General features: G+C 38.0%; 4 protein-coding genes and 1 long non-coding RNA gene across 7 annotated transcripts; 2 read left to right on the forward strand and 3 right to left on the reverse strand.

Annotated features, from left to right (window-relative positions):
- Nucleotides 1–672: 672 nt before the first annotated feature.
- Nucleotides 673–29034, reverse strand: prkchb (protein kinase C, eta, b). 2 transcript variants are annotated; one of them, XM_067383599.1, is made up of 14 exons: nucleotides 28468–29034; nucleotides 24928–24991; nucleotides 22960–23116; nucleotides 22810–22844; nucleotides 22637–22716; nucleotides 22423–22552; nucleotides 22190–22320; nucleotides 21915–22061; nucleotides 20840–21013; nucleotides 16430–16584; nucleotides 11498–11636; nucleotides 11209–11397; nucleotides 6095–6241; nucleotides 673–1881 (listed from the first exon to the last, which is right to left on the reverse strand). In XM_067383599.1, exons 1-14 carry the CDS (start codon nucleotides 28807–28809, stop codon nucleotides 1735–1737), a joined length of 2037 nt encoding a protein of 678 aa, XP_067239700.1. In that variant the 5' UTR covers nucleotides 28810–29034; the 3' UTR covers nucleotides 673–1734. The 2 variants fall into 2 exon arrangements, with proteins under 2 accessions (XP_067239700.1, XP_067239701.1); XM_067383600.1 differs by lacking the exon at nucleotides 28468–29034 and adding an exon at nucleotides 26338–26404 and having other exon boundaries at nucleotides 674–1881.
- Nucleotides 29035–29985: 951 nt separating this feature from the next.
- Nucleotides 29986–70433, reverse strand: LOC137018857 (uncharacterized). 2 transcript variants are annotated; one of them, XR_010894949.1, is made up of 3 exons: nucleotides 70306–70433; nucleotides 69023–69234; nucleotides 29986–30054 (listed from the first exon to the last, which is right to left on the reverse strand). It is a non-coding gene; the product is annotated as an uncharacterized lncRNA (long non-coding RNA). The 2 variants fall into 2 exon arrangements; XR_010894948.1 differs by lacking the exon at nucleotides 29986–30054 and adding an exon at nucleotides 67605–67775.
- Nucleotides 70197–78338, forward strand: six4b (SIX homeobox 4b). Its single transcript, XM_067383601.1, has 3 exons — nucleotides 70197–71295; nucleotides 73059–73681; nucleotides 76698–78338. The coding sequence occupies exons 1-3, from the start codon at nucleotides 70562–70564 to the stop codon at nucleotides 77171–77173; spliced, it is 1833 nt and encodes a 610-aa protein (XP_067239702.1). The 5' UTR covers nucleotides 70197–70561; the 3' UTR covers nucleotides 77174–78338.
- A 4829-nt stretch (nucleotides 78339–83167) lies between these two features.
- Nucleotides 83168–86318, forward strand: six1b (SIX homeobox 1b). The gene is made up of 2 exons (XM_067382947.1): nucleotides 83168–84370; nucleotides 85004–86318. The coding sequence occupies exons 1-2, from the start codon at nucleotides 83811–83813 to the stop codon at nucleotides 85296–85298; spliced, it is 855 nt and encodes a 284-aa protein (XP_067239048.1). The 5' UTR covers nucleotides 83168–83810; the 3' UTR covers nucleotides 85299–86318.
- Nucleotides 86319–110010: 23692 nt separating this feature from the next.
- On the reverse strand, nucleotides 110011–112111 carry six6b (SIX homeobox 6b). The gene is made up of 2 exons (XM_067382948.1): nucleotides 111540–112111; nucleotides 110011–110176 (listed from the first exon to the last, which is right to left on the reverse strand). Exons 1-2 carry the CDS (start codon nucleotides 112109–112111, stop codon nucleotides 110011–110013), a joined length of 738 nt encoding a protein of 245 aa, XP_067239049.1.
- Nucleotides 112112–144179: the final 32068 nt, after the last annotated feature.

Genomic DNA, 144179 nt, shown 5'->3' on the forward strand with positions numbered 1-144179 from the left:
AAAAGTAGCCTATGTGATATTTTGGGCCAGCAGCCCAGTGTCAGTTGAAAAAGCATTGGGCCGCCGATCTAGGCCTACCACTTTCATGGGCCGAGAGAATTTTTTTTTTTTTTTTTTTTTTGCGGTCGGCGACCGTCGGTCCCAAAAAGCACGTCGGCCCACCGGGAAAGTGCCCGGTATGCCAGATGGCCAGTCCGTCCGTGCTCTGGCATTAGCATTATGCCACAAATGCTGAACCCACAATATTCCTTGAATCTGGCATATACATATATAACTAGTGCCAAAAATAAAGTAGGCCAATAAATCTTTATCACTGTCTCAAAAGTGCAAACATGTTTGTCACTTACTCACCATCACTGATATTGTCTGCCAGAACATGATGCCAAAAAAAAAAAATGTGTCAGAGCCACAGAGTTTCCAGATAAAACTGGTTTAGGGCAAGTGTGTAAAACCCCATATTGGGTAATTCACCAAGTCACTTTTCAAACAATAGAATGCTTGAATAGAATACAATTAATCCCTTCAACCAAATGTCCAGACATGCAATAAAGAATCAAAAATTGATACAAAAAAAAAAATGATATTTTATGTTCATAATCTTACTCTCATTAATCACATTAATGTTGTGTAGCACTAGTGTACGCAGTGCATTATCAGTGCATCATCGCTGCTTCAAATACAGAGTGAGCTTGTGAGAACAAATAAATTGATGGTAATACATTATTCATGGAGGATTTGCACGTCTACAGAGAAATGTGACATGACCGCACCTCTGTTTTTCCTTTGAGGTGTAAAGGATATGTTTTTTTGTTTTTCTCATGAAAATTTCATGTTTCTATCTCACGCCACAGTTCCCTTGCTTCATTATTCAATGAACTGGACTATGTGTCACATGCAGTTGAAGTAAACCAAAATGGTCCTTTACAATCTGTTACAAAAGAATTTTTCAAGTTTATTAGTTAGCAATACTTTACAACACATAACATAACTTAACTCATTACAATGACTCAGTTAACAACTCAACTAACAAGTGCTCATTGCAAGTAACTTGCTGAGAATCTGTTCACATGCTTACTATTAAGCTGCAAGACAAAGCAGTTGGCAGCTGCATAAATTCGCATATTGTCATGCAAGTAACAAAAAACAGATACACTTGTAAAAATCATATACTGACTATGCGTACGTTTATGCAGGAAAAAAACACTTCAAAACGCTTCTACCGTTTGAAATTTTTGCCTTGGCACCAAGTTTGTCAATAAAGTGTATTAAAAGAAGTTCGCCAGAGGAAGTTAAAGGATTAGTCAACTTTCAAATAAAATCTTCCTGATAATTTACTCACCCCCATGTCATCCAAGATGTTCATGTCTTTCTTTCGTCAGTCGAAAAGAAATTAAGGTTTTTGATGAAAACACTCCAGGATTATTCTCCATATAATGGACTTCAATGGCCTCCAAACAGTTGAAGGTCAAAATTACAGTTTCAGTGCAGCTTCAAAGGGCTTTAAACAATACTTACGGAAAAAATGCGGTGCCAGTTTAGTTTTTTTCTGTAAGTAGAATAGGAGAATAATCCTGGAATGTTTTCATCAAAAACCTTAATTTCTTTTCGACTGAAGAAAGAAAGACATGAACATCGTGGATGGCATGGGGGTGAGTAAATTATCAGGAAAATTTTATTTGAAAGTGAATTAATCCTTTAATTAGGGAAAGTAACAATCTAAATAAGCCATGAATGTTAGTTCAGTCGCAGCACTGGAGCTGTATAGGTGAAGTCTTTAAAATCATCCTGGTGCAAATGGAAAAGGCTGTCCTCTATGGGTGTAAGACACGGATCCTCTTGTGTGAAGTCAGGGTCAAAATTGGCCACATCCTCAATAGATTCCTACAAAACAAAGCAAAAATATTATATTCACCCTTTTCAAATTAATCGGTTCATTAATGTCAAGTCTACGGATAAATGGCTTCATTTGGTGCGTCTATAAAGAATAGCACTAAACAACAGTATTTCACAGGTAAAGTAGCTAAAATAATTTTAGTTACTTGATATTATAATTAAATGTCATTAAATATATTAATATAAGTATTGTAAAATGTCTTCAACCAATCAACAATTTTGGATAAATATAATCATCATCAAGTTTATTTGTTACTCAGCAGGCAAGGAGAAGGAAAGTTGGATACAAAAGCAGCAAAATTAGTTTTTAACAAAAACAACAAAAGAAGAACCCGCCCAGGAATCCAAAGATAGAATGCAACAGCTTTATTGGCTGTTTACACGACACTGTTTTCAACTAAAAACGTAAAACTTTTTATGCGTTTTGGATGTTCATTTGCACGACAATGAACACAGCCTGAAAACGCAAACTTCTAAAAACGTGTTTCAAAGTCCAAGGTTTTAAAAACGGTCTCCATGTAAACAACAAAAACACGAATTTGTGAAAACGATGACGTCATGCACATGCGTATTACATGTTCAGTCTATAGTGTTTTATCGCCATCTAATGGCCTGCCAGCACAATATAGCGTTTTAAGTAGTTTTCATGGATTTGTATGAATTGGGATTATTTTGACAATGGTGTCGTCTGTACGTGGAAAACTCAAAGGAAAAACTTCTCCATTTTAAGCATATCGTAGTCGTGTAAACGTACCCTTACAAACACAAAGACAATACATGACAAGGAACTGAGGAAAACTGAGGACTTTAATACACAGGATAATAAAGCAGACTAGAAACAGGAGTGCAACTAAATCAGTAACCATGGTAACAAATTAAGAGAGGCAAAGTGGGGAACAAAAGAAACAGGAACAGAACACAGAAAACAAGGTGAACATAATACCTAATTATAATTATTAAATTTCAATGATAATAAAGATATATTGGTAACATTTTACAATAATGCCTGAAAGACTGTATCACAGTTTCCACTAGAATATAGGGTTAGTTCCCCCAAATATGACATTTTTATCATTAAGTACTCACACTCATGTCGTCCCAAAAACGTAAGACCTTTGTTTCTGAAGCAGACATAGGCATTGCACCTTGAGGTCCAGAATGGTAGTACAGACATCGTTAAAATAGTCCATGTGACTACAGAGGTTCAACCTTAATTTTATGAAGCAACGAGAATTGACATAGTGAATGCAGTTCAGCGTAGATTGAATGGTTTTGAGTGGAGAGTTTCAATATGAAGTTTGGGGAATTGGTGAGAAGTTATGGATTTGTGTTTAGAGTTTCGAGAAAAGGAGGCATTATTTCAAGAAATGTGTTTAAGCAATCGGGAAAACTGTAAGGTTGAACCACTGTAGTCACATGAACTATTTTAACAATGTCTTTGCTACCTTTCTGAACCTCAAAAGGTACAATGACATTGCTGCCTATGTGTGCTTCAGAAACCCTCGGATTTCATCATAAATATCTTAACGTTTGAGATGAACAAAGGTCTTACAGGTTTGGGATGACATGATGGTGAGTACTTAATGTCAGAAATTTCATTTTTGGGTGAACTAACCCTTTGACATTAAGCTGGGTACACACTTTTCGATTTATGATAATCTTTTACGATTGTTGTATGTCAGGCTGTATGAATATGATCCCTGCTGTAAGCCATGCCACACTGTAGGATCTCAGTTGTCTTAAATGTCAGACTGTAAGGCAGTCAAGACACATTAAAAATGGACACACACAAGAAGACTCATCCAGAGTTTTACATCAATGCATAACACGTTCAGTGACTGTGAGCTGCATTTACATGTGAGATAAAAATGGTGGCTAGCAAACAAAAAAAATGTCTAGCATAAATTTTGAACATGTTTTTTCTTGAAAGGAAAGAAGACGTGTGTGGAGCAAGTGGTGGATTGTTGTTGTCTCACTTATTGCGTCATTGGGTTCTCCTATTAGGTTTTGATTTGATGGTTAGGAGGAGGAGAAGTCACATTGCAGGACGGCGCCTCAAAAATTCTGATGCTGCCAGGATGTTGTCAGAGGTTAAATTTGATCGCAATGGTCATTAATCGGCTGTCGGCAAACATGTCAAACTAGCGATCAAAACTGGTTAATATGAACTAACTATGATCAATGTATTTTTACAGCATTTATTAACCTTTGTTAATGTTAGTTAATAAACTGTATATGTTCATGTTAGTTCACAGTGCATTAATGTAAAATTTTGTGCTGATGTAAAATTTTGATCTTAAAAATGTACAAACCCGATTCCAAAAAAGTTGGGACACTGTACAAATTGTGAATAAAAAAAGGAATGCAATAATTTACAAATCTCATAAACTTATATTTTATTCACAATAGAATATAGATAACATATCAAATGTTGAAAGTGAGACATTTTGAAATGTCATGCCAAATATTGGCTCATTTTGAATTTCATGAGAGCTACACATTCCAAAAAAGTTGGGACAGGTAGCAATAAGAGCCTGGAAAAGTTAAATGTACATATAAGGAACAGCTGGAGGACCAATTTGCAACTTATTAGGTCAAATGGCAACATGATTGCGTATAAAAAGAGCCTCTCAGAGTGGCAGTGTCTCTCAGAAGTCAAGATGGGCGGAGGATCACCAATTCCCCCAATGCTGCGGCGAAAAATAGTGGAGTAATATCAGAAAGGAGTTTCTCAGAGAAAAATTGCAAAGAGTTTGAAGTTATCATCATCTACAGTGCATAATATCATCCAAAGATTCAGAGAATCTGGAACAATCTCTGTGTGTAAGGGTCAAGGCCAGAAAACCATACTGGATGCCCGTGATCTTTGGGCCCTTAGACGGCACTGCATCACATACAGAAATGTTACTGTAATGGAAATCACAACATGGACTCAGGAATACTTCCAGAAAACATTGTTGGTGAACACAATCCACCGCGCCATTCGCTGTTGCCAGCTAAAACTCTATAGGTCAAAAAAGAAGCCATATCTAAACATGACCCAGAAGTGCAGGCATTTTCTCTGGGCCAAGGCTCATTTAAAATGGACTGTAGCAAAGTGGAAAACTGTTCTGTGGTCAGACGAATCAAAATTTGAAGTTCTTTTTGGAAAACTGGGACGCCATGTCATCCGGACCAAAGAGGACAAGGACAACCCAAGTTGTTATCAGCGCTTAGTTCAGAAGCCTGTATCTCTGATGGTATGGGGTTGCATGAGTGCATGTGGCATGGGCAGCTTACACATCTGGAAAGGCACCATCAATGCTGAAAGGTATATCCAAGTTCTAGAACAACATATGCTCCCATCCAGACATCGTCTCTTTCAGGGAAGACCTTGCATTTTCCAACATGACAATGCCAGACCACATACTGCATCAATTACAACATCATGGCTGCGTAGAAGAAGGATCCGGGTACTGAAAAGGCCAGCCTGCAGTCCAGATCTTTCACCCATAGAAAACATTTGGCGCATCATAAAGAGGAAGATGCGACAAAGAAGACCTAAGACAGTTGAGCAACTAGAAGCCTGTATTAGACAAGAATGGGACAACATTCCTATTCCTAAACTTGAGCAACTTGTTTCCTCAGTCCCCAGACGTTTGCAGACTGTTATAAAAAGAAGAGGGGATGCCACACAGTGGTAAACATGGCCTTGTCCCAACTTTTTTGAGATGTGTTGATGCCATGAAATTTAAAATCAACTTATTTTTCCCTTAAAATGATACATTTTCTAAGTTTAAACATTTGATATGTCATCTATGTTGTATTCTGAATAAAATATTGAAATTTGAAACTTCCACATCATTGCATTCGGTTTTTATTCACAATTTGTACAGTGTCCCAACTTTTTTGGAATTGTGTTTGTATCAGTAAATGTTGAGATTAACATTAACTAAGATCAGTAAGTGCTTTAGAAGTATTGTTCATTGTTAGCATATGGTAACTAATGTCGTTAACTAATGTCGTTAACTAATGTCAACAAATGAGAACTTGTTGAACTGTGTTTTATTAAATATATTAAAATGAAATGAATTAAAATAAATCAATAATTAAAAATTGGTTCTGAATATTCAATATAAAGAAAGTCCATAACTGAATTTAATCCTCTTCTGTACAATATACAGAAGAGAATTAAACAGTAGAAGTGAAGAGGTAGGCTTACTATTCGAGGTGTGAACGGTGGTTTGATCTCTCGTCTGTTCAGCTTCTCCCAGTCCAGTCCTGTGAAAAACGGGTGTGCAGTGATGGCCTCTTCTCCTCCATCTCTATCCATGCAGCCCAATCGACACGCCGGGTCTCTGGTGAGTAACTGGGTAAATAGCAAAAGCAAACACAAATCTTCCTTATTAAGCTTTTGAACACAGTGCTTGAAAAATACACTAGTTCAATCTCTCAAACAAGTGACACAGTGTAAAAGGTGGTAACCTGCAATTGTTACCTTAAAGTGCATTTTCTACCTGCTTCAACCCTTTTTTTGCTACAAATTAATGTATATACATAGGTTGGTTCAGTGATGTTAAAGGTGCCCTAGAATTAAGAAAAGAAAAAGTGCCCTCCTTCTTATATAAATCTAATTTGTTTAAAAGACCTCCGAAGAACGGGCGAAATACGTAACAGTCGGGGTGTATGCCCTGAATATTTGCATATGTCAGCTCATGTTCAAAGCATTACACAAGGGCAGCCAGTTAACGTCTGGATGTGCACAGCTGAATCATCAGATTAGGTAAGCAAGCAAGGACAACAGCGAAAAATGGCAGATGGAGCGATAATAACTGACATGATCCATGATATCACGATATTTTTAGTGATATTTGTAAACTGTCTTTCTAATTGTTTCGTTAGCGTGTTGCTAATGTACTGTTAAATGTGGTTAAAGTTACCATCGTTTCTTATTGTATTTACGGAGACAAGAGCCGTCGTTATTTTCATTATGAAACACTTGCAGTCTGTATAATTCATAAACACAACTTCATTCTTTATAAATCTCTCCAACAGTGTAGCATTAGCCGTTAGCCACGGAGCACAGCCTCAAATTCAAATGTAAACATCCAAATAAATACAATACTCACATAATCTGACGCATTCATGCAGTATGCATGACGAACACTTTGTAAAGATCCATTTTGACGGTTATATTAGCAGTGTAAAATACAAAGTTCAGTCATGAAACTCTAACCGAGCGCTTATTGGGTCTTTCTACGCCATGGCATCAGCCAATCGGAAGTAATTCCATATCCACGCAAACATATATATCGTACCCTAGCCTGCGATCGACAAGCTGCGCAATGTGAAGCGCTGTTATCCCTCCTCCTCCCCAGCGCCACCTGTAGAGATCTGCTACGGGGGTTCTACCATTCTTGCAGCAGCCTCTTCCTTGTTGTTTTATTTGACTAAGCTAAACAATTTGTATTTGCTCAGCAGCAGCAGCAGCGTAGCAGATCTCGTACGCCAAAATCAAGCCATGTATACTTCATACCCCATGCCAATAAATGCTGGTTGAATTTAATTCACTCCGAAAGTTGTCATGATTGAACTTTGTTTATGCACTGTTTAAGGCAAGCGCGAGCTCCGTGGGCGGGGAGCGTGAGCATTTAAAGGGTTAGTTCACCCAAAAATGAAAATTCTGTCATTTATTACTTACCCTCATATCGTTTCACACCCGTAAGACCTTCGTTAATCTTATATATGAGAATACTTTTGGTGCGGCAAAAAAACAAAATAACTTATTTAGTGATGGCCGATTTCAAAACACTGCTTCAGGAAGCATCGGAGCATTGTGAATCTGTGTGTCGAATCTGCAGTTCGGAGCGCCAAAGTCACGTGATTTCATCAGTTTGACCCACAATCCGATTCATGATTCGATACACTGATTCATTTATGCTCTGAATCTTCCTGAAGCAGTGTTTTGAAATCGGTCATCACTAAATAAGTCGTTATTTTGTTTTTTTTGCCGCACCAAAAGTATTCTCGTCGCTTTACAATATTAATATTGAGCCACTGTATTCACATGAACTGATTTAAATATGTTTTTAGTACATTAATGGATCTTGACAGAGGAAGTGACATTGCTCCCTATGGAGGCTTCACGGAGCCATCGGATTTCAACTAAAATATCTTAATTTGTGTTCCAAAGTTTAACGAAGGTGTTACGGGTGTGAAACGACATGAGGGTAAGTAATAAATGACAGAATTTTCATTTTTGGGTGAACTAACCCTTTAAAGGGGCCGCAACATGAATCGACGCATTTCTAATTATGTCCCAAAATAGGCAGTTAAAAAAATTAATTAATCTATGGGGTATTTCGAGCTGAAACTTCACAGACACATTCAGGGGACACCTTAGACTTATATTACATCTTGTAAATAGCGTTCGATGGCACCTTTTAAATAATATTTTTGAATAAAACCAGTTAATTTAGATTACCACTTTTTTTTTTGATATTTTGTTATCTAATGCAAGAACATAGTTTCAAGTCCAAATACTAAAAACCACTGGAAAAATACAACTTTGTCCTTTTAAACTTCCACAATTCTCTCTGTCTGGTCTGCAAAGTTTACTGTCCACAATACCGCACAGATCAGATCACTGACTTGAGCCCTTGGAAAGGAGACAGAGGTATTAGGGATTTTACTCTACTAATGCGAGAAGACCTCTACTTAGGCACATGATGTTAATCCTTTTACCATGACACAGCTATTTAACCCTTCATGGGGCACAATGGAGCTTAAGCAACATCACAAAGGGCAGGGATAGCCTCTGATAGTGACATCTCGGGTCTTTAAAAGGATAAAACACCAGCAGTGGAGGGTCTGCCCACAGGCTCTCTGCTCCTTATTAGTCTCATATTACTGCTGCTTACATAGGAACAGCTGGCCAAGACCCTCAGAACATCCTCTCGACTGCATTAGCCAAGAAACATGTTCACTCAGAGCTCTTAAATGAAGCCAGATTTGAGGTTATTCTGGTGAGAATAAGAGCTTGTTGAAGATTAGAACAGAATCATGTTTCAGCATGAAGGCCTTAAGTTGACACTCTGTGTTATATAAATGTTTTGGTAATGAATGATTACAATGGAAGAGGAAGCATGTGGTTTAATCATAAGACATCACTGCCAGGAAAGTCACAGATTTCCCAACATAGCTGCCTGAGATGTAAGTCAAGACTCTGGGTTATGTCCTTTGAGTTAATGTAAAGAATGTGGTCTTGTAAAAGTCAAATAAATGTACAAAACAATGGATTTCATTGAAGTGGCATCTTTGAGTACGCTTACATTGAAGCTTCGGTCTTCATCGCTCCAGGTTTAAATTCATTTAACATTTGCAAAATGCAAAACAGTCGAAGTTTGTTCAGAAATTAATGAGAATGATATTTTAAAAATTCTTTTATTGAAAAATGTAACAATTGAACACTGTCTCCTTCAAAGTATGTACCTTGTGAGTGTACCCAAAACTCACAGCGATTTTTCCATTCTTCATAGCATCCCAGGAAGTCTTCATGTGGGATGGAGTTCAGAGCCTGCATAGTGACAATTCCACGTGAATAAAAAAACAAAAAAAACAAAAAACAATGACCATTGATTTGACTTTCAATTTGATCATTCAAGCTTTCTTGGAGCAAGGTGATGTGGGTGTATGCCATTAACTTTTTTATTTTCTTCATCTCGAGATCATACTCAAATATCTAGGATTTATCTCCCATGATCACTCGACTCGAAAAAAAATCAGGCTCTCTTTCCAAACGGGCCAACAGGTCATGGCAAACTAGTTGACGGTGTTCCTTCTTATCGGATGACAAGTTCTTTGGAAGTTTTCGCACACGCTTTACCCATTTTCTTATCCTGAGTCACGATTTCATGAACAGTTGACTTGGTAATTCCCGTTTCCTCTGCAGTCATTCTGATAGTGAGCCGTCGGTCATGGTTGAAAACAGACCTCACTGCATCCACATTCCTTTCCGTTTTTGACAAAGAGGGGTGTCCTGATCGTTGTTCGTCTTCATCACCTTCTCGTTCTTTCTTGAAGGCCTTGTGCCATCGTTGCACTTATGCAGAAGATAGCACCACTTCTCCATAAGCTTTCCTCACCATTTTCAAAGTTTCTGATGCACTTTCACACAAAATTGTATCACATACTGCTGTTCTAAACTCGCTTGCATTTTTCTTAATACGAAGCACTTGAACAGGGTGTCACAAAAAAGAATGTCTCGACTCTGACAGGGCTGGAATGCAACTGATCAACTTATACCTGGCACCCCACCCCAAGTGACCTTGGCCAGCTTCTCTCTTCACAGAACCCTTCTTGAGCAAAGGAACTTCATTCTCATAACAGGAAGCATTGGAGCACAAATGAATCAGTGTATCGAATCTACTGTTCGGAGTGCCAAAGTCACGTGATTTCAGCCGTTGGAAGTTGGACACGCGATCTGAATCATGATTCGATACACTGATTCATTTGTGCTCCGAATCTTCCTGAAGCAGTGTTTTGAAATCAGCCATCACTAAATAAGTCGTTATTTTGTTTTTTTTGGTGCACCAAAAATATTCTCGTCGCTTTATAATATTAATATTGAACCGCTGTACTCACATGAACTGATTTAAATATGTTTTTAGTACCTTTATGGATCTTGAGAGAGGAAGTGTCATTGCTCCCTATGGAGGCTCACGGAGCCATTGGATTTCAAGTAAAATGTCTTAATTTGTGTTCTGAAGATTAACAAAGGTTTTACAGGTTTGGAACGGCATGAGGGTAAGTAATAAATGACAGAATTTTCATTTTTGGGTGAACTAACCCTTTAAACAAAGACTTAAAGAGTTGAAGAAATGGTGACATTGAAGTCATGCGACGGTACTGTAGTTAGTTCATTTATAGCCTACGTTTAACTTCTAACTTCTGCCGATTGTATTAAAGCTTTGAAATTCATAAAAGTTGTGTTCGTGTGTGAGTATTATCATGATGAACAAAATGTCTAAGAATCATAAGCTTTTGTTAGTCACAGACCTTATTTTCTGCAGCTAAAAGCCACTGGAAAACTTCACAATAAAACATCAGCACAAGATTAACAATTGTGAAAATCAAATATCTGAATGATTAAATGTATGTTGTTCTGTTTGGAGCATGTGCTTAGCCAATTGTATTCCAATTAACATATAAACATACTGGACGAAGCCGAGCTACAGCCACATTTACAAGACATTTTATAAAAACAAATTATTTTAGTCAGATTTTTAGCCATCGTGTGTAATCAATCTGATCTCTTGACTGCAGATATAGACTCACTCCTCTAAGGATGTCCTCTGCTTCGTTGCTGAGCCAGGATGAATAAATGATCTCATCTCTTAGGATGCACTCAAACAGCTCGTCCTCAGTCTCCGCTTCAAATGGAGCATGACCTGACAGCATCTCATAAAGCAGCACGCCCAGAGCCCACCAGTCCACTGATATGCCATACAGCTCCTCCAGGATGATCTGAGAGAGACACACAGCATAAAACATCTACATGGGAAGAGAACACACACCCACCCACACCATTATCTTCTTATATACATCTTCTTTTAGTGATACTCACCTCAGGTGCAATATAATCTGGAGTCCCACAGAAGGTGCTAGTAAGTTTTCCATTAAAGATTTCCTCTTTGCACATGCCAAAATCTGCCAGTTTGCAGTGGCCATGTCTGTCCAGAAGAATATTGTCCAGTTTCAAGTCCCTGTAAAACACAAAACAGAATGACATTATTACCGTGTTGTATTAAGTGATCCTTTGTTAGAAGAAATGTACTATTTGAAATAAAATAAGTTAAAGTACTAAAATTACTAAAACTAAAAAAAAAAAAAAAAAAACATAAAAAATACATTAAATAGTAAAAAAAGGGGGGGAAAACAATAAGTAAATACAATAAATAAGTAAAAAAAAAATACATTAAATCTAAATAGAAATATTTTTTTAAAAAATGATAAAAGCACATAAATTACTAAAACTTAAACTAAAATGAAAATGAAAACTAAAAATCTAAAAACAAAAGCTAAGTCAAAAATATTAATAAAAATAAAATAATACTGGGTGTGACCATCAAGTAAATGGCAATAAAGTAAAAGTTATTATTACCAATATCAATAATTAATAATTTACTATTTTTACTTTGGTTAATTACAGATATTTTCTGCATTTTCTTCACTTATTTTGGGCCAAAATCTGTGCAATTCTTCTGAATGGATTTAAACATGTTAAAGTGCATTAAATGAAGCAAAATTAATAAAATTTTATTGTATGTTAAAAGCATTATTAAATGCTTTAAATAGCCAAAATATTTTATTAAACAGCTGAAGGATTTGTATAATTTTATGCATGTTAAGCGTTACAACTCTAATTCATGTGTGCCTATGCATAAAGTCATCAATAACAAGCTAAAAGAGCCTGCGGTAGCACAAAAAATGTAAACGAAATATTGCAAACATATAGTGAATAACAAATAGGGTTCACAGAGTTCAAATGGTATTGACGCACAATGACAAAGTGAGCGTGTACTGCAGTGCTTGCATGCTTGACACAAGGGTGTAGAGTTATCAGCATGAGAAGGAGCATTCAGTCACCTGTCATCAGAGAAGGAGGCAATATTGATCCAGTGGAAAAGAGAATGACGGAATGTAAATTAGATTAACAGCATCATGTTGTCATGTTGTTCCCAAGGAAATCTGGACTAATTTCATTAGAACACAATTAACAGAGAACACATTGAGAGATTACCTCTTTACCGTGTTGTTAAAAGTGCGTGACTGTGCCGCATTACCTGGTAAACAACAAAGAACAGAGTGTTGTACAACACTATGCGCATGTGTCGTTCCATCTCTCATTACTTCGTTCAGTCAGGGTACAATTACATCAATGTATGGGTAACACTGGAGCCTCATTCATGAAACAGGAGAATCATTCATAAAATCATTCTCTTGAGAATAGTTCAACAAACTAACTAAAAAACTAATAAAACAATTCACCTCACATCTTTAAAGATCAGAATTAGAATCAGACAAGTCCTCTGCACAGACCTATGACCAGCTTTGTTTCCATACTGGCATGATGAATCTGATCTTCAAGTAAAAGGAAGTGGATGAAATATCTGAATGCTACCGATCCACAATCTGACTTCTTGTGATGCAGCCTGAATCATAATCACACAGAGGAGAACTGAACCCTTTTTCTCCATTCTGTCACTGATGGAGTTTGTGTTTCTTGCCACTGTTGCCTTTTGGCTTGCTTAGTTGGGGACACTTAATATTCAATATTATTGACTGTACTGATACTGTTGGACAAGAACTGAACTGAGCTGGATGAGAACAACACTGTTTTTCTGCAGAACTGCTTTATAGATGAAATTAACTAATTCACTAATTGATGATTTTTACAATGGACCTGCATCAGCACTGAACTGACTGCTGTACAGCTCCTGTTATCATTGTAAAGCTGCTTTGAAACAATCTGTATTGTATAACGTGCTATATAAATATATCCTATATAAATGCTTGACCATATCTTGGAAAAATAATAATTATATGTTATGTTTCTGTCATACCTCAAGTTTCAACAGGCATTTAGAATCACAGAGAATCATCAAGGAGAGAGTGCCAAAGCGTGTATATATATTTGCAGGCTTATATGCTGTTCTTTTAAACTTTCTATTAATCAAAGAATCCTGAAAGACTATATCACGGTTTCCACAAGAATATTAAAGGGTAAGATCACCCAAAAATAATATTTCTGTCATTAAATACTCACCTTCATGTCATTGGAACACAAATTAAGATATTTTTGATGAAATCCAAAAGGTTTTTAACCCCCATAGAAAGCAACGTAATGACTATCATTCAAGGTTCAGAAACATACTAAAGACATTGTTAAAATAGTCAACGTGACTACAGTGGTTCAACCTTAATGTTATAAAGCGACGAGAACACTTTTTGTGCACAAAAAGCAAACAAAAATTTTTTTCTCTACCCTGTCAGACTCGTACATAGTGCTTCCGTGTTTATGTCCGAACACAGGCTCAGTATTGGCCGGCTCCTGCGTCAGCATCACACGCATGTGTCGTGGTGCTCACGTGAACAGCGTCGGCCAATACCAGCATTCAGACGTAAACACAGAAGACCTGAACTGCATTCACTGTGTCAACTGTGAATAAAGGTGTTATTTTTGTTTTGTTTTTGCGCACAAAAAGTATTGTTGTCACTTCATAACATTAAGGTTGAACTACTGTAGTCACATTGACTATTTTAACAATGACTTTACTACTTTTCTGGACCTTGAATGACTGTAATTACATTGCTTTCTATGGGGGATAAAAAAAAAAAAACCTCTCGGATTTCATCAAAAATACCTTCATTTGTGTTCCGAATGGTCTTATGGGTTTGGAACGACATGAGGGTGATTTCATTTCTGGGTGAACTAACCCTTTAAGCAATAAATGTTATCAACATTGATAATAATAATAAATGTTTTATTGCACACCAAAATCATCATATTAGAATAATTTCTGAAGGACCTTGTGACACTGAAGACTGGAGTAATTATGCTGAAAACTCATCTTTGCCATTATAGGAATAAATTACATTTTAAAATATATGAAAATAAAAAATAATTATTTCAAATTCTAATAATATTTCACTGTATTTTGCAGCCTTGAGGAGCATAAGAAACATTTTAAAAATCTTACTGAAATCTTGAATGGTATTTATGTGTGTGTGTGTGTCTTGCAATTTGTGTTTTCTAGTTTCTTCTTAAATTATGTATACAAATGTTATTCCCAAGTGTTATGAATCAGGTAATATACACAAACTGAAGAGAGGGAGAAAGACAGAGACTCCTACAAAATCAAAAATATATCTTAACTTCCTTTACTTAATGCCTAGTGCACAAGCACAGAGACATGCAGAGTCTCACGCTCACAGTTTCAGAGGGCTGACGCTGGCAAAAATGACAGCATGGCAAACTCACCAGCCTGGCCACCGGCCACAGCCCGAATCTGCAGCTGGAGAACTGGCAGAACTATTGCAGAGTCTACAAAATGGGCAAATCTCTGCCCGACCATCACTAATGCAACTGAATGCTTTCTTCTCTACGTAAGACAACCCAAGACTCTTGCAATGTTGCAACAAAAGTCTTGAAACACCAAGTATTCTGATAAAAAAATGTAAAAAGAATACAACAACAATGGAAAGTGCGTCATTTCTGATGGCCTTTTGGAAATCAGATATAATTTAGCAACAGTGGAACAGTTTGAAAGGTCAATAAACACTTTATCCAGCCTCTGGGTACAACAGGCTGTAGTGAGACTAAAACACTAAAGTCATTAATGGACTCTTCGTTTCCGTCATGCACTGTCTGTATAAACCCATAGTCCAGTCCTCGGATTAGAGCAGAGCCAGATTACACAGCATTATAGCCGCACCTAATATAAGATCAGGGTTAAGTAAGGTAAAGTGGAGAGAAACAGCTTGATGACTCAGAGGTCAACGAATTGTTGTATTACTGGATTAAAGGTGAGTTATAAGTGGTCCTGCAAGATCAATGCTGAAATATTCTGATGGGCTTTTTAATATTTATTCAGAATATTCCATGTGAATGTTATGCTATATTGCACTTTGTAACAGAGAGTCATGTGATAAAATCAGAGCAGTGCAAGGCCTCCCTCCCTTGCTCTCACTGTCTTTCTGAGTAAACAGCTTATGTAATAATAGCTCCACACTGCATGCTGGGCAGGCCTGTGATGTCAGCTCAAGTCTACACTCAAAATGTCCCCATAGTCCTCTTGCACTACAACACTGCCATCTCTCCCATAAGCTTCACTTCACAGAAGCGTTATAATTATCCTAAAATAATTTGTTTTAAAGCCCAATAAAATCGAAAGGAAAGGCAAGAGTGGCCATAAAGAGGCCCATACGATTGTAAAGACAAAAGGGGGGTCAGCAAAGTTCGCTGGAATTCCAGTAAAGGCCCAGCAGGGAAACTCGTGAATGCTGCGAGCCTCATTTGAATGGGAAAACAGTTTGTCAGATCTATTACAAGGGTTATAGGAAAGCTTATTCAGGTAGACAAAGGTCATGTGATTACAGCCAGGAAGAGCACAATGTCCCGACAAGGAAAGGGAAGGCTAAGCCGGGGCGGAGACTGTCTGTAAAATCAGACTAAGTGTGTCAGGACATGCGCAGATGAGATTTTGGGCTGCACACATGCATGTCAAAGCAAACAACTGAAAGGCAGTTGCAATGGGGTGTGAAATTCTACAATAATTTTGGATGAACATTATGAATTTCAAATATTCTTTCCTTCTGACAAAGGAATCACATGTTTAGTACATTAAAACCATGAGGAAAGATAAGCTAACTTGGACAGCTAGCTCAAAAATAATGTAGCAAATTTTAAACCAGAGAGTAAAGATACTTATAAATAACAAAGACAAATTAATATCAGGAAATATGTGACGTTAACATGATCCACAGTATTCCTCACCTGTAAATGATCCCTTTGGAGTGAAGAAACATCAAGGCGGAAATGATTTCCGCGGAATAAAACTGTGCTCGTGGCTCATCAAAGCGCCTGCACTTCTGGATGTGGAACATGAGGTCACCACCATTCACAAACTCCATGACAAAGAATAACCGTTCCTGGGAAATGAAAAGCACAGGTTAGCATATACATAGAAAAATGATGTGGAAAAACCTGTATAAAAGCATAAAGGAGTCAAATACAAAGGAAAATATGTAATATACTATTCATTCTATTACTCCTTCCAGCATTAATGTAAATCTGTAATATGTACAGTATTTGAACTTGAGTTCTATAACACATTGACGCTATAAAAGTACAAATGACTATAAACAATGATTTATATATTATATTTTACATATCTATTGCAATTTTAAAATATATTTATTTAATAAACACTACAGTTCAAAAGTTTACACTGTCACTTTTTATCAATTTATTAATATAGGCTATATATGACATTTTGTAGTGTCTGAGTCGGGTGAGGTAAAATGTGTAAGTCAACAAACAACTTCCCGTTAACGTTCCTCCCACACTTTCGGTATGCAGAGCAGGAAGTAAATACCATAACTCACATTACTAACCAAGACGCTCCATCTACTGTTTACATTTGGTGCTGCAACGGTCACCACTCATTTAGATTATCTCTAAAATGGGTTTTTGGGTGGCTCTTATTTTAAATTATGCTCCCAGAAAGAGCAGTAATCTTATGTAGTGTATATCAAGTATCAAATAGTGATTAAGTAGCATTAAATGAACCTACTGCTATTCATCTGTCGGATTTTAACCCCAGGAAACATTCTCATCAAGTTTCAGGAGGTTGAAGATGTTTCAGGAGATTGAAGATAAAAGCAAGGCATTTCAAGAATGAAAACACAAATTGTTGATATGATGTCAAGGGGGTTTTGCCAAAATGCGTTGTGTTTCCTGGTTGTGTGAGGGAAATGGAATGTCTACATTCAACAACACTTGTCATGTGGAAACCATGGTGACATAAGTTAATCTCCACTGCTACGTCTAGCGTGATTTTTTTCAAGGCTCATGTTACAGATTATCTACACGATAACATGTCAACCAATTAAACACTGAACAGAATTCACCTCTGACTGGATTACGGCATTTACTCTGGTTTACCGAAAGCTGTTTGAGAAGCACTTCTAGATTCTTATTGTCCGAGAATGTGCCTTCTAAGAATAAAGGAATCAAACTCTACTTGTTTAGAGTTTACACTGTAAAAAAAAAAAATGGGTACAAGTTATTTTCTGTCAGGACAATATCTGGGATAAAGGGATAGTTCACTAAAAAAAAGAAAATTTTGTCATTAATTATTAATAATTAACTCTCATGTCATTGCAAACCATAAGACTTTTGTTCATCTTTAGAACACAAATTAAGATGTTTTTGATGAAATCTGAGAGCTTTCTGTCCCTCCATACATAGACAGCTATGCAAAAGACATTTTGACACTTCAAAAAGTTCATAAAGAGATCGTAAAACTAATCCATATTAATTGAGCTATTTAGTCCAAATTTTCTGAAGAGACACGATTGCTCTATATGATGAACAGTTTGAATTTAGGCTTTTATTCACATGTAAACATTCATCAACTCACACATCAGTTGTGGTAAACGGAAGCTCAAGCATGCTTGCTTGACGTGTATGAGAACCAATGAAATTCAATCTCGTGTGTTATGCAGAACATTTGAGCTTCTGGAAGAGGTTTGTTCTCACGCGTCAACCATGTTCGGTTGAGCTTTGTGTTCATGTTCGCTGATCAGTGTTTGTATGCACTATGCAGATAAAAGCCTAAATTCAAACTGTTCAAAACTGTAGTTTTACGATTTCTTTATGAACTTTTTGAAGCATCAGTGTCAGTTGCGTAGCTGTCAGTGATGCGCGGGTCAATGTATAAACAACCCGCACCCGACCGACGTTTTCAACTAACCCGCCCGCAACTCGGACCGCAAAAAAAAAAAAGAAAAGAAAATATTGTACCCGACCCGCTTCCTGACCCGCATTTTTTAAAAGCAGTAAATGCTCATTGTAGCGTCATTGGGCCATAGACGTAAGAACCCCCCATCAGCCTCCCTGGCCAATAATATCCGGCCTGTGGAGGAGAGAAATATTTCAGGACCTGACGTGGTGCCCTCAGAGGTGCAGCGGCGAGAGCAGGTAGTTCTTGAGGCGGCCCATCATTTTCCATTTCAGCTGTCAGATGCATATTATTGATGAATGCGATGTTTATGTTTCGACCCTGCTTAAAGAATTAGCCTAATCAGCAGGTCAACTGAGAGAAGGCCCACTTTTGGAAAAGTGTGAAAGCCCTTAGGAGCGCAAACCGTTCTTTTTCTGAATGTTGTAGTGTTATGTAATAAAGGCTTGATTTATTCATTTATTTCGTTTCATTTTCTTAACAATTAAGATGCTGCATGTGTTTATCCAGTCTAATCGAAGTGCGCGTCTCTCCCCCGACTTTCCCAACAAAAATCCCGCCCCCTCTTAGAAAATACATAAAACTGACATTACTGAGCTATATGCGTTTAAAAGTAACTTAGCCTATTAAAATTGTACAATTTCATTGCTCAGTTCAACGTGTTGGGAAATCGGGCATTTTGTCCCGTGTCAGCATTTATTCAAAAGTTAATAACGCTCAACATTCAAAAGGTAAATAAGGATTTCTCACTTGTATTAGTAGACTTGGCTATTTCGCCACGTGAATGCCCTATTGAAGCTCTCACAAGCACAAAATGCAGGGATAGAATATGTTAATAAAGTATTTATTAACGCATTTTAGACGAACAAAAACAGGCACGGGCGGACTGGCCATCTGGCATACCGGGCACTTTCCCGGTGGGCCGACGTGCTTTTTGGGGCCGACGGTCGCCGACCGCCAAAAAAAAAAAAAAAATTCTCTCGGCCCATGAAAGTGGTAGGCCTAGATCGGCGGCCCAATGCTTTTTCATTTGACACTGGGCTGCTGGCCCAAAACACTTTAGTCAAAAATATCACATAGGCTATTTTTTTCCTTCTGACAGACGCGGCTCATGAAACATGTAGCTTAGCGGCCCATTGGTTGTTTTCATGATTGACACTGGACTGGCTCAATCATATCTTTGAACAGCACCATCTATAAGATTTCTGCCTGCACGCAATATAAAAAATATAATTAATAACCACGCTATATTGTGCATAAATTATATAAACCTAAAATAATTATGTAAGTAGTAAAGCAATACAAACGCAAACGGGCGTTTTAAGTTTATTAAACATTTTGAGTCACCCCTCCCTTGCCTCACAGTGGTTTGGTCCACCGCGCACGTAACACTCGCTTGTGCTTAGATTCTGTAGAAGTCCGGCGGCGCCGGCGGGAGAGAACAGTACAGACAGATGAGTTCCAGTAAGTCGGCCGTCAAGGCTATTTTATTCAAAAACATCGGGTGAAGTGATTATTTTCTCTTTAACGCTGATGGTGCTGAGTAATTAGTCATAACAACAACAACAAAAAAAAGATGATAACTGATGAATTTGACTGAATTTTTTCCGCTATTTCCGATTACTCCGCTATTTTAGAGATTATAATGTTACCTAGCTTGTTTACCATAGCTTGTTGGATATAAGTAAACCACACCAACAACAATTAACATTGTGATAAGAATAAGTAAACTGTAATAAGGCTAATAGATTTACTGTTGTGTGTTTGGTTATGCTCAGTGTGTAACGTTATTCATCGTATTTTGGTGACTTGGTTGTAAACAACTAAAAATAAATAAATAAGTAGAATAAATTTTATATATATAAGCGGAAGGACGGGTGGTATTTGTGATCTTATGTGGTGGTGGGCCGGTCTGGGCCAAAAAGCCAGGGCCGATTTTTGGTCCCAGTCCATCCCTGAAAACAGGTAGGCTAAGCCAAAGACTGAGGCTACAATAACCATAAATAAATGTTCACAAATACCCATGAAAGTAAAACTGAAACCTTTATTAAGTAAAACTGAAAATTACAAAGGTTTAATTGGCATCTTTATTTCAAACGACCCGACTGACCGCGACCCGAATATCATTAAAAATATTTTTGGATGACTCGTAACCGCGGGTGACCGCGGATGACCGCAGGCACCCGCTCATTTTGGATCAACCCGCGCATCACTGGTAGCTGTCTATGGAGGGACAGAAAGCTCTCGGATTTCAAGTTTTTTATATGTGTTCCGAAGATGAACGAAAGTCTTACAAGTTTGGAACGACATGAGGGTGAGTAATTAATGACAGAATTTTTGGGTGAACTAACCCTTTAACATTTCCTTTAACCCTAAAACGCAACGCGACATAATGCGTAATTCAAAATATGGGTATATTGAATCCATTTGTGGACTCTTACCGCAGTCTGAAAGCAGTAGTAGAGCTGTGTAAGAAATGGATGTTGGTGGGCCAGAGTCAGCACTCTCTTCTCAATCATGGTTGCCTCGACATCATCGTCTTGCAGTATGACATCCTTCTTCAGCATTTTCACGGCAAAGACCCTGTGATCACTTTTTAGACGAGCCAACATCACCTACAGATACACACATATACACATCTGTGGTTTAAAAGTGCCATCAACTGCTATGGATGTTCTTAAAGGGATAATTCACCAAAAAATTTCAATTATTCCATAATTTACTTACCCTCAAGGCATCCTAGGTGTATATGACTATCTTCTTTCAGACTAACACATGCTCTTCCAAGCATTATAATTGTAGTGAATAGGGGGCGAGATTTTGAAGCCCCAAAAAACTCATCCATCCATCATAAAAATAATCCATACGGTTCCAGGGGGTTAATAAATGCCTTCTGAAGCGAAGCATTGGGTTGTTTCTTCTGGCAGACAACTGGACGCATAATGCGCAAGTCAACTTGCACCACAAGAGTAACCCCTGACGTGATTGTAGGATGTACAGTAGACACCTCTTGCGGTTCAAATAAATAGGGCTGGGCAACAAACTCAAGCTCCTCTTCTCTTATATCAAATCCTCCTACATTTCTCTTTAAAATTTCTCATTTTAGACTTCTAATTCATGACTGGGGTTTTGTTTTGCTCTATCCGTCATGAGTCGGGTCAGGGGTTACTCTTCCGCTCCAAATCGATGAGTACAGCCGTCTGCCGAAAGCTAGCTATTAAAGTTAATAAAGTTGTAAATATGGATTTTTTTTTTCTTACAAAAACCAATCGCTTCACTTCAGAAGGCCTTTATTAACCCCCTGGAGCAGTGGATTATTTTTATGATGGATGCGATTTTTTGGGTTCGTCTGAAAGAAGATAGTCATATACACCTAGGATAGCTTGAGGGTGAGTAAATCATGGGATAAGGTGAACTATCTCTTTAAGACATAGTGAGAATTGATAATGATCAAATGCAAGTAAATGTAATCTTGGTAATGAGGAATAGTTACATGTGCGATACAAGTGTATCTACCTTGCCAAAACTGCCTTTTCCCAGCACTTGCAAGAAACTAAAGTCTTCCAGACAAACTTTAACAGTCTCGTCCTCTTGCTCCTCAAGTTCTGTAGGTATGTTTTTAACGGAGTTCTGACCCTTTACTCCTGTCATGTACAGAGAACTCTGTGAAAAGAAATAGATAGATAGAGAAATGTACCCATTGTACATAAATTTGAAGAATTATCTCAATAGCCAAGGCAAATATTCCTTGATAAAGAAGGTTTTTTGAGAAGGCTCCTTAATGAAGATACCTGAGACTTTCGCTTGGAGAGCGTGTTGAGCAATCCAATCTCCGACAATTTGCTGGCAAGTTCAGAACTGTTCACCCCGCAGTTGGGTGCGACATTCTGCTCACAGCGTTTGTGGATATTCATTTTACAACCTGAACAAATCCACACCACACAGATGACAACAACAATCTTTGACGCTACGAATCTACGAAGCATCCCTGTATTCCATTAAAGTCGAGTAAATATGTGCTTACTCTTGCAGTGAAGACCCTGTTTTATCAAGCCATAAAGGAGAGATCCGCAGTGGTTACAGTATGTGGGAACTTTGTAGTTGTGCTCTCTGAACTGGTGGGGTAAGTTGATGCCGAAGCCCTGCCTTTGGTCCTGTACACAGAATAATATGCAGGTGAAATGGATCCACAAGACATGATTTTGTCATCACACATGCATTTACACAAACGCTCTTACCTCATTTGAATCTTTCTTCATGCGTGGACACTCACTTACAACCAAGTTATGACACCTCTTATGGACCACACACGCGCACACTAGAAGAGCAAGGCGAAAAAGTGAATGTTGCTATTCCTGGAGTATGCATATGGGAAAATTATTATTCCACTAATATTAGTAACCACACTCACCTTGACACTGATAACCTTGCTTTCCAATAACACCCCTGCGGAAAGATTATATACAGTATTTATAACCACATGGCATTCTATACATTGAATGAGGCTGACTTGCTAATTCTGGTTTTATGTACATGAATGCATTTTCTATGTAAGTCTCACCAAATGAAGTTTTTGCAATGGCAGCAAAAAGTAGGCTGGGGAAGGAAGGTTGCCATAAACTTATGTCCGTAGACTTGGTGGACCTTTCTTTTCTTTAAAGCTTTTTTCCTTGTAAACTTTTTATGGGATTTCATTCTCAATCCATTCACAGCTTCGTCTGAAATTTATGGCAAAACTCAGTCAGTACAATTAAAATACTGACGAAATTAAGTGTAAATCTATAAGTGTTGTGGGAAAGTAGACATGTAGGACATTTGCAAATAATTAACCCCTTCAGACCCTGCGTCTATTGGAATGGACATCACGTTTGCTTGTTTTTTGGTTTAAACCAATAATATTTTATGTTTCTATAATATGAGTACTGCATGTTCAATGATTGGTTCCTGATCAACCAATTACAATGAAAGTATGACCAATACATTTATCCGATTGAGTTTCAGGCATCACAAAAGACAGGAATAGCTAACCAAGACAGGAAAAGGAGGCTCTCCTTTTTTACCTTTTACCATCATCAACTACCTATTATAATCTTAACAGTATCAAGTGATAATATTTAAAGTTAATTTGAAGATCTTTCAGAGGTGTAGAACACAGGATTTTTTTTAAAGTTTGATGTCCATCGCAATGGACATTAGGTCTTAATAAAATTAATTATTAATATTTTTTTTTATCTGATTTTGTCTTCAGTGTTGTGACCATGAACTGTCATTCAGTTTTTCGTTAGTTTGTGAAAAACAGAAACAGTGAATGTGAAATGAGTGCATACACAACACACACACACACACACACACACACACACCGATGCTATAGCACACAATCATATATTTATCAAAACCAGCAAGTATACACAAACACACACAGACATATACACACATACTTCCATTCACCCACTGCAACCAACAAAAAGAATCAAACAAGTTTTTTTAAGAATTTATCTTATCATCTTACATTATTTTCTACATTCTTATGGCCATTGCTCATTGTGCTCTTATCAAAATTGTCAATGCTAGTTCACATACTGTTTTTTTTTCAACTGCTTACACACAAAATCTTTAGTTGTCATATATTTTCTGAAACCTGACACTCAAACACCAGAACCACACACCAAATCTGCAAAACCATAAACTAATTCTCGACCTTCGATTCAGTTTTCAATTTTATAACACTTTTTGCAAAACACAACACACAAAAACAGGAAGCATCTTGATTTCCATTTTCAAACACTACCATTGTTTCTGTATTACACATGATTGATGTATTTATTTTCTGTCGTACTGCATAATACTGTATTTACAACCACAAATGCTTATAGTAAAAATATAAATAATCTTGCTTTCGTGTTTACCGTGAATTTTTCAAAATCTCTCTGCCAATTACTTTCAGTCTTATACAGAAATGCACATAGGTGCTCATGAAAGGCAAATGTAAGACAAATGTTTGCGTTTGAGATGTCATTTTGGAAGAGATTTTGAGGCATTTTGTATTTTGTGCATGCAATTCATGGATTTGTGTGTAAAGTTTCGAAAAAAAAACAGTAAATTCTAGCTCATAAGTACTGTATGGTCAAAATATGATTCATTTATATATATATATATATATATATATACATATATATATATATATATATATATATATATATATATATATATTTTTTTTTTTTTTTTTTTAAACAGGTCTGAAGGGGTTAATGAAATGCTGGTTATGATCCTGATAAAAAATTTGGAATAAAACTTTAAAAAGTGTGCTAGTATGCTATATTTAAAGACAAAAAAAAACAAGATCTTTATAAAGAGGCAAAAAAATGGTGTGATAAAAAATGTTCATAGCAGATTTGTCAGACATATATACATAAACAAACACATTATAATTACAACAACTGATTTATATAATTATATAAGAATAAGAATTAAAATAAAGATTTATATTTAAAACATTAAACATATCTATTAGTTAATGAAAACAGCTAACCATCTGTAAAGGAGCCGGTGAGAGAGATGGATATATACACACTTCCCTCTGGCTCCAGATTCACCTGGAAAAGGAGATAACCAGTGAGAAACTATACATTACACTTTAAAAGCACAATAAAACTACTATAGTGCTGACACTATGATAAAATATCACTTTTATATAAAATATAATATCCTGCAGAGCTTCATAACATTCGTGTCAAATAGTTAGCACTAGAACAAACTAAACACAAAATATTTTAAAACTTTTTTAGTTCACAATGCGATATATCACCTGTAAAAATATCATGATAGCCTGCACACTTAAAGGGTTAGTTCACCCCAAAATGAAAATAATGTCATTAATTACTCACCCTCATGCCGTTCCACACCAGTAAGACCTTTGTTAATCTTCAGAACACAAATTAAGATATTTTAGTTAAAATCCGATGAGCCAGCAATGTCACTTCCTCTCTCAAGATCCATAAAGGTACTAAAAACATATTTAAATCAGTTCATGTGAGTACAGTGGTTCAATATTAATATTATAAAGCGACAAGAATATTTTTGGAGCGCCAAAACACGAAATAATGACTTATTTAGTGATGGCCGATTACAAAACAATGCTTCATGAAGCATCGGAGCACAAATGAATCAGTGTATCAAATCATGATTCAGATCGTGTGTCAAACTGCCAAAGGCTGAAATCACGTAACTTTGGCGCTCCGAACAGCAGATTCGACACGCTGATTCATCTGTGCTCCGATGCTTCATGAAGCATTGTTTTGAAATCAGCCATCACTATATAAGTCGTTATTTAGTTTTTTTTGGCGCTCCAAAAATATTCTCGTCGGTTTATAATATTAATATTGAACCACTGTACTCACATGAACTGATTTAAATATGTTTTTAGTACCTTTATGGATCTTGAGAGAGGAAGTGTCATTGCTCTCTATGGAGGCCTCACAGAGCCATCGGATTTCAACTCAAATATCTTAATTTCTGTTCCGAAGATTAACGAAGGTCATACGGGTGTGGAACGGCATGAGGGTGAGTTATTAATGACAGAATTTTCATTTTTGTGTGAACTAACCCTTTAAACTGAATATTTAAACCAATATTAAAAAAGCACCACTAGACTTTCAACTAAGCTGATAGCATTGATGTTAAAGGTAAATGGAAATGTTTTTTAGAGTGAAGGATGTGGCTATGTTTGATCTGGATAAGACCATGACAGGTCACAACAGACCAAGTGGAATAAGAGAAAAATGCTCTTCGATGCCTGTATGAGTCAAGGTTGTTTGATATACTATAAAATCAAAAATGATCTTTCACTGCAGCACAAAGACAGTCGTCTCTCTCTTCACACTGACCTTCTATCACAGTTTCAGTCATTCAATCTTGCCATCTAAGTCATTCTCTCACTTACTATCATGTAGCTTGCCCTGCAATGTGGGAGGAATTCCTGTAATGCAAGGCAAGACCAGGAAAGCAGGACAGGCTGGTTCAGGGAGTCGAGCCCATAGCACACACCGCGAAGCACAACAAGTGCTTAGGGATTGGAAGGTTTAACTATTGACCCACTATTGACAATTAAATAGTATTTAAAAAGTATGTAAAGAGAGAAACTCAGCATTGCATAAGGCACATAGTTCAAATACACAATATATAGGTTGCCAGCAGATTGCATAACAGATGCAAAGATAACAAGTATTTCCTTAACAAACTCTCAGCTGTAAAGCAGAAGCAGAGGTTTAAGTTATGGAACTGGCTCAGTTATGTTTAGCAGCTGGCTTTAAAATTACACTTACAACCACACAGCCAAATAGAAATCATTACAAAATGTCTACTTAAGTTCTGGTTAAAACACTAGTGCAAGTTTTAGGCCTACATGTGCAGCTTAAGGTTTACAGCATATGGGAGGGTAATATGGGGCAAAGAGGAATCTGGCTAGTTTGGTTGAGCAGCATGTCTGCACTGGTGGTACGCGAGTTTGCAAGCACGTCCCCTGCAAACACTGAGTGAGAGAACCACATTTGCAAAATACCCAGCACATTTTCCGCAACCTATATTGTCATGACTTTAAAATGATCAGTAAAAAATAGGACATGAAACTGTGACCATGGGGAATATTTTAGGTTACTTTATATAGATGGTCCAATTTTTAGATGTACTACTAACTATAAGTAACTTTGTCAATTAACTAAAATTTGAGTATTAACAGGCTGTAGTTAACTGTTAGGTGTTACGGTTCAGGTAAGAATGAGTTGACATGTACTTGCAAAGTTACTAATAGCTAGTAGAATGTCTAAAGTGAACCATCGAAATAAAGTTTTATCATTTAAAAACTTGTATACCATCCAAATGCAGCCTAAAGAAAATACTAATAAAAGTAATGATTTCATGTTCTGTGCCAAATGTGTAACCTTGAAAAATGTTAATGTGTAAATTTAAGACATGTTTTAGTATGAAACATAACCTTTAACACCCACAAAAAATGTTATAATCAGATTTCAAAATATAACGAGAAAAACTGTTTGAGGCTCATTTGACCACATTTTATCACTTGGACTAAAGGAAAAGCAGAACATGAGTATGTCAAACCACATATCAGCGTTTACCCAAAAGATGTAAGAGAAGGTAACGTTCTGAGAGTTTCCGTGATGCTTGGAGGGGTGCAACATGTGGTTTTGAGCACGACCTAGTTATTGCACAAATGAAAGCGACAGGACCCTCTGACAAGAGCACTGGTAGGTCTGTAGTCAGGAAAGACTAAAACTACAAAGAAAACAGGCCGATGGCTTCCACATCTCTCTTTGTATTTCACTGCATTTTGTATGCAAATTTTTATCAGAATATTTATATCAGAGTATCAAATAACAAAATCATGTTTATTTTAAAGGATTAGTTCACCCGGAAATGTAAATTCTGTCAGTTTGCTCGCCCTCAAGTTGTTCCAAACCTGTATGAATTTCTTTCTTCTGCTGAACACAAAAGAAGATATTTTGAAGAATGTCGGAAACCAAACAGTTGATGGACCCCATTGACTTCCATAGTAACTTAGGCTATTTTTTTTTTTTTTTAAATGGGTTGGTTACTCATATTCTTCAAAATATCTTCTTTTGTGTTCAGCAGAAGAAATAAATTTATACAAGTTTGAGGGTGAGTAAATGAAAGACTTTTTGCGTGAACTGTCCTTTTAAGTAACAAGATTCACAACAAAAGATATAAAAAAGGACAAAAAAAATCGCATGCGCTAGATGAGGTAACCATAGCAACATCTGCTCGATCGATGTTTCATTCTTTACATCGCTAAAACAAATAATTTATCATGTTAAAATTGTATAGGCCTAACAGTACATTAATATGTAGTATAAAAAAATTATATGTAGGCTTATATATAGCCTATATTTTTTATACCATTTAGGCTACTGTCAGACAGTAAATGGTGATTATCATGTCAACATTTCTGCCATAAATTAGCATATTGTAAACTCCTCTATTTGTTGTTATATCATGTATAGGCAAGACAAAACTCTGGTATGCAGTGAAAACTCACCCATCCCTCAAAAGTTTGTCTTGTGTTTGATGGCACTATCAGTTCGTCAAGCTGGATTCTGTAATTGGCGACAAAATCGTCGTATCCTATAGGTGTGTTATGAAAAACAGCCAGTTCCAGCTCTTTGCCATTCGAGATGTATTCACAGATGTCTTCATTGAAGGTCGGCTTGTTGGTCTTCGATTTTGTGGCGGTTTGTCCAACTTTCAGATTATCTACTTTAATAACGATGTAAGGATCCAGGTGGATTTTCTTATGAAAGGTGTGGCGAGTTGAAAAAGTTGTTGGTTTTAAATCCACCGCCTCCCCGATACGCAGCCTCAAATATCCGTTGAATTTCATAGTCGTAGCTCCAATATTTAATATTCGATGCAATTAACCGAATATGCAATAAATCGGGAAAAAAATCACCTTTCAATTAACACGACATCATAATAAACTGCAAAACAATACGTTCTGATAAAAATACATAGTCACGTTGTTGTCACATAGTCAATAAAAACTAAAACCGTAAACCACAGAGTGCTGAGCTCTCGTCCTTCTTCTTGTCAGTAGAATATACCTCTCTCTTTCTCTCTCAATCTTTCCCCCTCTCTCTCTCTCTCTCTCTCTCTCTGTAGTTTGAGCTATGCGAAGTAGAGCGTCATGAGTAGGCTACATGCCTCATTCCGTGTTTGTACCGTCATCTAGTATAGAAACTATGCAGACAATGCGAGCACAACGAACGAAGACAAAGAGGACGATTAGACACACCTGACTCTGTGCTTCCCTCACCAACAGACGATATGGAAATCCATTCATTTAGAATGAATCACAATTAGGACTAGACTACAGCAGTTTTTCCCCCAGTTGCTGTGCAGTGCACAACTACTAGTTTAAAAACTGCCAATCAAAGACTGTCTATAAGTAACTATGAAGCTTCAAAACATTCAGTCTCTCTCGATATTTAACAGGTACATTAACAGGACTGTTTGACAGGCCAACACCAACTTTCCCAAGAAAACAGAGCAGAGCTTCTTTTAAGATGTCTGCTGGCACTAGAGAAAAGTGAAAATGAAAGTTTTTTATCATTTAAATATATACACAAAAATATTAAATGTGAATGTCAGCAACTGAATCTAATATCTGAATCTTAAGTCTAATACAACAGAGTCAATAATACTGTACACACACACACACACACACACACACACACACACACACACACACACACACACAGTTATGGAAAAGACCATAACGAGAGACCACTGCAAAATTGGCAGTTTCTATGGGTTTGTATGTGTTTGAGTAAAATCAATATTTGGTGGAATAGCCTAATTCCTGATTCCCAATCTCAGCTTTATGTGTCTTGGCATGCTGTCTACCAGCTTTTCATATTGCTGTTGGGTGTGCCACTCCTGACACAAAAATTCAAGCAGCTCAGCTGTTTGATGGCTTGTGACCTTCTATCTTCCTCTTGATCACATTCCAGATGTTTTCAGTGGGGTTCAGGCCTGGAGTTTGGCCTGGCCTGGCCGTGACAGGATTTTGATCTGGAGGCTCTCCATCCACATATATTGGCCTGGCTGTGTGGCATAGAGCATTGTCCTGTGGAGAAAAAACAATCCTTTGAGTTGGGGAACATTGTCAGAGCAAAAGGAAGCAATTTTTCTTCCAGGATAACCTTGTGCGTGGCTTGAGTCACAAGTGCCTCTTCCAGCCTTACTGAAGAATCCCCAGATCATCAACAATCCTCCACCAAATTTCACAGTGGGTATGAAATACTGTGGGATGTAGGCCTCTCCAGGTCCATTGTAGAGGACAAGGTGTTGGGCAAAGATGAAAACTCAGATCCGATATTTATATTTCATATCATCTTTATTTCAATTAACTAAAATGTAAAATTGTTTTAGCACTTGACCCCTTTAATGTATAGCAGTTATGCAGTAGTGTATGCACAGTTGTCCAGAAGAGGGCAGTGTTGCATAATGCTGCATTGTGGGATCCAACGTCACCTTTACCAATTTAGGTTTCCAAGTTTCTAAAACGCTCTCCGGGCGGTTCTGGCGCCCTAGGTTAAACTTGCTAGCGTATAACAGTTGTAAGCACACTATCTATTTGGCAAGATAGTCATACTGAGTCACAGCTATTATTACAAGTTTTTAACATAATTGACCAGGAAAAATTATAATAATTACTATGGCCAATCATAAATCTAATCCATGAAATGACCTTCACAGGTCCAGCTCCAGGGGAGCATGGGTGGGTCTGGACCATCAAGAGTTTGGTCCAGCCTGGCAAACAACTTCATACCTCATCCCCTAACCATATGGCCTACTCTGAAAGTCACATGGCCCACCTTGTGAAATTACACAATTCATTAAATTCATTACACAGTGGAAGTGCTTTACATAGGAATTATAGAGAGTGAGTAAAAAAGTGTGGAAAAAAGAATATTAAAATGAATAAGAGTTCATTTTATTATACACCACTAAAAACAATACAAAGTTTCAGACATTGCTTAGTGTAGAATAAGATAGAATAGGGAGGGATTAAAGGAAGCGAAAGCATAGTGCTCACGAAAGAGATTTCAACTGTCTTTTGAATATTGCCAGGGATTCTGCATTCTGGATAAAGGCAGGGAGATCATGTCACCAGCAAGGAACAGTGAACGAAAATGTTCTGGAGAGTGATTTTGTGTCTCTCTGTGATGGTAACACGAGCCGTCGCTCAGGGTGCTGAGTCTGTGGTAGATCTGTAAGCAAGCGTCAACACCTTGAACTTGATGCAAGCAGCAAGTGGTTGCCAGTGTAGAGAGATGAAGAGAGGTGTGACATATTGAAGACTAGACAGGCTGCAGATTTCTGAATAATTTGCAGAGGTTTGATTGCACATGATGGAAGTAATTATATATATATATATATATATATATATATATATATATATATATATATACACACACACACACACACACAGTACAGTCCAAAAGTTTGGAACCACTAAGATTTTTAATGTTTTTAAAAGAAGTTTTGTCTGCTCAACAAGGCTACATTTATTTAATTAAAAATACAGTAAAAACAGTAATATTGTGAAATATTATTACAATTTAAAATAACTGTTTTCTATTTGAATATATTTCACAAACTAATTTATTCCTGTGATGCAAAGCTGAATTTTCAGCATCATTACTCCAGTCTTCAGTGTCACATGATCCTTCAGAAATCATTCTAATATGATGATCTGCTGCTCAAGAAACATTTAATGTGTACAATATTTTTTTTCAGGATTATTTGATGAATAGAAAGTTCAAAAGAACAGTGTTTATCTGAAATCTAATCTTTTGTAACATTATAAATGTCTTTACTGCCACTTTTGATTGATTTAATGCATCCTTGCTGAATAAAAGGATTCATTTCTTTAATTTCTTTTCAAAAAAATAAAAATAAAAATTCTTACTGACCCCAAACTTTTGAACGGTAGTGTATAATGCTACAGAAGCTTTGTATTTCAGATAAATGCTGTTCTTTTGAACTTTCTATTCATCAATTAATCCTGAAAAAAAAGTACACAACTGTTTTCAATATTGAAAATAATCATAAATGTTTATTGAGCAGCAAATCAGCATATTAGAATGAAGGATTTCTGAAGGATCATGTGACACTGAAGACTGGAGTAATGATGCTGAAAATTCAGCTTTGCATCACAGGAATAAATTACTTTGTCAAATATATTTAAATAGTACACAGTTATTTTAAATTGTAATAATATTTCACAATATTACTGTTTTTACTGTATTTTTAATTAAATAAATGTAGCCTTGGTGAGCAGACAAAACTTCTTTTAAAAACATTAAAAATCTTAGTGGTTCCAAACTTTTGGACTGTACTGTATATATGTGAAAGAGTGATTACTTTTTTTAAGTAACTCATTACTTTTAAATTTACAACAGAATATCTGAGTTACTTTTTCAAATCAGTTACACGATTTACTTTGTTTTCCCATTTATTTACTGACACCTCTCCTGTCCCATTGTTGAAAGAAATCAGGTTCAGAGGCATTGTGTGCGCTGTGTAAATATGATGGATATTGTAGTTCTAAACTAAATGTGAGCATGCACAATAAATTTGCATAAAACAGATTCAGTAGTTCTCAAAATGAATAAAAACAGTAAAATGCAAACTCAGAATATTATGCAAATCTACAATAATTAAATGTTAAATAATACAAATATGTATTTAATCTCATCTATTAACCAATGTCTTTATTGCTGACAATCAATAGTTACACTGCAACCATACTAACAGGCAAAAATGACTTTAGATATACAGTATTCACATTTGTGGCTGCATCCGAAATCTCTTAACTTCCTCACTATATAGTAGAAACAGTATGTGACAAAAGTATGTTGGAATTCACAGTACTATTCTTAAGTGTGCATAGGATGGACACTTTACTATCCGGGAGAGGATTTGTGAATGGCAGTAAAGCAACATAACTGATGCTGGTTGGTCACATGATTATGACAGCATGGTGGATGTGTCCGAATGATACTTTTTTAGCAGTCATTAAGTAATTACTTATTCAAAATAAGTACCTATTCAAGAGACTATGCGATTTTGGATGCACCCAGAGTGTTAAACTTTCTTCTGTCATATTCTTCTACGATCCAGAATGGCAGCACAGCTGAAAGGTTTGTTTGAGACACGCCCTCTACTGTACAGCCATGAATTTGCATTTCCTTCAGCCTGAGGCTTATTCATTTCACTTTGGTGTGAAAGGGCCTTTACATTTGCCAAAAATAGTTATTAAAAAACAAAAAAGCAAAACCAGCCCAGCTGATAATAAGTAATGCAAAAATAACATAACGCATTACCTTCCTTAAAAAGTATGCAATTGGTTACTTTTTTAGAGAGTAAATATTGTAATGCATTACTTTTTAAAAATAACTTTCCCCAACACTACTGATATATGACATTAAACAAACAAAAAAAAACGAAAATAAAATATCTGAAAACACAACACCTGCTTTGACATCACAGCCCTGCAATGTGAATGTCAGCAAGTGGGCTACTGAGTTTCTATATTGGCAGCCGAACGAGTCAGGCCTCAAACTGTGAATAGCACCTCATTCATCATCCTCCATAAAGAACCCCAGGGAACACGTGCACCATAACCACATGCATAAAAATAGACACTGCAGATTTACAAAGCCTCTCTCAAACACCTTCATATACTTGTCTGGGTATATTGATTTGAGGAATCGACTATATGTTTCTTAAGTGGCATGAGAGCAGACTGCTCATGCATGATATTTTGTCTTAATTGTGCCATATGGTGTTTGAAACCAAACCCAGGCTTTTGCTGGTACTTCTATACTAGTTACAAGAGGAATTTTACAGTTTATCCACCTGCAAGCTGCTACCCAGTTTGCCTACATACAACTACACTGTAAAAAGTGGTAACCTGTAATTGTCACCTTAAAGAACTATTTCTACCTGATTTCACCAATGGAAGTTAGTTTTGTTGGTAAAAATGTGTTTGTTCAGTGATGTTAAAGGGTTAGTTCACCCAAAAATGACATTTCTGTCATTAATTACTCAGCCTTATGTCATTCCACATCTGTAAGACCTTTGTTCATCTTTGAAACACAAATTAAGATATTTTTGATGAAATCTGAGAAGTTTTTTTTATCCCCCATAGAAAGTAATGTAATTACCACATTCAAGGTCTGACGCCTACTCATTATTGTCGGCTCCTGCATCAGCATCACTGAGTCGATGTTCTGACATAGAAACCGGAAGCTCTGCACTGTAACACTGTAACTGTATACAACATAAACAGCTTAAGAGATTGACAGGGAGAGACAAAATTGTTGAATAAAGTTATTTTTTTGTTTTTGTTTTTATGTTGCTTTCTATGGGGGATAAAAAAAACCTCTTGGATTTTATTAAAAATATCTTAATTTGTGTTCTGAAGATGAATGAAGGTCTTACAGGTATGGAACATCATGAGGGTGAGTAATTAAGGACATAATCTTCATTTTTGGGTGAACTAACCCTTTAAATAATGTTTTTGACCAACTTAACCCTCTAGTGCTCTTTGGTTATTTTTGACAAAAAACAAAAAACATACGGAATGGTACAGAACTTGGTAAAAGGGTTTGGCACTTGCTATGTGAAAAAAATAAAATAAAATAAAATCATGGACATGAAATGAAAATGTCCTAAAAAAATAGTCACACTTGTATTCCTCATGGTAAAAAATGGCTGCATTGGAAATTAATGGGAAACTAATTTCACCTAGTGGAAACGTTTGGTACTGCGCCAAACAAAATCTTACTAAAAGCTCTTTTTTTTATTCGTTTTTTATCAACCTCAAATTTAGAACACAACTTGTTTAGATTTACAAACATGTTTTAAAAAAATATATATATATTTCATATAAAAAATTGAAAATATTATTTCTGTGCATTTTTCATAACAATAAATGTAACCATCTATAACTTCTATAAGTTTATTTATTTTATTTTATTTTATTCACTTCAGCAATAATCTTCTTTAAAAAGAGACCAAACTTATGTCTGTAAGCTTTCAAGATTTATAACAGTTTAAGCTGGAAATTTTCATTTTAGGTCTATGCTCAAAAAGTGAATATACTGCAAAAATATACTTTAGTACCATAAAATCCCCTAAAAATACAAAATATTTCATTGAATCCACACGAGGAGCACCTTGTTACTTTTTTACATTTTTTTCAGTGTATAACAACAGTACTGATGCTGCTCCTTTTCTCCACCACGACAGCACATTACAAATATACGTATATATCATGATTTACTTTAGATAGTTGCGTCTAGAGTGGCCTTAAAGTCGCCCTGAAATCAAAATGTAAGTTTTTTAGCTTTTAGTATTGATATGTTAGCCTTAAGGTTATGAATAAGCTGGTGTGTTCCAAAACAATGACAAAATTCGCATTTAGGAGATATAAGCATTCAAAACTTACAGTCTCTCACTTCCGCTAAGATGGATCACAGATTTTCATGACTTCACATCGCACTTCAGTTTCTCGTCAAATCTTCGGTCCAATCAAATGTTCTCTAGAATCTGAAGTCCCGCCTCCTCCTTACAGACGCTGAAGCCTCGGCTGAAATCAGTCATTTGTTCACACATTTACTAGTTTCTACATGGTGAATGGCACATAGTGCACTATATAGAGAATAAGGAATGATTCAGACAGTGTAAATATGCTTTCCTTTGATGCGAGTGAAGTCCGTTTTCGCATTTGTGTCACATGAACCACGTCCAGAGACACGAGAGCACAGAGTGGATCATATGCGCGAGTCGGCACAGACCACAAAAGGTATCGGACCCATTTGAATTCTGCACAGAATGCTGTATATAAGCGATATAAAGGACATTATGAGGAGAAACGGTTAGAGATTAGAAGGAAACAGAGGTTTTACAGAGTCTAACGGCTCTGACAAGCTATAACATAAATGAAACACTATTGGATATTTAAAAAAGGGGGCGGGGCTGTTTGAAATATTGCCCAGTCTTCCTGTTTCAGTTGAAATTACGTCACCACATTGAATAATGCTGCACGTTCCAACACTCTTCAGTGGGCCTTTAAATAACTCATGCTACATGTAAAAACTTGTAGCATTGTTAATTCTCTGTCTATTGTATTGCAACAGGCCTGTAATTAACCCTGCCATTCTTATGTGGACAATGATGTTTACACTCACCACCTTCTATTTGTTTAAGGAGCACTGCAACCTTTAGGCAATGATTCACAGCAGATCACATTAATAGGAAGCTTCTGATACAAAGTGGTCCCATTTGAAAGTTATCGACCTCATCTATAAGCTCTCCATCAGGTCACCACAATTCACCTTTGAAGGAGGAAAAACAGCATGTTAAGGATCCGATTTAGGAAATAATGCGGACACGTGTAACCCTAGCTCCCCGTTGCTCTTTCAGATGATTGAGAGTGCCCAATAAAAGCTTCATCTATTTTCTTCGGTTATTCCTTCAAGGGCAAAAAAGCTTGTGCGTGTGTACTATATGTGAAAGAGAGGGAGGCAGAAAGAGAAAGATATGATTAAATTAAAAATTATTATGAGAGTTTGTGCTCAATCAATATACATATTTTGCAGACGCCAAGAAAGAGGTTTATGTCTTATGGACTTTCTGCTTTTAGCACTCACACATAAACCCCAACATAGAAACACAGGCACATACTGGAAATGGAAACATGTACTTTAGTAGTAAATTCTGTATCATCACTATCCATCTTAGTCAACTTTGTTCAACTTCTAAAGCAAGTGCTTAACTCTGTATTAATATGACTTTAAAGCCTATATGTTTTAGTACCAAACCGCCGAGACAATGATAACTGATGTGGACACTCCAGTGCAGAAATGTAAAGCTGTGGATATGCAATGTCATATTTTTAAAAGCCAAAGTTGTGTTTCTTTACCGTTGGCTACAATTTCCACACTTGTGAGATGAAGCTGTTTGCCTGCAACTGTGGAACACGAGGGAAACGTTTGACCACTAAAGTATAATTCAGCCCAGCTGTATGGACACGCCACTGAGGATGAGGCTTCAGCCACTGCATGAACTGATTCTCACCAGAGGGGAGAAACTGAGAGCAAAACATATTTTTCTCAACCCTGTATATCAATAAGCCTTTCCCCATCCCACAATCTCGGCTAAAATCCTGGTCGGGCCTTGCAGTGATAGATGGTGCTTGGTTTAGTGCTCTTTCTTGGTTTGTTGTTAATCAAACTGCAGTTCACTGCAGTACTGTGATTGATTTATTGGTCTGATCAATACACAATACATACTTTACAATAAGATAGTTAACACAATAGCTAATTAAGCAATATCACACAAGCAAGTTTGCAGTTCTGAAAATGCAGAAGATAGTAACTGCGAGTGTTGTAGGGGCAGTCGTGGCCTAATGGATAGAGAGGGATTGTCGGTGAGGGGAGTGAATATCCAGCGCTCTCCCCACCCTCAATACCACGACTGAGGTGAGACCCTTGAGCAAGGCACCGTACCCCCAACTGCTCCCCGGGCGCCGCAGCAATGGCTGCCCACTGCTCCAGGTGTGTGTTCACTGCTGTGTGTGTGTGCACTTGGATGGGTTAAATTCCGAGTATGGGTCACCATACTTGGCCACATGTCACTTCACTTCATTAAAGGATTAGTCCACTTTCAAATTAAATTTTCCTGATAATTTACTCACCCCCATGTCATCCAAGATGTTCATGTCTTTCTTTCTTCAGTCGAAAAGAAATTAAGGTTTTTGATGAAAACATTCCATATAGTGGACTTCAATGGAGCCCAAATGGTTGAAGGTCAAAATTACAGTTTAAGTGCTGCGTTCTACACGATCCCAGATGAGGAATAAGGGTCTTATCTAGAGAAACCATTGCTCATTTTCTAATAAAAAAAAAACTAGCTCTCTTCTTCTTCTCTATTAGAATTCTGGCAGTGTAGACGCTGCTAAGTGTATTACTGCCCTCCACAGGTCAAAGTTTGAACTAAATGTTATATACTTGCACAAGCATATTATATGGCAATTTAGTTCAAACTTTGACCTGTGGAGGGCAGTAATACTAATACACTTAGCAGCGTACACTAGCATGTACACTAGTGCAAACAAAAAACAACAACAAGGAGTATACCCAGGGCTTTAATCCACAGACTGACTGTGTCTGGAACAAACAAAGACAAACTGCATTACCAGCAAAAGAGCAGAAATAAGCTGGCTTATATTATTTAATACTTATTATTATTTAATATTTTTGTATACTGAAGTTTTTGTGATTTTGTACATTGCATCACGCACCAACCAGCTTTAATCCTGAGCCGTTTGGCTCTGATTACATCCTTGCAAAACCAAATTCTGTGTGTGAAAACAAACACATCCAATCACAGTCACACTGGATAGCAAACTTTAGCCGCAATTTATACTACTAGGCCTCAAGCCCTATCAACTTCACAAAGTAACAGTGGCTTAATATAAATCCCAGATGGAAAGGCAAATTCCAGTGACAAATTCTTCACCGTCAAGGCAGGTAAGCAAGGTGCCTGTTGATTTGTGGTCAGTACATTTGGCCAAGAGGGCAAGCCTGAGGGCGAATGGCTATTTCTGGGAAGACTGAGCACTGCAGGGACATGTCTAAAATTATTGACAAGCTTGCTCCAAGACAAATACTCTTCCAAGACCTAATGAGAACACATAATCTGAAAAAATTCAAAATAAACAATCTGAATTTGAGCCAAGACTAATTTTCCACTTATTATTCACAGAGTGGGCCAGTAGGTTCAGGAAATCTCTTGGAAAGCCTCGAGTATTAGTATCCAGGCCTCGACCGGATGCCCCAAAGCTCAGGGTTCAAGCTTCTTCCCATTCTTCCCTCTTCTGGAGTTGAGGACAAGGAAAAGAAAGGAAAAAAAAAAAATCTGATGAGAGACAGAGCACGTTAAAATAAAACAAAAATCTCACAGCACTTCTTTTGCAGTGTTTTACATTATATTAATTCACTTTGTTTGCTGTTACTGAGACTGTGCACATATTTTCATATTTGCACGGCAATCCCCACTCTATCCCCATAAGCTACACATCATCCATGAGCCTTAAGCTTTCACAACACAGCACAGCATCCCTCAGGGATGTTTTACTCCAGGTCTCGGCTAAGGTAATCCCCAGCCTTAGACAACAAGTAGTCCTCTTACATAGTCCCATTCAGAAACAGCCCACCCGCCCTGGCCTCTCCCTTTTTCCCCACCATCAGCAGGCCAGCTGTCACTGTAAACTGAGCCGGGCGGACCCTCGCGAACGGCTCAGCCTCTGCCCAGCTGCCGCCCCGGGATCTTATCAGCCACGGGACCATGCAGAATAGACAATCTGGACCTGGTTTGTGTTTCAAGGCCATTGCAGAATGACCTAAATGACATCATTAACACACTTGTGGTAGAATCAGGTCAAAAAAAACTTTGAAAATGTAAAATGCTCAAGCTTGGCAGACAACAACAAGAGTGAGAGATTAAAGGTATAAGATTCAGTTACACTGTATTTCTATTGTCCACTTTAGACATTTTACTAACTACTTTGCAAGTACATGTCAACTAACTCTCATTAGAGTAGACTGTTAGGTTAGCATTAGTAGAATACGTTGACATGTACTTGCAAAGTTACTTATAGTCAGTAGTAGAATGTCTATTGGGGTAGTGTCAAAATAAAGTGTTAGCAGATATTAAGAAGACAGTCTAATACCACAATGACTGGTAGATTACATGTAGTTGTAAAGAAAGAATACTAATTTTTAGGTGAACTGACCCTTTAAGGATTTTCCGCATAAACACAGTATATGCAAGCTTTTTCCTTCATTGGATCTGATTATTATAGCTTAAGAACGATAAGTAATGTGCACAAAGCAAGCAATGTAGAAAAAAATGTGTTTCAGTGTTTGGCTCGTACGTCTCAGCTGTTTCTGATTCCGCTATAAATGACTGCAACATGCTGATGTGATATCAAATGAATAAAACAATAGCTCTCAGAGTGCTGTACGGGTCCTCATCCTAGCAGTGGAATTCATGACACTCCAGCACCTCAAACAGCAGCCTCCTAATTAGAACAAATGCCTTCCCTCCAGGCTGTCTTGCCATAACAGGGACTGTAATTAAACTCAATTAGCTCATCAGCTTTAAACTGGGTTAAGAGATGTTTACTCAACAAGGGCTAATTGTATGGCATATGGTAAGCTTGGTAAATGGAAGTGCAGAGGTGAGTTTGTTGTTGGATAGTTTGGGATAGGTCTGCATTAAAGCTTTTAGGGATTACCCAGGCTGATGGTGGCGGTCATGATGGCCCTGAGGGGACGTGAGGTTTGAGGATTCTGAATCCACCCTACGTTATCAGCAGGGGATTTCAAGCTCGCTTTCTTTTGAGAACTGACTGAAAAGGTCTCAACATTTGTTAGTGTGTGTATTAGACATGTGCTGATATAATATGATATTGTTATCATGGGCACTTAAAAATACCATGAAAAATTATTTATTATGAATTATTCAAATTATTTTAATACACTTAAAAAATACTTTACCCATCAACCGTATAAAATGCACAACACCGCTGTATGCTGTGTCCAAGAGACACACGTATTGATGTAAAGAAGCCAAACATGTATGAGAAGCACATGGCGGAAGTAGTGAAGGAGATGCTCTGAATGAAAGCAAAGACTATAGAGTACCCCAGGGATGATGTGTTTTTGTAGGCCAACCTGGAAGTTAGCGGCGCACGGGTTCCCTCGAACGAAAATCTATGCATTTTTCCCATAGACTTTTGGAAAATCGCAGAAAATAAGCTCTGTGTTTAACAAAGGGTTATTACACTTACACGTTTTGTCTATCAAGATAATCTTTACAAGTTAACACAACATTTATAGATTTTGAAGCCTAAATAAAGTCCTACAGGCTAACAGTAGGATATAAACGGACTACAGCACACCATGGCCGCAGATCAATGTCGTCATCACCAAGCTTCCTCAAACTTTATTTAGAAAACAACTTTATTTATAAACATGTTCGCTGATTATGATCTGCACTGTGTATGAATACTTATCCACTTTTTCATGAGAAATGCTGTCCAAATGTCCTGTTTGTCATGATGACGTCTAAAGTCCCCGCCAAAGGAAGTAGTCCCTTTTAGCAATTTGTTAGCAACCGCCGATTTTAAGACACAGTAAAAGTTTAAAAAATCACAAGTGGGTTATATGGTGTGTTTTATGTCATAGATCAAAACGTGAAAGTATTTAGAGGCTTTGTTAACCACAGACCTTATTTCAGGAGATTTAGCAAAAACCCATAGACCTTATGGCCTACAAAAAAAGCCTACAAAATCCCGGAGGGGTACAAATGGACACAATCTAATTTTGTGATGAATATTCAACTTTGGAGTCTGCCGGCTAAAGCTTTGTCGTCATTGGAAGAGTAAGTCAACTGTGTTGTTAGGTAATGTGAAAATTCTGAAAATTCTTATATAGCCTATCAGCCCAGTTATTTAACACATTTTAACTCTTTCATATCATTATATATATATATATATATATATATATATATATGAAGAGTTTCGTTGCAAAACGAGATAATTCCGTTTTTTTAATTTTTCAAAAACCTTGTTTTTTGGTTGTGCATTCCAATTAATATCAATTCAACTGCAGTTGGTTTGTTTTGATTTAAACCTTCATAACTTAAAAAATACAGCTAAGTAGCACCATAAAACAAAATAATAACATGATAACATAATAATAAACATGTTTTGACAAAAATGTTAAAAACGGAATTATCTCGTTTTGCAACAAAACTCTTCATATATATATATATATATATATATATATATATATATATATATATATATATATATATATATATATATATAAGAACTGTGGATGCTACAATAATATTCTTGTCTGAAGATGTCCTATCCCTAAACCTAACCCTACCCATCCTTGACCCATCTTCAGTGTTCTGGCTGAAGGAAGGAGGTTCTCGTCTAAGATTTTATGGTACATGGCCCCATTCATTGGCCCCTCAATGCGGTGAAGTCATCCTGTACCCTTAGCAGAGAAACAGCCCCAAAGCATAATGTTTCCACCTCCATGCTTGATAGTAGGGATGGTGTTCTTGGGGTAATAGTCAGCATTTCTCTCCCTCCAAACACGGTGAGTTGAGTTGATGCCAAAGAGCTCAATTTTGGTCTCATCTGACCACAGCACTTTCTCTCAAGCCTTCTCTGAATCATTTAGATGTTCATTGGCTTCAGACAGGCCTGTACATGTGCCTTTTTGAGCAGGGGGACATTGCGGGCACTGCATTGCGGCGTTGTGTGTTACTAATGGTTTTCTTGGTGATTATGGTCCCAACTGCCTCGAGAACATTTACAAGCTCCTCCCGTGTAGTTCTGGGCTGATCCCTCACCTTTCTAAAACAGGGGCAGTCGTGGCCTAATACAGGGGCAGTCGTGGTCTAATGGATAGAGAGTCGGACCCAAAGGTCATGGGTTCAAGTCTCAGGTCCGGCAGGGATTGTCGATGAGGGGAGTGAATGTCCAGCGCTCTCCCCACCCTCAATACCACGACTGAGGTGAGACCCTTGAGCAAGGCACCGTACCCCCAACTGCTCCCCGGGCGCCGCAGCAATGGCTGCCCACTGCTCCGGGTGTGTGTTCACTGCTGTGTGTGTGCACTTGGATGGGTTAAATGGTATTGTAGCCCATTCCAGCCTTGTGCAGGTCTACAATCTAGTCCCTGACATCCTTTGACAGCTCTTTGGTCTTGCCCATGGTGGTGGAGAGGTTTAAATGGAAGATACAGATTCTTTGGACTGGTGTCTTTTATACACATAACGAACTGACATTAGGAGTACTTTTTTAAAGTGACAGGACTAATCTGTGTTCGACATGGGCACATAAATAATCTGTAGGAGGCAGAATTCTTGCTGGTTGGTAATAAAATGCTAATAAATTTATAATCTATGTTTTTTCTGGATTTTTTTGGTTGATATTCTGTCTCTATCCATTAAAATAAACCTACAATATAATATATAGACTCCTCGTTTCTTTGTAAGTGGGCAAACTTCAAATAATTATTTTCCCCACTATATATACACACATATATATATGTGTGTGTGTGTGTTACATGTTCACCCTGTTTGGACTTCTGTGTTAGTTAGGACCCTAGTTACTGATCACTTTCATTATCACTACCAGCTGTGTTCAATTACCCACCTCGTTTGTCTTTGTATTTAAGTCTTGTGTTATCAGTTCAGTATTGTCTGGTATCCTTCTATGTATGGTTGTGTTATGTGTTTGCCAGTTTGTGTATTTTCTTGCCTGTGGATTTATTAAAGACTGCTGATCCTTCATTTTCCTCGTTGTGTGTATGTTTACAACCATAGCTGTAACAATATGGGTTTGGTAGTGATTTAGAACAGCTCTCTAATGGCATCAATAGTAAACACACTGCTGTTAAACAATGTATTTCAGTATCACTGTAGTTGGTTGGCAGGGTTGCTCTTTTCCATCTACCTAGGGAACAGTGACAGCTGTGGGGCCAACAGTGGGCCCGAGCTCCCCTGCAGCTGTCTTGTGTGCCTGGGGTGGAATGACTCCGTGATCCTCCTCTAACTGGACAGATCCGGACCAGCACAACACCTGCTCTTTCTGGCAAAGCACACGCAGGGCAACCTTGGTATGGGGTTATTGTGCAACAATTCCACAGGATAGGCTGGTTGTGGTGTCTTGTTGATTCCAGGACATTACATCTGATTACCTTTATCTGTGTGTCATTATTGGATTATTCAAATAGAAAGCATATGTGGGAGTCTTCAGGCAGAGCTTATAAGGAGCAGAGAAGAGGAAGAACAAGGGGATTCTGGGAGCGGAGAGAACAATAGGCTGAAATGCCCTCTGTGCTCCTGGATTTGCAACGTTCGGTATTTTTCTGTTTCTGTTAGTCAGCAAATGAATCATATTATAAATTCTGATGACTGCAGAATAACAAACCAGTGTCTTTTTACCTTCCTTTTTTTCAGAGGCCCAAAGGAATTGACTTTGAAGAAAATGTTCTTTGGCCACTGGATTTCTTTTCCATCTTTTTCCTTGACCTAACTGACCTTGATTCATCTCCACGTCCCATTATCTGTTAAGAAGCGATAGCTTTCTGTGTTTTTTTTTTTTAAGTAGGTGACCTCTTTCTGTAGAGTCAGCAGAATAAACTGTAAAGCTTGTGGCCTTTAGGATTCTGTTGGGGTCGACAAAGTACAAAGTATAATCAATAGGCATTCATCCAGCTCCAAAGGACAGTTTTTTTCCCCATTCACCTTCTCAATTTTCTTGTGCAGTGAACTTCTTTCTTTCAATGAAAAGTTGTGAAAATTATAGAAAGACTTTGAGTTGTAATCATACCTGAAGTGTGTAGCAGCTACCCGTCATTGGCAAGTGGATGTGCGGTTGTACAATCAAAGAACGCCTATCACAACCTCTCCTTGGAGAGTGTTATTAGTCTCGTTGACAGACAAATATTCTGTATGGCTACCATCCGCAGGGGAGTAAGAGGCTTAGCAATGGCTTTTTTGGGATTCTACCCTTGCCAAGTTTGAGGAAGTATGTGTTTAGAGCATTCACGAGGATTGCCCTCTGAAGCTTACGATTATTGACATGTGGGGATAGAGGGGCTACTATTCTGCTGCCCTTCTGAAGGACAACTGAAAGAGTTTGGAGAGAGAGAGAGAAGAATACTGGGGAGAAGAAAATGCTGACAGGGTGATGCAGTAAGACGAGAACAGCATGGTACAGTGTAAATGGAGTTGGCACCATACAGAGAGAGCAAAGAGATTCACAGTAACTGACCAACTTGCCCATGCAGCTTTGCAGCAAAAGACATTAGTTATGAAGTAATGCATCCAACAGCTTAAATACATGCTCAAACTCTCAAATAAACAAAACTTGCCTTATTTATGATTTTATCATTTATAGTTCATTTATCAAATTAAAATACATATCAATTCAATTAAATGATTTTAAAATAAAACTAAAATACTAATAGGAATAGGAACTAATATTTAATATCTTGTCAATTGTCTCACTTGAGAGTTGTCCAGATGTGTTTTAGTGACAAAATCTGATGAAAGAAATAAATAGTGAGTGCATAAAAAGAAAATAGACAACGGATAAGCAAAGTAGGACAATGTCCCTTGGGAAATAAACATCTTTCCATTATTCCCTAGACTTGACAAGCAAACAAAGTACAGAGTAAATAGCTCAGCAGGATATGAAAACTGGGTTTAATCGTTTAAATAAATCTTATAAGTATTTTCTTGGAAATGGGGTCTTTGAACATTTAAGCTTTACCAAAGCTCCCAGACACAAACTATAAAAAACATGGTGTGATTTTACAATAAAGTTAAATTCATTAACATTAGTTAAATCATGAATCAAGCTAATGTTAAATTAATAATAAAATAAATATAGGGCTGGGAAGCCATTTTTACTCTAATTAATTACATGATATGGTGATTAATTGATCTTATTAATCGCAAATTTATCTTACATCAAATTTGGCTGAGAAATGATCCCTAAAAGATCATTTGAAGTCATTATTGTGTAAAGTAGATAACAAAAACTAGATTCAGAAATAAATATTTGATCTGATTCAACATAGAATTTATCACACAAACGTTTGGACCACGAGGTTGAGTAAATTATGACTGAATTTTAATTTATTGGGTTAACTATATCTTGATTTTTTTTTTTTTTTTTTTTTTTATCAGTATGGAATTTTAAGTAAATTTTAAGTAAACATATGGTTTATTGTTTTATTAATCATTTTCTTAGAAAAGTTAATTTACTGAAGGCTACCAAGAAAGAGATGTTACTAAGTTTATTAAATAAATAGGACTTCGGTAAAGTTGGTTTTATATTCGCACATTAGGACATCCGTATTCAATAGCCTTGTTAATCACACTACATTGGACATTCAGTGGACATTCACAAGTAAATATGCCATTAGCCTAATACAATATACTTGCCTAGCCTATTTTATGAAAAATGTTGTAAGTTGACAAATTGCAACCAATATCATGTCAATATCAATATCAATATCATGTCGCTGCTTAAAATTCGCAAACATTAATTTACTGCACATTTATTGGAAAGTCTGAATTTATCAGAAGTCCGAATGTGCGAATATAAAACGTCTCGGTTACGTATGTAACCCTCGTTCCCTGAAGGAGGGAACGGAGACGTACGTCAGTAGTGACCGACGAATTGGGATATCGCTTAGAGAGCCCTATCATCTTCGTGTAAACTAAAACAAGCCAATGGAATTGGCGTGCGATATTTGCATAATGCGCACCGCCCCCGTCAGGTGTATATAAATAGGAAGCAGATGCAATCGCACTCTGTTTTTCGCTGAGGAGACAACTGGTGTCCGCGCTACAGCGAGGGTACAGAAACTGTGGCGACGGGACGTACGTCTCCGTTCCTCCTTCAGGGAACGAGGGTTACATACGTAACCGAGACGTTCCCTTTCAGTCGGTCACGTTCGACGTACGTCAGTAGTGACCGACGAATTGGGATCCCAACTAAAGCGCCACAGTTACGAAACCCCTTCCAGTGCCCAGCGCAAGTTCAGCCGCCCATAGCACCGGCTGGCGGTGAAGGGGGCGAGCTTACACCGAGAGAGTCTACTGCTGTCTACCACTACCCACTAAGTAAACTAGACACACTGGGAAAGCGAACCCGAAGGGACGCTGCGGAGACCACTACCTACCCAATGGGGGAGGAGTTTACGTGGGAATACACATATGGACTGGCCCGGGGGGCAGTACGCATATGGAGTCCCTGGGATGGCTCCACCTGGTTAGGGGGAGACTCATCTGACAGGTGACAGCAGAGCTGGCTCTGCTAAGGGAAAGACACGGACTCGGCCCGTAGGGAGTTTTAAACCGTGGAAAATACACATATGGGACCGCTCACGTAGAGGGGTCACGACATATGGGCCCCAGCCAACAGACAGCGTCAGCGACGGATGTAGGCCTGGCATCAGACACTCCGCAATGTCCGAGCCGAAGGGGGAGGCGGAGGAACTCGACAGGGTTCGCCAAGCGGGGAACACGACTGGAGAGAAAGTATGCACGTATCCGGCCAGTGGCGGGAATGGCATTGCAAGCCGACACTTAGAGTGGGTACAACACGTCTACCGACTAGTGGATGCGAGTACACGTGAGGATACCGGCTCTACACGTAGGCTATAAAACCTAGCGAACGTGTTAGGTGTCGCCCAGCCCGCAGCTCTACAGATATCTGTCAGCGAGGCGCCATGAGCCAGCGCCCAGGAAGAGGCCACCCTCTGGTGGAGTGGGTTCTCAACCCGAGCGGGCAAGGCACGCCCTGGGATTCGTACGCCAAGGCGATGGCATCCACTATCCAGTGGGCCATCCTCTGCTTGGAGACAGCCTTTCCCTTCTGCTGGCCTCCGTAACAGATGAAGAGCTGATCTGAGGTCCTAAAGCTTCGCGTTCTGTCCACGTGAACGCGCAGAGCGCGGACGGGACAGAGCAAAGCTAGGGCTGGGTCTGCCTCCTCCGAGGGCAGCGCTTGCAGGTTCACTACCTGATCTCTGAAGGGAGTGGTAGGAACCTTGGGCACGTATCCAGGCCGGGGTCTCAGGATGACGTGAGAAGCACCGGGCCCGAATTCTAGGCACGTTTCGTCGACCGAAAATGCATGCAGATCCCCTACCCTCTTCAGGGAAGCCAATGCAACCAGAAGAACCGTCTTAAGAGACATTAGTTTCAGGTCGACTGATTGCAAGGTTCGAAGGGATGACCCCGGAGAGCTGTGAGAACCAGGGTCAAATCCCAAGAGGGTACGGAGGAAGGGCGAGGAGGATTCAGTCTCCTGGCCCCCCTCAGGAATCTGACGATCAGATCGTGTTTCCCCAGGGACTTACCCTCAACTGCATGGTGATGTGCGGCAATGGCGGCAACATACACCTTGAGGGTGGAGGGAGACAGCCTTCGCTCCAACCCATCTTGCAGAAAGGAAAGCACGGATCCGACCGAACATGATCGGGGGTCCTCTCGGCGAGAGGCGCACCATTCGACGAACAGGTTCCACTTCAGCGCGTAGAGATTCCTAGTGGAAGGAGCTCTAGCGGAAGTGATGGTGTCTACGACCGCTTGCGGGAGATCACTCAGAACCTCCGCATCCCGTCCAGGGACCACACGTGGAGGTTCCACAGATCGGGAGGCGGGTGCCACAGGGTGCCCCGTCTCTGAGTCAGGGTGTCCTTCCTCAGAGGAATCGGCCAGGGAGGTGCTGTCACGAGGAGAATGAGGTCTGAGAATCAGGTCCGAGTGGGCCAGTACGGAGCCACTAACAGAACCTGCTCCCCGTCCTCCCTGACCTTGCACATGAATAGTGCGAGAAGGCTCACTGGGAGAAGCGCATGTTTGCGCAGACCCGGGGGCCAGCTGTGTGCCAGGGCATCCGTGCCGAGCGTGCCGCCGGTCAGGGAATAAAACCACTGGCGGAGGGCAGTTTCCGGGGAGGCAAGCAGGACTACCTGGGCCTCGCCGAACCGCTGCCAAATCAGCTGACCGCCTGGGGTGGAGCCGCCACTCGCCCGCAAGTAGATGCTGCCGTGACAGCTCGTCGGCTGCACGGTTGAGCACACCTGAGACACGAGTGGCCCGAAGGGACCTCAGATCCTTCTGACTCCACAACAAGAGATGGCGGGCGAGTTGCAACATGCGACGGAAGCGTAGACCACCTTGACGGTAGGTGTACGCAACGGCCGCAATGCTTAGTGAGCGGACTAGAACGTGCTTGCCTGACAACAGCTCCTTGAAGCGGGCCAGCGCAAGACGAACCGCTAGCAACTCGAGGCAATTGGTATGCCAATGCAGCTGAGGCCCCGTCCAAAGACCTGTCACTGCATGCCCGTTGTACGTGGCCCCCCATCCCGTGGCAGAGACATCTGTGGAGACCACAGCGTGCCTGGACACTCGTTCGAGGGGTACTCCGGCCCACAGGAACGAAGGGTCCAACCACCGGATAAGGGGTGCGACGGCAGCTCGGTGTCACGGGGACACGGAGCGTGCCGCACTGCCACGCCCATCTCGGGACCCGGCCGCGGAACCAGTGTTGAAGCGGTCTCATATGAAGCAATCCGAGCGGCGTTACCGCGGCTGCAGATGCCATATGCCCCAGGAGCCTCTGAAAATCTTTCAGTGGAGCCGCTGTCCTGCACTTGAGCGAGCTCAGGCAGTTCAACACCGACTGGACGCGCACCTCGGTGAGACGCGCAGTCCGTGCGACCGAGTCTAGCTCGAGACCGAAACAAGAGATTCTCTACCCGGGGGCGAGTTTGCTCTTGTCCCAGTTGACCTGAAGACCCAACCGGTTGGGAGCTACAACCATGTCGGGTAGGACTTTTGTACTGACATGCCCGACCTCGAACGCAGACCGACCTAGGAAGGGTCTGTGTCGAGGCAGAATCGAGACATGAAAGTATGCGTCCTTCAGGTCTATTGCTGCAAACCAATCCTGGGGACGGTCCAGGATTAGCCGTAGCCCACCGCCCTTTTACGGTACAATGAAGTAGGGGCTGTAAACCCCGACTTCATATCGGCTGGAGGGACCGGCTTGATTGTGCCCTTCGCCAGGAGGACAGCAATCTCCACCCGGAGAACAGGAGCACTGTCCAACGACATCGGAGTGAAGTGGACAGCCCTGAAGACCGGGGGACGCCGGGCGAACTGAATCGCATAGCCGAGTCTGATAGTACGAATGAGCCAACTGGACAGGCTGGGGAGCGTGCTCCATGCTTCCAGACACTGAGCCAGCAGGACCAAAGGCACCACAGACGCACCGGGGGTGGGGCAGCAAGGCAGAGAGGGGACCCGACCCGGACGGCTTGGGGGCGGCCCGGAGTGGGGTCAGACTCTGCAGGCAGCAGTGTGCATGGGAGACGGCGCACGGGACGCGGTCTGCACCATCACACTGCCACCTGCTGGCGAATGGGGAGGGAGCTGACAGCAGCGAGGCGGAGCCTGGCACACTGGCAGACACCCCCTGTTGTGACCTGGAGTTTGAGGAAACTGCTCCTTTTGTGGCAAAGTGGGTACCGCTGGACTCCGGAGAGCCAGCGGCGGTAGATGGACAGCCGCCACAAAATCCCCCCGGCCCTCCTCCGGGGGTGGGAGAGCAGATGGAATACTCTCCCAAAGGGCAGGAACCTTCCGCTCCAGGTCGCCTGTCTCAGGGCCGAGTTTTCCCCGACCGCTTGCCACCTGGCTGGCAGAGACGGGCTGGGCACCACGTCCGCGCCCGGCACCCTGCTGTTTGGCTGGTGTAGGCTGCTGCTTTGCCAACTTAGCAGGGGCGGAGGAAGACGCAGGCGGGCGCCTCGGCGACGAGCGGGCTGAGGCTGAGCCACGGGCGGCTGGGTGGAGGCAGCAGCGGACCGCCGTGGCATGACATGTCTGATAGCCTCAGCCTGCTTCTGTGCAGCGGAGGACTGTTGGGCACAGCTCTCCACCGCGTCGCCGAAAAGGCCGACCGGAGACACGGGGGAATCCAGGAACCGATGTTTGTCGGTCTCCCTCATGTCTGCCAAGGTCAGCCAGAGGTGGCGTTGCTGGGCTACCAGAGTAGACATCGCCTGGCCAACAGAACGCGCTGTCACTTTCGTTGCCCGGAGGGCAAGGTCAGTGGCAGCGCGCAGCTCCCCAAGCAGCTGTTGGTCAGGACCTTCCTGGGGCATCTGCGACAGCGCTCTTGCCTGATAGACCTGCAAAAGGGCCACCGCGTGCAGGGCAGAGGCAGCCTGCCCACAGGCACTGTAAGCTTTCTCAGTCAGACCGGCTGAGAATTCACAGGCCTGGGACGGAGACGCAGCCACCGCGCCAGCCAGCGGCCGTTGGACACAACTGCGTCGCAACAGACCGCTCGACTGGCGGGATCTTCGCGTACCCCCTGGCTAGCCCGCCGTCCAGGGAGGTGAAGGCGGACGAGGGACCAGGCCCTGTACGAGCCCCAAGCGGAGCTTGCCAAGACCTGGTCACCTCATCGTGTACTTCCGGGAAGAAAGGCATTGGGGGGGGACGCTGGATTTGACCAGCGTGACCCCCCGCCAAGTACCAATCGTCCAACCGAGATGGGCCGGGACAGGGTGGAGGGTTCCACTCAAGCCCGACGCACAAGGCGGCCCGGGAGAGCACAGCCGTAAGCTCGGGATCCGACTCGGGCAACGCTACCGTCCCGGGCGGCAGCGCGTCCCGAATCCTCCCCCGAGGACTCAGGCTCACCTTCCGATGCAGCGATCGACATCTGATCCGCCGCCGGCACACCAAAGGTAACGGCTGGACAGTCCGTAGAGGGCCCAGCGGAAACCAACGGTGGCACGATGGGTTGCGGTGCTGATGAGGCGGCAGGGGCCCGAGGAGCGTTTCCGCCGGCGGGGAAGCCCTGACCGTAATCCTCCGGTCACCCTTCCTATACAGCGCCGTACCGTCATTCCGGTTCCCGGGGCCGGAAAAAACGGTCGTACGCGGCATAGGAGAGGGGGACCCCCGCTTCCTGAGACTTCAGGAAGGAGAGTCTCGACCTCAGCATCGCGATAGTCATGTTCCCGCAATGGGAACATGAACCATCCACAAAAGCTGCTTCAGCGTGCAGAATGCCCAAACACGAGATGCAACGATTGTGCCCATCAGCAGGGACCAGGGAACGACCGCACCCATTAACGCACAGACGAAATGACATACTGTCAGGGTTCGTCTGTAAAGCTCTTTTAGAAGGGGAAGTCAACTCACTCGTGCTGAAGCACCCAGGGAGCGACGCGATGTGTCAGGTACACCACTCCCTGACACACCGAGGAACCGGCCCAAATCGCTACACACGCACACACTCTTTGTGTTGCTGTGAAAACAGCAGTTTTCGAGCTTATAGCTCAGCTCCTCGGAGACTCGCGACCTCGCTGAACGTGCCCTTTCACCAGCACTGAAAGCTCGCTGTAAATCCTCTTCTGAGGCAATGTTTTAGAATAAAACAAACGAAGAAAGGAGTCTTCTAAAACAGGACACCAGTGAATGGCTCCGAAGCGAAAGACAGAGTGCGATTGCATCTGCTTCCTATTTATATACACCTGACGGGGGCGGTGCGCATTATGCAAATATCGCACGCCAATTCCATTGGCTTGTTTTAGTTTACACGAAGATGATAGGGCTCTCTAAGCGATATCCCAATTCGTCGGTCACTACTGACGTACGTCGAACGTGACCGACTGAAAGGGAACCAACTTTACCCAAGTATAAATAGGTTATGTGCACACGTGAACTAAAGGTTATATAGGCGCTGAACACCCAAGGAAAAATTAGGTATTTTTAGCTTTCAGAAGCGACGTTCTTTTCATTTTTGTTCTTTTGAGGCCGTTACTATGGCATTTTTTAACGACGTATGTCCAGTGCGAATCAATGTAATACATAACGCGGGAGCGCAGCAATGTAACGTGCAGCATGAATCTCTCCACAAAACATAGTGTCCTCAAGGCTCTTACCGTGTTGTCGTACACATCAAAGGGTTCAAATCGATCGCCTTTATTCTATAGGCTTTATCTCGCAGAGAGTTGTTGCCCTGCATTATATTCATCATCAGTCAGCTGTATTAAATGTCTGACGACCTATGTAGGTCTAGGGGCGGGGCACGTGCGTTAAATGCATAATTTTTTTAGCGCGTTATTTTTTCCATAGTTAATTAATCTAATTAACACGTTAAACTCCCAGCCCTAATTTTAATATTAATTAAAATATTATATCTATAAAATATTAAAATAACCAAGAATAATCAGTTCTTTAAAAGTATTGTTCATTATTGTTATCATGATACCTAATACAAAAAACGCAGAACACGGAAGCTCTATACGATGTAAACAGCGTAGGAGATTGACAGAGGAGAGAAGAAATTGGTGAATAAAGTCATTATTTTTGTTTTGTTTTTGCACATAAAAAGTATTCTCTTCGCTTCATAACGTTGACTATTTTAACAATGTTTTCTAGACCTTGAATGTGGTAATTACGTTGCCTCCTACAGGGTATATAAAAAAAAAAAACGTAACGGATTTCATCAAAAATATCTTAATTTGTTCCAAAGATGACTGAAGGTCTAATGTGTGTGGAACAGCATTAGGGTGAGTAATTAATGACAGAAATATATTTTTTGGGGGGTGAACCAACCCTTTAGCTAATGTTACCTTAGAACATAAAAAGTGCTGCCAAATTCATGTAAACCTAAATGTGACTGATTATAAAAATGAATTCTACTAGTGCAAATAAGAATAATGCTCAAATGCTAAGGGACCCCACATGCTTCACATCAAACTGAGGGTTCACTTCATCCAAACCAGAAAACAGCTGACCTTTGACCTCAAATTACACTAATACTTCCTGTGTTGGTTACAGCACATCTCCTAGTGCAGATTGACGTGAGGGAATTCCAAAACACATACTGCCAGAGGGGGCTAAACACATACAGATGAATATACCAGGGCGATGATCGAACATATGGAGCGGCTGCCATGTAGGTAAGCAAAACTTAAAAGGAGATTATCTCTGAGAGGCCATCAGCGTATTGATTTGCTCAGAAGTTTTTTTTTCCCCCTCTGTCAGAGTTTCAAGGCTATTTCCAGCTCAACACGGGGCGGCTGTCCTTCCTGGTTTGATCCCCTAGGCAACCGATGTGGTCATTCCTTCCAGAAAATGGAGAGCAACGTGTAACCAAACACCAACAGGGGCCCCTGAAAAACCAGTGTGTGTGTGTGTGTGTGTGTGTGTATGGGTGGGTAGGAGTACATCATGGATGAAAAAGGAAAAAGTCAGATTTTGGTTTTTAGCAGAAGGTGACACAGATGTATCAGTATTCATAAATAAATAGTATTTACATATTTTAATTATTTATATAATATTTAACATTTAAATATAACATTTAAAAAAAATATTTTATATACAATTTTATCTCATTTTTTGACATTGAATTATTTTCATAAATTCATCAAAATTATGCTAATTTAATTCTGTGCAGCATAACATCATTATTTACATATTTGTGCACACATACATTTAATGTTGGATTATAGCCATTGTAAATGAATAGTGTTCAGTTTTTCCTTGTTTCCACCTATATTCTTCAGATTTAATTATTTTCTCACTGTTCAGTTTCACAGACTATTTCAAGCACAATCATTTCGCCTCCCTATCCATTCCCTCCTGCTCGAGTGTCTTTCATATTCTTTTCCCCCTCCCTACGTTTGCCCTCTTTTTTATTTCCCAACTCTCCCTCTATATAATTTCCTTTCCACAGGCTTTGTTAGGCACCTTGAAACCTTAGCCGTTTCAAATAGCAATGTCTCTCAGCAGTAGGTCCTTGCTATAGCATTAGATGCAACTTGATCTGGGCCCTCAAGCAGAGCCTTGTTATTGGATAAATACAGGGCCTCCTGCCATGACCGGTCTGTTCTACAGGGGGCACTAGAGGAGAGAAGATTCAAGGATAGAGAAAAGTGTTTATAGCTTTATAGGATCTTTTTGCAGCAAAACATTTCAGTAGTTATTGATATACTACATTGAAAGTGTAATTTAAAGTGTATTACGTTGCCTTTCAGCTTAAACTGTAAAAGGGAGAATGAGCAACTCTATAGGAAGCGTCTTACTCTAACAAAGAGAGTACGTAGGCTGGCCCCACATTAGCAGACACACTCTAAAGCTCCATTAGGGACATAATGAAGATACAAATCAATCTAATCCTATTGTGGAGACATTCCCTCCCACTCATCCATATAATCCCACTGCAGTGAGGCTGAGTCCTGCTGGAATGCCGTGCTGAGGGAATACAGATCTCTTGCTGAGATAATTAGCATTTCACAGCTCTGAGTACCACTTGCCTCACTCTTAAAGCGCCGCCAATATGATCCACAAACGATAATTTTCCAAATGTAATATCATGCAAAAATGTAATTATATGCCTTTTAAAAATTCCTCAGGACCTTAAAACAGAGGGATTTAGGTTGTGATTGAAAGGAAGGTGTTGAGAATAAAGATGGGGGCCTGTGAGTGACTGATGAGAAGTGATGAACACGAGAGTGACTTTTCGGGGCCAGGTCTTCTCAGCAGGGCTGCTTCAGGTTCTGTCCCACATGTGTTCCGCATAAAGACTATCAAAGGCTGAGTTCCCCCCTGTGGCATAAGCCCGCCCTGCTGTAAAGAGCCATCAAACGAAAGTGTGACAGACTGAAGGGGCTGTAATGGGTATATGAGGGGCTGGATAGAGTCCAGACACACATACACAAATGCAGGTCTGCATGAAGAAATAAGCTTGAATTTTCCCTCTATTTCATACATGTGTCTCGAGCAGAACCACAACCACAATCAGTAAATGTGCTTGACTGAAATTAAAATATCAGGTGATGAACTGATGAACCCATTACTAAGATATATGTACAGTATATATATAACCTTGCTGCTTCAAGTATGATAATGCTTTCACAACAGTTCAATTAACAAGAAGTTAATATTGGATGTAATAATATTGGGCATATCATATACAGTGTTGCCAGTTACTTTGTCTATTTTTGCTGCACAAACAAAAATAGTTTCAAATGGAAGAAAAAACAAGGCTCCAAGCAACACACTGTTGTTCCTGAATGAATTGAAGAAATTAACGATTCAGTATCCCACTGTTTAAGGCCCTGCCCAGAATGACACAGATCATATGCACTCATGGTCTTGCAGACTTAAAATGGATGTTGCATGTCCGTTAAGACTGTAAAGGGTATTCCAACTTTGTGAATATTCATAGCGAATTTTTAATGGCATGAGTCTGAACCAATGAAATTTGATTTTAAAACTCACGCTGATGTAAACAAATCGGTCTTGGACTGACAGAAGTAAATATTGAAATTTCAATATATATTTTTTTCCTATAGATATTTGGTTTTGATGAGGTGTGTGCCAAATTAGGTGTTATTAACAGGGATTTTAAGGTGTGGTCGATTTTTCTCAAAATTGACTTTGCTGACTCTATCGACTTCAAACAAGTGTAGCTCAGTCATTTGTTCTCTGATTCCAACAAATCATACATCATTTCGAAGGATTTTTAATAGAGACTATGAAAATAACAATAACTCATTGGGAATTTGCTCTTTGCCGGCAAGGTTCACATATATTATCCATCCACCCATTTTCCAAACAGCCTTATCCTCTACAGGGTTGTCAGGATGCTGGAGTCTATCCCAGAGTCTTGGGCCACAGGTGGTGCATCACTGGGCTCTCTCTCTCTCTCTCACACACACACACACACACACACATACACACACACTCAGTCATATGCATGTGTGCAATATGTTTGTGTACATATATTGCATGCAGAACCGGAAAAGTCTGAAAGCGGAGTTGTGTAGTCCAGCACTTGTGTTGGCTCTACTGTGAGGGATGAGTGGCACACCTGCTGAGTAATCTGTCATTACAGCTGGGGGACAAATCTCAGCTGCCCACACCAATCAACCTCTCCTCTGCCCACCCCTGAACACCCCCAACATTCCTCACACAGCTCTGTTTTCAGACCTCTCTGTGTACGTGTGTGTCACAACACAGAGTGTCCTGTTCTGTTTTTTGTGTGACTGTTTAATTTAGATTGGGTACTTAAGTGGGAGCTGACATTACATAAAGACAATGCACATATGGAAATACAAACCAAGACAAACATAATATTTGTTCACGTTTTTGAAAGAATAGTAAAAACAGTAATATTATGAAATATTATTGGAACCGAAAACAACTGTTTTCTATTTTAATATATTTTAAAATGTAATTGTGGCAACCAGGGCGGGCGAGAGCCGTGAGGGAATGGCGCGAGGCCGGTGGCGCAAGTGTTAATGAGCTTCACCTGGGAGGCGCATCGGCCTTGAGTCCCTCACGGAGGAGCTCCGGGAGCATAAAAGGAGGAGCGACTACCGTGAAGGACGAGAGAGGACTTCCTCCGTGAGGGACTCAAGGCCGGTGCGCCTCCCAGGTGAATCTCATTAACACTCGCGCCACCGGCCTCGCGCCGTTCCCTCACGGCTCTCGCCCGCCCTGGTCGCCACAGTAATTTATTCAAGTGATTGCAAAGATGAATTTTTAGCAGCCATTACTCCAATCTTCAGTGTTACATGATCCCTAATATGCTGATTTTTGTGCTCAGAAATATTTCTCACTATAATCAATGTTGAAAACAGCAGTATTTATGATACATGTATTTCAAATACATATTACAAATACAAAATAGTATTTTGTAATTTGTTTTTGATAGGGTTTATGAAAATGGCTGTGTATTTTGTATCAAAATACTTTAGCATTTTGTATTTTTGTATTTTTAAAATACTGTAAAATACTTTGTAAGAAGTCTACATGATGACATCATAAAATTGTAGAGAACAGAAAATTGATCCATATGGAAGAAGGTGGTCAAGAAACGTGCAGGCTGCCAGCTTTCCATCAATTTTTTGCATAAATTGCTATAATTTTTAACAGTTCATGTTAAGTTTTGGTGTTCGTTTTGGTAGCATAGGCTAAATAGTATACCAATTTACATAATGTTCTTGAAAACATTACCGAGCAGCAGCCCCTATATTTATAATTAACAATCAAATGATTAGTTAGTTAGAATCTAGTTGCTATGAATACAGGTGTCATCAGTTGTCTTATAAATGAGTTGTTGTCATTGAGTCAGTGTTGCTGATGCAAAGTAGGCCTTCTGTTACCAAACACCAAGTAACTAAATTAGGATACAATTATGAGTCATTCACAAGCATTAAACTGTTGGTTACTTTAAAACTAACCTTCATCTGAGAGGTTATGGGGATTTGTGAATATTTGATCTGTTAAAGCCACAATATGTAAATTTTCGCCGCTAGAGGTCGCTTATTCAAAACAAAGGCGAAGTTCAATGCGCCTTGATTTCACAGAATCATGGGATGTGTTGACTTCATGTCTAAATCAAGAAAACAAGATTCAAACAAAAAGACTTACTTTGTTGAGCTATGTAACATGATGAGTTTTCTGTCATTGAATGTATCCAAACAGTTGCTTACCTGTCTAATAAAACACATAATATACTAAATATACTACTATACTACCGGAAATCAAGGGTAATGATGTCATTGATTGGCAATGCACAGACATGGTCTGTGTCCTGGTTAAAATTGCTTATTTCTTTGGATTTAAAGCTGCAGTCTGTAACTTTTGGTCCTCTAGCAGTTAATAAACAGAATTGCATGCATCTTGTGGAAGAACATCGTAGCCAGAGATACTTCTCTCTGTTTGTGTCTATGATGAGTCACGCAGGTACTGTGCTATTCCGCAGCAGTTCCTACCAGACCAATCTAAAATAGTCCGAATATAAACACTTATTATAAGTGTACCATAGTGATTCAGGGTAAGACAAAAACACAGTTTGGAAAATGGATTCATGTTGTACATTCTCATTATATAATTAAAAAAAAAAAAAAAAAGTTACGGACAGCAGCTTTAAGCATTCTTGGAAACATTTGAAGGTAAACTTTTCTTAACTTTGTCACATCGCTGGACACACCCACATCATGTCACCAGAAATCACCGGATCTCATCGGTTGCTTTGTCAATGCAAATTGCTGTCAGCGCGAACATCTCCCTTTTAAGAATCAGTAGTATTGGGCCCATGATGCTTTGGTGTGAAACTTGATCTAGGAGTTCCCAGCTGTGTTGAGTGCAATATACTAGGAAGGAAAACAATGAAAGGGACTTTATTCTAGAAGGAAACTGATGAAAGCACTCAGGATAATTGGTTGAACGGTTGAAAAAAGAAGAAAATCAGATTTAGAACACGCAAAAAGGTCAAATAAATTAGTATGATATATCTACACTTACCCAGCTAACAAAAGTATGTTCAAAGAACATTTTGCCAATTAAGTTATAAAAACATAAATGTTTTCTGAACGTTAAAAACGTCCAGTTTTTTTTTTTTTTTTTTTTTTTTTTTAATCTGTTTATTGAACTTTAACAATAATAACACAATACAAGTACAGGAGAATCATGAAAAAATATTTCCCACCCCACCCCTCAAAAAAAAAAATAATAAAAAAATAATAAAAAAATAATAAAAAAATAAATAAATAAAATTATCCACGTTTTTAAACATTTTAAAAGCATTTTTTCTTGGTTATGGAAACATTAAAGGAGCATTCCATTCCATCATTCTTCAAACATTATGGGATTGTTAGATTTGAAAGTTCTCCAAACGTTCTGAAACTAGTAACATTTAAAAAAAAAAATAGATGAACGTCCAACTAAAACGTTTCAGAAAAAAAGTTCCATGAACAATATATAAATGATGTTTTCAACATTTTGAGAATGTTATTAAAGACCAGATAACTTTGAATTAATTTTTTTTTTTTTTTTTTTTTTTTCATGAGAGAACCTTCCCAAAGTTCTGAGAACGTTCCCTCTTAGTTGAGTAGTTTCCCCATACACATACTGTAAGCATTTACAGCCCAGTAGACTAAAGTTGTTAATATTAAAAAAAAAAAAAAACACTCATGAAAACATGGTCTAACGATATATCATATGGGTCCCAAACAGAGAGTTTAGCCACTTGAGACTCCCCCTGTTAGTGAAGCAAGGGCGTTAGCTAAACTAATAAACATTAAATTATTAATCATGACCTTTTCCAACCACTCAGATTCCCAAAGGTCCATAAGGAGGGAGGGCGGAGGCTGAACTTCCTGCTTTGTCGTCATGTTGCTGTTGCTTGGAGAGAGGGTGGGAGCGCACTAAACACTCATCACTGCTGTCCTTCTCTTCTTCCTCTGATGATGAGAGATGATTTCCCGACAACTGCTCCTTGGTAAAACAAATGAATAGAACATTTTCTGGGTATCCCACCAATTAACCCGAAAAGGGGAAAATGTCTTTGGAATGTTTTCCTGATTGACAGTTAGTGCTGAGAAATCTGCGTCTCTCCGAGATGAAGTCATTTTCTTATGTTGTGCCAACAGCAACAAGAGCAAGAACGCGCACTTTTTTTCTTTTTTCTTTCTCTCTCTCTCTCTCTCTCTCTTGCTGTCAGAATTTGAGGTTTAACTCAGGTTTGAGGAACTGCACTGCAAAATCTCACAATCCTCATGGGTTTTTTGTTTCTCCCTTAATACACCATATGGTGCCTACTGCCAAGATATGTGTAAGGAAAACATTCACTCACACAGCGAAAATCAGATCTCAGCAAATCAGAATATATGAGTCAGGGCACTCATAATATAAATACATTTTGCACCACTTATTGATGTGAATAAATTGCATATGACTATATAAACATAATGGCTTTCTACTTCTATAATGCAGGCTTAAAACTTACAGCATTGATTTGGCAAGCGTAAATCCTGACGCACACAAACACACACGCGCACACACACACACACACACACAGGTTTGTTTTGCTATCTTAGTGAGGTCATTCCATACCCCTAAACCTACCCTTCACAGAAAACATTCTGCATTTTTACATTTTTAATAAAACATTGTTGAGTATGTTTTTAAAGCTATTTTAAATATGAGGACTCATGAAATGTCCTCATAAAACATGTTTACGTCATAATACCAGTGTAATACCCATGTCATTATACAAATTGTGTCCTCATAAATCACAAAAACGCGGCCGCACACACACACACTTGCTCATAACATCTGTACAAAAAAACCTAAACAACAAACTATTCTTTTTTACTCTTATCGAAGGACAAGTGTTGTCCCTGTATAATAAACAGCCGAGTAATGGCAGCTGCACTGGCCACATCTAGGGTTCAAGTTCCATATTCACACTGCAATACGCTGGGTGATTTATGATGAGTCGATGTAGGTCCCCTGCAGCTGGCTTATAAAAATCTGACAGAAAAAAAACATGCCGAAGTAAAGAAAAGTGTGAGTCTGTGTGTGTGAGATGAGAAAGAGAGAGAGAGGCTAAAGTACAGGAGGCAGAGATAATGGCCAATAGTAATGGCAAGAGAGCACTCACTCCCCTGTTCTCTAATGACCATTTCTTATCCTTCTGGAGAATAATATTGATCACAGACAAATGAGCAGGCCAGATTAAGGTTGTCATGAGAACATAACATGGCCTTTAAAAGAGGAATTCAGTAAGGTTATTAAGGTGGATTGTTGTGTAAGTCTGTTCATGCGTGTGTTTGGGGTTGTCTGCATTATCCGTTAAATGCATTATCCAACTATTTTTACAAAAACAATGCCACATGGACCCTTTCTAGAAACACAAGCAAAGCTTAAAGGTGCAGTGCTTAATTTCCACATGCAAAAATAACTAGATTTTTAAAACTTCTGAATGCAAGTGGTGCATGCCAATGCAAAACTACCACAATGTCAGGGTGTTGTGGGTGGTTGCCAGGGTGTTTCTATGGGGTTTTTGTTGTTTTAATATTTGATACTTTACACTCTAAAAAAACAAACAAACTTAAAAATAGGGCACAATGTACTGTATTGACAGAATTTTCCATATTTATTTTTTCATAGGTGTTTTGCCTGTATTTTGAAATTTGAACTTAAAGGTGCCCTAGAATTAAAAATTTAATTTATCTTGGCATAGTTAAATAACAAGAGTTCAGCACACGGAAATGACATACAGTGAGTGTCAAATTCCATTGTTTCCTCCTTCTTATGTAAATCTCATTTGTTTAAAAGATGTTACGTAACAGTCGGGATCATTAATATGTACACCCCCAATATTTGCATATGCCAGCTCATGTTCAAAGGCATTAGACAAGGGCAACCAGTATTAACGTCTGGATGCACAGCTGAATCATCAGACTAGGTAAGCAAGCAAGAACAACAGCAAAAAATGGCAGATGGAGCAATAATAACTGACATGATCCATGATAACATGATATTTTTAGTGATATTTGTAAACTGTCTTTCTAAATGTTTCGTTAGCATGTTGCTAATGTACTGTTAAATGTGGTTAAAGTTACCATTATTTCTTACCGTATTCACGGAGACAAGAGAGCCGTCGCTATTTTCATTATTAAACATTTGCAGTCTGTATAATTCATAAACACAACTTCATTCTTTATAAATCTCTCCAACAGTGTAGCATTAGCTGTTAGCCACAGAGCACCATCAAACTCATTCAGAATCAAATGTAAACATCCAAATAAATACAATACTCACATAATCCGATGTATGCATGCAGCATGCATGACGAGCACTTTGTAAAGATCCATTTTGAGGGTTATATTAGCTGTGTGAACTTTGTTTATGCAATGATAGGGTCAAGAGCTCGGGACGGGGTGGAGAGCGTGAGCAATTAAGACACATTCAGGGGACACCTTAGACTTATATTGCATCTTGTAAAAAAATGTTCGATGGTACCTTTAATTGCATTGCATGGACATTACATGGAAATGTCCATAAAATTATTGGATAAAGTCCGGGTAATGAGCTGCCAGTGCCTTTTCTGTTTTTTTGTTTTTGGTTTTTTTTTGTTTTTGTTTTTTTTTTACGGTTTTTGATTTATTTTTGATTTTTTTTTTTTTTTACAGTGGTTGTTACTAGAATGTTGCTATGTGGTCACTAGATTTTTCTCTGTGGTTACCAGGGTGCTGCTAATTTATACTTCTAACAACTTAAAAAACGTAATAGCAGGACGAGTTACGCATTAAAGTTTAATAATTAGATTTAGGAGTTTATTTCAATCCCTAACCGTTAGTATGAGTAATAGTAATAATAATAATATATATAAAAATTAAATGACAATATTTCTGTTTTACTGTATTGCTTAAATAAATGCAACCTTGGTAAGGAACATCTTTCAAAAACATGAAAATATCTTACCTATCCCAAATGTTTGAACAAAAATCCTCCCAATCAATCAGCTGTGATTTGCTGTTACCCAGCCAACGCGATTATGTGGGGCTCATATGAAATGGGCTTGAAAAGTGGGCACTATATAGGGTTGTCCGCAGGTTAAATAATGGCTCCATGCCAATTGCCCACATGGATTTCATGCAGGATTGCACTTGCCACTAGGTGGGTCCCAACTGGGCAACATGCGCAAAACCCATCTTAGTCCTAATGGTAGAGTTCACAGGTGTACATAGTTTAGTACCAAACAAGGTTGCCAGGTTTGCTTAACAAAACCAGACCAATTGCTATTCAAAATCACTTAAACCCGTGGACTAACAAGCAACCCGCAGCAACAGTGTAAACGTAGTCCATTCCACAGGAAAACTGCCTTATGGGATGCACTGGTACCAAACCAAAGGTGCTCTGAGGAACGAATTAAGTGGAACTCTCCTTTAGTCAATATTATCACCATAGGTGGCTCTGTCAAACAGCAGGCCTGCTTTGCTTATGTAAACATGTAGCAGACTGGTGAAGAGTATTCATCATCCTCATGGGGAGCATGCAGGCACTCATCCATAACTACCTTTTAATGTGGGTTTGATCACTACATAACTGACGGGAGTAAAGACAGAAGTGTTTGTCTTCCCTTTAAAGATCAACCTGAAATGCAAGTCTGATATTATGTTATTTAAAGCTATTTTGATTGATGTGCCTGTTTAATTATATCTTCTTATACATGATGACGACAGAAGACCTAATTTGCCTCTCTTTAAATCTTTTCAGTGTCAAAATGTTGCACAATAAGAGGTATGGATTATTATTCTATATTTGAGTTCCCCTTTCCTCAGGGGAGAAGACAGAGGCCAAGAAAAACATTTGCTTAAGCATTTCTTTAGTAATAATGCCTGATAATGACATGTTGGGGAGAAATACCTGTGAAAGGTGGAAAGATGCCAGAGGGTGGGTCACATAAACAATACAACGAAGGGAGCCAACTATGCCAGGAGCTAAAGCCCTGACGGGGCAGACTTCACACCTGCAAGCTCTCCACAGCAGCCCCTATGCAAACATTGCAAAGCTCAGGGAGAAAGAGATAGTCAACTGCTGATAAGACAAGACATTTCCCACATTGATGGGGCTAGAAGGAAAACTACTGTCTGAGCTTATTAGATGCTTTAATGAATTTTCAGAGGTCTCTCTTTTTTTAGTTCTTCTCACCTCATTCACTTCATCTATAATAATCTGTCTTTTTAAAGCATGTATGTCAGCAAAACATTAGATTCTCAAACACAGACTAAGACAATGTCCACTCCACATGTTTAAGCTCCCTCACTGAGCAACGCTGTTTAGAAGTAATTACAAAAAACAACAAAACCTCAGAGTGGCTGTTATCCATTGTGAAGCTGTAAAGGTGTATGTACACACACTTTGTATATGTGTGTGTGTGTGTGTGGGGGGGGGGGGGCAGAGGCAGTATTTAATAGATTTGATACATATCCAATAATAATCACTATAAAACTAATACCTTATCAATCTTTATTCGTTTCATTTATTATTTTTATTTAAAAAATTTATTATTATTATTGATTAATGTATTCATTTTTTATTCACAAAACATTTCAGTAAAAGCATTAATTACTATTAATAATGCAACAATATAAATATATGAATTAGTATAACATTACACTAATTTATATCATTAACATTAAAACACAAGCACTGTAGAGCAAAAATAGGAGTGATCATCTAGTGAAATAGTTTATATTTTGATAGATATGGATTTATTCATCAGTAAACTTATTAAATTGTTATGCAAGATGTGTGTGTGTGTGTGTGTGTGGTCCTGGTTCTCCCTATGTTATGGAGACCAAATATCCCCAGAAAGATAGTAATATCAGTAATTTTTTACCTAGAGGGAATATTTTTTGTGGTCCACATGAGGACAGTAAGGTTTATAAATCATACAAAATTATGTTTTCTTTTGTTTTGTTTTTTTGTTTTTGAAAATGTAAAGATGCTGAAAGTTTTTTTGTGATGGGTAGGTTTGGGGGTAGGGGATAGAATTTACAGTATAAAAATAATTTTGTTTATGTAAAGTGAAAACTCAATGTGAAAACCCAATGTGTGTGTGTGTGTGTGTGTGTGTGTGTGTGTGTGTGTGCGTCTCTGTGTGTGTATGACCCTCCTCCGTTGTTGACAGTACACAAGGTTAGGACACACCCTGGACAGAGAAGCCTGGGAATGGAAGATTTGTTGGCAATACAAAATACTGCACAGTCATCACAGATGACACAGACATTACAATACAAGTGTCATTTTTGTCATTTTAATATTTCAGCTTCATTTGTTGACATAAGTAACAGGGGGAAAAATCATTGATTTAACAATGAATGTATGTCAATGTATGTCATTACAGGCATAATCTTAACATCTCATCTGCAGTAGTTCATATTCATTGGTGGAATACGATATGGCTGAACACTCTAGGACTGATTAAAGTGATTTTCCCTTTTCACTTACTCACAACAATGGTTTTTGTTTGACCTCCAACTTCACACCTCTCTATCCGCAGATAAGGCAGTTGAAAATGCATTTAATTATATATATTAAGGGTCAATTAGTGATGATAGACAGCAGGACTCTTGCCAAAACGTAGCAAGACTCTTAACCCTATATATAATGCAAGATTAGCTGTTGATAAACTGCAACAACCTAAAAGGTAATATGACTGAAACAAAAAGCACATTCTTCAAGGCTATGGGCTGTCAATCATTCTCAGAAGGCTAACATCATTTTTTCCCTCCAGCAGAGTGACAACTAGATTAAACACATGTACGCCTGTTGCACAGGCCCAGAGGACAGAGCATTAAGATGAGAGTTTGCCTGCAGCATTTGACAAGACATTTTTTTCTTTACAACTCAATTAATGGAGTGGAAAACGTAACACCTACATAAACGCCTACACAATATATTTGATACAGAGCAATCAGTCTTTAAAAATAATGGCCATCATCACCTTGACAACATGACAAATGTGAAGAAAGTGTCTATAGTGGGGTGTCTCATCTTAAATGAGTGTGTTTACCCTTGTGGCATTCCAAGTTTCTGTTTATTTACCTGTCTGTCAGAGTTACCATTGAACAGGTCCTAAGCATATAGGCACACACTAATGCAAACATCCTGCTAATGCACATACCATAGGGTTAGTTCACCCAAAAATGAAAACTCTGTCATTGTTTACTCACCCTCAAGTTGTTCCAAACCTGTATGAATTTCTTTCTTTTGCTGAACACAAAAGAAGATATTTTGAAGAATGTCGGTAAGCAAAGATGGGCCCCATTGACTTCCATAGTATTTTCTTCCATATGTGGATGGTTTCCATACTTTTTGCACACAAAAAGTATTCTCGTTGATTCATAACAATAAGGTTGAACCACTGTAGTCACGTTGACTATTTTAACGATGTCTTTACTACTTATCTGGACCATGAATGTGGTAGCCTAATTTCTTTGCTTTCTATGGGAGATAAAAAAAAAAAATCTTTCGGATTTCATCAAACATATCTTAATTTGTGTTCCGAAGATGAACGAAGGTCTTACGTGTGTAACGAAGGGTGAGTAATTAATGACATAAATTATCATTATTGGGTGAACTACCCTTTAAGGCCCCTTCAGGACGATTGTAATGATAATTATAACGATAACCAAATTAGCGTCCACACCAACGCACAATAACGCTCTGTTTATTAAGCGCACTGCAGTTATGTCATCTGCTGCTGTAAATGCTCGAGCTCTTTAAAGTTATGTGGATTCTGATTGGCTGTCAATGTTTTTGTCATTCATCAGCTGGAATTTTTTTGTGAATTCCAGCGATATAGTTTCTCCGTGTAATTATTATCATAGCTGTCGTGTGGACTTCTCTATTCTCGTGGAATAATTACGATTATTAAAACGATATAATTATCCTTAACTTCCTTGGAGTGAAGAACGCAAAACATCCAGCGACCGCATCACAACACCGCAGGCTGTTCAACCTGGCAAACCATCGGAACGCTTAACCGTGAACTTACAGCCATGATGATGAGGTAATTTCTGGTGAAGCGAGTAAGCTGAACTATGTTCAAACTGTGAACCAAGATAAATTGATGATTTTTAAAGACAAGCATTTTTAAAGACTCTGTGCCAAACCTCTGTCAAAAGAAATAAGAAAAATGCTTGCGCTGACTCGTTTTGCTTACATTCCATCCGAAACTCAGCATTACAGTCAAATCAAGGGCATTTTATCCTACATTTAGCATGCGCTGATCTCACAGATAACAACTCAGAGCGCGGTGCGAACAAACTGAAAAAAATCCCCTTTGTAAGACTGGTAAAACCAGACATGGGGGAAACCAAAGAAAGACGTGCACAAACAGATGCACAAAGCACATAGACAAACACACGCTCATTCAATTGCACACATCAGCACTCTCATAGACCATCACCTTCAGAAACAATATATGAAAAGGACATATATCCCACTCCCTATCTTGCTGATGTTCCTAAGTCTTCATCAGTGTTAGCTTGTCCGTCCATCATGAAGAATAGCCCCCATTGTTGCCCGGGCAGGTGTTATAGTGGTAGCCCCCCAGGCCACAGGTTTAGATGTATTGGGAACATATGGTGGGGAAGGATGGAGGTTGCAAAAGGGTTGGGGTGGGTTGCTTCTGTGCAGTTGTAGTGCCACAAAGGATTCATTCATGGCCATCTTTGTCGGACATGTGGAGATGCCACAAGCAATGAAACAGACAGCGGGTGGTGACCATATTTTGCAGGAATAGTGATCCACTCTCTATAACTTGATATCAAGACAAAAAGTCAATGAATAATGAATGATAAGCATATCTAAATCCCCTAAAAGCTTTGACATTTTGATCAGTCTAGTATATTATTTATAAAAATATCCAATTACGATAATCTGTCTACAAATAACTACATTAATGAATCTAAATGAATGATTGAATAACAACAGTTATTCAGTAAATTATGAACTTGTCTAAACCACCTCAGAGTACTTTGAAATATGATCAATATGGGATAAAAATTATCAAATAAATACAAAACAATAACAAACAAACAAACAAACAAACAAACAATAAATGAATGAATGAATGAACATTTCAGAGAAAAGGCCTTGGGTGCCCTTCATTCCTTTTGTCTCTTTCTCTTTCTAACTCTGTGTGTGTTTGGTCTCTTTTGGCCAGTCGACTGAAGCATTGTGATGGATTTGGTTGCATGTGTTTTGGATCATCTGCTGAAGCTCCAGGTATATTGAGGATTTAAACTGGCAGGAAATTCTCTGCTGAATTCCAACACCCGGTCCCCCTATGACAAACTTATCATCCCACTCTTACACATTGATTCAACCAGGGAAATCTTCACAAGCCACCCAAGCAGCTAGTGAGCAGAAACTAACAATGGGAACGGAGCATTTTAAACTGTGAAAAAGCACGCAAGACATAAATCACATAAAACTTAGGAGTGTGCACATATGGATGTGCATGTGTGCAGGCCATTAAGCTCCACTGACAATGGATTGTAAAGAAACACTTCACATCACAACATTTCACCATACCCTGATTAGAGATAACATCCTTGTCAAGAGAAATGAGGAAAATAAAAGTTGATATTTCCATCAACAATCCTTGTAGAGATTGACAAAGTGCATATGAGGATGATTCAGCAGAACAAAGAAAATACTATAAATCATTCTCTATTGTCTCTAATTGTTTCTAACAGACAATTTAAACCAATTATCTGTTAACAAAAGCCATGCCCACAACAACAGGCAACACTTCACCTAATCTAAACTGGAAATCTAAGGTATAAAGGTAGCACTGTGGCTATTTTACAGATGAATGCTCCCAAGGTTATATAGAGGTCTTATCTTATGATTGTAATGCACCATAACACAACTTCATGACAGCTCTCTTCATTACATAGTCCATTCCTGATATGGCTGAACATCCCAGACATAGTTTGCTGCCTTTCCTGTGCATGGGCTTCTAAGCACTGGACAGAGTAAAGTCTAGTACCTATACGTACCTTCATGCCACCTTCATACCAAAGAGCATGTGAATGCAGGGTTGTGCACAGAGCTGCTGCCAGGTATTCTGTTTGTGCTGGGTTTAATTTTAGGGATGCAATCACGTCAAATTTCCCTTTGCTTTTGTGGGAGGCTTCTGGGGCCTCCTGTCAGCTGTTGCGGTTCTTGGCTCCCATACAGACCTTCAGTTTCCAGTAAACAGCATGACAAACTGAAAAAAGAAGAAAAGAAAAAGTGCCTGTCTGACAAATGGACAGACATAAACAGTTGGAAGTTACAGTGCAATATTTGAGACTCAGAAAATGCCTGTTTCTTACACAAATTAAATAAATAAATAGCATTGCATTTAGTTAATTTTCATATTTCTTTGTTAAAGGTGAAGCGACAATAATGGTATACACTATCACTCCAAAATAAACATATTCAGAGCACGACAGAGCAAAGCATTGGCTCAGAGATTTGTCTAAAAGTCAAATAGAGGAGTGTTGTAGCACATTTTGCTTCAATTTCTGCAACTTAGATTTATTTATTTTAGCTTTCTGTGTCCCAAACTTTGATACTATTGCCATATGTATGTGCTATAAATTTTACATTTAAGTTTGTAAATATATAAATTAACTTAAAAATGTGTAAATTAATGTCAATTATAAAGAGATTTCACAACAGTTTTTAACATTTGGATTAAAAATAGCCAGTTACAATTTGAAAGTTAAAATTTCCAGACATCTTAAGAAAGAAATCATTTACCTGTTGAGAGTGTGTTGACAGTCTTTGTATTTTGATGGGCGAGCACCAGAAAATCAGTAATGAGGTGGCTTTGACAGTTACAGATTTGAAAAACAAAAAGGCGGGAATAAAGAACCCTAAACTCTAACACAAAGAACCGTTACAGCATATAAAGGATTCTTCAGGGCCATAAGGTTCTAAATAGAACTGCTACTACGTGTAAAGAACCTTTAAAGAACCATCTTTTTTTAGAGTGTATATATTTAGTAAATATTTTAATTTAACTTAATTTAAATTTAATCTTTTTTTCCTTTTTTTTTTTTTTTTTTTTTTACCTCCGGAGTATAGGCTAATGATAACGCATATTAAGCTCATTTCTAAAATGCTGCTAAAACTTTACTCATTCTTCAAGAAAAGGAATGTTTTGGCCTCATAGCAATTATTGAGAGTAGCTATTCAGTGATGACACAATCTGAACAGGAATCAACTATGTTGTACATATGAAAATGAAAACTCGTGCATTGTGTACGTGTGGACGTAGTGCAGCCTGCATTACCTTGCGCAGGTACCCGCGTTCTAAATGGCACGCTTGACGGACGTTCCCAGCGCAAACATTTGTCTTCACATCCCAGTCGCTCCACCCCGCAGGGCCAGAGCGGCGAATCAAAATGCGCTCAGGACTTGGACTCCTTTCCAACGTGGGCTGTGGAGTTAAACTTGTAGTGGAACGGGGGACGCCAGATCTTATCCACACCACACAGCGGCCAGATACCTGATCGTGCTTGGATGGAGGGGCGAAACCCGATCGCCTGATGTGCTGCCTGAAACCCAGAGGAGTGACTTATCAGGACGCGTTCAAAATGTCTTCTTCCTCAAGCGAGGTCATTAGTGCCGATGAGATCAAGAGGGAGAATCGTGGGAGTGTCAAGCTGTCAGTGCTGGACCCCGCGGAGTTGCCGATGGAGAATGCCGAACTTTTGGACTGCTCGCCGGCCTCCCTGGCCTTTTCCCCCGAGCAGGTCGCGTGCGTTTGCGAAGCGCTGCTGCAGGGAGGGAACGTGGAGCGCCTGGTTAGGTTTCTCTGGTCACTGCCGCAAAGTGACCTGCTGCAGGGGAACGAGAGCATCCTGAAAGCTCAAGCGATAGTCGCGTTTCACCAGGCTCGCTACCAAGAGCTCTACTGCATTTTGGAGAACCACAGTTTCAGTCCGTCAAATCACTCGTCTCTGCAGGATATGTGGTACAAGGCACGCTACACCGAGGCGGAGAAGGCGCGGGGCAGACCGCTGGGTGCCGTGGACAAGTATCGCTTACGCAGGAAATATCCCCTGCCTCGGACAATTTGGGACGGAGAGGAGACCGTGTATTGTTTCAAAGAAAGGTCTAGGAACGCGCTGAAGGAAATGTACAAGCGGAACCGGTACCCGTCTCCAGCCGAGAAACGAAATCTGGCTAAAATGACAGGACTTTCTTTGACGCAGGTCAGCAACTGGTTCAAAAACAGGAGGCAGAGAGACAGAAATCCATCCGAGGCGCAGTCAAAAAGGTAGGACGCAGTATTTAAATCGTTGACAGAGAGTGGGAAACGTATGATGGAATGCGCGAGACCGAATGGAGGACACGTTTCACCAATGTTTTGAAATACGAAGCTTTGAGCGCTTCTATGAGGTGTAGTTTTAAAGAACGTAGAGACCGTGACGCCTTCACTCTTAAAAATAAACGTTCTTCAGTGGTTCTTTGAAGTCACATAGGTTTATCAATGAAACATTTTCTTATTCAAAGCCATTTTGGCTGTATATATGGTCCTCGAGTTGGCTCTATGGTACTGTGGAGATTAAAAAGTTCTTGATGCTGCATAATAAATTGTTTGATAACTGCATAATAAAACATTTGAAAGCAATTTTAAAGTACATTTTTGAAGTAGGCCTACGGATGATTGAATTGGAGAATAAAACGTTATTTGAAAAATTCTTTAAAAGTTCTTCTTTGGAATGTAAAACCAACATTTTGAGTATAGTCAGTTTCGCTAACGATGTAGACATTTTATAAATGGTCAGATTTAATTAAAAGGGTCACATTAATTGGATAAGCAAAACAAAGGGCTGACAAACATTTTAACAGACATGTAGTTGCTTTCAAATACAACCAAAACAGACCATCGGTTTACTTTAGATATGATCAGCCATTACATTACCATAGTCATTGTCTATGTTTGTTTCTGGATTTTAAAGCCATTGTCCCACCCTGATAATCAGTCAGAGAGATCTGCACTCAATCTCCTGACGTGGCCGAAATCCTCTTCACAGCTTGAGGCAGATAAGAGGCAGCTCTGTATTTGTAAACTTTTGCTTACACCTTGATTGTATGACATCGAGTTTCAAGCTGCGGTGGAAAAAAACTCAACCATTCCGCTCACAAAATGTTGCTTTTATCATAAATAATAAATCCTGAGTCTCGTAAATAAGGGAGGTCAGGCTTTTCCGTATGCGTCTGCAGTGAGCGTTTCTTTGATGTTGCACTGTCACCCTGACAAAGATAATTGTTAATTGTTTGAACGGCCATGAACTCCTTATGTGAGTTTTTTGGATCAGAAAAGATCAACGGTTTGTCGTGTCAATAAGATCTTTGTATAGATGCGGCTTGCTCGAGTCACTCTGAACGATGCACCCGCAGCTGTCATGGTCTGTAAAGAGACCCACCAAATGCCTCCAAGAGCTCAGATCCTTTTATCTGATTTTTGACCCCTGGGGGCAAGAAGTCCACTTTAGAAATGATGACTGAGATATTTACAGAAAATGATTTTTATTATAGCGGTTTGTTTTTAGAAAAAGCAGGAGAGGTCGACTTTTACATTTGTGATTTCAATGTGCTTAAGTTGATCCATTGTTTTATAAGTCTATTTCCTAAAGAGTATCTACAGAAGTGCATATACAGCTACCAATAAAGCTATTTTTAATTTTGAAACTAATTTTTACAGAATTTTTTAATTCGCTGATTAATAGAGAAACAAAGAGATCAATTAGAAAAAATACCTTTTTTGACAGTACACATAAGGCATTATGGAACGATTATGAACATTTTAAATGTATTGCTATTAAATTTTCTGGAACATTTGAAGTATACTACAACAATTCAAAACGAAAAGACCAAATTCAAAAGAGTGGAAATGGTGGACTCAGTAGGGGGAAAAAAAGCAATTTCTCATGTAAAACAAATTTTCAGCATTAACGCAACAGATAAACACACACACTCACACAAAACAAAAGGTCTATTTCTTAAACAATGAATCTTTTTTGTTTTCTTCTTCAGCGAGTCAGATGGCAATCACAGTACAGAAGATGAGTCCAGTAAAGGCCAGGAGGACTTGTCACCACGTCCCCTCTCCAGCGGCTCTTCTAGCTCAGTCGCACATGGAACAGCCCCCCCTACAGTTTACTCGGATGGAGGAACAACCGTCATCCAACAAATTGGAGATGTCAAGATGCCCTCACACGCAGCTGGAGGAATGAGTTTTAATGGTGACTTAGCGAACGTGAATGCTCACTACATCAATGGTGGAGGCTACGTTCAATCACATAATGCTCTCCTAAATGGACTTGGCACCACAAGTGGACATTTCTTGACCTTTGATCCCCAGAGGGTCTCCCATCACGGTCAGGAGAGGCTATTAGGTGGGTCTTCTGTGTCTTATGCTCCGTTCTCAATGGAACCTGCCTCTGGAAAGCTAGATGCCTTGCAGACTCTAGTTTCCAATGCTGAAGATGGAGTCATTTCTTCAGTGGTCTCCTTTGCTTCGGCCCCCTCCACGCCATCCACTACCTCAGGAGCCCTTCATCTCAGCAGTTACAGTGTGGTCAATCTCCCAGGAAGTGAAACCACCATGGGTCTTCCTCCTCTAATGCTGCCACCATCTTCAACATCATCCACTCACGGTAGGAGGACCTTATTCATTAGATATATTGCTTAAAGGGGTTTTCACTCGAAAATACAAATTCTGTCATTACAAACCTGTATGACTTTCTTCTGCAGACCACAAAAGAACATATTTTGAAATGTCTCAGTGTCTTTTTGTGCATTCAATGAAAGTAAGGGGGCTCCAATGTTTTTTTGGATCCCATTAACTTTTATTGTATGGGCAAAAAAACAATCATCTTTTGTTGTCATTCAGGTTTGGAACAACATGAAAGAGTAATTGATGGCAGAATTTTATTTTTTGGGTAATCTCTTACTTTTAATTGTGTATATACATAAAGTTTTCCTGCGTCTTCCAGTTAAAAATGGTTGATTTGCGCCTCTGCGTCTTATGCATATGTCTTTGAAGATACAATAACAACAATACCTAAAGTAGTCGGAGCACTTCTAGTGAGCTCATAAGAGCCAAAGTAATTACATCATCGCTTTGGAGAATACTAAGACTGAACATTTATGTGGTTAAGCTTGCCAAAAGTGACCGCAGAGCTAGAGCAGAGGTTTCGCAAGAGAGCCTTGTGGGTCACGGTAAGTTGGAGTGTATTGTGGGTAAAATTGTGAGAGGCATGTGGGGGTCCAGGTCAACTGGCTAGAGGATCGTACCAAACGCAGGCCTCTCAACACTGTCCCCACCTCCCCTTCATGGCCCTAACCACTCACTAATGGTTCTTTCCATGAATATTTTATGGCCACATCAATAACAGCAAGGCTAGCTGCGTTCTGCTCCTCTCTCGCTCGTCTGTTTTATCCTTTAATATGCAGTTTACGAGCCACATAAAAACAAACCCACCCCTGGCTGAACTTTTGATTTAGAATAAAAACAGTTGAGCCCAAACGATCAAGCAAGAAAAAGACGATATTAAAATTGTTTAGCCAAAACCCTGTTTCCTTGTGCCCATAATTTTCAAGGCAATTCAATAAAATATGTCTACATAAAAACACAAAGTTTGATCTCCAGTGCCTCACAAATAGAAAGAAAGATTATTCCTTGCAGTGCCATTCTTGTCTATGAAGGCAAAACTAGTGAGATAATTTTCTGTCCCATAGTGGCTTAAGATGTCAAAAGAGGGCTGAGTAATTCACAGGCAAATTTTCAGAAGGAAGAAAAATATGTTCCTGACCCCCTTTACACAACAACCCACCCTCGCAAGCAATGTCTGCGGGAAGCTAAAGAAAATTTGTAGAAAACTTTGGTTCTAGTTTCATAAAGTGAGTGAGTTTAGGGGGAGGGAGGAGTTTGGGCTCTGTGATTATTTATCAGACATTTGTGCAAGCCTAATGGAAGAAAAGTGTCTGGCCGAAAGCCAGAGGCTGTCACTGCAAAAGACATGTGCCAAGAACCACATTCTAGAGTTACAAGGAAATCATAGCGAGTTTAACCGCAAACAGAAAATGAAAAAGGTGTTTCATTTTACAGTTCACTTGAAAAGTTCTGAAGAAAATAAGGAAGAAAGGTACTGAAAGAATGACCGAGAAAGAAATAGAGAGAGAAAAAGAAGCGAACCTCTTGAGACAGCAACAAAGGAGTCTCATCTGGATAAACAGATCACACCTTCACGCTCTGTCGTTTTTCTCTCATCCATTCTCAGTTGAGTTGTTATGAGCTGTAGCTATTGCCAGAAAAGAACATTGTACTAAACTGGGAGGGTTGATGTCCAGGTCATTCGGCCAAAGTGTTTGGGGTTACCTTGAAGTCACAGCATAATGTGAACTACTCCATCATTCAGAGTCGTTTTGACCCTGAAAGTTTTATGCACTGAATGAAAAAGGAAAGTCTGCATTTTCTGATATAATTATTATGATTCTACATAACACAAAATATAATAATTAAAATTATAGCTGTCCACTTTTTGAGAAAATGGTCTCTAAAGATTACAAACTGACATTTTTGACAGAATTAGATTTAATCAAACGTACATTCAATTATGAAATCGGAGATTATGTATGCTCTTCTCCAAAATGATTTTTTCTTGTTAACTATTGAGCTGTGAACACTGAATGAATTGCCTTAAGGTATGTAATGTCAAGTGACGTGTTCACAAACAACACATAGATTTTTCCAAGGTTGAAACACTGATTGAGCAATTACACGGCAGATTATAGATTTCATCAAGTTGTATTGTATCTTTTAACATACCTTCTTATGTTCATTCATGTTTATTTCATATATAACTGGTAAAGCAGAAGAAATGATCGGTTCACCTGTGCTTCGTGCTGCAGCTTGAACTGATGTGGCTACAGCGATCTGCCACGTCACATTAAAGAGCGCCAAAACGAATTTTATTAAAATTTAGAATTACAAACAATATAAACCAACATGTTCTCCAACCAATACGCCTATATAGTCGTTTGTTACTTCCCTGAAATACGACCCATAGGAGCGTTTACTAAAGTTGCGCCCCTATCGACAACAGGACAATTTCATTTTAAAGCATTGTTCCCTTTTATCTGCGTTACGTTTTGGGTTTCGCGTAGCACAATTGGCAGAGCGTTGCAATATATAACAATATGCAATCATGTGATCATGAGATCACGCGGTAGGTTCTGGTTTGGGGTTAGGTGTAGTTGTTAATAAAAAAAATGAGTTTTGCTAAATGTAAATAGGACAAATGGTGTAAAAATTCCACACATTGCATTTAAATGAACACACATTTTGATTGGTAATGACAGTCATACGTCATTTCATGACGACAGACTGTCATTATTTTTATGCCTGCTAGAGGGCGCATGACTTTAAAACATAAATATAGGTCGTAATAAGGTGCTTGAAAAACGACGTATAGGGTCTTTTTTTTTTTTGGAGGACATAAACAGACCAAAAACAATATATATAATCGTGTTTCTCCGGAAACAACTCACTGCAAATTCTGGCTCAAATTGATAGCGTATATGTGACACGCACATGCTCTATTTGATCATTTATGAAGCTTACTACATTTACTGAACTGGATTTCATTTTCTATTTTATCCCCCATACAGGCTCTGCTCCTTTGGGCAATGTGGTCAGTGACTCTTCCCAGCACTCGAGCCAGACCCTGCTCTACACCCAAACTGTGAAACAGGAGCCTTTGGATGTGTCTGGAAGCTACACTTATCCTTCTGAAATACCCTTGGACCAAGGCAGCAACTTGGGCTACACAGCCTCCCTCTTCCTTTCGTCTTCCTCCACTGGTGGTTCTCTTCATCCCACCGTAACAGCCACAGTCACCTCGGCCCTCTCCAGCCCCGAGGTACATCACGCTCTGAGTCAAGCTGGACGTGGCCTCCAAGAGGACAGTATAGCCCTGTCTTCAGACTACAGGTCTCAAGATGTCCAGCTGCCCAACAGCCTGCAGGTTGCTTCAAGGGCAGGAGAAGGCCCAGTCAGGGTTGTTTGTGGGGATCTGGACATGGAAGGGAAAGAACTGGCCAAGCTGCAGACTGTACAGATGGATGATGATGGAAGTGACCTCTGATGATGTCATTAGCAATTAAGAGCAGCATTTCACTCATGCTGGACCGGATTTGTCACACCGCATTGTGCTCTTACGGACTCTGTAAGCACAAATCATTCTCAAATAAACCCTAACGATGGATATAAAATGCGAACAGTGCCTTCATGTCCTCAGATATCCCAACTTGCACTAAGAGGACTGCAGAATGTACCAGGCAATGCACTGACCTTTTGAAGATTATTTGGCTGCAGTGTCTTTACTCACACCTAAAAAAAATCTAAGAAAAGACCCATTAAAAAGCACAAAATAAATGTGCTCTGAATAAAAAAAAAACTGCAGTTTTATAGTGATTGTTTTCATTTAACAAGATTTTACTGAAGCACAGATTTTTTTGTTGTTGTTTATGGACTTTTTTTATTTAAATTCTTTGAGTGTGATGATGCAAATGTGATAAAGGTTATTTTGTTATGTTTGACTTGAGGAATTTTATGTTACAGAATTTATGATTCAAACACATACACCTCTTTCTATGCATCCCAGTGTGGACTTTGTTTTTTTTTTAAGTATATAATCTTGACCATTAACTGGTCACATGTGCCTTCCTCATAAGCTGTCAATATACTAAGAAGCTAGGCTAGACAACAAGACATTTGTTTGGTAGAATTTTTCAGAAATAACCAAAGTATGAGTGTTTGTTTTTCTTGATTTGTCTGCCGACTGTTTTAAAATGATTTGGGCATATGTTGTCATTTACTTTACTTTAATGCCCGGCTCTGAATTCTGTGATCCTTGCAGGACAAGATGAATATTTTTAAGGTGCGGTCACATTTACTGTTCAGCGAATTTTTATGGGCAAAACGCAGTAATTTCAATTGGAATCCACAATTGGGAATTTTGCATGAGGGTGAAAGGTTTCCCCACACAAAATTCACAACAGGTTCAAATTAGTCACGCAAATTCGCTACATTGACCAACAGAAAGCTGCTTTGTTTGAAAGAGACTTCAGTACTTCATACATCGCTACAATATTGAAAATAGACAAATGTCTCTTTCTGTCTCAGAAATTTGCTAAGATTTCATTAATGTGACCGCACCTTTACACCAAACTTGAGCTCTGTACATACTTCAAGAACCATGAGAAAACCTAAAACGTCAGTCCTGCTTGAAAAACCTATTTTTTCCTAAACCCTTGCACCCTATTAAATATTTATATTTGTACATATATAATGAATGATCCAAGGGTTGTCTGTGTTACTGACACCGGTGTTTCACATTAGAGTCCTAAGCCTGATAATTCAATAAGTAAAGGGAATGACATCACTTTCAATGAATCATCTCTTATTGGAAGCACCAGGTAAGTCAACTATATGTTTTTAACCAATGGCAGGCATGATGTCGGTCATCCAAGACTATCCATTTAACCAGATCAGGCTACAACTTGGACCCCCTGGATGGCTGGCGGTGATCTCAGGCATTACTAATGCATGGACGTACACATATGCAGCATGGTGGAGATCAAGCTTGTGTTCTCACCAGGGGCGTCCTCTGTGATCCCTAGCCAAAACCTGGCAGCTGAATAAGCCCCGCTCACTCTTAAAGTGTCATATGGTACCTGTCATGACATTACTCAAAGTAAAGGTCATCCAAAAAGCCAGAGTATATGAGGAGAAGTTACATATCCTTATTAGATTTCCTGAACCATCCTCACATGATCTAGCAGGAATAGATTTTTGGCCCAGACTTCAGGGCAAAAATGCAGGCTCATCGTTTGGTAGATTATGAAATGGTAATAAGAGATATATACGCTGTTCTTAATACTATTAACAGGATTTTACAAGGACATTCTCTGTTCTCGCACATTGTGGCGCATAATAGAATATGACAGCAGATATTTCAATTAATGAGACTAGTATTTATGCAAATTTTGATTGTTCCAGAAAGTATGAAAGTAAGAGCCAGAACGTCCAAAATCTGTTTACTGCCGTGGGAACATTTCCTTCTCTTGACGCACAGCACCAGCCCGTGTGAGTCAGCGCTAATTGAATGGCGCCCAGGTAGGATTTGCTCCCTCGCACAAAGGAGGAGACAAAAAAGCACATTGGGTAAAGAATCTATTGTTACCTGCCCAAAGGTGACCCTGTCGCCTAGGGCACCAGATTAGCTGATTGCCAGGTATCAGATGGCGCCTCCTGGAATACTGAAGGGTAAGAAAGCACTATTGTCTGGGACTTTGAGCAAAGAAATGGTGGGCGCAAGAAAGAGGGACATGTGTGTTTCATGTCCCCAATTTCCCCTTGGCAGACTATGCGTTTCATGGGAAGCGGTGTTATGTTGCTTTTTTTTATTTTTTTTTATACAAAATACGTCACTCCATCACCTTGTACCGTGAATGGGATGGTTCATCTTTTATAACAACAGGCACAGAAGAGAACAAAAAACACCTTCCTTTTAATTCGATCTCCAGTTTCACCAAAAGAATGTAAAGTACAAGGAACAGTCCCTCAGTGTGGATGAAGTCAACCTAAATTCTTGAGAAAAGTAGCCTACTGTACATCAAAGAGATATATATATATATTTAATATTCAGCAGATATGAAGAAAGTAATAACAGATTCATACTCCAGGAGACAGCAATTTTCAATATGTTTCTGTAGTCATGTTATTATTATTTTTTTTTTTTAAAGTGAAGATGTTCATAAATCCTGGGAAGGACAGGCCATAAAAAAGTGAGAAACCCTGCAGAAGTGGGCTTATTAAAGAACCTGACCCCTGACTTTTTTCTGGAGGTTTCAAAGTGTGGCATTTAGTGAAGCACAGCAGACTGTGAAGCACATGTAACCGGACCCTTGTGCCCACTGCACCACAGCACTATACACTGTGCTAATGTGAGGTCAAGGGGCAACTGGGTCTGAGACCCATCACTTCTGTAAATCTGAGAACAAAAATCTATGTTTGTTTTATGAAAACACTGAGAGAACATTGTGTGTTTTAGAGAATGGAGGTCTTCCAAATACTTTCATACACACACACACACACACACACAAAAAACCCCATCATTCCAAATAAAAGGATTATGAAAATATTAATTAATATTTTTTAAATATATTAAATAAATATTTAAAGTAGTTCTATTGTTATCAGTGCCAAAAGTGGATAATAATTTTATTGTATATTATTATTATTATTATTATTATTATCATCAACTTTTGGCAAATCACTAGAACATCCAAGCCAGCAGGGGTCAGCAGAATTACTTCAATATCTATAGTCCATTAAACGTAACGGATGCCCATAAGCTAGTTCTAAATGCTGTTTTGAGAGCTTTCTGTCCTGGGTCTGCTGAGACTTTGCAAACTTTACCTCAGTGGCAAAATATAAGAATGGTATGAGGTACGAGGAAACCAAAGACTTGATACCACACATAAAAGCTTTAAAATACAACTCTAAAATACCAGTGAAATAAAACAAACTTGTTCTATCACATTCCTGTGCAGACAGCAAGTGAAGCTTTCTGAAATAACCGCATGCGTTGTCATTGATGTGACAAAAATTGTTTCCTAAAAAAACACTTTTTTTCATAGTATGGGTGTGGGGCATAATAAACAGATGACAAAAAGTATAAACATCTTATATCAAAGAAATATCTTATTTCATAATAATTAAAAAAAATAGTATGTAATTAATCTGCTGTGCCTCCCAGCAGATGAAAACACACACACAATCTCTTATAATGTCCTCTACTGTGGACACAAGGAAAACAATTTATTTCTTGTACAGTACCTTAAGCTTTAAAAACTCAAAAAACAATCTGAAAAAAGAAAAAAAAAAAAAAAATGATTACAAAGATCATTGTGTATAAAATGATATAGGCTAAAGGATCTCTGTATCAGGTTTTCATCTTTATAAACCAAGACGATGTTTATACAGTTATTAAATTATTGAGCATATGCCCCACATTACCCAATGTCATATTACCTTGACTTCAATAATTAAATGTAGCCTAAATGTCACTTTAAAATTAAGATTTGCTTGTTTTATTATTTTTAAATTAACTTTATTAAATTAATTCGTGGCTAGGTATTTGTCTAATATTGGATTAGCCTACTTGTGTTAGCCTTTCACATCGCATTATAGGCTACTAGAACAGGCCTGCGTGTTAGAACTAGTTCTCTAAACCTGCTGAAAATGAAGAAAACGTGTTTACGAACTAAATTTCTGCGTCAAACAACCGTATATAAAATATTAATTTACATTTCAGCTATTCAGTTTAACACGCCTGGAGAGTTCTGGACATGACTGAAACGTAGCTAGCCTACTTTAAGAGAGTGACCTCATTGTTGTTCATTGTATAGCCTACCGTGAATACTTTTTTGAGGGAAGCAGTTTATGGTGTGTTTACCATTGGTATGTGTGCCGGAGTTCGCGTCGACCTTGCCAACCCTCGCCTTTAGGCCATAAAAGAGCACATCTTGAAATGATCAAGGCCTGAGAACGGGCACGGCCTTTCGATTTCTGAGGTTTAAGGAGGGGGCGCGCGGCAATGTGGTGGAGACATTACGACAACCCGAGCGCCGTCAATCACAGGCCCGTGTGCTGTTACACTGAAGCTGATACTTGACCCTGCTGACGAATAGACCTAAATGTCGTTAAATTCAATAAAGTCTGCAGTCACATACAGCAATGGAAAATTGGTTACGAATTGGGAAACCACCGTTACAAACTTATAAAACTTCATTTAATCCAATGAGATATAAAGCAATAGCCTACAGAAGTCAAAATAATTTAGGCCTACAAGACTTTACATTCATATGAAAGTTGAAAAATGAATATGCATTTAAAAACACTACGTTTATGTAGGTAAGGTCTTGTTTAATTTTGTAAAAGGAGACGAAATTATTTTAAAACCTTAAAGTGAAAAAATCACACAAAATCGTGTTTCTTTTTTTTTTATTCTAAAAATACAAAATGTACTACAACGATGACATGTTTTGCATTTGAAAACAAATTGTAAGTCCATAAAATTGTAAACGTTTACATTTTTGCGAAAGTTTTTTGTGCCTTGGGTGATCCCTCAGGACAGATGGATGGGGCAGCTTTCATTAGCCTGCTCCTCTGACCCTTCAGAGACAGTGGGCAAAAAGTTGTTTTTACAGGTGTACGGATTGGCTGCTAAAACCGATTAAGACCTCGTTTTATCCCAGTGTCTTGAAGCTTGCAAGATCATTTCAGCCCCATATAGAGGGAACAGTGGAGGCTCCTTAAGTAGCTATAGTCTACATTAACGGGCCCATGCGCGACTTAAAAATGAACGCCGCGTCTCAAATTAAATTAAAAGAGGTGCTCCATTCTGGGTGAGTGATTGTGAGTTTCGCGTCGCCGCGGTGTCAGGTTGCAGATTTCTACGAAGATAAAGAAACGCGATCTATGCCTTAAAACAGCGTCTGGATGGCAGAGACCTCGACGAACACAGAACTCATTTACTAATGCATCGGTTTTAGATTTCACTGTACAGAGAGAGGGGAGAGGACTAGAAAGAAAGAGATGGAAAGAATGCATTTTTTTCTGAGAGCCTAAAGAATACAAATCATTAAGTGCTACAGGCTATGTTTGATGTTCTGAGCTCAAGTAAAAAAAATAAAATAAAAGCAGAAAAGCAAAACAGAAAAACAGCATAGTAAAATTTGATTTAAAATATTTTTTAATTAAATTTCTCTCATTTTTGTTTCACAACGATTTTGTGGAACTCAAATAAACAGCACTTGAATTGGTTAATTATCGTTATTAACCGTATTTGGCTCAGTTTTTCCTCGTAAATGAATGCAATCTTGCATTTTTGAGCGCCATTTCACGGATTCTACTGGCCTTGCACGCTCGGTCGAATAGTTTGAAAAGCCGGGGGCGCTACTTATCTAGTGATTAGCATTATGTTATCTCTCCAGCTCGAGAGGCTGATTGTTTTTAATGGAACTCCAAATATCTCCGCGTGCATCTAGACAGTGCGCAGAGCGCGTGCCCTTGACAATGGCTCAAGCCAAGCAGAGTCAAACTGATGATTGCAATGATTCTTTGCTGCGAATCAGAATTGATAATTAATATATTAATTCATATTAATATGAAATCGAGGAACGACTTTTCCCTCATACGTTAATAAATGAAGATAACGCCGTTAATTTGACTCGGTTTACTTATTATAATATTGTGCATTAAAATTCTGTGAGGATAAAATATAAGCGCTGTAATGGCTTTGGTTGCCAAATGAACGCTGCCTTCAGACAGTTGCTATAATTGATTAGTATCGAGGTGCCCGGCTCCCTCAGGTAGAACTGGAGACGGGGGATCCAGTTTCAGACCACCGAGTCCCCGTGGGAGGAAATGGAAGCAGAGTTCTCTCAGCACTGCTGCTGCAGGGGATAGGGCAGCTGGAGAGCCAATCAGCAGTCGCGCAGTGCTCTTTTAGCGCGACATGAGTCGATAGTGAACAAACTGTCTTCAACAAACACCCAAAACTTCACGGCGCGCGCAGAGGACATCTCCAACCCCAAAAAATCTTGTCAAGCGACCTAATCGCTCCCATTGAACGAAGGCAAACGGGGTGTCACCCATTCCGCTTCCTTTATAGCATCTAGAGGAGAGCGGTTTGGTAGCGGGAGTCAGACGTCATGTCAATGTTGCCTTCTTTCGGGTTTACTCAGGAGCAAGTCGCGTGTGTGTGTGAGGTGCTGCAACAAGGGGGGAATCTTGAGCGTCTCGGCCGTTTTCTGTGGTCTCTTCCGGCCTGCGACCATCTCCACAAGAACGAGAGCGTCCTCAAAGCCAAGGCTGTGGTCGCCTTCCACCGTGGAAACTTCAGGGAACTTTATAAGATACTAGAGAGTCACCAGTTCTCTCCGCACAACCACCCGAAGCTGCAGCAGCTGTGGCTTAAGGCCCATTACATTGAGGCTGAGAAGCTAAGGGGGCGACCGCTGGGAGCGGTGGGGAAATACCGAGTGCGGAGGAAATTTCCTCTGCCACGCACAATATGGGACGGCGAGGAGACCAGCTACTGTTTTAAGGAGAAATCCCGCGGTGTTCTGCGGGAGTGGTACACGCACAACCCCTATCCATCTCCTCGGGAAAAGAGGGAGTTGGCTGAGGCCACAGGGCTGACCACCACCCAAGTGAGCAACTGGTTTAAAAACAGACGGCAGAGGGATCGTGCAGCGGAGGCAAAAGAAAGGTGAGCTCAGTCAGTCGAGAACAAAATAAAAATGCGTTTCATACAGCCAGTTCAGCCCCTCATACCAATTGGTTCACAGCTGACTGCTGTTGGTGCAGCGCTGATGATGCTATTGTTGACATGTAGTTTGATTCCATGAGCGCTGCTTTTGGAAAGTCCTTAAAATATTAACGTCTTAATATCCGTGTAAAAAAGTACAGTTGTTACATTATGGACCTCTTTCTGATTGATATAGCACTTAAAAATAGTCATGTTATATAGCTAGTATTTGTTCACTTGAATAAAAACATTTTTTTTTGTTAAAAACCACAATTTATATGATAGCAGATGGAGAACGTCTTTTGTCGTTTTACATTTTTATATTTGTCAGCAGTCAGAATAAAAGAAAACTTAATTATAAAATCTTAGTATTTTCAGATGAAATTGAAATTGTTCGTTTAATTTCGATGGTCATTCAGTAAATAGGCTATTAAATTTTAGTGTGAGAATTTATTCTTCTTCTTGCATAGTCATCCGCCATGACAAAATTATATCTGAAAAGACTACGACTTTATACTATTTTACACAGCATATTTTTTCTACATTATCTAATGTTAAATGTGTCGTAACCCTCATGTCATTTATCTTTGACAGAGAGAACAGCGAAAACAACAACACGGGCGCTAACAAACAGAACCAGCTGTCACCGCTGGACGGCGGGAAGTCCCTGATGTCAAGCTCGGAGGACGAATTCTCGCCCCCGCAGAGTCCTGACCAGAACTCCGTGCTCCTGCTCCAGGGTAATATGAGCCACCCCGGCGCGTCCGCATATTCCATGACCGGCCTCGGCGCCGCACAGTCGGTACACGGCATGCAAGGACACCCACATCAACTCCAGGATTCATTACTGGGACCTTTAACTTCAAGCCTAGTGGACCTCGGTTCTTAAGTGATTACGACTGAGCTTTTATTTATTTTTGTTTATTTTGTACCAAATATAGACTGAGATCTGCCACTTTTACTGTATATATATAAAAAGGAAAAATGAACAGTATAAATCTAAATAAAAATCCTTAGTTTTTCTCTGGTTTTCAGAGAAATACTCAGTGGTACGCTTTACCGTGGTAGACTATTACGGACTGACATTTGCCAAGTCGTTAAACTGGTCAGAAGACAAACCAAAAGCAGTTAATAAAACGATTCTTTTCTTCAAACTCATAAGACGTTCTTCTAGCATTTTATCACACTGTTTTGCACCATTAAAATACGAAGATGAAAAGGAAAACTAAAATACAAGTTTTCCATGAATGGTGTAAAAATATACACATGAAGCGCCAGGTCTCTGCATCACAACATGTAGCCTAAATAGTTCAAAATGTAATACACCATTACATTTAAATAATAAAATGGCTAATTAAGTTACATTTTAAATCAAGGGTGAAAATAACACACATTCGAATATTCACTTAATGCATCAGACCAAAGGTCAAAAATCTATCCATCTTAGACACATTATATCCTCTTCAAAAGTAGGCTACATTAATGTATATATATATATTAGTGTTTTGAAATTATTGTAAATAACCCTTTCACGCTCTTTATGTTAAACATAGATCAAACTTAAATATTAAAGTTAAACCCAATACCAAAACAATTCGTGTGTCCAAATATTTTGAGAAAAAATGACATACGGACCAATGGAAATTACAATTGAAAAAACAAAAAAACAAAAAACGAATTATAAAAAGTATCCTATAGTAAAATAAATGAATAAATAAATTAGTAGATAAAATACCCATTGGATGACCCTAATATGTATCTTATAATAATAATAGCTCTTCTTCTTATAGGCTAATTAATCCAGCTCCTCTCTGTAATACTCGTGTCACAAACGTCCTCTTAATAATGTGGGTCAACAAAAAGCGGGGAGTTGTTGATTTTTCTTTAGCCTCAGGAGGCGCGTGTTGCTTTTGTGGTCGCAGTGCATCGTTAGGTTTGTAGTGGGGTGTTTACTTTGCGCTCTCTCATGTTTGTTCTGGTGGTTCTGGGCCAAAGAGAAGACATACCAGCTGCGGGAGGCAAACTCACGTGGCTTCATTCATAAGTTTCTTTTGAGCAAAAAAGCAAACATTGGTTTCGGGGCCAGGTGACCTATGTTCTTGCTGTTTCGTTGGCATAATGATATTCAGACAATAATAATAATAATATTTAATAATAATAATAATGTCCTCCACTAACTTTAACCCTTACAAAATAACTATATTTGTCATTGGCCAATGTTGGCTCATTTAAAATGTGGTCAAACTGAAGGAAAGACTTTACAAGGACCCCTGATCGTTAGCCCAGCGAAACGTCGAGTAACCAGGCAGCGTCCCACCCATCTTCCACGCACGCATGTCAAGGTAATTGTTTTTAACAGAGAGTACCGAGGATTTCCGGTCGCTAATCGGAACCAGTTGCTTGCTTTAGGTTCGCATTAGAGCACTGGAGGCCCAGAACCGCCCATAGAGGGGCAACTTCAATTCTGCCCCAAGGGTACCAAAACGTGCAATTTTGACGATGAGTGCAACATTTGTTGACAGTCGCGGGTACCATTTTCATTTTTTTTTTTTTTTCGTTTCTTATCTACACTCTCTTTATTTTGTTTTAATTATTAGATCAACTTAATTTATTAGATTCAAATAAATTAAAATTAAAACATAATTTATTATTTCGTATTAATTAACAGAGTTAATGGGTTAGAGATCTTAAAGGGAATAGTCATATAAATACTTATGGACAATATAATCTTATTCATGTCAATATTGAGTGTTAAGAGTGATTGAAAAAAAAAAAAACATGCTTTGGTTGAAAAGGCACCTTAGCAAACCACCAATGGCTTAGGAACCACAGTCTCATGTATTCTACTGTTACATAATTTTAACAAATGTAAACATTGTTTATTTGAGAATATATTAGAGGATATTTAAAAATATGTTATTATTTGTAGAAAACTGCCTATATACACAACATTATTACTGTGCTCTTAACAAATGCAGTCACATACAGCCTAATTCAAATAATCTAAAAATGCTACATAGGATAATTCACTCCAAAAAAACTAAATTCTGTCATTATTATTTACTCGCCCTCATGTTGTTCCAAACCTGAGGAACATAAAAGAAGATATTTTGAAAATGTGCTTTTTTATCCATACAGTGAAAGCCAACAGGGTCCAATGTAATTTAGATTATATCAAAATTCCTCAAAAAAATAATCTTTTGTGTTCCACAGAAGAAAGTCAGTCATGCAGGTAACAGGTTTGATATGACATGAGGGAGAGGGAACGTTGACAGAATTCTACATTTTTTAAGTACTTTAAGTACTGAATACTGACCTCAAACAGAAAGAGTAAACCTGTAAAGCTTTAGTCCAGCAAAAAAGAAATAGTACATAATTATAATAGTACATGAAAAATTACAAAAGGTATGAACTTTCAAAACAAGGTTTGCTGTTATATTCACTGCGCAAGAAGCGGGCAGGTTGGAAAAGAGTGTTTGGAGCTCTAGAGGACTAAGGCTGCTTTTTAAAGGGTTCAGGTTTCCAGTTCCCTCATTCCCTCTCGGAGCACAAGCTCTACAGCACTGTAAACCAAGGTGAGCACACAAAGCAGAGGCCTGTGCTGAACGTGAATGAGACAAATAGAGTGTTTCTCATGTGGGAAGAAAAGGGTTCGGCTGTAATGTGAGCAGCCTTTGTGGGGTTTAGGAGGGGGAATGACTGAGTGCTATTTTCTTCACAGATAATAGTTGAGACTTTTGGGAGTTGTTAAGGGGGGTAAGGGAGAACAGGTGGGCTTCATGGCTCCCTGCCCTTCCCCGTATTACCTTTTGTCACCTGAGCTCAGGTCATCCCTTGCCTCGAGGTTCGGCTCAGTGAGGCATCATGGGATTACAGGACGGGACAAACAAACAACACACGCGCACACACACACACAAGGCAAAACTTTTGGAAGCTGTACAGACCGAAAAGTTTTGAAATATCAAATGGAGGAGTCTGTGTGACTGCAGTGACTATTATGATAAATTAACTTACAGATGGTTGAGAAAAGATAGACATAAACTGTTTAAACAAACCTTAGAATTTAGAAGATTAAGATGGTTCTGTGTCGGAGGCAAATGTTAATTTGTGCTAACAGCTTATAATAAATCACTGGAAAGCTCAGGAATGGTTAAGCATTAAAAAAAAAAAAAAAAGTGAAAGTGGTTTTCCATATGGTTTTGTGTCAAAGAATATGGCCTTGGAGAGATGCTGAGAATCTCTTATTAACTGGACTCTGTAATCCCAAAGGAGCATTTTTTACAATACACAATCATAAATCAAAGAAGAAACATATGATACATTAATATTAAATATTATTCTCTACTTTCTATTTCATTAATAAAGTAATAGTTAAAAAAAGGGAAAAAATCATGTACTCATTGTCATTTCAAACCTGTATTACTGACTTTTATTTGTGAAACACACATATTTTGAAGAATGTTTTTGCTGTTTTCGTCCATACAATGAAAGTCAAACAACATTGGACCCATTGAATTTCATTGCCCAAACAAACAAACAAACAAACAAAAATACCTACCTACCAACCAACCAACCAACCAAATATCTACTTTTGTGTTCCATAGAAGAAAGAATGACCAATCACTTGGGTGATTCATAAATCAAAACTTTGGCGAATTTCAAAAATCAATAGTCAGCTTTAAACAATTTTATTAGTCCCTTTCATTCTTCCCAAACAAACTATAAACCAGGGGTGCAAAACTATTCGAGTTCGAGGCCACAGTCCTTGAAATTTAGTTCCAACTCTGCTCCAATACACATACCTGTAGTTTTTAAATAAGCCTGAAAAATCAGAAGTGTTTAATTAGGGTTAAAGCTAAATTATCCAGGGCTGTGGCCCTTCAGGAACTGAGTTTTGCACCCCTGAACTAAACAAAAGACTGAAGTGAGGTGAACGAGCATAGTGCAGTACACTGTATCACCTTACAGGAAGTCATGACTAATGGCATCACCACAGTGACTGCGCGTTTCTCTGACTGTCAATCGACCAGCATTGTTTTCCATTACAATGGCATCAACGTTTACATTAACAATACAATTATAATTGTTGTAATTATCTCATGTAGGAGGGTGTGGAAAAAAACACAATCAAAGCTTCAGATTTTGGTACAGTAAACGTGTTGCATAGTACAATATGGGGAACTTATTATAGGAGGTCAAAAAAAGGCATCACTTGTGAACAAACATGCCACGTTCCCTTATGCATTGACAAACACTTGCACTCGAGCAAACACACATCATAAAAGGCAGACTAAACCTGTGCAGCACACCTGCCTGCGCGTCATCTCTCTGTACAGCTGATTTCAGATGAGCATCCTGTCTGGGGAACCTATTGCCTTTTATAGATTTGTCAAAAAGACAGCAATATTACTCCATCAATTTGGCATGACTTCACGCTTTTATCAGTAAAAACTTGAAGGTCACACGCTTTCCCAGCACCCTCGATGGTCATGGTCTGTTCTGCAGCACTGGGTAACGGATTACTTCCAAACGGTCACAGAGGCTCAGGTTTCAAAGCCAAGCCCCACTGATAAACGAGTGGAGGCAGTTGTCACCCAGGCAGGGAGTCCTCCATCAGCAGTGTCTGAAGAGTAAGAGGGCAAGGGTTTTTCACAGACTTGCTGTGAGCATGGCGTCAGTCGCTCCAGGGTTCATAGAGCAGGTATTTAAGGGTGATGACCACGGAGGAGCCGATGTGTAGAATGCACAGGCTCATATAAATGGACATTAATATGTACACACTCACATTCACACATACATACCACACTCATTCTCATTCTCTTCCAGAAATTTTCCATAATATAGGAGGCCTGTCCTAAAATTGAAAGATATATATATATATATATATATATATACACACACACACACACACACACACACAGTGGTTTAATGACCATACATATTTATTTATTTTGGTCTTTATTACGATACAAACAGAAAATACATGAAATATGTACACAAAATGTAAAGAAAAATATTCAGAACAAAATGGCTTATTTAAGCAAAAATCAGTAGTGACGTCCTGGACTTCTTCCAGTTTCTCAAAGAAGAAAATCTGAGAAACTTCTCATCAGATTTTGAAAGTTTTCTTGGCCTTCCAGTTCTTTTAGATTCCATTTAGGTTTAAGAGAGACAGGTTCCTGCTATTGCTCAAGTGAATACTTGCCACTTTAGCCTGTAGAAGCCGCTTATTTTCCCAGATTTTTTTCTGTTTTTTAATACATAACATTTCCTGTATTTTCTGGTTATATTCTAATAAAGAGACTGAGAAATAATTATATATTGTCATTATACCATTGCTAAAACAACATATATATATATATATCAATAGATGATAAGCCATCACACAGGCAATTCATACATGGGCAGAATGGAAGGAAAATTCTAGAAAATAATATACACCAACACACCACTGCTCATAAGTCTGGGGTCAGTAAAACGATCAAAATCACACAGTAAAGATATTTATGAAAAATTATTTTAAATACTTTCAAACTTTCTAATTATCAAAAAATCCTGAAAATGTATTGAGATTTCCTTATTAATCAGCACAATACACAATACACAGTATTTTTGATCAATAAATTAAGCCTTTGTGAGCATTAGACTTTAGATATTAGAAACATAACATGATTTATACATAACACTGAACAACACTGCTAAAATTAAATCTCAATAGTCAGTAATGTCTCAATAATGTTGTGATGCTTAAATTTACTTGTAGAATTTAAAATGATAGATTTTTCAGTGTTTTATTTTTAATGTATTTAACTAAAATAGTATATACTTTTAATAATGACCATTCATCGGTTATCAGCATGGACAGAATTTAAATAATGTGTATCCCTAGTTGAAATTATAAGTAAGGTATTGGTTCAGTCAGAAGTGATAACAACAATAATGATCTCAGAAAGTGAACACACTACTTGCACTATTTATGCTAAAAAACACTAGAATAGTGCATAAGTATGCAAATTTGAATGCACCTCATTCAAGGTGAGGGAGAACAACTGTTTACACACATATTTTGAAGCTCTAAACTGAACAAAACTAGTGGGTCTTTTCACACTGGACATTTCCACACTGGGTTTTTTAAAAGTAGACTTGACAAACACAGATCTTTCCTGTGGAGTGCAGAGGTGAAGACACGCACAATTACAGAGGTGAAGAGGGGCATTGTGGGAGGAGACTCACAGGTGACCAGTGCTGACAGACACCCTGTCATAACATCTTGATCTGTGTCCAAGAGAGAAGGTCAATCTTTGCATTGTCTTTGCTTAGAAACTCACCCTAATGTCGTTCCTAACCTCCATGATGTTCTTTCCTTTGTGAAACATAAAAAAAGATATTTTGCAAAATGTCTTAGTGTTTGTTTTTAGACCTGTTTTTGACTTATATTATATGGACAAAAACAGTTAAATCATTCTTCAAAATATTATTTTTTTAGCTTCTTGCTTGCTAGTCTGTGTTGGGTTCACACACAATATTAAGCATAAAACCTGATAAGTTCAGAATACTCAAAATTTTTGTAAACACCGATTACCTCAAAAAATTTAAGTAAAGCAACTCAATTTTTTAAAGTAAACAGTAATTATAAATAACCATTAATTCAAACTAAAAAAAAACCCAGTGCACTGTACTTAAAACTATTGTTTACCTGCTGCTGACCTTGACTGCTGCTCTGAAATGTTTAATTCAAGCATTTATCATTATTACAGTAGGTGCATGATACATTTTGCATGTGCATATGTGTGTCCGAATGAGCCCTGAGCAAAAATGAATCATAATGGAGGGGGGGGGGGGGGGGGGGGCGTGTATATGAGCCCCCCGATCTGAGCTCAAAGAGAGAGTCGTTTGTTCATTGATGGCTAAGTGACTTGCCAGGTAACTTGAGCTCCTTCCCCCTTCCTCCCCTCCCCTCACTCAGTGTAACGGGCACTGATAAAACCCTGGATGTTCCCTCAAACATTTCAGGAAATGAAAGTTTGAAACATGATCCGGCTGCGCCAACATCTCCTGCTCCAAGACAAAAGAGGCTCACAAACCTGGCGGATACTGTTCACCTAACAGATGATGGAGGGAAGAGTAAAATGAAGGAGAGAGAGGAAAAAGAGAAGGATGCCGGAGAGGTGACTCAGGGAGAAGGTGATAAAGTGAAGGAGGGAAAAAAAGGATGCATTTAGATGCTTTCATATAATATCTTAAATACTTTAGCAGTCACACGTCGCAAAACCAAGTGCACACTCTTTCTCTTTTCTGTTCTTCATGCAGCTGTCCCGTTCCCCACTGCTTGGAATGTTTAGTGCCGTCTGTCACTGCTCATTGCAGAGCTAGTCATGCTTCACTGAAGCGTATCGTGAGAGTTAAATGAGTGACAAAGCATAAACTCTTAAGGTGAGACAAACTGGAAACACCTTTGATGTTCTTTGCATCTCTTTCACCGAGGCAAGCCTGGACAGCTCTGTGTAAGAAATAAAATCATCACTAGTCCTTCATAGTCTCTGCATTGTATACTAACAGAAATGACAAACAATTTAAAGGATCAGTCACTATCCTGAGTTTATCATCTTGTGCTCAAAAGCAACTCTCTTGGTTCTTAATCCAAATATGGTTAAGGATTATTCTGACAATTCAAGAAGCTAAAAAGTTAGTTTAAGCATTCATACTTTTAATACTTGAAGTTTATAACAAAACATTTGGCCTTATGTCTCAAAGTCTCCATTAATAAGCTGTATAAGGTTAAAAATGCAACAGCCAAAGTTCAAACTAGATGCAGAAACATGATCTCAGTCCATTATTATCATTGTTACATTGGTTACCTGTTCTGTATCAATTAAAACACTCAAACCATACATAACTGTCTTGTTGACATGACACATAATTAATTGAGAATATGATACAAATAGACTTTAATGCAAGGGAAAACTCAGGGATATACAACTCGACAACGATATAGCCTACACATCGACAACACAGAAAAATAGCTGCGCTAGAAATTCTGCATTTGGAGGACACATTTCAAGGTAGGAAGGCATCAAGGCACGTCCAATGTTAGCTTCACTTCCTGTCTACTGAGATACCTTCATCTGATCGATTTCTGAAGGCAGCATAGATGTATCCTTCGCTGTAGAGACCTGCACTCCCGCGGGACCCAACGCAACAACATTTGACTGGCGTAAGACTCGTGTGCGGGTTGCGGGAGAATCAAATGATTCGCGGAACTCCCGCAAAATAGAACTGAACATAAAATATCTAATAAATCGTTATTCATATATTGCAAAAAGGCAACAAGAATAACTAAAATAAAATAAAAACGATTTACAGTCGCAAGCATATGCGTGATTCTATTTATAACTTGTATTTGCAGTGTTGAGCAATGTAGCCAATCACAGACATAGGATAGGCTATGTTGATTTCTGAGACGCAATGGAGACGCAACACTATCAGGTGTTTATGTTAGAATCCTCGGGAAATTCTAAAACGCTTAACGTGGCTTAATGTACTAAGACAGTGATATTTACAGACCAAACTCACTAAATATCATACTAATAAATTATACTATGTGCAAAAAATCAGATGAGCCCAGAATATGATCTTAACAAGTTTAATAACACGTTAAAACCTCTTCTTATTTTTTCTATGGGAGGAAAAGGCTTAACGTGTTACTAAACGCTATGAAATTCTAACATAGTACACTTGATATTTAGTAAGTTTGGTAGGTTAAAATCACTATCTTAGTACATTAAGCCACGTTAAGGGTTTTTCACGTTAAAGGGATAGTTCACCCAAAAATGAAAATTTGATGTTTATCTGCTTACCCCCAGGGCATCCAAGATGTAGGTGACTTTGTTTCTTCAGTAGAACACAAATGATGATTTTTAACTCCAACCGTTGGTGTCTGTCAGTCAAATAATGGGAGTGAATGGTCACACAATTTATAAGAGTCAATAAACATGCACAGACGAATCCATATTAAACCCTGCGGCTCGTGGCGGCACATTGATGTCCTATAACACGAAACGATCGGTTTGTGCGAGAAACCGAACAGTATTTATATAATTTTTTACCTCTAAAACACCACTATGTCCAACTGCATTCAGCATTCGCTTGGTGATGTCAGATCGCGCTCTGGCAACAGAAGTGATGTCTAGCACTCATTGAAGTATAGAGGGTATGCATCGACGTCACTTTCCCGCCGAAAACGCGCTCCCTCAGCTAGACTGAGTGGCAAAAGAACATGCTGCATGACTGGATTAATAGGAGAAACGGCGAAAATGCGAGTAAAACTAACGAATTACCCTAAAGGTTGGACTCGAAAGTGTTTCTTACAACTTGTCAAATAAACCTAATCCATGGATATTGACATGCAGCCAGGAGTCGTGTTTCCTGACATTTATATGTGCCTGATTTGACGCTGGGGAAACACATAAAGCAAATCTGCCTGTGAATATTTTATATAACTACAATATCGGTAGGTTTAAATCTGCAATCACTTATATCAATGTTATATCGTCATATTGTCCAGCCCTAAAACTTTTATAGTATAGTTTTTGACAGTGTTGTTTATTTAAAAACACCCAATTATGCATAATATAAGATGGAAAATATTTAATTGATGAGTCGTCAACATAATATATAGCAATACAATATATAAGGTATGATTTTACCTCAAAATCCAACAATTCGACACAAAATAACTGCAAATCCATGTTTCTCTGCTGGAGTCCAGCTGTTTCTGTGAATTTCAGTGATCCATTTGCTTCTTTTTCTGTTGCTTTCTCTAGTTTTTAAATATATAGGCTACCTCAGGGTTAGTGTCAAATCTATTTGTACAGTCAGCAAAGCTCTTTCCCGTTTTGAATGTATTTTGTGTGTTTTTCGCGACATTCACGCTGAAAACCAATGCTGCTGCTCAGTCTTTTGCCACTCAGCGTGCGTGACCGCAGTCCTAACGGTCGACGGTGACGTCACGTGCATACCCTCTATATGCGCGAGACATCACTGCCGTGCCGTTGTCAGAGCGCGATCAGACATCACCAAGCGACTGCTGAATGCAATTGGACATAGTGGTGTTTTAAAGGTAAAAAATTAAATAAATACTGTTCGGTTTCTCGCACAAACCGATCGTTTCGTGTTATAGGACATCAATGTGCCATCACGAGCCGCAGGGTTTAATTTGGATTCCTCATGCATGTTTATTGATTCTTATAGATTGTGTGACCATTCACTCCAATTATTTGACTGACACACATCAACGGTTGGAGTTAAAAATCATCATTTGTGTTCTACTGAAGAAACAAAGTCACCTACATATTGGATGCCCTGGGGGTAAGCAGATAAACATCAAATTTCCATTTTTGGGTGAACTATCCCTTTAAGCGTTTTAGATGTCCCGAATCCTCTCACCACTCAAAACGGCAGAGTTTTTATGCAGTGCTGAAATTTGCGCGCTCACAAATCCTATTATTGTAATACACGAATGATTCAATGTTCATATATTCATAACAGAGCTTTGTGGGATCGCAGCTACTTTCGGTTAAAACTAACTGTGGTTTGAGAATGTTGATGCTGTAATAACAAATATTTTATCGGAAGCGTTTATGCTGGGAGGCTGAGGTGACACATAACTTAATATTTGACATTAAGTTGAAACATGAATGTCAATAGCACTTTTTTTTTTTTTTTTTGCGGGAGCAGGACTGAAAAATCCGTCCCGCGCAGGTTTCTACTTCGCTGTCTTTGATATCCTACAATCCTGCGTGTTCCATTATGTGATAGTTGAGCTAGAAAAATAAAGATGGTCCCCGAAAGTTGCGTTTGCAGGTCAGTTTGTGTGTGAATGTGCATTTTTTACCAACATTTTTCACTTTTGATGTCATTGAGAAATTACTTCTGTAGTAATTAAATATTTGTTTAGTTCTCATCAAAGCTTGTTATTTTGCTGTAGATCATTAAACCTTTACGCTGCCTTAGAAGTCTGTCTGAAATCAGTTTCGTGAGGTGCCTTCATGCACAAATGCTACCTTACAAGTCATTGCCTGATAAGGCAGCGAGGCAACAAGTCAGCTGCCTAAGGTTTTTGGATGCAGCAAACAGAACAGGAAGTGTACAGTACATACACAGGTAAACAGAGGGAACTAAACAGGAACAGCTGAACCAAATGAAAACTAATGTGTAAAAAACATTATTATCAATGTTGAAAACGGCTGTGCTGCTTAATATTTTTGTGGAAACCGTGATACATTTCTTTCAGCATTCTAAGATGAATCGAAAGTTCAGAAGAATAGCATTTATTTAAAAAGAAAAAAAATTGTGTAACATTATAAAGGTCTTCTTTTGATCAATACAACCCAACCTTGCTGAAAAGTATTAAATATTAATTTATTTCACAAAATTAATCTTACTGACCCCAAACTTTTGAACAGTGGAGAGTATATGTTTATAACTGCATTTTAATACAATTTTATTTTTGAAGTCTCCCTCTCCACTATTATTTCTCTCTCTCTCTCTCTCTCTCTCTCTCTCTATATATATATATATATATATATATATATATATATATATATATATTGGTAACACTTTACAATAAAGTTCATTAGTTAACATTAGTTAACTACACCATTAACATGAATTAATAATGAACTGCACATACAACTGTATTGCTCATGGTTAGTTCATGTTAGTTAATACATTAACTAATGTTAACAAATGAACCTTGTTGTAGTTACCATTTTTTATGTTTTTCCATTCCTTTTGTCCATCCCCTGGCCTGCCATCAACCCCATATACCTCATCCAATGTCAACCACAACCCTTGTCTGTTATACACCATCTGCATCCCTCCCATCGCACATTGTATTGATTTCCAGTTTCTATCAATACTGATCTTATTGTCATTTATAATATGTTGCAGGGTTACATATGATCAAATTAACATCATTTAATGCAAATTTGTTTAAATGCATGTCAGTCTGGAAAAATGATTCTTAGTTCTTCCAACGTCCTCATCTACTTTAACATCGTGGGGACTGAATTTATGGAAGCTATTTCACTTCAAAATCCGAAGAATGAGATGAGGCTACTGGTGCCTTAGTGAGTGTTCTTCCCGCAGATCCCCACGGAAGAGGCCGCTTTAGCCTCATTAGCACCTGGTCTCATCTAAAGGACCGTCGGATTCAGTGTGTAGGACGGGGACAGAGATTCAGTGGCTCTGTCTGCATCCGTTGCTCCTCAATCAGAATTACTGGGTTGCATGAGGGTTTAACACACCTTAACAAGGATCTGTTTCACACTGCAAGATAAGCTTCAAATTATGGATACATGAAGAAACTGAAATGAAAGGTATAGTAGAGTACCATTCCATTCTTAACAGAGACTGCAAAGAGAACTATTTAATCTAAAGCAGGGAAAATAAAAGTTCAAACCCAATTTTTAGGATGTCCAGGCCTTTCAACAATACACATTTCGTCACCTTAATTTGAATCTTCTTTGAATATATTCAAAATTTAAAAGCAGGATGATATAGAAGTGTTCTATTCAAAGAATAGATTCCAGTGATAAGAATCTTTGAATATATTCAAAGATCAAATGTATATATGTCAAAACTCACAACAAATTGTCTTAATGTGCAGTCCTTGTGGGACTTTATGCCTCTCAGTGGCCTTTCCATTATAACAGGATGTTTTCTGGTCTTGAATGAATATACAAGCTATCTGGAGGACCAGATACAAGGAACAGGAATTAACTATGGTGACAGCTGCAGAAACCAGAGACCAGAGTTATTTATAAAACCTCTACTGTAACATTTCAAGTCAGCATCCCTCCTCAGACAAGTGCACTTATTAACTGGTGCCATTCATCAAGTAAGGAATCTAGACATCAAAAAATCTTGAGCTCGCATGAAAATTTGTATAGTATTAGTATATTGCCAAACATACATATCATTATAATGATAACATAAAATAGCATGCAAGAAAATAGGCATGCTAATTTCTCTTTTTCCGATCAGTGCATCTGTTGTGGGATCAATTTTGTTTTCAGGACAGGTCACTGCATCATTCATGTTCTGCCATATTAACAAGGAGCCCTAAAGCCACATGCCATCTGGACTGCAGGTTTGAGGTAGGTCTCTATGTTTGTGTCCTGGGTCATCACTTTGAAAAAGACTAGAGTCAATTTACATCTTTTCATTAAGAGCAAAGTGTCAATATGCATGAATTTAAATGATGGTTTAGGTTAGTCGTGTTATTGGACAATAAAAAATTGATAGGTGAGATTACTTTGGATCACTTGTTTCTCATGAAGCATTCAGTGACAACCAGCCTTTTTTTCTTTCCATTAGCCATTTGTTTATTTTCATTCAAGCATTTGTAATTTTCATATCTGTCAGACTATGTGCATGGGCTACGTGGTTAGTCAGAACACTCAGTGTGCTCATGTATTTGCCTGATACCATTGGCAAATCAATAAATGTCATAAAATTTAACCAGTACAGATCCACAGTGATTGTGAGCTTCCCATCCCCCACCATAAATTCTCAGAAGTCAAGAGTTAGTGTATTAGTTTCCCAAATCATTGGTAGAACTCCATCTTTTGGTTATTACTGAGCATTACAAGAGTCAGAGGTTTTTAGAGTTTATTACTTTCGAAAATTCTAGATATAATCAAAGTGTTAACATTAAATTTGATGCAATCTAAAATAATGTAATTTATAAAGCATTCTGATTGAGCGCTCAATTAATTATGTGAAACTGAAATAACGTAAGCCAGTGGGGGGGAAAAACAGGTTTGTTTGAGATGAAACTGTGAAAGTGCTACATTTTGCTATATTTGCCGCCCTCTAGAGGAATGAGTTGTATAACAGTCAACATAATCTGCCTAACCGCTTTGCAATTGTAGGAAAACGTAATTAGTGATAAATCATACAACCAACACCAGATCTGATATAAAAAATTCCAGGTATTTAAAAAATAAATAAATAAAATAAGAACGTCCATTTTATATTTATGATTATTCTCATTGATTTAAAAAAATACTTAAAATGAAAAGTAATAATGTCTTCTTTGTTCGATAAAGAACATATACTTACTTAATAACTGTAGCCTATCTGTACTACGTAACTGAAAAGTTACATAGAGGGCAGACTATGTCTGGATTTACATTTGGATTTGAGCTGAAATGTTGGGAGTTAACAGTTAAAGGGTTCAACCCAAAAATGAAAATTCTGTCATTAATTACTCACCCTCATGTCCTTCTACATCCGTACGACCTTCGTTCATCTTAGGAAAACACAAATTAAGATATTTTTTGATGAAATCCGAGAGGTATAGGGGAGCGCATACATGGGGGATAATACATGGTTTAAAATGTGTTTGACACCCCTGGTATAAATACTTCCACACATGCTAGCATAAAGAAACGTTGCGTATTTACTAGTTGCCATATCGACAATATATAGAGAAAAACTGCGCCAAAATTCATAAATCTTTGGAAGATAGGCTATCACTTAACATTTATTTAACAATAGCAAAAGTACATTTCTTACTTACGCTAATTTTTCATCTATGTTGTTTGTGTTTATTTAAAATAAGACAAATCTGATAATCTCCTGTCTGATGTTTATCAGTTTGGGTAGTTCTTTAATGCTTCACTAACTATCAGAAGACATAACCAGGTTTAAATTCCAGTTGTGCAGATATGGTTCGTTGTAACACTGCGTTACAATGTGCCCCGCTATTAGAACTATTACAGTTACGAAACAACTGTCATAGTCAACTTTTATGAATTTATGTTGATAAACTATGGAAAAAAGGTGAATAATTACTGAGAGGAAGAACCTGAACATACAGAAAATATTATTTCAAGAAATTTTCAGCATTTATACCGGCTCGTCTGTTTGTCTCGTGTTCTGTGAGAGCTGTGAGTAGAAGGAGAGGTGTTTGTTCAGCTCTGTGTTTTTCTGAATATCTGGATATGTTTCTTCATCTGTTTGGATGTATTGTTTTGACCTATACTGTATAGCTGTATTTTGCAGAGTGTTCATTGTCAAACTACAAAAATATTTAAATTTGAATTTCTAAAAAAAATTATATTATTTTATTTGAAAAAAATAATTATTGTCTTTTATTGACAAAATATTTTAGTTTGTCATTTTTTTTTTTTTTTTTTTTTATTAAATCAGATAACATGTTGTCACATTTCACTTCCCTTCTTTAGGGGTAAATAAAGAAAAAAGTATACGCTGTACAACAAAGCCACATATTTGTACCAGACATGTGTGAAATTAATGTGGAACGAAATAAATTATCTGAACCCTAAGTAGATTTACACAAACTGAGAAAGTCAAAAAGCGTTAGGTTGTGCCCCGCTCCTATGACTCGTCCAAAGACAGCAATATAATCAACACTTTCAAGGTAAGACATTGTCGACGTGACTGCAGTGGTTCAATCTTAATTTTATGAAGCGACTCGAATACTTTTTGTGTGCACAAACAAAACAAAAATATCGACTTTATTCAACAATATCAACTTGATTCAACAATATCTTCTGTTCTGCGTCATTTTAATACGTTGTTTTGTTCTAGCGCTTCCAGGTTCTACGTCAGAACGGCGCCTCATTCGCTGCGTCCGAAATCGAATACTACTCTACTATCCACAAGTTTCCTACGCCCCATGAGGTCTTGCGTCAAATGTGGGAGCGTCTTCTGGTTCGAAGTAAACAAGCTGGACATGACACTAATTCATTCAACTGTTGACAGTCATTCAAGATTAAGTTTGGCCTTTACTTGAAGATTTAAGATTCCAGCATCAATATTTGAACAATGTTTTACAATAAAAACTGTTACAGTAACATTAATTTGTCAGGAGTGCACATCAGCACATTATATGAGTTAACCGAGTGTGTGACATGTGAATGCATTAGTCTGGTATCAAAGGCACAGGGAAGAGACAGATAAAACATTAAACCAAATATATACACGATTATAATCATACATGAGTTTTCTACGTTTCTCAATGAGTCTCTGGTATTTCCCATAAACGTGTGTATGTATTATTGCAATGGCATAAGTAGCCTTTAGCATCGCATATATGATAATGCAAACGCGACTGGCTCTGGCACGCACAACACCAGTAGGAGTAAATATCACATCATAAGGCTTTGGGGCTAGCATCAGTGACAGGTGAAGTACAGACAGCGGGTTGTTCATGTATTGCATGGCCAGGATGCTCTTGTAGTCATGCAGCAGCTATTTTGTGGAAGGTAAAGTAAGGACTGAAGGCACTGAAATTGTTTATTGTACCGTGTTATTGTTAATGAACTAATAATTGTACTAAACTATAATGTCCCTGAGCGCCGTAACAACATCTCTCATAAAGGTTTGCAACTTTACAATGATCCGAAAAATAGAGGGTATGCATCGACGTCACTTTCCCGCCGAAAGCGCGCTCCCTCAGCTGGACTGAGTGGCAAAAGAACCTGCTGCGTGACTGGGAAACCTCGGGAAACTGCGAAAACACGAGTAAAACTTGCGAATTACATTAAAGGTTGGAATTGAATGTGTTCTTTATGACATGTCAAAGAAACCTAATCCATGGATATTGACATATGCAGCCAGGAGTCGTGTTTCCTGACATTTATATGTGCCTGATTTCGACGCCGGGGAAATAAATAAAGCAAATCTGCCTGAGAGTATTTTATATAACTACATTATCGGTAGGTTTAAATCTGCGTAATCACTTATATCAATGTTTTGTCGTCATATTGTCCAGCCCTAAAACATATATAGTTTTATAGTATAGTCAGTGTTGTTTATTGAAAAACACCCAATTATGCAGAATATAAGATGGAAAATGTTTAATTGATGAGTTGTCAACATAATATATAACAATAAAATATATACGGTATGATTTTATCTCAAAATCCAACAATTTGACACAAATGATAATTGCAAATCCATGTTTCTCTGCTGGATTCTGTTTCTGTGAATTGCAGCGATCCATTTGCTTTACCAATTGATATGCTACTTCCGCTGCCTCACCGGAAGTTGTACCCACGTTCTTTTTTACAGTAAAGTACAGTACAGTACGGAAACAGGTGGATATAGTTTGTGAAAAACAGTATGCGAAAAGAGTAGTTTGTCCGAATTCATGTTGCGTCCCGAATGACGCACTACACACCATGCATTTATACACTATGTACTTGTGCACAATGTACTCATCCATGTAGTGCGTGAATTGCATAAGGTTATTTTGTCATTTAACAACGGAGTCTGATACCCCCTCCCCCACCGCTACGTAATTAAAGCTGCAACAGTTGAGTGCATGAAGTGTCCAACATTCCACTCTTTGTTTTTTCCGTTATTTTAGTGCATCATCTGGATATTTAAAGGGCACTTTATTTTCTTTTTTTTTTTGAATTTTCAGTGTGAACACACTACTCGCTCTATTTATACTTAAAAACGTCATAGAATAATGCATAAGTACGCACACTGATCGTATTCGAAAAACAGTAGGCGAAAAGACATACTACTTCCGGTGAGATTCTGAAGTGCGCATATGATGGACACTTTAACATCCCATGAGGCCACGGGAGAGGATTTGTGAATGGAGTTGAAGGGACGTAACTGACGCTGGTATGTCATGTGACAGTAAAAACATTGCGGATGTAGTACGTCCGAATTCATTCATACTACACGCATTCGTACTATATAACATACTTTTTCAAAGTAAATTTTAATTCAAATGTAGTACCTACTCAACAGTATTTATTGAGTAGCCATTATTGGTCTGCTCCTGTGTTAGCATTACATGCATGCATTGTGCTGCTCACGTGATCAGCTTCGGCCAATACTGAGCCGGCATTCAGACGTAATCACAGAAGCCTTCACTACTGCACCAACTACGTAAAGATAGTGACAGGGAAGAGAAGAGATTGTTGAATAAAGTCGTTATTTTTGTTTTGTTTTTGTGTACAAAAAGTATTCTCATCGCTTCATAAAATTAAGGTTGATCCACTGCTGTCATGTTGACTGTTTTAATGATGTCTGTAGTACCTTTCTGGACCTTGAAAGTGTTGATTATATTGCTGTGACTACCGTCAAGTCATATACATCTTGGATTTCATAAAAAATATCTTAATTTGTGTTCTGAAGATGAACGAAGCTCTTACAGGTGTGGAACGACATGAGTGTGAGTAATTAATGACAGAATTGTCATTTTTGGGTGAACTAACCCTTTAAGGGACATTTTTCCACAATAGACAAATCTCTGTTATAGATGAATGGGGGCAACAGTAACTTTCCAAGTGCATTGATCCCTTCCCTCCTCAGCACTGTTTGGAATGAAACAACAAACTTGGTGAGCAGCAAAAATTCCTAATCACGAGGAAACCACTTTAAAAAAAACCTTAGTGTCAAAACACTGACTGAACAAAGATTTCCTCTTCAGAGAAAGATCCCCAGCTAGACACATGTAACTGGTTGTAAAAGCACTTGAAGACTTTAAGGCACTGGCCATGGTGCTGAAACTGTACAAGACTAATGAATTACAACAGTACAGATTTACAGGAAATTGATAGTCATTCACAAATAGCCTTTGGAAAAATTAAAAATAAAATAAAAATGTAGCTTCACATTGCAGTAAAAGGATAATCAATACATATTTGTTATATATTTGTAACTGCAGAACCAATGTTATGTTTAAGTCCCATCAATAATGTCCTAAAACTATATAATTCTTGACATAACATTGACTTTATTCTTACATTATACTTAACAAGGACAAGGCCAACCTTGCAGCAAAGAGATCATTGAGTAAGCAGCCAAGAAGCTTTATCCAACTCCCTAAAGAGTTGACTTGGAGCTCATAGAATTGAAAAGTACTGAAATAGCAGCTCTAGCTCAAGAAAAACTGGAATAAAACCACCAATATGCCCACCTAAGTAAAGCACTCAGTATTCTCTTAAGAACAATGTCCTTTTACTGATACTAACATTGAGTTTGGCATGTACAGGATGATGATGATGTGTTATCAAATATATTATAAGAGTAAATAAATGCAATAAATTTCCATTTTCATTTTGGGACAAAAATTGTTATTAATGTAAAATACTGAACGACAAATGTCATTTACAATGATCAAATATATAATGAAATAAAATAAAATAAAATAAAATAAAATAAAATAAAATAAAATAAAATAAAATAAATGAATTATAATTAAATCAATAACTGGTGCGTACAACTTTACCTTTTCATTTCAAAATATTTTTTTAAAAACATTGACTAAATTTCTGTGTCCAATGGAATAAGTCTTACAATTGTTGCTTAGGTGAAAAGTTGAAATTAAGAGGAGCAAAGCCATTCAGTAAAATTGCTTATTGAGATTTAGTGCCATCTATGGTCATGAGGAAAGTTAAATGTGAAGAGGACATCTAACCCCAGGGGGCGTTGTATAACAAAATTATACAACGAATATACACTTAACCCTTGTAATCTATTTGTGGTCTTTTTGACCCCAAATGATGTTTGCTGAAAAAAACAAAACAAAACAAAAAAAAAACAGTTCCCTTCATCTAAATGGCATGAGACTTGTTGTGGTATTTTTTGTTACATCATTTGTAAAAAAAAAAAAATGAAGGAAGGAGAGATACCGTAACACATCCTTGATGGTGTAAACACATACAACACCCCTACCCCACCCCACCCCCAACTCCCCATCCAAACACACACATTTACTTATAAGAGATGAAAAATGGACTGCCATAAGTTGCTCTCTGTTACATAATTTCTCAGAAATAAATTAGCTAAAATTCAGAACACGCACAAAAACGATGGAGTGACACCACAACACATCCACAATGGAGAACAAATGCAAACACAAACAACATACACTCATCTAACACATATATATGTAACACTATGTTCAGGTCACTGTAAAAAAATAACAGAAAAGTACTGGCAGCTCATTACCCGGACATTTCCATTAACTCTAAAACACTATGCAATGAAGTGCAAAATTCTAAATACAGGTAAAACACCTGTAAAAAAAAAAAAAAAAAATACAGAAAATTCCACTATATTAATACAGGACATTGTGCTCTATTATAATTGTAAGAGTTATTATTATAATAATTATTTTATAATGTCTAAACATAAAAAAAAAAAAAAAAAAAAATTGTGAAAAGATGTATACATATGAGGAAATGGCAAATGAGCCATTGAGTAATGCACTGAAGCTATATACTGGCTGTAGTTGAAATTTCGTTATTTTAATTTTATACGTGTTGTTCTCCAGTTGATGGCAGCAATCTTTCATTAATCCATGGCACATTGTCCATTAATTAAAATGAGAATTGTGGATCTTTTAAAGTGAATTGTACATAAAAAGTAGGCTAGTTTTAGTTTTAAATAAAAACTAATTTAAAAAATATTTTTAATTTATTTATTTAGTTTTTTTTTTTTTTTTTTTCAAAATACATTATTATGTTTTAAAATCACATTTTATTGTCTTGGGTCTGGAGGCCCTAACATCCTGAGTGTACATCCCAAACGAATAGCTTACAAAGGTTAATCAAAATGACAAATTAACCTACAGCACAGCATCTGTAAGAGTATATATCACATACCTCTCTCCACTCAGCAATGGATGATGCAGTCTCGTTGAAATCTACTTCTCACGTTTTTCTGTGTCGCTATGTGCATAAGGTTAACCAAGCAATGACAAAAGGGAAAAAGAAGAGCCAGCTGAAAAAAAGGTGTGGTCACTCTACCTAAACTCCAGAACATATTCTTTAAACAATGAGTCTTTATTATTTTGATGAACTAATTGTACACTTGTACTGTATACGTGTTTGTTTGTTGAGGTTCTTATGGGGCTTACAAGTCCTCCTGGGAAGTTCAAGTTGAGAAGTCGTTTACGACGTCAAGTGCGTTCAAGCCACTTTAGTAGGAGCAAGATGGCGGTGTACCTTCTCTTAATTAACTACGCAAGGTTTTTAAACTCTACTTCTATTAAATGAAGAACAAAGAATGGGCATCAGGTGTGTTTTGCTTTTTATATATTTTGATGTTAGGCCTATATGATAGACATTAGGGTAGGCTATTAGGCCATGCCTAATTGGAATGAATTGGAATGGATAATATATAAATAATTATAGCCTATTAGCATACTACAAGAAATTAACTGTTTTACATAAAATAAATTATCACTTGTATAGCCTATCAGTCGGTCAATTAAATTAATGACAATGCTGATGCTCTAAAACAAATGTAAAGTTTTAGGCTAAATAAGCAAAAATGAAAATGTGTTCGCAGTGGCTCTGCTTTAATTGATAGCTGCTCTTAAGCCCAGCCAATTTCTTTCTTTCTTTTTTTTCTTTTTTTTTTTTTTTTTTGGAATCCGAGCCATGGTGTAGGAACATTAACAGACGAGTCTTAACAGCAGAGGGCGCCCAGCTCTAACAAATCCAAGCATATTTCCCTCTCCTGAGTCCTGTCTCCAGTAGCCTACATTCCCTCACAAAGGACTTTGTCCTTTTCTAAATAAATAAATAATGGAGACATTGATCATTTCAGAAGTGACATAGCCTACTGTATCCAAGATCTAACCCGTTACCCGGGTAAACACAGTAATGAAAACTGGGAATATGTTATTGCAATATTGTATTGTTGTATTTGGATTATGCTCTGTTCCACTATTCACACTCTTCATAAAGGAACAGAATGTTCAGAAAAAAATTATTCTGCTCAAATTCGTTGTACTAAACATTTTACATTTTCAGCGCCAATGGCAAACACAGGACATATCAAATGATATTGCAAAGAGTGAGTGTAATTGTTTTTCCACAAAAACACTCAAGCGACTTTACCAAAAACCAAAATAACACTGTCTATTGTGCTTTAAATCGATTACCATTATTAAAAGTAAAAAAAAGAAAGAAAAAAATGATGGACTGTGCATTCAGTCTTCCAATATCTCACGAACAATTTCATCTTTTCCATGGACAACAAAATTAGCCTGAATTAGTTCATTGAAAAAAAAAAGAAAGCAAATTGTATGTAGGGTATTTATTATAACCTCCAATTTGACCTAGAATAGAAAAAAAAATGACTTTTTTGTATAGCTAGTCTATTTTTTTGTGCAAGTGTTGTGCCCACTGTGCCATCTCTTGGCCCATCAGTTTGTGAGTGTATGGTTTGCATGTAATGCAGGCTGTTGGAAGATCGGTGGAATACAGCAGTATGACTTGTAGCCAACATGAGGATCTTCAACAGTCGTATACACCAGTTTTTACTTATCTTACTCAGGCCATGGGACTAAGGGATGCTTGCTTTTATGCATCACATCACTCCGTCTAATTATGCCATTTCAGTAGTTGTAGTTGGTTGTCCATTGTTTGGGTATACTTGCCACGATAATTTTTCTGTTTATATTTTTGCAAGATAAGATAAAATATTGAACTCAAAATTACGGAAAACGTTATGGTTATAAAATATACTTTTGCTGTTCCAAACATTATTTTAGTAGCCTATCAGTTCCGTGTGCTGTGGCTGTGTACGACAAATTTGCATTGTGTCATGTTCACAAAAACCCATGGCAATTTTGTAGGCACCCAGGAATTCAGAATACACTATTCATTAGTATAGCCTCAAAGACCTCGTTTTGTTTCAGTGGTATGCAGCCCCCTGCTCAATTTTAATAGTGATATTTAGAAAATTAAAATTGTATTCGAGCCAGTCCACATAGCGAATGTTTTTCGTAAAACAAAACAAAACAAACAAAAAAAACATCATATTTAGCATATTTTAAATTTTTGACGACTTTTATCGGTGGTGTCTTGGTGTTATCAAGAATAACACATTTATTTATAGTATTTTTCGATACTGTAATAAATATGCACTGAACAAGGATTCTTGGAGCTCGTTGGGGAGAAAGCACCCCTTAACCCCAACAGAGCTTTGAAGAGCTCTCTATTGTTCCAGTTGGGTTTGAGAACCGGCCATTAGCGCTGATTAGCGCTGAAGAGTTTGACAACCTTATTGACTGTCAGAAACACTCTTTTCACCTAATCTTTCCGCTTTTGTCCCTTTGCAAATTCAAAAGCCTGCTCTCCTTTCCCCTACCACATCTATGCCTCGTTTTCCCTCAATAACAGTTTGTTAGCCAAGCATTATTAACAGACTTTAAACACACAGTTTGTCATTCCTTCCCGGAACAAAAGTGACCTTAAAAGAATTTAACCGTGATGCGAAACGAAACAAATAAAAATAAACGCAATAGCACCAGATGAGTATATTCATGATTATAACGATTTAAAAAATAATTAGAAAATAATTTTAGATGCTTTAATAAGAGCTTTGATGTGGACTTTAAAATAGAAAAAAAAAGGGAAAAAAAGACATTTTGGAGTTTCTTCAGTAAACGATCACAGTTTCGCAGTATCTCTGTAAGCATTTAGCTTTAGGCTAAATAAATTAGTAAATTAATAAATTATAGCATTCCGCTGTATATTTTACAAGCTTTCAGATGCTTTTCCGTGCTAGCTTGCTCGTTTTGAAACCAATGCGCTTCGCCCTCTCGTTGACCTTCTCCTGTCAGAAAGCATTACAGGACGGCAAAGCCAATCACACGGGGCGGTTAACGCGTCTGGACACGCAGCAAGCTATCAGGTTAAACACACCACTATAGCCTACATTTACCGATTACTGGCTGTGCATGAACCTCACACCATTTATACCAGGAATACAGAGGCAAAAGTTCAAGTGGTTTGTCTGCCTAAATGAAGGGTGAATACATTCACATATGTTAATGCCATTGTGGCTAACAAAATACGCTGTCCGAGGCATTCTAAAATATGAGATTATAAATATGAGACACATTTTATTATTAATAAATTATCAAGAAAACTGATATCAGAAATAACCACGAATTTGAATAGCCTACTTTAATGGATGAGAATAAGTCTGAATGGTTACTGTGATCATCAAAATTTTATTAGCGGTATGAGCCTTTCATTCATCTTCACTATCGGCGCACATGCTCTAAAAGTCGAATGTTTAACACCGAAAATGACCAGACTTGAAATGACCAAGCAAATGAAAATCAGATTCTATAAGAGCAACAATTTAATGCGTAAACACCTTAGAAAACCTGGGAGGTAAAATGTTTCACCATGAAGTCCTTTTCAAAATTAACAAAAAGTGTGAATATCATTTCCGTCGGACCTGTTTGCTTGAGGCAGTCGATTTGTTTACAAAAGTAGTTTTAATACAGATAGTATTTTTTCCCTCTAATGTCATTTTTGTTCGTGTTTGCCCCCACTTTGCTGTCACAAAAAGATAAATACATTTTAAAGATAAAGCATTCCATGAATCCCAAGATTCCGGGCTGGTATAACAGCCTCCAAATAAAAAATAAAATAAAATAAAAACACGGCCTCTGATACGTTAAGGCAGGCACTAATGTGCTTGTTTATCTTGCTGATTGTCTGTCTCGATTTCCTTCGTATGTGTTAATTTTCTCATAGTCTTCCCGTATAGCCCGCGGGGCGGTTCGTGGTGCGATGTTAGATGTCACATTCGCTGTCACTTGAAGTGATGGAGATAGCCGACGCAGCGGCTTTGCTCGACAGGCTCGCTTCAGGGCTCGACGCGTTCCCCAGTCGATCTACAGCACCATCCTCTCCAGTTAAGGACCGAACCGAGCCATTAGATAACACCTGCTGTTGTAACCTTTAAAAAAGAAAAAGGCTGGGTTTAAGACGTTTTGGGTTTAAGTGTTTTCTATATATATAGGCTATATATATATATATATATATATATCTATATATATATATATCTATATATATATATATATATATATATATATATATATATAATAGTATAATAAAAAAAAATATAATAAAACTATTTTAAATTAAATCAGTGTTTCTCAGGTGTTGCTTGGTTTTTAAATAATAAGAACGTGCAATAAATGTAAAAACATGTAGGATGATAAAGATATTAAACTGTACATTCTAAGTATGAAATTTGAACATATTATGAAATGATGCTCCGCTCAGGCTTCAGGTTTAGCCTACTAACGGAATGCCCCGGAAGAACACAAAATGGGAGAGCATCTGTAGGCTGCAGCCAATTCGCGCATAGCCTACTCTATATTTATTATCTGGTCTATGTTTAATATCAAAATGAATGGCAATTTAAAAAAAAGATTGTTAGTGGTGTATTGGCCTAAACAGTTTTAACCAACAATAGGCGGATTTTAAAATACCGTTTTTTAACAGTTTTGAATTGATGTAATTTTTAAGAGTTATTACTAACATCGTTTAAATTTAAACGGCGAACAAAATATAGAACACAATTTGATATAGTACGTAAATTATTGTCTGTGAGAAACTGTCCTTGTTTGCATCACTCCAGCGAACAGCTTGCAACAAAATAAAAAGCCTATTAACATCACGGTAGAATTTCTTCAATTCACAGCTTAGCTGTCGAAAAGAAGGCTTAGTTCTCATAATCATAATTTAATCTTTGTTACACATTTTAGGCTCTCGTTAGTAATTATAGTGTGTATCTTTAAGGACTTTTACCCAGTGATGCAGACAAGGCCCAAACCATAACATACAAAAGCTTGCCATTGGTTTTGGTCAAAAGGGACAAATAACAGTATTTTCTACATGTACAAACTCCTTTTTTTTTGCGCTGTTAATACTCTCTTTTCTTTTCCAAATGAAAAGTTAAAAATAAATGTCCAATATTATTGCAAATTTCGAATTTAATCATAAAAGCACATCGCTCAGGTTATCGGCTACAATTACGAATAATAAGCGCTCACATTTGTTAATGAATCCATTTGTAATTTTTCCATTTAAATATTCCATTTTGTTTTATTTGTCTGTTACATTATTTATACAGGACAAATAACATTGACAGATTATGTTAAAGGCTACTTTAGCCTAGCCTTCCCTTTATTAAATATGTAGACTTTCCTTTTGATTTTATCGTCATATCTTAGCTTAGTCTATCGCCATTTTATAGCCAAAATATGAAATATTTGCTCAATATAGGCCCCATGATTGAAATCAGGAAAACACACCTGTTTTTAGCGGCCGCGGCTCTGTCCCTTTGTCTTCGATTTTTAAACCAATTCCCCACTTGAGTGGGAGTGAGTCCCGTAGCTTGTGCAAGCTCTCTCTTTTTACTTGGGTTCGGATAAGGGTCCTGGAGGTACCATTCTCGAAGTAAATGCCGGGTTCTTTCTTTAAAGCAGTGCGTCTTTTGTTCTCCATCCCAAATAGTTTTAGGCAGAGGGAACTTCTTCCGTACCCGGTATTTGTCCACTGGCCCTAGCGGGCGGCCTCGGAGCTTCTCCGCTTCCTGGTAGTGTGACTCTAGCCAAAGTGCTTGCAGTTTGGAGTGAGACTCTTTGGTGAACTTGTGGTTCTCCAGAATGTGGTAAAGCTCACGGAAATTCCCAGTGTGGAAGGCTACGATGGCCCGAGCCCGCAGCACAGATTCATTTCTGTTCAGCACCTCGCAGGCGGCTGGCGCGACGGGCAGCGACCAAAGGAATCGGCCGAGACGCTCGATGTCTCCGCTCTCTTCCAAAGTCTCGCATACCCCCGCTACCTGCTGGGGACTAAAATTCAAGATTGGCAACTGAAACATGAAGGCTTCTGTTCCCCCCCTCGGAGTCCTTGCTACCTCCAGCAAAGCTTCCTGCTTTATGTAGCTTTTCTCTCTCTCTCCTCCAGTCGAATCCAGGCGAAAAGGCAATTCCAGAGTCAGCTGATGAGCGTTTGACGATGCAGAGAAATAGAGATGTCGCTCTGTGGGTCTGAGGCTGCCTCCGTTGGAGAGTTCGAGGGCACGAGATTATAGCACAAGAATGAAGATTTTTTTTTGAGGAGGGAAAAGACGTGATGCCCTCTTCTGATTTTCTATTGGACTTGGCAGATTGGTTGCGTGGTTTCCACGGACGCCTGTCAATCACTGTCAAGTGTGCCAATCACGCGGAACGGAGCTTGAGTAGATTTCAGCACCTCCCAGACCTCGACAGCGCCTTTTAGAATGTAAACATCAGCGACCTCTGCTTTTACTGAAGCCCCGCGAGTGCTCCCCTGCGTGTTTTACGCACATTTTAAGTAACTTTTTGAACATTTTAAAGCCTACAGAAAGTACAGTGTTGTCTCATTAAAAACGAAATGTAGGCTAATATTTACGCGGTCTCGTCTGCCTTATATATAAACACAGGAGAGGACGTGACTGGCTTTTTATCATTCCAAATGTTTACACAGACAAGAGAATGGCTCGGATTAAAATGACAAATGACATTAAATAAGATCATCCGTGTGTTTGTGTGGATTTTCAGTGAAGAAGTCATTCGTCAGCTCCGGAGTCTCACTTGTGAAGAATAACGACCACTGACACAAAAAGGAAACAAATTAGGAAAGATTCGTTCGGTTACGCTTTCAACGGAATGAGCTCGTAGACATCTGACAACTCAGCGCAACAGTCACTGGCCTGTCAAATTTAATATCGTGCTGTTTAGAATGAAACGAGTCTTAACTGGACGAATCATTCCGCCTTCCAGCTGCACGTGGATATATGAGTTTGCTGATCTTTGGTTACCAGCAGACTAAAGACTCTATTAACAGCTTACTAATCAGTTATAATAGACAATTTCAAAGGTAATCACTGAAAACAAGTAGGCTATTTTAAGCAAATATTTTAGTCCAGGGTATTTTAATTACTTTTTATTTATATTTATTTTGATTTTAATCTGTTCTCATATCATTTGCATCACTGAAATATTTTGAGTTCTTTTGGGAATTGATAGCCTAATGATTTGCGACGGGTATCAATGTCAAACCTGTCAACCATGCGGTTTGTGGAGATGCCATATCATATATTTAAAAAAAAAAAAAAAAACTGTTGTATAGTATCAGCTACAGCTCGCAATAAATAAGAAGGCGGATGGATAGCGCAGATGGTTTAAAGTGTCGGGTCAGATTATTTCACGGCTGGCTACATTGGAAAAGTTCATTCTGACGGAAAGCCCCTGATATTATTTCCACATACCCAGACAGTTCATTTGAAGAAAACCCTTCGGGCCCATTTTGCATGATGTATGAGCTGCCCGTAGCTCCGATTATAGAACTGGAAGCTGCTCATTTTCATGCACTGCAGTCATGTCAGCCCAGAGACTGATCTTTCTAAATTTGCACTATTACCTCGGACAAAAAAAATAACCTGCACCCTGCACATTAGCAACAAGTTACACTTGAAACTAATATCTGTGAAACATAATAATAATAATAATAATAATAATAAGGCTATTTATTACACATTACAAGGTGCAATATAAGCATTCGTTTACTTCTTTATGTGGGCAATATTTCCAAATAAAATAATTAATATGGCCAAAAGATAATCAAATCTCATGTGGACTTCGGATGCATTTATTCATTACTCGATGGTTCATTAATATTTCAACTTTTATAACAAGAGAAAATAGAAAAAAAATAGAGAAGCCTGTTTGTATGACATTTCAATAGCCTATAATTGTCTGGGAAACATTTAGGATTTCATCGGAGACATGTTGACTACAGTGGGCTTATTGCCCTGTCCTCCACACTGCGGGCCGTACGAGCATATGAAACAGGAAAAACGTTGTTTTAGTGGCTTGACATGTTTTAGGCTTCAAACATTTAAAGGCCGTTTAATATTTCATATTCTGTCTTGTAAGTTTGAAATAGCCGAACAATTGTCTTTGTGTTGCTCAAAAGAATGAGAAAAGCGCCATTGTGGCCTATCTGGCGTTCAGAGAAGAACAATTACAGACGTTCCTGGAATAATTTCAAATTTTATATTTTTAACAGATATTGCTAATTGATTAATTGTTATTGTTATTATTATTATTTTGACATTTTGATGATATATTTGGCAAATTATTAAAATCAACAGTCAGATTCATAATTAAAATCGGTTCACCGGGTAGGCTACAAATTTCTATTGAATCATTCCAATTAACGGATAAGATGTCATAGGCCTATTTTCATGCATGCATGAGTTGAGCAAGGTGATTGTTTGTCAGTGATAGCGTGATATTTTCTTTCTCGATGAGTTTTGCATAAAGATAAATGCAAACGACATGCACTGTAAAAAAAAAATAATAATAATAATTTTCTGATTTGTTATCACAACATTTTTCCTTTTGTCAGATTAACTTAGATAATTAATGTAGTTCAGATAACATAATATTTTGAGTTTCTGTTGATTAAACCAATCACCTTCATTGTATTAACTCAAATTTTTAATTTTAATGAACTCAAAATGTTAAGGCAACCAGGCAACTTACTGTTTTAAGTAAAACCAACAATTCTTTTTTACAGTGTGGACATTATTAATGCTTATTAATAAACAGCTCTCTTGGCTTTTTCTAGTAACTTCTTTTTCTAGTAATCTTTTGAATTTATTTTCTATTTAATTTATCATGTTTATGATTACTAAATCGTATATATATATATATATATATATATATATATATATATATATATATATATATATATATATATATATATATATATATATATAATTGGCTGGACTAATAAAGGAGAGGCAGATCCTTGCTCTATTTCTTCAACCTTTTTCTTGTGAGACAGTTAAAGTCATCCGTTGTGGACCACAGATTCCCACGGTGTGGGGTCACAGCATGCCCCACAGCAAAAAAAAAAGAGAGAGAGAGAGAGAGAGAGAGAGAAAGAGAGAGTGCAGAAATAGTGGGTGAGGGGCCATTAGATGCCCCAGATTCCTCTGGATGTGCAGTGCAGAACGTATGAGAGCAGGCTGCTCATTCTCTCTCTCTCTCTCTCTCTCTCTCTCTGTTTTTCACTTTCTAAATCCATCCTAAACATGCCTTTCACTAACACTCGTTCACACCACCCTGCCTTTACATGCCTCCAGCTAGTGTCACAGTATCATGCTTTTCTTGTTCAAATGGCCTAGAGTGCACGTCTGGCTTTGTTTAGTCAAACTAAGGATTATTGTTCATCAAACATGTTGGATCAGTGACCATTAGATTGTGAATTTTGAAATATCCATAAGGGAGCAGATTAAGCAAACACAGGCCTAATTTTGTCATGGCACCATAGAATTTTCAGAAAGCAGGCTACAATCTCAGAGGCCAGAGAGCAATTGCTCTGGCTGGATTATGTTGTAATTAAGATATCATGCCAGCAGTCATATTAACAACCCCTCTGGTAATCTAAATATGCAATGGTAAAGCCGTAAATGGGCATTTAGAGTGACAGGGATCCCAGGATCATTTGGACAGTGGAGGATAATGTAATGGATAAAGCTGCTGCTTTGGATGGTGCCATACAGCATTAGAAGAGCTGACTTCTGTCTTTTTATAAATCATAATCTACGGATGTACAGTAACAGAGAATATCTAATATCCACAGGCCAGCAGACACATATTCATCATCAGAAAAACACGAAGGTTTACACTTACAGCAACATTTATGGTCATCCTGCTTGCCCAGACCTTTATAAAGGTCAGTTATGTTACACTCTTTTTTTGTAGACCTATAAATTGCACTAAAATGCATTCACCTCATAATACCTCTTCCGTGTTTCTAATTTCTGTATCATCATTCATTTTGGATATTGTTGTGTGTGTGTGTGTGTGTGTGTGTGTGTGTGTGTGTGTGCTTGTTTTCATGATTTATGAGGACACAAATTTGTATAATGACATGGGTATTACACTGGTATTATGATGTAAACATGTTTTATGAGGACATTTCATGAGTCCTAATATTTAAAATAGCTTTAAAAACATACTAAACAATGTTTTATTAAAAATGTTAAAATGCAAAATGTTTTCTGTGATGGGTAGGTTATAGGGGTAGAGTAGGGGGATAGAGTACAGTTTGAACAGTTTAAAAACTCCTATGGAATGTCCCCACTTTGGTAGCAAAACAAACCTGTGTGTGTGTGTGCTTTTGTTCCATGATGTAATATAAACCTGAGTTCACCTACATCGTGGGGACCAGCCACCGGTCCCCACAATGTAAATTAATTAAAAATTAAAAAATACAAAATGATGTTTTTGTGAGAAAATAAAGGGTTGCACAGTTTCCTGTGATGGTTAGGTTTAGGGTTAGGGGTAGGGTATGGGGGATAGAAAGTACGGTTTGTACAGTATAAAATGCATTGCAGCCCATGGAAAGTCCCCACAATTCACAAAAAACAAATGTGTGTGTGTGTTTGGGGGGCAAATTGACAACTGTGAAAATCAAAATGAAGAAATCAACATGTCAATATCAAAATGAAGGGGAAAAAAACAACAAAACAAAAACAAATCAGAAATATTAGATAATCTGGCTTGTAAAGTGTCATGTGGTGCAACTCCCAAAGATTTTACTTCATTTGAATGTATAATTCATGATGTTGTGAACAATACTTTTATACCTTAAAAATATATTTCTTTCTTTTTAAAATCTTTATATATATATATAGTAGAAAGTCTGGAACCTTGATACGCAACAGAGGATTTTATTGGTAACACTTTACCATACAGTCTCATTTGTTAACATTTGTTACTGTATTTATTAATCTTTGTTAATAAACAAAGTTTATTTGTTCATTGATTGTTCATGTTAGTTCAGAGAGCATTAATTAATGTGTATGTACACAATAAGTGCATTGTATCAAATGATTAATTTAAATGTAAGTAGGCTACATAGTAGTTAAGGCCACTTAATATAAAGTGGGACCAATACAACTTTGATTTTAATAATGTATTACAAGCCAAAATGTTGAAATTAACATTAACTAAGATTAATAAATATTGTTCGTTCTTTCATGTTAACTAAAGTAGTGAACTAATGTTTACTAATGAAACCTTATTGTAAAGTGTTACCATTTTATTTTTGGAATGGTTTTTCAGCGTTGTAGTAGGCCTATAATTGTGTTTTGTATAATACTAAAACGTTTAATTTGAGTTCGTATATCCTTGTCATGACTTTAATAGCCATAATGAAAGCAACTATAACTAGGCTAAATTAAAGGAAACACCGTGAGCTATGTAAACACACAAGTGTATTCCTATGACTAAGATTGTATCAGTCGCTGCGTGTATTTTGAATAGTATTAGAAAGTATTTATTTTTATTAAATTGATGATGTATTTTGTTCATTTCGTTGTTAAACAGCAGTGCGTTTACAGAGAGAGATCCCGCCCACACGCTCTTATGATTGGCTGTGATTTAAGTTGTTATTGTGTCGCGTTTGGTGTGAACAGACAAATTGCTTGTCGCTGGAATCTTTTCGCTTCGCGTTTACTAATCCTACTCATTGCGTATCATATGCACCCAAAAAGTAAGTTCAGCGTATAAACAGAAATGTTGGTTATATGACCTTCAGGGCCACAAGGACAAATAACTATTCTGATTATTGAATTTAACATTTTAAATCAAATCCACTCCATATAGACTTTTATTTATTTATTTTCCAAAGAAGAAAATAAAATGAGGCTATTACAAATACATAATTCTATAGATCTCACATAAAATGATTTTGAAACATTGATAGGCTATCAATTTGTAAATGTACAAAAATGTAGAGTTGTATTATCTTGATTATGCCATTGCTAAAATCTTACTGTTATATTTGGCATCATGTATTGCATAAATCTTTTCACCTGAACACATTGTTATGACCTTATGCACACACATACAAGCAGCCCAAGGTGAAAGTGAGTGCACTTTCAGTCTGTTGAATAGCAGGCTGGAGGAGCCCAGAGGGTGGGAGGAAGGTGGGTGAGGAAGCGGGAGTTCCCAGCAGTCTGTGCGTGATGACTACATAACCATCTTTAACGTTATGATACAAGACACAAGAGAGTTCAGAACTTCCTCTGGCTAATCAGCTTATTGGGAATGGGAACAAATGTAAATCGGCTCAGAAGGCACGGTTGTAAATTTGACTTGTTTGGCTGGAGGGTCAAGCTATCATTCTATGCAGGAGAGATTTTGTAATTCTCTTGTAGAGGTTCTGAGAAAGTGATAATTAGATTAGTTGTGACTAATGTTCTTTTACATAAGGCTGACTTATGCATATATAATGGTTCTGTGTTTGTGAAATTCTTGGTATCAGAATGTTATCTTTTCTCTGTTTTTATTTATTGCTCTGTTTCTGAAGATTTTCTAGATCTTTGTATTTTTGTACATTTATCTTAGTATTGCCACAGTTAAATCATATCCCACCATGGCAAAAGCTGACAAGTACAGTGTTAGTCGCTTTCCTGTAGCTCAGTGGTTAGAGCATGGCACTAGCAATGCCAAGGTCATGGGTTCGATCCCAGGGATTGCACATACTCAGATACAAATGTATAGTATAATGCAATGTAAGTCGCTTTGGATAAAAGCGTCTGCCAAATGCATAAATGTAAATGTAAATGTAAATGTAGTCGATTCAGTTAAGTTGTTTTGATGTGCAAGGCAACTGCATGACCTAGTGTTTCACCCAGTCTGCCGGTTTTTGTTGCCTTAAAGGTGATAGAGAGGATTTTTTCGTCGACTGAGAATCCAAAGACTGTTACTGAGTTTTTTAAATGAGCGCATACGTAAGAACAACCCCCCTCCTTCACAGCTCATTTCAAAGGAACGCCTCCCAAAACTCGTGCACGAGTATTGGAACACAAGTGTTTACCACCGGCATTCGCTGTATCGTGTTAGTGGATTCATTATGTTGGACTCACCGCAGGTAACTCATAATCTGCAGTTGTTACTCCTGTCTCCGGACAAAAACATTGCATGTGGCGCCTGTGAGGTGTGGAAAGTTACTGAAGCGCGCAGCTGCGCTCGTCCATAACAAGGAATGTCACAGCAGTGACTGACAAGCCAGAGGGCCAATCGTTTATGCGATGATCGCGTAAAAGATTGGCTGATGTTTTTAAGGCCCTACCTCGTGCACAGCTGATGTATATTAATATTATTACTTTCAGTGCACCTAATAAATGGTCTTTCATCAGTTAGTAAAGACAGTTTCAAGTAATCTTGCAAAAATGTATAAAACAAAACATCCTCTTTAGCACCTTTAACAGATTCATGGATATTACACTTCACTCATACATTGTAAAAAATAAGTGTTCACATAGAAAATGTGAACTATGGTTTCACGGAATGTAAAATTATTGAAGTTGCCATTGCTTTGTATTATTTTGCTATAATTACATTTAAGTACATCTAAGAATAGGCTATTTCTTAAGTTATATTCTAAGCTAAATTGTTACTTTTATTTACATTTTTACAATGTTCAATATTATGTTCTTCAGATCATCAACAATCAAGTGATAATTTTGTGCAGAGGAACAAACCCATCCTGATAACGCATTATAAGAAATTACTAAATGTGACCAAATAAAATTTTTTTTTATATATATATATAATATATATATATATATTAGGGCTGTCAAACGATTAATCGCGATTAATCACATATAAAATAAAAGTTTTAGTTTGCCTATATATGAGGGTGTACTGTGTGTAATTATTATGTACAGTCATGCTCAAAATTATTCATACCCTTGGTAAATATGACCAAAGAAGGCTGTGAAAATAAATCTGCATCGTTAATACTTTTGATCTTTTATTTAAAAAATCTACAAAAATCCAACCTTTCATTGGAGAATAATAATTTGAAATGGGGGGAAAATCTGAGAATATGAGAAATGTTTTTTTTCTAACACACACTGCTCACAATTAATCATATATCCTTTAATTCAATACTTTTTGCAACCTCCTTTTCCCAAGATAACAGCTCTGAGTCTTCTTTTATAATGCCTGGCGAGTTTGGAGAACACCTGACAAGATATCAGAGACCATTCCTTCATACAGAATCTCTCCAGATCCTTCAGATTCCAGCTCCATGTTGGTGCTTCTTCTCTTCAGTTCACTCCACTCATTTTCTTTAGGGTTCAGGTCAGGGGACTGGGATGGTCATGGCAGAAGCTTGGTTTTGTGTTCAGTGACCCATTTTTGTGCTGGTTTTGATGTTTGTTTTGGATCATTGTCCTGATGGAAGATTCAATCACAACCCATTATGACTTCAGGGACAGTCAGGTTTTGATTTTTTATCTGTTGGTATTTGATAGAATCCATGATGCCATGTATCTGAACAAGATGTGCAGGACCTCCAGCAGAAAAATAAGCCCACAACATTAAAGATACAGCAGTATATTTCATTGTACACATGGGGTACTTTTTACCCCTGTGTGCACCAAACCCATCTTAAGTGTTTGCTGCTAAAAAAGCAAATTTGTTTGCTTCATCTGACCATAGAACATTTGAAAAGTAACTGACACTACTGGAACTTCAAACAGGATGGGTTCTATGGTCAGATGAAACAAAAAATATATAAATGGTCAGATGAAACAAAACATTAGTATGTAAACAGCATAGGAGAATGACACAAAAGAGAGGATATCGTTGAATAAAGTTTTTATTTTTGCTTTGTTTTTGTGCACAAAATGTATTCTCGTCGCTTCATAAAATTAAGGTTGATCCACTGTAGTCACGTTCACTATTTTAACAATATTTAACACTATTTTTTTTAGTGCTTTTCTGAACCTTGAAAGTGGTGGTTAAATTGCTGTCTATGGAGGAGTCAGACAGCTCTTGGATTTTATCAAAAATATCTTAATTTGTGTTCCGAAGATGAATGAAGGTCTTATGGGTGTGGAACGACATGAGAGTGAGTAATTAATGACAGAATTTTAATTTTTGGGTGAACTAACCCTTTAACAAGCTGCATTAAGGTGTACGACTTGATTAGTTTTATGTCTTTAGAATTTAGGAATATTATGTGGGGGAAAAAGCTGTTTCTTTAGTATAGTGCACTGTCCACAGCATCTTAAACAGTCAGAACCGCACTCAGATATGACCTTCTCAGTGACAGTCTCTTCTATCACACCCAACCTCATTGCTCACAGATCAGCACTTAATTGATGTTGTAGTTGTAAAAGTCTAATACATTCAAGCTGTACAAAGCTGCCCTCAAGATTAATGACACGCTCACTTGACCTTGAAGGTCGCAGGACCTTTACAGACCACTGCGATTTACACCCACGCAGACAGCTCAGTGTCATCCTCAGACTCCGCACGCAGCCCGCTGATCCAGTTGGAGCCTTGAGCAACCTGAGTCTGAGAGGTGTTCACCAAAGAGATCATGATCTATTTTGAACTCCTAAGGTACATGTACTGAAGAGGGCCTTGTTTCCAATTGAACTGACGTCTATTTAGCGCTGTGAGCAGACAGGATTAGGGTTATTACCAGCCCATGAGGATTCTAAGAAAGATGATAGGTGGTTTAAATAGTTTGTAAACAGTTTGTGCTTGACCAAAAATATCACCTGGAGAACAAAAAAAAAACAAACACACATGTTAAATATAGAAAGGATATTATTAATAGAACACAGCTTCCATGGACTTTTAAGGAAAATATTTAAAAAACATTTTTTTAAATATTTAATTTGTAATATTTAAATTTCACATACAGTACACAATTATTATTTTTATTTTTAGTAAAAATATTTGGGTATATGGGTACAAACATATGTAAAGTTTGTTTTGTTATTAAAGGAGCTTTTAAATGGCAAAATATACTTGCAATTAAATATTTGCGAAATAATTATTTACCAATGGTATATTTTAAGTGAATAGCATGAATTCTAAATAAAATACTGTATGATAGAATAGCACTGCTTCTATAAACAGAACAGCCCGATTTCCAAGTATAGGTCAGGACTTAAGAGCCACGGCAAGTAAGATTTAAGTCATCTATTTTAGGAGGGAATAACTTTTCCACTACAAATAAGTCACAGGACATTTTTTGAAACACTATATAACACTTAAAAATAACAGAGGATATCCTCGCAATACATTAACATGGTTTTGTGGCATTGTGGAATAAACCCAAACAAATGTGGTGTCTTATTCTAGGAATTCATTGGGTTCAAATAAATCTTCACAATAAATTTCAGGATTGCTGAAAGCTGTGGTTGTCCTGTGATAGTCTCAGCTCTTCCCATGCAGTGATCTAGTGTGCATGTTTAATACAAAGAAGAAAGTGCTGTCACCAAGGTGCCATGTGTGGATATGAAGCTTGTGAATAATGAAGAAGGCCAATGGCACCCATGCAACTTTCATGATGCCTGCTCTCCATGTCCGTGCACAGGGAGCATCGAGAGCATCTCGCGGGTGTCAGCTTGTCAGACTGAGAGGACAAGTGAACTTTCATTTCTGCCCGAATGAACAAATCTCTCTCTCTCTTTCTGCCCCCACAGACTCTCTCCCACACAGACACACACAAACACACACCACTTGACTGTGGTTTCTACCTGTTTCCACATTATATATGTGCTTGCTTGGCTCATTTGCTGCTGTGTGTTTTATTCTTAATGAGCTCAGACTTATTATGAATTTAGCAAGACATCACCTGGATCTCTTACAGGCAACATATGAAAGCGCAAGGTTCAGTTGCACAGAGGATATGCACATAAAGTATTTTTTCATTTATTGAAATGTGTTAGTTTGCATGCAAAAAATATTCTAGAAAGATCTTTATATGTGTGATTTCTCCAGAAATCAAAACATGTGAAGCCCTGTATATACTGTATATATACATACAGTCAGAAATACAGACAATGGCATGTTAAACAATACTGACCTTATCCCAAAGTCCCCTTGTCAGGTTGTTTTAACTTTGTTTTACTTACATGAGTAATCCACTGTTGATCTGTGTAATCTGCACTGTATACCTAGGTGTTTTAGGAGTAGGTCTTGAGTGTCTCGGGGAATTATTAAATATACAGTATATGTGTTTATAAGCATGGTCATCATGTGTTATTTCTCTAGCTATGCTGAGCCAAACATCCTGGTGTATAAGTAAGTGAAAGATTGAGACCCTGAAAGCTCCTTGCTACAAGCTAGAGGAAATAATGACATCAGAAAGGTGTTAAATGCGTAAGTAAGTAGTAAGTTAAATGACAACTGCATTCAGTCAAGAACTATTATGCTGTGACACAAAAATAGGGTGAACAACATTAAGAAATGTATGTACCGATATATCATATTCTTCAACATTTTTTTGGAATCTGCGGAAGCTGTATTTCACTTCAGTCTTATATTTTTAAGGGTTAGTTCAACCAAAAATGACATTTCTGTTATGTACTCACCCTCACTTCATCCCAAACCTGTAAGGAATCTGTTTGTCTTCAGAACACAAATTAAGATATTTGATGAAATCCGAGGGTATCTGATCCACACATAGGCAGCAATGACATTGCACCTTTTGAGGTCCAGAAAGGTACTAAAGACATTGTTAAAACCGGTGACGTGACTACAGTGATTCAACCTTAAAGGGTTAGTTCACCCAAAAATGAAAATTCAGTCATTAATTACTCACCCTTATGTCGTTCCATTCCTGTAAGACCTTTGTTCATTTTCAGAACACAAATTAAGATGTTTTTGATGAAATCTGATGACTCAGTGAGGCCTCCATAGACAGCAATATAACATTTTTCATGCACTTTCAATGCCCAGAAAGCTACTAAAGACATACTTAAAACAGTTCATGTGACTACAGTGGTTCAACCTTAATGTTATGAAGCGACGAGAATAGTTTTTGTGTGGCAAAAAACAAAATAATATCTAGTGATGGCCGATTTCAAAACACCACTTCATGAAGCTTCGAAGCTTTATGGAACTTTTGTTTCAAATCAGTGCCAAAAAAAGTATTCTCGTTGCTTCATAACATTAAGGTTGAAACACTGTAGTCACATTAACTATTTTAAATATGTCTTTAGTAGCTTTCTGGGCACTGAAAGTGTTAATTGTCTTGCTGGCAATGCAGGCCTCACTGAGCCATCGGATTTTAGGTGAACGAAGGTCTTACGGGTGTGGAACAACATGAGGGTGAGTAATTAATGACAGAAATTTCATTTTTGGGTGAACTAACCCTTTAACATACATATATATATATAATACAAATGTAATACAAAATAATAAAAATTAAAAATCAACACATTAACAAGAAAGTGTTTAATCAGTTGTTTTGAGTAGCTGGCTGCCCTTCTGTTAAAGCTGTACAGATTGACCTCATGTGTGACACATGTCCGGGCAGCCTAGAGTAATGCCATCTTAGTACTGCTGAGCCTCTTATAAACTCATAAAGTTCAATCCAATGGGGAGCAGGGAATCAGGAAGGAAACTGGTAATCCACACCATGACCATTTAAAAATATGGTTAAAACCCTGGACATGGTTATATCACCCCACAATTCAGTTCAACAAACAAACAAAACAAACAATTAAAATAAAATATGCAATTTATGTGGTGGCCTTTAATTGTGCATATGGCTGCGATGGATTACATCTACAAAACATATGCCTTTCTTCAAATTGGACTGGCAACTGTCACTTTAACATGGTGTGTACATGGGAAACATGGCTTAAGGATTGATTGTAAGGAAGGAGTGGAGACTTTGCTTGCTAATATGATCAGTGGTTCTTAAGCAGATGCACGAGTAGCTTGAAGCATAAGCCCATAAACGGGGCATCATTGCCTAATCACTTCTGAAATACCTGGGCAAGAAGGCTAAAAGCAAACCACTCACAACCTCATTGTAAATGTGTTGTATATAGTAGTATCAGAGACTTTTATTTTCTAAGTTTTCTCCAAAAAGTTAGCCTAGCACACACATCATGCAGAGAGAGCATTATATGTGTTAAGCAAAGGGAGGCTGACTAGTCAACCCTGGTATGGTATGTTGAGAGTTTCCATACTGTCTATTTAAAGGCCAATTCACACTGCCGACATACGCAGACCAAGGGCGACAGTCACCAGATTACAGCACTTCACTTCTCAGGCATTCTAATTCCAATTCAGCATGTTCAATTGGCGAAAACATGCTCCGACAGAAACCAAAAGACTCCAACCGGGGTAACATACTGATCCAACAAAACCCGACGGAGTGTCTGTTGCAGTCTGTTGGTGCAGTGTGAATTGGCTTTAAGTTGGACCACTCTAGAAACTCTTCAATTTCTAGACTCGCTGTGATCACTGGTGATTGATTCTGCGCAGATTCTCAAACAAACCAGCCTGGTCTCATTGTTAATACGTAGTTATTAATACGTAACTTTAAAAGACACAAAACGTACATATTTGTACGTTTTGAATGGTTTTAAAACGTACAAATACTGACGTAATTATGGCACCAAAACGTAAACATACTTACGTTTTTACTGCGAATAAAACGTAAAATATTTACGAATCTTTCATGTCATAAAAATATATGTATAAAATATATATAAATGTTCCCTTTTTAACATTTTTAGATGAATGTAATATCCCTAAACCCCACCCCACCCCGAACCTAAACCTACCCATTTTATACATAATGTTAAAAGAATAAATCATAATGGACAAAAATGTGTAGGAAAATGACAATTTTAGTAAAAATATGACATTAAAACGATATTTTGAGCCACTTATCCTACACCTACCCCTAAACCTACCCATAACAATTTCTTAAAACTACATACTGTTAATAAATGAAAAACAGACAAACAAGCGTAACGTTAATCACAATCATTTATTTTTTGCAAATGTCAAAAGTGGTACCAAAAGTTAAAATGATGATGAGTTCCAGTCGCAGTCCTCTCTGGCTGTAACATAATAGTTTTTATAGGGTACAGAGCAGAATATAATTTATTAATCCGTGAAATTATGAATCTGTCTTCTCTCCATGAAAGCGCGCACTCATTTCAAATGTCAATCCACTGAAACATGGCATATCGCAATCTGCGACGAAGCAGGTGAGAACCAATGAGGGTTCGATATCAGTGCCGTAAACCATGTCGTAACGCTTCTCGAGGGTGGCGCAGGCGCACTGGCGCTATTTTTTAAATTTGAATCATAACGTGCACGGGCTTTGACTGTGACGGTCGCTGTTGCTGAGAATGAAGGTGAAGATCGACAAATAAAGGGCTGAATTTGAATCTGTTCCTCGCACACATATGGATTCTAAAGATATGGAGTACAGCAAACAAATAAAATGGGTGTGATTTGTTAATTTATGTTGTGCTTTGGTGTATCTTATGGTTGTATTGTCAGTCACTGCATAGGAAAAAAATCGCACAGCAAAATATTACAAAACGATTATAGAAATGTTATTCATTTTAAGGTTTCAAAGTGTAGTCTCGTTTAACATTATGTAACGTTAATGACAATTGAACACAACATATTTGAATCATTAAAGCCACGATTTTAATATTAATACATGGTAATTCATATACATTCACACTTTACGTTAGATGTTTTACGTTTTTTAAGCTGCTAATACGTAAGTATTTGTACGCTTTAGTGCTATAAATACGTCAATGTTGTACGTTTTTGTGTGTATGAAAACGTTAGTAAATGTACGTGTGGTAGAACCACACTTCACGTAAAAATACACACGTATTCTCATGAGATCACGTTGAACAAACCTACGGGCCGTTTCATAGTCAACGCATCTGTACGCATACGCGTCCCCGAGGCTACGCATCGTTACGCTTCGGCCGCCATTATGCGTCGGTGCGTAGCCAAATGTGTCGTCCTAGTTTTTGATACGCGACGCGCCGATGCACGCAATACTATGCGTTGTCGGTGAGGGCGACATTGTGTTTACAGAAGAAGAAGGTTTGAATACAATGGCGGGCGAAGAGGAAAAATTATGCGAACTTGTATTCATCCTAAAATACTGGAAATGTCTCTCCTCGTCCAGGCTTCGCATGGGAAGCACCAGAGACAAACTCCCCATCCTGATCTCTTTTTTGATTTAAAGGGCGAACATACCACCGTCCATTTCTGCGTTGCCTTTGTTGCCGCCTGTTGCGTGAGCAGTGTATTGCATACACGCATCGCCCGTGACGCTTGCGTCCACTGTTTAGACTATGAAAGGGAGCGCGTCGCTCGCGTTGCTTGCTCGCGTTTCTCGCATTGACTATGTAACGGCCCTAATGCTTAACAATGAACTATGTTAGAGAGCTACTTTCGAGATTTAGCATTCCCCATGTCAACCTTTCTCGATCGTTGTGACAACTAACCTCTGCCACTCCCAAACCATACATGCATCTGTCACAATGCTGTGTTGTTAGAACATACACAAACATGACAATAAAGATATAAGACAGTCTTTAATAAGTCTACTGGCAGATAAATCCAGAGAGAATGGCTTTTAACACATGTAACACAGACAAGACTCAACAACAAATGAATAAACACAGAGGACTTAAATACACATACAAACAAGGATAATTAAATACACACAAGGTGGTGTGACGTCCGAACAAGATGGAGTCGATGTACTGAAGGAGCCTGGAGAGGCCAAATGACCAGTGGTCACTGCTGACATTGAAGGTGGAAGGAGCGTATGTGTAGGAGCCAGGGCGATGGGTCGAGGTGGAATGGAGCGCACAGAGGTGCGAGGTGAAGCTATGGGCTCCCCACACCCAGGAGGAGATGGCTCCCAGCAGTTCTCAGGTGTAACCGCACCACTGAGAGGAGGCTGAGTTGGAACTGAGGGAGCTGATGGAAGGCAACAATGACTGGGTGGCAGAAATGGTTGGGGACTATGAGGAGCTTGTAGGGCAATACAAAAACTAATAAAAAATAAAGCAGTCTCAATAGCTTCATGGAGAGGTGGTGGGAGAGGGAGGTTGGGCTGGACCAAAGAGTTTGGGACATAAATGACAGATTCAAATGATGGTAAAGGGCCCAAAAAATTAACTTCTCCAAAATCAAAACAGCTCTCTGGTGCAGAGACCAAAAACTCACTCTCAGTGATGGAAGGGTGTGCCCTCCATGCCCACAAATTACATGAGTACTCCCTCGGCAATGGATGGTGCCGGCTCGCACACCTGATCAGACACGCGTTGTTCAGGCTCCATGGTGATGTTCAGCTTGGTTGTTCCCATTGGCGCTGGCTCAAATGTTGCGGCGGAGTCTCTCACGTTACCTGCAGTGGCGTCTTGCTGAAAATTATCGCAGTCTGGGTGGTTTTGGCTTTCGCTGGGATGCAAGTGGGGCTTGCATTGACGGGTCCAATTGTAAGTAGTGATCCACAAGACGCCAGCACCCGCTCCACAAATTTGGCAAAGCTCTCCTGAGGACCTTCCCTGGACAACTGCTCCTTGGTGGCAGTGTTCAGGATGGTATACAGAAACATGCAGAGGCAATCGTCCAGGAAGCTGGATAGGTTGCTCAGAACACTATACTATAGTGATGAAACACTATACTGAACATGTAATACGCATGTGCATGATGTCATCGTTTTCACAGATTCACGTTTTGTTGTTTGATGGTGTTGTGTAAACAGCCCCTAAGGGAGACAGCGTCACAGTAGCCAGAGCAAATTTTCTCTATTTACGGATATGATGAGACACACATGGGCCAGTGACACATGTATGCAATTTCCCATAAAAACCATCCTGACAGGTCGAAAATATGATTGTACATTTGTTTGTTGAAACTTTATTTAGATTTTTTAGATTTTTTTATTTTATATTATTGATTTATTAATTAATTTAAATATTCACTGCATTTTGTTATGGTTAGAAGAGCCAAAGAGGGCATGTTCATGAATTGTGTAAGATTTCACAAGCTTAACAGTGGAGGAAAATGATGAAATATGTGTTAAAGCGCCTCTTACAGTGGGCAGGGATTTTCTGGTCTTGGCAAGGACAGATGTCATAGCAGTCTACATCATATCAGGTCACTTATAGGCACCGGTCCAGTCTTGTGTTGCTGGCTGGCACGTCAAGGTTGATTTTGCTGGTCAGATGCTTGCTGTCACCAGACCGGGTGGAGGAGCTTAGAGTCCCTCTGGAACCTGTCTTAACGTGGATGTGTAACAGTAAGTGGAGCCAGTGGCGAGCACTGCTGTCCACATGCAGATATGGAGACTTGAAGACTGTGATGCACGAGACCTAGGGGAAATCATTCTGACCTCTGTGATCATCCATGCCCTGCACACTAAATCCGTAACCCCACACATTATCCTTGTATCCCCAGGATGTTACATCCTATTGCATGTTATAGTGTGATTTGTCTTAAAATTATGTCTGATTTAAGCACTGGGTGGACTGGATAGAATTGGTGCACTGTTTATGACAGTGGTGCTCTGAGACCTCAAACAATGCAAGCCTCAAGATTGTGATATCATGCCATGAGCTCGGAGACGGCTCCACGCTGAAGACTGTGATGTCATCCAACTAGCAACAACAGAAGCCGTTTCTTTTTTTTTTTTCAGGGCAAGGAGGGATGACTTATAATCATATGTCAAAAATCATGTTCAGTGAAATGTGCTGGAAAATAAGAGCTGGTAATTGCTTGACCTTTAATCAGAACTCAATGACAGATTTGCAATCAAAGCATGCAAAAGACAAGCATTCTTATTTAATCGTGCAGAGACTTTACAGAAACATGAACACTTGTTTAATCTGACAGTATTAAACCTTAACATCTTTACAACTCAATATATATATATATATATATATATATATATATATATATATATTTTTTTTTTTTTTTTCTTTTTTTTTTTTCTATTACAGAGTTCAACAATTGATAAAACCAAGTAATCAAGTAAAATAATAAAATACTGTTAGAATGTGGTTAAACAACAACAACAACAAAAAAAAAACTTAAGACAAAAACAAACCTTGCAATTTGTGACAGAATTTTAGAAAATATTTATTTACTCATTCATTCATTTTTCGTATATATCATATTTAAAGGAACTGACAACATAAATCATTATCATAATTTTTTTGGACCACATGATTCAGAGGAAATTTTCTCTTGCCATTTTCAGCAATAAGTGAATGAATGAATTTTAGAATAATATAAGAATAGTCATAAAATGAACCAAATATTTTTGAAAATATTATATAGAAAGTGAAAAGCACAATATTATAATAAATTGAAATAATGATTTTACAAATATACACTAAAGAAAAATGTTTCTAAACAGTACAAAATTAGGGTTCTTCGGCGTTTAACAACAGCAGAACCCTTTTTATAAGGTTCCATAAAGAACCATGCTTTGAAAGTACTATATGACCTCAATAGTGTGATAAAGGTGATCGGTTTCAATTTGAAGAAAGAAATTATTTACCTGTTGAGAGTGTGTTGACAGTCTATGTAACTGAATGGCTAAGCTCCAGAAAACCAGTTATGATGTGGCTTTGACAGTTACAGATTTGAAAAACAAAAAGGCGGGAAAAAAGAACCCTAAACTCTGAAGCCGTGGTCACACTAGATTTTGAAATTTCATTGGATGCTGAAACGGTTGTAATATGACGTCACGGGCTACAGCGTCTTTTTTTATAAACATGAATTCAACAACATATAGTAATACATTCAAAATGTAAAAATATACAACCTAATCGACTTTACTGCAAAAATATCATTCTTTTGATTCAGTCAAGAGGTAATGTTGTGACGAATCGATCTTCTACTGGTCGCACATCTTCACGAATTCGCAGGTCAGAGTTCACCAAACTTGAACTTTGAGGGTGCGTTCACGCGGCCTCGTAATTCCTGTAGTTACGACATTCAAGTTTGTAAAAAGCGTTCACGTCCTCGTAGAGCTCGTAATTACAGCTTGTAATACTACGTGGCCGCTGTACCACCTGACCGCTGTAGATTCATTTAGGCGTTGATAGTGCTGCCATGGAAACGCATACTTCCCAGTCCAAGGACCAAAAAGGACGTGAACAGCTCCGAATATAACGTCACGTGTTGTTATCTCAAGATTCCGATTAATAGGAGGTGGCGTGAACGCAGCATTGGAATGCAGCGAAATGCGAAACTTTTCGCATGAGCTTGCGTTTCCGGTCTGACGCATTTGCATGCGTTTGAATGGAAGTCAAACGAACAGTGCAGTGTGACCGCACCTTAACACGAACCAACAGGGTTCTTCAGGGTCGTGTAGTTTAAAATAGAACTGTTACTACGTGTAAAGAACCTTCAAAGAACCATCTTTTTTTAGAGTGTATATACATGTAAGTTATACAGTGTTGTGCAGCGTTTCCATTCATTAAACCAATATTTTAATATAGACCATAGATTTAAAAAAGTAAATAAATAAAAGATTGTGATTGTGTCATTTTCTGATGACAATAATGAATAAAAAAACTATAACCAGTAGGATATAGTGAATATATAATTACAACATTAGCAAATAATAAACACAGTTTCTACAAGTGTTTGGTGCTTGATTGTTCTGAAATATAGTGTTCTATTAGTTGGCCTGTTCAATAGCTTTTTGAGAATCACTCTATAGGGCACAAATAGCGCAAGACATTTTCCCCCCTCGCTGGAAAGTCTTTATTTCAGAGTAAGTGGCACAGTATAAGGACAGGATACGGTAAGGAAGAGGGGGGAGAAAAAGCAATCTGACTATCTGGGAGCAGAACGGAGAATTGAACAACGAATAAAGGAGAAGAAAAAGACGGACACGCAACGGTTGTTAGTCACCTAGCAACAAGTCTTCCATCAAACACCCCCCTCATTCCCTCAGCCTCTCTTCCAAAGTCTTCCCACTGTGCTTCTTAATTCAGCAAATGTGCTACGGATGTACTCTACCTCCTCCCCTCGCCTCCTGCTTCCCCTTACCCCGACAAAGCACGTTCCGAGGTGCGCTGAAGGACGCAAGCCTCCACCTCACACACAACCACTCATCCACCCCATTGACCGCTGAGGCCTTTCTCCTGGAGCACAAAGGGGCAAGGCACAAAGCCCTGAAAAGAGGGGCAGGCCCAACAGGGAAAACATTTGCTTCTAATTGTGATTGACTGCATAATTAAAATGATGTTCTTTTTTTGTGGGGGGGGCTCTAAATGCTGAGGAGGGGCAGAAGGATGCTTGTTAAAGCCAGCACTTTGTCAGCAAGTAATGAGGAGAAAGCATTCCTGCTGGGTAGAGTGGGCAAATATTGAGATTGCGCCTGGAACAACTCAGAGCGCCTCTTCAAGTGTCTGCACAATAAGAACAGAAAAGCTCTGGGGTCTCACACATGTGCACCACTATTAGACCCATCTTTAAGTAGTCAGTTGCATAGAAATATGAATGCTCGCATAGAAAATTCAAAGATAAACAATATTTTAGCTCTGCTCTTAATAATGAAAGTTCCAACCTGAGGTTTTTACAGCGATGCCATAGAAAAACCAATTTTGCTTCCCCTAACCTTTCAATGAACAGTTTTTAAAAGAACCATTCTTAACTTAAAGGTTTTTTTTAATTGGAATATATGGTTCCATACAGAACCTTTAACATCCATGTTGTTCACACTAAGAAAAAAAATGGTTCTTTTAAAGGGATAGTTCACCCAAAAATGAAAATTATCCCATGATTTACTCAACTTCAAGCCATCCTAGGTGTATATGACTATGGTTACCGTGATTTTGCCAAATAAGACATGTTCCTGGATCAACATATTTTGTTCATCCTGGAACAACATTCCTACACTCTAAAAAATGCTGGATTAAAAACAACCCAAGTTGGGTTGAAAATGGAAAAACCCAGCAATTGGGTTGTTTTAACCCAGCGGTAGGGTTAAATGTTTGCTCAACCTGCTGGGTAGTTTTATTTAACTCAACTATTGTTTAAAAATTACTGTATTGCTTAATTAAAATTAACCCAAAGTATGTTGGAAATGAACATTTATTAATGTTCACTGAATAACTATTAAACAATAAACATTTATTAAATTGCTTATTAATACATTTATATTAATAAACTATTAAACCATTGCATTTATATTAATAAAATATTAAAGCTTATTAATAAACATTCACCTTTTGTCTATTATTGTTGCCTCTAATTGCATCTGGTTTTTAATTTCCCAACTATTTTGGGTTCATTTTAGGCTAGGCAAATATCAATTTTTAAACAATAGTTGGTTTAAATAAAACTACCCAGCAGGTTGGGCAAACATTTAACCCAACCGCTGGGTTAAAACAACCCAATCGCTGGGTTTGTCCATTTTCAACCCAACTTGGTTGTTTTTAACCCAGCATTTTTTAGAGTGTATCTGAAAATTTAGTCCTAACTTTTTCCCAACCCCTAAACCTAACCCTATCAATAACTTATCCCTAAAATCAGAGGGAAATGATAGTTGAATAACACTGTCGTGGAAGCACCTAATCCAGGTTGTAAGCCTAAACTTGACATAAATTGTAAACATGTCCCTCAAATCTGATTGGTTGATTGGAATGTTGTTCCAGGATCAACAAAGATCCAGGAACATGTTGTACTTGGTGAAATCACATTCACCATATGACTATCTTCTTTCAGACGAACACAATCAGAGATATATTTAAAAATATCATGGCTTTTCCAAGCTTTACAATGGTAGTGAATGGGGCTCGAGATTTTGAAGCCCACAAAAAATGCATCCATCCATCATAAAAATAATCCATACAGCTCCAGGGGGTTAATAAAGACCTTCTGAAGTGAAGCGAAAGGCCTTCTGAAGACGGCCGTGCGCATCGATTTGCAGCAGTAGAGTAACCCCTGACCAAACACATGATGCAATGACGAATGTGGAAGAGCAGAGAATAGAGCAAAACTCTATTAATTAGAATTAGAAATCTAAAACGAGAAATCTTCAAGAGAAATGTTGGAGGATTTCGATATAAGATTTCGATATATATTTCGGGAGCTTGAGTTTGTTGCACAGCCCTATTTGTTTAAACCGCGAGAGGCGTCTAAACTTGCGATACTCCTATGTCCTACGTCATACATCACGTTAGAGGTTACTCCTGTGTTGCAAGTATACTTGTAGTTATTTGTAGTTAGCTAGTTATTTTAGTTTAGAAAGTTTTAAATATGGATATTTTTCTTACAAAAACCCATCGCTTCGCTTCAGAAGGCCTTTATAGATGGATGCATTTTTTGGGGCTTCAAAATCTATATCCCCATTCACTCCCATTATAAAGCCTGGAAGAGCCAGGATATTTTTAAATATATCTCCGATTGTGTTCGTCTGAAAGAACATAGTCTTATACAACTAGGATAGCTTGAGGATGAGTGAATCATGGGATAATTTTCATTTTTGGGTGAACTACCCTTTTAAGAACTGATGGAAAACAGTTCTTCTATGGCATCACTAAAAAGCCACCCCCTACCCCCAAATTGAAACCTTTATTTTATAGTCTGAAGAACAATTTAATAATCTAAAGAGCCTTTTTCCAGAACCATTTTTTGTAATGGAAAGGTTCCATCGATGTAAAAGGTTTATCATGAAACTATGTTGATATAGAGCTTTTATTTTAAGAGTGTAGGGAGAAAAAAATACTTGAAAGCATAGCAAAATTTGTTGATACTGAATGTGTGGCAAGTAGTATGTTGTTAATGCAGCAAAATACAAGACGGTTTCTGTCATCAGAAAAGCCACATTGCAATTCAGACTTCTACACAAGCAAATTGCAGGGCATTTGCCATCAGAGGTCCCACCCGGGGTACCACAATAGAGACAGTCAAACACAACCCCCAAAGGTCAACTTGTTTTCACTGCTTTTAAATTTCAGAATCACCTTGGTGACCATTCTCCCCTCACCTCCATCAGTTGCTTGCCTGCACTGTCTCTTCCCTTTGTCTCCTGCCTCAGCGGGTACATGCAGGGTCATGCGCTGTAAAAAGAAACAGACAGGAGTGTGGCAAACATGTGGGAGTCTAATAAGGAATCATTCAGAACGTGTACAGTAAAGCGCATAGATACTGTACATATTGGGCTCCTAATTTTATATTAAATTTATAACTCATATTAAATGTTTATCTTTTGCATGCTTCTGAAGAGATCTATGCTTTCTAGATTAAACAACTTGCGTTGTAAATGGGGAAATGAGCACCAACCAAACATACTCAAAGCAGTAAGAGCTGCGAAAAGAAAGACCTCGGGGAACAATGAAAAGATTGTGAAATCTATTATTGCTCTGGTTTTCCTCAAGCCCTATATGTCCCTGAGCATACTGAGATTGAAATATGTGCTTCTTTGTGCATTGCCTTAGAGCACACATGAAAGAAACCATATGTGACCAGCTGGTTATAACTTTGAGTCTTACAATACTGAATGCACAAATTTATATTTTATGTATATTAATGGTTTCATTTGAAGGGTAATTGCCATGACAGATAGGTCTCAAGGGTCAAAGAAAAGGAAGGTGTAAATATTTAGGTCATTCTAAATAGATGGTGCCATTTGTACCTGAATTTTCTTTTTTAATTTTTTAATTTAATAAGGTTACTGAGCTTTTAATCAATTCTTGGCAACAAAAAATAAAATAAAATAAAAATAATCCCTAAACCTTCTGATCACCTTCTTTGCCAAGAACATTATTTTTACCTTTTCTGTGAAAAATCTGATTTCCCAAAACAGAGTTGAATTTACAAAGGGAAAAATAAGTGTAATGATAATGAAATATTAATTTAAAATGAATGTAAAAGAAACTTTCCTCTGTTTGTAAAGAAAATTATGTCACTCTCAATATTATGTCAGAAAGATCAAAGTATTATTTTAAAGAGGAGGGATTTTAACAGTATAAGGAGGTTGAAAATTAAAATGAGGGGCAAAGTGCATTTCAGAAAAAGTAACATTATGTGAAAGCATGATATTGTTATAAAAAGCAATGAGGTTTGAGGTAGAATTCAAATTTGTTTAATTTAAAAGACTATTTGCTGATATTCAAAACACGAACATTTAAAAAAAATACAAATCATATTTTTATATATTTTTCTTTAAATAAATATAATTTACAGGCAAATCTCTCAAATAAAGTCAATGAGCTGCAGTGTCCTGTGAATGTGTATTAATTGTAAGTCATGACAAACATGGCAGTGTTTCCTGTGAATGACATCTACTGTAATATCAAAATCGGACTTTGTTGGACCATTCTTGCACAGGGAAAAATCTGTTAAACAATTTATCAACAAAATGGCAGTGAATGGTAACCGAAATTCTGAAGACAAATAAAATGAAAATTAATCAATACAACTCCAGGGGGTTAATAAAGGCCTTCTGAAGCGAATCGATGCATTTGCTGTAAGACAACTTTCATTATTAAAACTTTATAAAGTAAAATAACGAGTTTTCGGTGGAACAGCCATATGTATTTGATGTACGTTCAAAAAGCGTTAACTTCCGCGACGTGTCGAACATCATGGAACATCTTGTTATTCTACTTTTATTAACCCTCTGGAGTCATATGGATTATTTTTTTTATGGATGGATGCTTTTTTTTGGTTTAGTTTTCAGAATTTGGGCTACCATTCACAACCATTATAAACCTTGGAGGACTAAGGATATTTTTTAAATATATATCTGATTGTGTTCGTCTGAAAGAAGACACCTAGGATGGCTTGAGGGTGAGTAAATCATGAAATAATTTTCATTTTTGGGTGATCTATCCCTTTAATGTGTGTATTTTGGGATTGTTGTCTATTGTGACAGTAAATTATGTCTTGAAATAATGAGTTTGAGTATGACTGTGTTTTCCAACACAGCATAGAGGTGAGTTCCCAGACAATTCACAATTCACGTCACCTTTAATTTTTAAATTATTTGACAAGAGCAGGGACTTATCATTAAAGGCAAATTCAAGGAAGGAAGGTCACGAAGACTGGATGTCCTCCCAGAGCTCCTCGATGTGTCTCTTGGCTGCACAGACTCTAAGCTGACACCAATTAAAGAGATTACATCTCAGTTTACAAGGAAAGCTGAAGTCCTCCATGCTGGTGATCTTATCTGACAAGGTTACCAGATGCCAGGCAGGGAGGGCATGACCTCCAAGGCTTTCAAGTGGCCTCTTAAGAGTGTTTTCACCACTCAAAACATCAGTACCCACAGGCCAGTGTCTGAATTACGTCTGAGACACAGAAATTTTTGCATGTGTGAATGTTGCTCGTAGTGGTATACATTTATTTTCTGTCACATGAAACCAGCATCAAAATACATTGTCATGTTGATGGTAAATAATATAATCAACAGAAATCTACAAAAATTTGAAGGAAAATAAAGTGTCTTGAAAAAGTGTTAAGACCCATAATCATTCCTTTCATTTGGAAATTGGTTTTCTGTGATATGTTTCATTTGAATGACATTTCACGGAGTTTTCTGTAAGGAAAATAACTGAAATATACAGTTTACATTGATACTCTGTGGGTGTTGCACTTCAAATCAAGCATTATGAAGAGCTCTTGATTGATTCACCTTCATTCTCAGCCAGTGAACTCTGGGCTTATTCAGAGTGATTCTTCACCTCTCTGTGGCCTCGCTCAGTCAGCTTGAGAGAGTTTTGAGGGACCAGCTTTCAAAGGAAGTGTCTGCGTTGTATTAGCTTCCACTTCATGATATGTTTGATGTTCATGAACATGTGTTCCAACTCCATATTATTATATTTTCTTCCACTTTACACAGAATGTCCAAGATTATTCCAGTACACTGTAAAAAATAAATCCATAAAATAACAGAAAAAGAACTGGCAGCTCATTTTCCGGTTAATATCCAGTAATTTTACAGATATTTCCGTTAACACAACGGAATGAAGTGCAAAATTCTAAATACAGATAAAACACCTGTAAAAAATAAAAACTGAAAATTCTGTTAAATTAATACAGTACATTGTGCCCTATTTTTACAGATTGTTTTTAGAGCTAGGACATTCTGTTTAAGGTCTTATTTTTTCAAATTCTTTGTCAAATTTTCCATTTTGAGTGAACTATTCCATTAGCTACCAATAGTTATCCAATGTAAAAGTTGTTTTAATCTTGTACACGGCCAATTATAAGGCAACTAAATACTTTTTTTTAGATGGTTTGGTCTGTACAAGTTTTTGCGTCAGTAAATCACTAAGGCGAGACGTCACTTTTATTCAAGTGAATATTCTAATCAGTTACACTGTAAAAACATTTTTTTCCTGATTTGTTATCACTACATTTTTTCTTTGGTCAAATCAACTAGATAATTAATGTAGTTCAGATAATATAATATTTTGAGTTTCCGTTGATTAAACCAATCACCTTCATTGTAATTTCAATGAACTCAAAATTTTAAGGCAACCAGGTAACTTACTTTTTAAAGTTAAACTTACAAGTTATTTTTTACAGTGTACTGTACACTCTAAAAAAATAAAACATTGGTTCAACAAAAACAACAACAAAAAATATGTTAACGCTTTCCACTAGAATTTTTAACTTAAGCCATTTGGGAGGATTACATTAATTCAAAGCAATATTTTGAGTTGATCCAACATAATGTTTTAAGTAAGGTGAAGACTTTTTTGCCACAATTAAAACACATTTCTAAGTAACATGAACTTAATAATTGTCAATATGAATGCAACTATTTAAGTTGATCCAACATAATGTTTTAAGTAAGGTGAAGACGTTTTTTTGCCACAATAAAATGTATTTCTAAGTAACATGAACTTAAAAATTGTCAACATGAATGCAACTATTTAAGTTGATCCAACTTAATAATGTTTTAAGTGAGGTGAAGACACTTTTTGCAGACAATAAAACGCATTTAATATGAACTTTCCAAGCACCGCTTGTCACCATGATGGTAAATCTCCAAAAACTCACATTAACAGAAACTCTTCTAAATTAGCATAACAAAACACTAATTACTGCTAAATCTCCCTTACCATTAATCTTGTGCAAAAAAACATTATATAACACTTAATTTTAGCATTTACTCTCCCTTTCAAGTGCCATGGGCAAAGCATGATGGGAAATATAAATCCCAGCCCAGTTTCACTTAACTTAAGTTCGTCTAAATTAAAAGAAGTGTTCATACAACTCAAAACAATGAAACACGTTTACACGTCATCAGATTGTATTTTACATTAACAGAACTTAAAATTAAATACATTTTTGATTAACTGAAAATGTTAAACTATGACAAGTCATGATAGTAGATTGAATCAACAGGCATAATTAGTCATCCAAGCTCAATAAAATAACAATTACAAGTAAAAAGTCTAACAGCATTTCAGAACTTGATTTTTTATTTCACAACAATATATATATTTAAGTAATGACTAAAGGTCCCCTGAATTAGTTTAGAGTGTATAGGCATATACCTTGAAATTCTGACTACAAAAACAATTATGGACATTTCAACAAATATAAAAGATAACTTACAAAATATCTAACTATTGGTTTTTGGAACAAATTTTGCACATATTTATGACAATTAAAGTATATGTGACAATCAAAATTAACACCTTTACTATGAGTCAACTAGACCCCATCTCCCCTATTTAAAACAGAAAGTGAAAACTACATCAAAAACAGATACATGGTAAATGATGTATATGATAGTAACATTCACTTGTATGCGAAACAAGGCTAGTTGTATATTTGATTTCTGATTTTTCTTTGCAGGTGATTTTTTTTTATTCCATTTTCAACTCAGATAAAGGTCAGTGTGTCTTTATTTATTTATTTAAATACCATAGTTCTGTCATACTAGTGTCATTTTGCCTAATTGAAACCCACAGCAGAGGCTAGTAAAAGTTTTTATGGCAAGGGTTTTGTCAGAGGAATGTTGTACACCTTTTTAATGATTTTAAAAAGAGGTCAATAAGTTCCAAAAATCAGGAACCAATGGTGAATAAAATAGTCTGTGAAAACCCGATGCTTTAGTTGGAAAAGCAGCGAAGACTTCCAGTCTGTATTGTTCTACATGAGAATTCAAAGGATGCTGTTGATTTGTTTGGCTGTTTGAAGCATCTCAGCTCTTTGTCTGTCTTGCTGCCCTTCACTGAAGAGTAACTGACCAGCTGCAGAAGTCAAGCCCACCCACCAACCCCTTTTCCCCAATCATAGAGTGAAGCGTTTTTCTGCTACACCACCGGAATCATCACGATGCCCACAACACATGAGAAGCAGGTGCAGAGGAGGTTTGTGTGTGTGTGTGTGTGAGGAACAGGTGCAGAGGAACTCGTGTTTGGGGGTGGGGGGGGGATTTGCTTTCACAGTAGCCTACTGACTTGATGTCTCTATGAAATAGGTTGAGGGTTACCTATTCTAAAAAAAACCCACTGCATTTGTGCAGGCTTAAATATTGCTTTGTTTGTGGGATTGTAATTTTCTCCCAGAAATTGAGTTGCACAACTCAACTTAAAACTGGTGGAAGTATGTGTGAGTATTCAACAGTGTATTATTTCCTTTCCTCTTAGAAATTTGACGGAAGACGTAGGATGACTGAAGTAGGCCCTTTGCCAATCTCAAAATAAGCAACCAACAGTCATTATAATTTAAGTAGACTTCATTCCAGTGGTTGGAATTGAAATCAAAGTCAAAATGAAAACATTTTGCAATCAAATAGTGATAACCAGTGATAATCAAAACAAAATTATGCTTGTTTATGTCACTTGAGCTTAGTGTCAATCCTCTGTTGTATTGTGAACTTACTAAAATAGAAAAATAAAAATTTAAAAACATAATAAAATATAATACAAACTTTAAAAATTATGCTAAATTATACTAAATTTTCTCATCAATGTGAGAAAACAAGTAGGCTGTATGTTTGGAGGTCTTTACATTCAACCTAACAAGAATCATGTCTATTAAATAAGATCATGGTAATTTGGTTTATTTGTACATCCAAGGTCACAGAGTGTGTAAGAATCACAGCTGAGGCAAATATTTGAGTCTCATCCAATACATAGTGCAGAAAAGAAAAGGTAGGAAACATTACTGACCTTGCTGCACCAACATGAAAGGAATCACATCACATTAATTTGGTTACTTTTTAGTCACCCATGAAAATGGTTTGGAAAAATGTTATTGTTCATATTTCTTCTTTTTTTAAAGTAATCTCATTAATGCTTTCGGTGACCTTTGCCAAAATAGCAGTGATTTTCCACAAATACAGCAAGAGTCTGTCCAATCAGCCAGTCACTTTAACTCCCATTGTGGTTTTAATGGAACATTCGACATGGCTTTGCTTCCAAACACCGTTTTTTTCTTCTTCTTCTTCTTCTTTTTTCCCCCCATCTGAACAAGACTGAATGGGAACACACTCTTGCACAGCTGTGTCTCTGTTCTGTTAGTGTGCGTGTATATATGTGTGTGTGTATATATATATATACATATATATATATATATATATATAGGCCAACTTTGAAGAACTTTTGAGATTTAACATACATCTATTAAAAAAAATCATTGTTCAGTGGCTATAGTGTCATCTTTATCTCTTTCAGATTTTAGGCATTTAGACATCACTCTTATTATCACATAGCGGTTACATATTCCCTCATATCTAAAGAAAGGAACAAAATAAAAGCTTTGAAAGCAAGGGATGTGAAGACACATTTTAGGACCTTGAGAGAAAAAGTACCTCTGTTGAAACGGAACTTTCAATACAACCATGGAATAAAGACTTTGTACTTTGTATCTATATCTATATCTATATCTATATCTATATCTGTATCTGTATCTAGATGTGGGTGTGTGTGTGTGTGTGTGTGTGTGTGTGTGTGTGTGTGTGTGTGTGTGTGTGTGTGTGTGTGTGTGTGTGTGTGTGTGTGTGTGTGTGTGTGTGTGTGTGTGTCGGTGGGGGGGTGTGATCTTTAAAAAAAAAACAAAGTGGAATGACAGAGGCAATCTAATTGTTGAAAAGAATCAATTGCAAAAGCCATTCCAGCAGAAATCAAAATACATAAAGAAAAGAAAGAAATTAAGTGGCAGGAAATTTTCCTCTCACAGTCACATTCTGACAAAGACAGCATTCAAACTCCAACAAAAGAATCCAGTGACATGGTCCAATTCAAGGACAATGTACATTTATCTGTTGATGATTGTTAGTTTTGAAATGAAGCAACAACATATATCCCAAACATATGTCATTTGTACTACAAATGAACACTTATTAAACATCTATAAATAAGTAAATGTGGCTATAAAAATATAAGTTGGGTTGAAATTATTTTTATAATCTTACCTGTATCTTAAAGTTGGCATGAAACAGAAGTTGAAACAAAAGTATTAGTTAAAAGTATTTTCTTCTCTGTTTGGACGTACATCTGAGGGAATCAGATTCTCGAACATGAAAAATGTAGGGCGGGACTTGATTTTGTCCATTGGGAATTGATTGGATTATTGGGTGGTTGTGATTTGCTATTGCTGTGATTGACAGGTTGTCCCACCCTCACACCATTAAACACATCATCAGAGAAGAGAAGAGATGTTGCTGCAAGAGTGAGAGGAAGTTATTTTGATTACAGATTACGAAGACACATGAAGAAAAAAAGAAAAGATGTGCACGGATAAATCACTTATAATAAATACTGCAATATTGCATAAAAATTGGAATTGTCGTTTTTGAATTCATGCTGACATTAAAGGGTTAGTTCACCCAAAAATGAAATTAATGTTATTTATTACTCACCCTCATGTCGTTCTACATCCGTTAGACATTCTTTCATCTTCGGATACAAATTAAGATATATATTTTAAGATCTTTTGTTTCGAATTAGTGATTCGGATCTCCAGTCAAACGGCTAAACTGCTGAAATCACGTGACTTTGGGACTCCGATTCACTGATTCGATTCTTAAAGCTCCGAAGCAGTGTTTTGAACTCGGTCCATATAGATATTGTTAAAAAGTCGTTATTCTGTTTTTTTGGTGCACAAAAATATTCTTGTCGATTTACAATATTAAGATCGAACCACTGAACTCACATGAACTGTTTCAAATATGTTTTTAGTACCTTTATGGACCTTGAGAGGTGCAGTAACATTGCTGGCAATGGAGGCTTCACTATGCCATCGGGTTTCATCAACAATATCTTAATTTGTGTTCCGAAGATGAACAAAGGTCTTACAGGTGTGGAACGACATGAGGGTGAGTAATAAATCCTTTAAAGCCTCCGCTTTAAAGGATTGTCCACAGCAACAGATTTTTGTTATAAGAACATTCTCCAAATTTTCAGTGTTGGTTCTGGGAACATAAAAATGTCCGGTTTTCTGTAGTTTTGCTTACTTTTGGTCTTGAAGCATTTTTTTTTTTAGAAGAAAGTAATAAGTCAATTGATTTGATAAACATCATTTGTAACACTGAAGTGATTTGTGTAAAATTGTCCAAAACTATTTGAAGGTTAAGAAGTTGAGACACACTTAGACATCAACACAAACCTCAACAATGGTGACAATCAAAAAATAATTCAGCTGCATGATTTATTCATGCCACAATGCATGCTGTTTTGTATGCTGGCATGAAGCATGTCACCATTGTTGTGTTTTATATGCCGAATGTTGATGTCTGTGAGTGTATAATGGGCACAAAACATGTTTTAAACAGAAAGTCAACAATGACAGTGTTATTTATACACTCACAGACACCAACATTCAGCATCTGAAACAAAACAATGGTGTTACAAATGATCATTATCACATCAGCTGAGTTTAATACTATATAATAATGCTTCAATTCTGTAAGTCAGCAATTACAGAAAAAGCTTTAGACCACTTTAATGTAGTCATTTGACTGTTAAACAGACATGTTGATCTGCTTTATCAAAACCCCTGTAATTACTGAAAAAAAAGAAACTTAACAAATGTCAAGGGTGAAGAGCCCAACTAAAGCAAATACTGATCACCATGATGGTGAACTCAAACCAA

This window comes from Chanodichthys erythropterus, chromosome 4 (assembly GCF_024489055.1).
Source record: "Chanodichthys erythropterus isolate Z2021 chromosome 4, ASM2448905v1, whole genome shotgun sequence".
In the NCBI taxonomy this organism is placed as follows: Eukaryota; Metazoa; Chordata; class Actinopteri; order Cypriniformes; family Xenocyprididae; genus Chanodichthys; species Chanodichthys erythropterus.

Bases quoted from the DNA above. Each gene is read 5' to 3' on its own strand.
- prkchb (XM_067383599.1), bottom strand. From the start codon at position 28,809: ATGAAATTCAACGGATATTTGAGGCTGCGTATCGGGGAGGCGGTGGAT. The intron at 22,845-22,959 runs GTGAGACTTACA...ATCTTTCCGCAG, and splicing joins CATTGCAAAAACTTCATTTG to GGGTGTTATTGGAAAGCAAG. The intron at 21,014-21,914 runs GTAGATACACTT...GTGTATCTGTAG, and splicing joins GAAAAGGCAGTTTTGGCAAG to GTGATGTTGGCTCGTCTAAA.
- six4b (XM_067383601.1), top strand. From the start codon at position 70,562: ATGTGCTGCCTGAAACCCAGAGGAGTGACTTATCAGGACGCGTTCAAA. The intron at 71,296-73,058 runs GTAGGACGCAGT...TTTCTTCTTCAG, and splicing joins TCCGAGGCGCAGTCAAAAAG to CGAGTCAGATGGCAATCACA. The intron at 73,682-76,697 runs GTAGGAGGACCT...TCCCCCATACAG, and splicing joins TTCAACATCATCCACTCACG to GCTCTGCTCCTTTGGGCAAT.
- six1b (XM_067382947.1), top strand. From the start codon at position 83,811: ATGTCAATGTTGCCTTCTTTCGGGTTTACTCAGGAGCAAGTCGCGTGT. The intron at 84,371-85,003 runs GTGAGCTCAGTC...TATCTTTGACAG, and splicing joins GCAGCGGAGGCAAAAGAAAG to AGAGAACAGCGAAAACAACA.
- six6b (XM_067382948.1), bottom strand. From the start codon at position 112,111: ATGTTTCAGTTGCCAATCTTGAATTTTAGTCCCCAGCAGGTAGCGGGG. The intron at 110,177-111,539 runs GTGTGTTTTCCT...TCTTTTTTAAAG, and splicing joins GCCGCGGCCGCTAAAAACAG to GTTACAACAGCAGGTGTTAT.